The sequence below is a fragment of the Sminthopsis crassicaudata genome, chromosome 2 (assembly GCF_048593235.1).
Source record: "Sminthopsis crassicaudata isolate SCR6 chromosome 2, ASM4859323v1, whole genome shotgun sequence".
Lineage (NCBI taxonomy): Eukaryota > Metazoa > Chordata > Mammalia > Dasyuromorphia > Dasyuridae > Sminthopsis > Sminthopsis crassicaudata.
Window position 1 is genome coordinate 364,527,216 of NC_133618.1, and position 127,487 is coordinate 364,654,702.

The 127,487-nt window shown below is 40.8% G+C and overlaps 1 protein-coding gene and 1 pseudogene across 6 annotated transcripts; both read left to right on the top strand.

Annotated features, from left to right (window-relative positions):
- Positions 1 to 3,415: 3,415 nt before the first annotated feature.
- Positions 3,416 to 121,457, top strand: AHNAK2 (AHNAK nucleoprotein 2). Of its 6 annotated transcripts, none has more exons than XM_074291028.1 (9): positions 3,416 to 3,549; positions 86,950 to 87,008; positions 87,453 to 87,551; positions 88,936 to 89,037; positions 91,304 to 91,445; positions 93,731 to 93,915; positions 99,163 to 103,375; positions 103,829 to 110,658; positions 111,115 to 121,457. In XM_074291028.1, the coding sequence occupies exons 1-9, from the start codon at positions 3,495 to 3,497 to the stop codon at positions 120,628 to 120,630; spliced, it is 21,201 nt and encodes a 7,066-aa protein (XP_074147129.1). In that variant the 5' UTR covers positions 3,416 to 3,494; the 3' UTR covers positions 120,631 to 121,457. The 6 variants fall into 6 exon arrangements, with proteins under 6 accessions (XP_074147129.1, XP_074147128.1, XP_074147126.1 ...); XM_074291027.1 differs by having other exon boundaries at positions 103,829 to 106,332; positions 106,771 to 121,457; XM_074291025.1 differs by having other exon boundaries at positions 103,829 to 104,517; positions 104,956 to 121,457.
- On the top strand, positions 80,023 to 82,634 carry LOC141556330 (G kinase-anchoring protein 1 pseudogene; annotated as a pseudogene).
- Positions 121,458 to 127,487: the final 6,030 nt, after the last annotated feature.

Consider the following 127,487-nt stretch of genomic DNA (forward strand, 5'->3'; position numbering starts at 1 on the left):
GCAGTTCTCTACCTTGTTGATGAAATCTCTATATGACATCACTGACAAGAGAAATTAATGTTGGTTGAATTAAATTCAATGATTATCTATGTTTGGAAACTGTAGAAGTGTGATGGTAAATATTTAATAACCAGGTCTCCCCCCAATATATATATATGTGACTTTTATAATTGATTAACTTTTTAATTTTTTTTATCACTTTCTTAATTGTAGACAATTAACAAAGGAATAAATCAAGACCTGATTTGTAACATTTGCTGATTTCTGAGGTATAAATGATCACACTAAAAACTGAAAATTGGCTTGCCTGAGCTACTTCAAGCAATCTCCAGCATATCCCTATAACTATACTGATGTAATCCTTATGGCAGAGGCTCTTACATGACCTCACTGTATTCAGTTGAAGAGATTTCTCATTTTTTGGCTTATTGACCTCACCCAGATAATTTGGGAATATAACTACATGATGTTAACAAGTGTACTATTACAGTTCAAAATCTCAAAGAAGAAAAGTTTTTTTGGCTGGGAAACCAAATTGAACTCCCCAGAGTTCCTGGAAAATAATGATGCCTGACCATGAGCAGACCTTCCCCAGAGATCTGCATGGCCTCTACCACATATAGTGCTGCACTTAGTAGGGCATCCAGCACCTCCCAGATCTCCAAGTTTCTCGGTAAGGACTCCTTCTGTAGGTTTCCATCCTTTATCTGTTGTTATGAACGTTGCTCCTTTTCAGTTAGGTTGTTGAAGCATCAGCCAAGTATCATTATCCTTTTCTCCCCAGGCACTCAGGTGGTATGTCTTTCCATGGGTATAGAAACTTAACAAACTATCTCAGTATTTTTTGCAAATTGTTCCTAGGACTTTCCTTTGGGGTAGTCAAGTGAGATTGTTCAAATGACCCAGATCACCTTCCCACTATATCTTATGTAAAGAGGTACCGGGAGGCTAAAGCCACTTCCTCTTGCTGGTATCACTGCTGGAGTATTATAGCAGAGGGAAAGCAATTCTTGTGAAACATTATGGGCTCCATCAAGCTTATTGTTAAATTTTCAATGTGAGCTTATTTACATTGCAGAAAAAAGCAAATGCTTCAAATCATGGCTTGATTTGTTGTTTTATTGATTGTTCAGATATAAGAAAGTGATGGAGAGCCAATAATACAGATTAAATTTTAGGATTCATAGCTGGAAGACATCTTCAAGGTCATCTCTGTCAAATGATTCTGAGTCTACTCTTGCTTTTTCTTCCAAAATATCAAATTCATAAAATCACGAATTGAGAGCTGGAATGGGCCTCTCTCAGGCTTATCTAATTATCTCAGGCTTATTTCAATTTATCTAGTTCACCCCCTCCCATCCTTTCCTCAATTATATAGATAAGAAAAAAGACACTGAAAGGAATTAAGTGATTTCCCCAATCATATAGTTAATTGAGTATTGAAGCTAGGATTTAAACCACTCTCCACAATATCAAATACACTGCCTGCTGCACTTACATATGTATCAAAAATATAAAGCTCATGTGAATTTTTAAATGAAAGTAAGCTTATATTCATTCATTCAATAAGCATTTACTAAGTATTTATTACGAAGAAAGAATTTTGCTTGATACCGGAAGTTCCTGGCTTCAGAAAGTTTTCAGTTGGAGGGTAAGACATGATTGGAGGAAGTAATGAGAGATATGTGACATCCTCTATTTTGATCCCAAATCCCTCCATCCTCCTTTATTCCAAGGGTATCCCATGGTCCCCTATCCCCTGAAATAACATGCATTGTTCTGTCAATAGATGCCAAGTACCTTGGAGCTTGACATGGTCAAATGGTCAAATGATTGTAGATTGTAGATTGTAGATAATGCTACACTCCTGGGTGGACTGAATTTAGTTGAAACCCTGAATTTTCGTCTTTCACTTTTCAACCAGTCATCTGTGTAGTATATTATAGGTGCAATGGAATGAAGTGTGAAGGTAGCTCTTGAGACCAATCTGCCTCAGTCTCTGGGGCACCTTGAAATGGTGAAAATTTTGGGCCATATTTAGCATTTTCTGCAGAGAAAGAGAGAGGCCAGTTCACCAGTGTCTATTAAATAAAATATAAAATGCTGACTGGAATTCAAGATTTGCTTGAACAAGCTAGCTCCAGTTTACCTGTCCACCTTTCACAGTTATCCCCTCTGGGTATTTTATATTCTTTATAAACAGGACACTCTATTCTCATTTTTATCCCACTCTCTCTGTGCCTTTGATAGTGGTTCCTAGCTCCTGAAATTAACTCTAATAATCTTTTGAGCTCTGGCTTTTCTTTTAGGACCCAACTCATATTTCAGAGCTTGGTTTTTCCAAAAAGCTTTCCGCCTTCAGACTCTGGGAATTTTCTCTGTCTTTCTCCTATCTGGAATACATGTCCATTTTCTACTTCCCTGACTTCCTTCAAGTTCCAACTGAAATCCTGCTTCTCCAAGAAACTTTCCCCGATACCTCTTAGTTCTAGTTAATTCTAGCCTTCCTCCTATTGATTAACTTCAATTTTTCCTATATCTAGCTTGTTTCTCCATGGTTATTTGCATGTTCTCTTCCCCAGAGAAAGAAGGGACTGGTTGGCTTTTCTTTGTATCCTCAGTGGATGTTTCAAAGAGTGTTTATTGGCCATTGGGTAAAGGGATATTTTCTCCTTAAATTTATTTCACCTTTACCCTTATCTCATTCTCCTTTTTTCCTCTTCCATCATGAGCTCCTTGAAATCAGGTCTTGGTTCTTTCTATCTACACTGCCAGCTCACCTCCTTAATACTTAGTTATTTGTTTATTAAAATGGAATTGGAAGAGACTTAGAGGTCATCGGGTCTTCAAGGGTGGGAACTGGAAGTCCAGAGTCTTTAAAATTGCTATAGACAGCCTTCAGGAGAGGCTAGAATTGAAGCACACTCTGGTACAGGGCTCAGTCCTTGGTTAGCCTCCATGTCCAGTACACCCTATATGATGTCCCTTCAACGTTGTGCATGTGGTTGGTACAGACGGGCCACCAGTTAATAAGGGTCCTTGTTCAGGTCTCCTTTTCATCTTCCAACAGGCTCAGTCTAGAATTCAGGAGGCAGGCAGCCCCCACCCCAAAGATGAGTCCACCAGGCTCGGACACTTGGGGTCCCGCCCACTCCGCATGCATCATCCCCGCCCTGTGGGCGGGGCACACATACGCGAGAACCAATGGGGTGAATGAGTCCGAGCAGGGCCCACACCTCGGCCCTCCGCACCACCCGGCGCCCCCCAGTCTGTCCCACCCTGCTCCGCAGTGGCCCGGGCGGGGCTACTCCGGTCTGGCCCCGCCCCGCCCAGGCGGGCCTAGGGAGCCGAGGGGTGGGCGTCGGGGGCCGGGCTAGGGAGCGGGCTGCCAGAGCTCTGCAGTCAGTGCGGGGCAGGCCGCCGTCCGCCCGCCCGCGGACCCTGCCAGGGCACACCGGAGCGGAGCCGATCGGGGCCCGCAGCTATCCGCCAAGATGTGCGACTGCTTCCACCTGGTGCTTCCTAACTGGCCCGGATCCCCTGCCAGTGGTGCGCTTTCTCTTTCCTAGCTTTGCTTTCCTTTGGGGGACCCGCCGGGGGGGGTTGGGGGGGTGCTTGTACGTCCGAGATGTCTGTCTGTATGGACCTTGTGTGTCCATGTGTGATTTGGGGTGTGCGCCTGTGTCCGTGCTTCCGAATGTGCCTGGGGGCGGGGTGGGGACATGTGTGATTTAAAGTCTTTTTCCATGTGCATGACTTAGTGTGTGTGACTGATCCATAATGTGTGTGAATGGATCTGCTGTAGTGAAAAAGAGTTTGGAGACCTGATCAATGTTCCGGCCGTGACACTTAGTCGTGTGCCTGTGGTCAAGTGACTGACTACTCTAAGACTCAGTTTTCTCATCTCAGAAGCCGAGGTGATACTTGTCACTCTTTTACCCATACCCAGTGCCACTGGGAAGAAAGCTTTTTCCAGACCTTAAAGTGCTGTAGAAACGTGAACTCTCAGGCAGTGCGTCCATGAGTTGAGTTGGCCCTCAAGACGTGTGCATGGTTGGGTGTGTTCGTTGCAGTGTGGATACTACCGGAGTCCCATAGTAGAGTGGGGTCCGCCTCCCCCCTCCATCGTGCGGTGGCAGCATCTTAGGGCGTGGCCCCAGGTGCCGCAAGGCGCGGTCTTCAGAGCTGGGACTCCGGCCACACCCAGGCGAGGCTCTGCTTGTCCGGGGTCTCCCATTTTTGTGCCTCAGTTTCTAGCAGGGAGAAAGATCCTTGCCTGGGCTGCAGAACAGGGGGCCATTTTTATCTGTGTGTGACTGTTTCTGGAAGGGAACTCGGGCAACGTACACCATCTCTCTGGCCCAGTAGGGTCGGGAGAGGGCTCTTTAACTGTGCTTGATGCTATTTCTCAATTGTGTTCTGGTTTTGGTCCGTTTGGTTCTAGTGTGAGAAAGGGTGCTGGGGGAATGCAAAGTGCCAACACTTGTTGGGACAGCTGGAGCAGTGATAACCACGGGAGATCTGAAAACTTTTCTAATCTTTTCTCACAGGACCCAGCACAAGGAATACTGTAGGGCTTAATAAACTGGGGGTGAAGGAATGAATGAACTTCATTTCCACTTAAGCACAATTTAGTTCTAGAGCTGCTCTGTCTCCCTTTCGGACTCTTTTCTGACCCATCTTCCACCCCAATTTGGGCACCAAGTTCAGTGTTCAACAGGTGCCGGCTTTCCCAGCTCACAGAAGCTTATTTGGGGGAGGGGAGGGAGGGAGTAGAGGAGGAGAGCTGGAAGAAGTCTCGATCTGGGGGAAGTTTTCAGGGTAGTGGGGAACTGAATTTGGTGTGGAAAATGAGTCACCATTTCTTTCTTAGGTCTGGTCCACTGCAGGTTGGTCCTGTCAGGATCTGAAGCTATTGCTGTGGTTTGTTCTAAGATCTGGGGGTACAGGTGAGGGCAGAAGGCAGTCTTCTTCCTCCTCCCAGATACTCTTGGGGTTAGAGAAGTGAATAAGGCCTGGAGAACCATCCTTGATGGGCTAGGGCCCTGGCTGCTGTCCAAGAAATGACCCCTGTGCAGGTGGTCTCCTTACCTGGAATGACTGCCTGCATGCATCTGCCACACCCTGGACAAACTGGGCATCTTTCCAGAGATGAGGCTGGCAGTAGAGGCAACAGGGCAGGGCTGCAGAGATTGCTGAATTAACCGATTTTTAAAAATACATAAATAAATAAAGCCATTCTCGTTCCCAGTTTTAGCTGGAACTAAGGCTTGGTTTGTTGTTTTTGTCCCACTGGGGCCCAGGATGCCAACACTCATGTGCATCCCAGGTTCTTTGGCAAAAGCTAACAGCAAATGCTTCCTTATTCCCGTTTTCCCTACCCCACCCTTTGAGCTAATTTCTCATCCCACTGATGCAATGGTACAGATCTGTCTATTGGGCTCTGGGCCAGGGACAGACCCAAGGACAGAGGAAGGAAAGGAGGGGTCTGGGGTGATGTTTGCTGTGGGACCTGATCTGATTCCTTTTATAAAATAATGATGTTATTGATACTAAAAGCAGTGTTTGATAAGCACATAGTAGGTGTTTAATAAATGTTAATTTAATTTGATTCCATTATTGTATTATTATATTTATGATTCCTTATTACTTACGATTTCCAAAATGTTTTTATTTGCAGACCCTGTAAAGAGCCCTGAGAAGGTGATGGGGCAAGTTTTTTCCTCCCCATTTTATAGAGGAGGAAACTGAGACCCACAGATTTATTTATCCGAAGTCCCCAAAATAGTTTATTTACCCATTGCAATTCTTTTCACTTTGTTTATTTCAAAGAAAATTAAAATAATGCTATCCAACTTCTATAGGATGGCTAGGTGACACAGTGGACCTGAAGTCTGGAAGATTTGTCTTCCTGAGTTCAAATCTGACTTACTAAACTGGACAAATCACTTACCCCAGTTTGCCTCAGTTTCCTCATCTGTAAAATGAGCTAGAAAAGAAATGGCAAACTGCTCCAGTATTTTTATCCAGAAAACCCTGAATGGGATCACAAAGAATTGGACACGACAGAACAACTGAACATTTGTATAACACTTCTAAGGTTTACAAAATACTTTCCTCACAACCACATATGAGTAACCTCATTTTATAGTTGAGGAAATGGTCAAAAGGCACAGTTGGAAGATTCAAATTCTGGTGTTTTAGATGAAAGTCTAGTTGTTCATGCTATCTTTTCATAGGTGGATGCCATCAATTTGTTTCACCAACCTGAGTTATTTATTATTCCCATTTTTCAGAAGAGAAAACTTGAGGCCCAGAGAAAGAAAAGACTCATTCCCTCAAGGACCACATCCACCAGAGCCGAAGTTAAAAACTTGTTCATCTGTTTTACCTCTAGCCCTGCCTTTGTCCATTGCTGCATTTGAAGTCAAGTGATGTTCCCAAGCTTTCCTCCCTCTCCTGCCTTGGGATAAACCAGGCTCAGGAGGCAGAGTCTTTGTGTTTTCCTACCCAAACTCTCCTGCAATGCAGGTGGAATATGTTCCTAGCCTCATTTTCTTGTATAGCAGGACTACCTCTCCTACTGCCTTCCTGCTTCTCTCCCATATACATCAGGTGGCCAGAGCGACAAATAAAAAGAGACCATTCTGATTCCTAGACAAAGAGGAAGATGCAGATGCACACGTGCTAACAGGGACAGTGGCAGTTTCCTGACTTAGCTGGGTTGGAAGAAAGGGTGAGAAGCGCTTGCAGGCACAAAGAGTAGGTCAATTCTCTCCAGGGAGTGAGGTGAGGTAAAAAGAAATCTATTTTTGGAAAGAAAAGGAGGAAAGTGGTTGTAAATGAGCCTGGAGCCACTAGAGGGCAGCTTATTGTTTGTCAGAACAGGAGTCAGTTTTCCTAAGGACCCTTTCCTCCTTTCCTCCTCCAGCCTCTGCATCTTTCTTGAATCTCTAGACCAAGATTTTAGTTTTTTCTTTCCCTATTTTTATTTAGATCACAGATGTAAATGAAAATTTAGATTTTAGATGCAGAGGCTATTTAGTTTAAAGCCCTCATTTAAACAAAGGCCCTGGGGCATCTATTGATTATTAGGGTTACACAGATAAGTGTTAGGGGTAGTGTATGAATACACACATCTTCTGATTCCAGAATCAATGTTCACTCCATTGTAGTATGCTATCCATCTTTCCAGAGCCAAGACTAGGGGACCTTTCTTCTATCTTCCCCGGCTCCTACACATACATACATACATACAGAAACTACAAAGGTCTCCCTAATGAACTATAATACACAGCCAACCCTCTATTCTTTGGGGTGTGGGAGTCTTTTCTGGGTCCTAATTTTTGGGTCATTTTCCTGCTCATGGAGGAAAAACAATCAAGAGTTGGAAAGGAATTTAGAGATTATTGGGACCAACATTCTCAGTTTTTGGATGAAGTGACTGAAGGGAAATGGATTGCCAAGATCAAGTAAGTATGGGGATCCAAATCCAGCTCCTCTGGCTTCAAACTTGCTGTACTTTCTGCCTCCCCATACTATCTAGAGAAATTAGGAAGCTCTTACTTCTCTGATGGAGAGAGACACTAGACAAAGGATTGGTAGGCAGTAGATGAGATTGAGATTTAGTAAAAATGAGATTTGAGGATTTATCTTAAGATTTCTGTTTTTCAAATTCTCCCATTGCCTTTCCTTGAGAGAGTGTTACTCAGAGCTCTTCGTGAGGTCATTTTTGCCCATCTTCTAGCCTCCAGACTGAAAGCTGACATCTGAAACAGCCCTCTTAGTGTGATGTCTTAACCCACTTTTATAACTGATCCCTAACCTTTCTACAGAGATCTCTTGAGGATTAGCCCCAGAAGGCCCCAGCTGAAGTTTCAATCTGTTCTATTCTTTCTCTTCCTCTATATAGTTGGGAAGCAGTTTATACCTTTTGGCACAGTTATAAATCCACTCTCAAGTCCTTCTGGAACCCATGCTACCCTTTTGGTTTCTGCCTTTTGTCTATATTTCCAGTCTTTATTTCTTTATCCTCTACTTCCTCCCCTCAATTAAATTCTGAAACCCCTTACAATATGCTTTCAGATAGGTGTTCTAACTGAAACCAGTGGCTTCCTAATCACTAAATCCATTGAATAATCTTTTCTCACTTTTTATTTTCTGCAACACTTGATTTTATTGGCCATCTTTTTCATCTGAATTCTTCATTTCCATTGCCTTCTGTGACACTCACTACTTTGTCTGTGTTTTCTTTTTATCTGTCTGGTCTTCTTTTGACGACTTCCCACTTGTTAAATCCAGGTATCTCCCAAAGTTGTCTTTGGTCCTTTTCTTTCCCTACACTCTTAACTTTGGTGAAAGCTTTCGCTTAAAAATCAGAAAACATTGGAGTCAGGGGGGCCCTTTAGAATCATGAAGTTCATCTCCCTTAATATACAGAAAAGGAAACTTTGTAGTCCCCAGATCTTCCATTCTCAAGTTGTGTTTTTTCCACTTTACTGATCTTATACCCACAACTTCATTTCTTTACTGGAAAGATGATGTTTGGTGGAGAGAAATTCTAGGTTTGGAGTCAGAAGACATGTCTTTTAATTAATAATTAATTTATTTTTTGGTGAGGTAACCTCCAAATGGAGGTTTAATGACTTGCCCAGCATCACACAGCTAATAAGTGTTAAGTGTCTGATAATGTTTTTGAACTCAGGGCTGTGCTCAATCTAACTTCACCCTCTAACTGCCCCAAGAAGACTTGTGTCTTAACTCTGGCTTTATCTCTTTTGCCTGTGTGATCTTGATTGAGTTATTTAACTTTTTGTGCCTCAGTTTCCTCATTTGAGAGACGTTTGGACTAGAAGATTTTGAAGGTTACTTTCAATTCTATGAAATCTTATGACTCTTGAGCTCTGCATCTTTAAAACAGACTTATTGGTAGCAACCTGGATATTTGATGGTCCCTCAAATTCAATATGTCTCATATTGAATTTGTTATCTCCTCTCCTCCACCAGAAATCTGCCCCTTTCCCTAGTTCTTTTGATGGTACTGTATCCCCCAACCTCAAAGCCTCAAATTTATCCTTGTTTCTTTCCTCTCCCTCATTCTTTCCCCATCTTAATACCACATTCAAACAATAGCCAGGTACTGTATAACATAAGCTTTCTCCTCACCATTTTGCTATAGCTCTAATTTAGACCCTTTTAGATTCTTTTCACCTCTTGCCTAGACTGCTGTAAATCTACCAAACTTATCCTTCTGTTCTACATCTCCTGTTTCCAGTCCATTATTTGAAAGCCCCTTTCCCTCAAATAATTTTTCTATTTCACTCTTCTCACCATGTTATTCCCCTGCTTAAACTTTTGATCGATTAGGATCCAACATCCTCTGTCCTCAGGACCCCTTCTTGGAGTCCTGCTTCCTATTCCCCAGGAGAACACTGGAACTCCATTCATATTTCTTCTTTTCCAGAAATGTCTTTCCAGATGATGAAAGAGCCTGGATGTACAGAACTCTACTTCTGGCTCATTCTGTCATTCCCATTTCTGCTGACTGAGATTTGTTTGGAAAGGTATTAAAAAAAAAAAACAAACCCAAACCCAACAACCCTTTTATGTATTTCCAAAGTGCTTCCTCATCAGTTACCTCACCTGATCCTCAAAGAAGCTCTAGAAGGACAAAAGGTAGCATAACTCATTAGAATGTAAATGAATATAACTAGAATATTTAGAAGGTTAACCCTCTTGATAAGGGACTGTTTTTTTTTTTTTTTGTTTTTGTTTTTGTTTTTTAAATCTCCTGCACAGTGTCTGCTAAAGAATAGTGACTGTAACTTTTCCTACTCTTTAGCTCTACTTATCTCTCCCTGGGTAGTCATAGAATCGCACTCTTAGAGCACAGGGGTGGGGGGCGGGGGCAGAGATTTCTTGTCCTGTATTCCCGGGAGGTTCTGGTTGGAGAAAACTAGCAAAGTTAAGTAGCCTTCTTGCATGTGCTTGGTTAAGCTTAGTTCTCTGGGCACAGTGGTGGAGATTCATTCACGTGGGTAATTGAGAGTTGACAGCATTTGGTGGTATTTTTTTTTCTCATGACCTTGATATCCTCTGGCAATGGGAAAGTGCTCTGTACCTAGATAAGGGAAGTTATGAATGTGGGAGAAATAGCTCAAAGTCAGGGCCTGGGCAGAAAGAGATTCTTTTAAGTCCCACTGATTGGGGGTGGGAATGGGAGTAGTTGTATGAAGATATACTCTGAAGAGAGAGGACCAGAGGCTGAGATGCTGGAAGTTAGTGAGCTTGGCAGCCTCCCTAAGAGGACAAGGCTGGGGCACTAGTCATCCTGAGGGAAGCTGCTGTTCTGGAAGGAATTTTAGTCTTGAGGACAGGCTGCTTTCCCTTTGTCTCCCCCTTCTTCACCCTCCTCTATTCAGTGAATCTCTGGCTGAGAAGGCACTTTCCAGGACTACTTCTGAGAAACTGCTGCTCAATACTGCCAGACTTGGTTGATGTATTGATTGTTTTGCTGAGTCGGCTTTTTCTTCTTTTTAAAAAAAAATTCTTTGTTAGGAGGGATGGCTTTCTGGGGGGAAGGGAGGGTGGAAGAATATCTTTGGATATGAAGGTGATATAAAAACAAAAGATATCAATAAAATGTTTCAAAAATCAATTCCATTTTTTAAAAAAAGGAAAAAAATCCAAAGGTCAAGACTAGAATTCTAGACAGAGGCTATGGATCCTCAAATTGGAGATTGGATCTATGATTTCAGTGTTGTTGTTGTTATTGTTTTCTTTCTCAATATATTTTATTTTTCCAAATGCATGTAAAGATAGTTTTCAACATTCATTTCTGCAAGATTTTGTGCTCCATTTTTTTTCTCCCTTCTTCCTCCCCTCCCCCTTTCCAAGACAGCAGGCAATCCAACGTAAGTTAAACATGTACAATTATGGTTTTATTTATTTAGGGAACTTCCAGGTGAGGAAATTCCACACGCTAATGCAGATTGACACCTTCTCTGCAATTTATATTTCCCTTGAGTTTCCCAGAGCACGAGAGAGTAAGTAATTTGCTCAGTCACACAGCCAATATCTGTATTAAGCAGGATATACCTAAGTCTTCCTGGTATTGAGACTTAACTCTCTAAACAAGTATGCCAAACTGCTTTTCTTCTTCCCTTCATGATATAATCATCTCCACAATAGCAACAGATATCTAGGTGTGGCTCCAGTAAAACTAAGTAAGCCTTATGAAGATCTTAGTTTACAAAGACAAGTCTACCACTGCATCCAGGGCCATCTCCAGTCGTCTTGGTCTATATCTTGTCACTGGACCTTAGTCTCTGGAGGAGAAAGTGAGGCAGGTGACCTTGCACAGCTCTCCCTCACTTAAATCCAATTCACTTGCATGTTATGGTATAACCTCCCTGATGTCATGGTCTTCAGCAAGAACAAAAAGGACAAAAAAGCACCATTCTTTTTTATCCATGGCCCAACTTATCCTCATCACAGCCTGGAGAAATAGGGAGTTGGGGCAGGGACTATTGTTCTGCAGAGAGCTGGTGAGGAGCTAAGACAGGAGGTGATTTGGCCACCATCTCAGAATTTGAACTCATACTTTGCATACTTGTATTGCTGCACATACCTGCTTCCCACTGATTCTCCCCAGCCCCTGCCATTGTGCCACAGGAGCTGGACTAGACTGTGTAGGTTATAAATGGAATGGGGGAAGGTAGCAACAATAATACTCCCAGCACAATTGCATAAGATTGAATGCTTTTGAAAACACAGTGGAAAAAGTATTTGAGTAGGTGTCAAAATTCCCATTTCATAAGACACAGGAAAGTACTTTCCCCTTTCTAGCTCTTAGTTTCTGGAACATGAGGTTTCTGGATTAGATCTCTAAAATCTCTCCCAACTCTAAATCCCAAGAATTTCCTTTCCTATCTATCCCCTTAGGAGTATCTACTGTTGTTCATCCTTCCTTCTCAAAGAGGGACAAGGATATCTGGAGGTGATGTCTTGACTTGCAAGTGAATTGGATTTAAGTGAGGCAGCTAAGTGACAAGATCTGGAGACAAAAAGACCTGAGTTCAAATTTACCCTCAGATACTTGTTAGCAGTGAGCAAGTCACAGGTTTTCTTATCTGTAAAATGAACTGGAGAAGGAAATGATAAACTACTCCAGACTCTTTATCAGGAAAACCTTGTCAGAAAGAGTCAGGAATGACTGACTGACAATAAATCTATCTTGCAGCCAAGAGAGGGAGGAAAATTTCACCAAAAAACCCAGTGATGGGGCCAACACCTAAACCCAGCTCTCCAAACTCCCTTCCACATAAAGCTTTTACTTGTCTGGCAGGGGACGAAATGTACCTTCTTCCTTCCTGAGGCTGACTTTCAGGGCTAAGTCCAGCTGCTCTCTTAGATGTGCTCTCTGATGAGACAGGTCCCTGGAAACTAGTCAGAATGGGTGTTTAGGGAGTAGTTCTGGATTGCAGAATATGGGGCTGGGAGGAAACTTAAGAGATCATTATTTCAGTTCCCCATTGTTTATTATTTGCTCAAGGTTATATGGTTAGTAAGAGTCAGAATTGAGACTCTGACCTTGGTGACAGAATTACAGCTCTGGAAGGGTCTGCCAGACCTCAGTGGCTTTAGCTTTTAGAAGAGGAATCCTGTCTAAAACAATTCAACAACAGTCTGTCTTCCATCTCTGCTTGAAGAGTTTCAGGAATGGGGAGCTCATTACTTCCTGAGGTTGATTACACTTTTGGATAGCTCTGTGAAAAAAGTTTTTCTTTAATTGCTTATGTTGAACCTATAATCGGATTGCTTGCTGTCTGTGGGAGGGAGGAGTGGGGGAATAAAGGAGAAAAACTTGGAACATAAGGTTTTGCAGAGATTGATGTTGGAAACTATCTTTGCATGTATTTGGAAAAATAAAAAGCTATTAAATACTTCTTTATACCAAATATAGATCTGCTTTTGTCAGTCTCAATTTGTGATCCAATTCAGGTAACTAGAGGGTATAGTAGATAAAGCACTGATGCTGGAGTTAGTAGGTCCCAAGTTCAAATCCGGCTCCAGACACTTACTAGCTGTGTGAATGAAAAATCAATGAATCTCACTGCCTCAAAAATAAACAAACAAACAAAATAAATAAATAAAAGCCTTTGGTCCCAGGTTGAGCTATTTAAAGCAAAAACCTAATCTAAAGCTTGATGACAATGTAAGAAAGACAATCAGAGTGAGTGTTGAACCTCTGGAATGCAGTGTGGTACAAAGTGACTAAGAAGGGAATTCAATGTCATGGAATAATACTGTTTTATAGAAATGATGAGCAAGATGATTTCAAAAAAACCTGGAAAGGCTTACATGAACTGATGCTGAGTGAAGTGAGCAGAATCAACATTGTACACAGTAACAACAAGGTAATGTGATGATCAACTATGATGGACTTGGCTGTTTTCAAGAATGTGGTGATTCAAGGCAATTCCAATAGATTTGGGATAAAAAGTGCCATCCATATTCAGAGAGAGAACTATGAAGACTGAATGTGAATCAAAGCAATTTCTGTTGGTTTTGTTTGTTTGTTTGTTTGTTTTTCCTTTCTCATTTTCCCTTTTGATTTGATTTCTTTTTTGTTCAGCGTGACAAATATGGAAATATGTTTAGGAGAATTGCATATATTTAGCCTATATCGGATTGCTTGCTGTCTTGGGGATGGGGGAAGAGGAAGAAAAAATTTGGAACACAAAATCTTACAAAAATGAATGTTGAAAACTATCTTTTAAGTAATTGGAGAAATAAGATACTAAGAGAAATATATTTTTTAAAGTTCAGTTTCAGTACTGATGGAAAGGCCCAGAAATTCTAATCATCCATCTTTGGAGTAGGGGGCAAGGCCAAGAGGTCTGTAGGTTAAATAGGTCAGGGAACAGTACTGGGGAATGGTAGAGAATAGAGGCATGATAAAGTCCAGAGCACCTTAGGAGTTAGTGATAGAACAGATTTTGATAAGACTTGGTGATCTACCATTTCTTTAGAAGGAATGAGGTTCTTCCCTGCTCCCAAGACAGTCGCAATTAAATGATTTGAGGGTCACAAGCTAGTAAATGTCAAACATCTGAGGCTAAATTTTAACTTGGGTCCTGACTCCAGGGCTAGCGCTCTATCCACTGAGCCACCCAGTGGCTCTGGAATATTCCTGATTTCCTTTTCATCCGAGTATGGTAAGCAGTCAGACACCCCAGATGAAAGCAGAGGACAGCTGGAGGAGATACATTTAATAGAGTGAGTCTTCCCATTGCCTCACCTTCCTGATGGCTTCTGGCTCAGCCTGGGCCATGAGGAGGACGTGAAAGAAGGAAAACAATGGGAGGAAGAGCACACTGCGCAAGAACAGTGAAGTAAAAAACAAACAAAAAAAGTAATTCTATCAGATGACTTCATAGTCTTTTTGCCTCTTGCACTTCTAGCAAGAAGGGGGTATATTTTTGTTTCTGACCAATATTTCTGAATATTGCTAATTCTTTTAATTTGCTTTATTGTAGTCATTGCGTATCTTGTCCTTGTCGGCCTATTTATTTCATTTGGCATTAGTTCATGCAAATCTTTCCAATTTCTCTGAATTCTTCAGTCATCATTTCTTTTTGTTCTTGTTCTTTACTTGTTTTCAGTCATGTCCAATTCTGTGGCCCCTTTTTGGAGTTTTCTTGGCAAAAACCACTAGAATGATTTTCCATTTTCTTCTCCAACTCATTTTACAAATGAGAAAACAGGTAAACAGGGTTAAGTGACTTGCCCAGGATGACTTGGCTAGTAAATGTCTGAGGTCAAATTTAAACTCAGGAGGATTCCAGATCTGATACTCTGCACTATGGCTCCACCTGGCGGCCTATAATTTCTTATTGCACAATAATCCATTACATTTATACATCATTATTTCTTTGGCTCTTTTTCAATCAGTAGGAACTCTTTAGGTCTCCAGTTCTTTGCTGCCATCAAAAATGTTGTGAGTCTTTCGGTCTATGTGGGTCTTTTCTGACCTTGACCTCCTTGAGCCATACAACTGGAATTTTCTTGCTCAGGGTCACATCTTCTGACTCCAAATCCAGTACTTTTCCCCAATTATTTATAGGCCTATTATTATCTGGTCTAGAATAATACAAGATATAAAGACAGAGTATGCTGAGGGGAGGAAGGAATGAGGGCTTGAGTCTCTGATCATTTGTGGCCTTAGGTTTGCAGAAACTATTAAAATGGAGATGATCCTACTTGCATTATGAGCCTCTCAAGATGATCATAAGGAAGTTTCAATATTATAGGAATCCAAATATTGCATATAACAATAATTAAATTAGGGAGTCACTCTCAAAGACTATAAATTGCCAAGCAAGTTCTAGCCTAGACTGGGAAAAGATTGTCTTAATTAGGAAAAGGCGTTGTGGAACAGGAGATGTATGCTGGAGGTAGAGTTAAGAAGGCATGGATTTAAATCCTACCTCAGACACTTCCTAAGTGTACATGGCCTGGGAAAATCACTTAACTTTAGTGTCCTGATCTGTAAAATGAAGGCATTGGATTCTATAACCACCAAGCTCTCTGTTAATTTTAAATCTATGATAAAATGAGCTCCCTATTTTGGAGAGGAATGAGAGAACCAAACAATTTTTAATGCTTTTCTTTTAAATTCTGAGTTCCAAATTCTCTCTCTCTTCTTCTCCTCCACTCCTCATTGAGAAGGCTAGCAATTTGGCATAGATTATATGTGAAAAAATACCCTAAAAACATAAAAAAAGACAAATTATAAATGTGTAGACATGCAAAACACGTGAAAGAAAATACATTCAAAGGAAAATAAAGAAAAATATCTTTGATCTGCATTCAGGATCCATCAGTTCTTTCTCTGGAGATGGGTAGTACTTTTCATCATAAGTCCTTCAGAACTGACCTTTTTCTATTAAAACAAGTATGTGGGGGCAGCTAGGTGGCACAGTGGATAGAGTACTAGCACTGAAATCAGGAGGACCTGAGTTCAAATCTGGTCTCAGACACAACACAGGTGTGGTTTTTGTGATATCAAAGCCAGCTCTATCCACCTTCCTATCTATATTCTCTGCCTCTTTTTGAGAGTTCCTTAAACCATTGAAAGCATCACTCTAGTTCCCTCAATTAAATTGTTTGTTAAATTTGTTAAACCTCAAAATGTTAATAATAACATGTAACAGATAGGCAGATGATGGGCATGAGTGGTCTATAACATTTTACTGATAAAAAGAATGGTATTACGGTTTCACCAAAGAGCTGTCTGAAAAGCTGGTGGGCTAGTCATATTATAGTACAGAGGGATAAATTATGGGGAGCCCATTGGCCCTATTGACATACATGTAATCTCAAGACATCTAAAGACAGTGAAGGCCCCCAGAACTGGAATGGATTTATGAGAGGAAATAGAAATCACACAAGCTTGGCATAGATGTGTGCTGGATCATCGGAGAAAATGGTATGTCAATAAGAATACATATTTATTAAAATATAGATGATATTAAGTTCTTGTTTACAGATTACATGGTGAAATTAATAATAAAATTATGAAAAATGGCAATTATAATTATCTAATAATCTATTCCCTGATCTAGAAAAAGTCTCCTTGTTTTGAAAGCATCCCAGTTTCTCATTCCGTTTGGCCCTAGAGAGCAGAACTAGGAACAGTGGGAACAAATTTCAGATTTCAGTTCAATAGAAGGAAAATAGTTTAAAGAATTAGATCTGTCTCCAAGTGAAAGGGGAGGCAGTGGTGGTGAAGACCATTATTGGAGGGCTTTGGAACGGAAGCTTGTGGCAGTGTTGAGAAGGGGTTTCTCCCTTAGTTATGGGTTAGAGGAGATGACTAACTTGGTGCCTATGATTTTTTGGGAGCTGGCAGTCTCTGGCTCTGACTGTCCTTGGAACCAGAGAGATGGAGGTAAGGGGCAGTCCTGGGCTCCCCATTCTTGCCCCAATCAGGAGCCAGCTCCGAGAGGTGCCCACTATGATTAACCTGGCAGCTCTGGACAGCCAGGACTTGGTTGAGTCACACGGCAAGGAAGGACACTCTTAGCCAGGGAGGGGTCCAGCTCAGTCCCAGCTGGTCAAGTCTGTATACAAAAAAGCCTTGGGGCAAATGATGGGGGGAGGGGAGCTGCTCCCTCCCTAGGCCCCACCCCTTGGCCCACAGACTAGGTTACATTCTTGCCCCCCCTCCCCAGCCTTTTCTTAGTTACCCTACTTGGTAAACAGTAATTCCCTTGGGCTTGGGTGGGGCTAGTGATGAGGTTGGCTCACACCTTGGGGTTAGGGCCAAACCCTAACACCCCTGCTCCTCCCTCTGCACACCCCACCCCACTAGGTCTGGTTGGCAGCCAGCCCTGCTCAAATGGGGCTTAGGGATGTTGGGGATTACCAAGTCCAGCACCCTTGTTCTGTGGAAGGGGAAGCCTCTGAAGGCACTCAAACCCACCTCTCTTTCCAATTTGCCTAAAACCATTTTCTTTTTCTAGTCTGCATGAAAAGAATACTGGTTTTCAGTCTTAGGAACTGGATTCAATCTTATTGCTACTAAATTTTTTTTGGTGACTTCTGATGAATCATTCCCCTTTTCTGAGTTTTAACATCCTCCTCTACAAGAGTCTATAAGATCTCTTTAGAGGTCACTATGTCAATTGTAATAAACTGACAGTATGGTTAGGGGGATAGAATGGAGGAATGAGGTGGTGTGGAAGCTGGAAAAGTGTAAGGTGGGCCTGGTTGGACCCAGGGGTCAGTGTTGAATGGATAGGTCAAATTGCTCCCAGTCCTGGGATCCAAGCTCTCAATGAGTCAAACGGGAACCTTTGGGAGCATATGGCCAATTCCAGGCATATCAGCTTTTCCTCTAGCCCCTGGAAAGTGGGGTCTGGAGCCTGGACAGGAAGATGGAGTAAGCTGTATGGAGAAGGAATTCTTCTATTTATGAAAGGAGACATACTCAAGCCCTATTCAAGTAGGGCTTAGTGTAATCAAATGGAAAGAGGATTAGATTTGGAGTCGGGAGCCTTGGATTGTAGTTCTTTTTAGCTGCGTTGTTATCCTGGCCAGACTACTTCCCCAGAGTCCCAATTTCCTTATCTATAAAATGGAGATAATAATTGGAGGCAGTACTTAAGGTTCGGAGTTTTTGTGGGGAAAGTGCAGTTGACATGGGAGGGTTTTTAAGTTTTGTTCTTTTGAGGCTCACTGCTCCTGGAAAAACAGCAGCTAAGCTCCTTCTCTTCTTGGGAGTACTCTCTGTGTTCTCAGAATATTTCTTTTTGTTTTTCTTCTTTGGGAACCCACAGGCCTGGAAGAGGGGTCGAGGTTTGGTGCCAGGGATGAATATTTAATAGGCACCAGCACTTTCAGAAATGGAAAATGGGAACTGGGCAAGCAAGGATTTGAGGCTGGGATCTCCAGCCAGGTCTTCTATCCCTTGGCATCTGGAAGAGGCTGGGCCAGGAAGAGAGGGGCTGATGGCTAAGACCAGTTTTTGCTACATGTTCCGCTCTCCCTTTGGGATTTCTCTCATAGGACTAAGAATTGAGAGAGACCTTAAAGATTATCTGACCCAAACTTTCACTCTAAAAATGAGGAAACAGGGAAGAAGGAAATTGCCCAAGCTTATAATAAGTAGCAAATCCAAGGCATTTGGGCCTTGGATCTCTAATGATCAGCTGCAAATCTTTGTTCCTGGGAATCTTTATATCAAGCACCTGGTTCTGCGCCATTGACTTTGCTGTGTGGTCAAGGCTGCATTAATGTTTATAATGTCATAAGATTTAGAGCTGGTTCATTCATTTGGTTCAACCCCTCTGTTTTACAGATGAGGAATCGAGACTCAAAGAGGGCAATGGCCTTGCCTAAGGTCAGCCAGGGAGTAAGTAGCCAGCTGGAATCTTTGCTGAGGTCCTGCTATCCCACAGTATCACATTGCCATGTTGTGTCCCTAGGCAGGAATAGGAGCTGTGAGTCTGCTTCTGGAGTTGATGGGTTCAGTGAAGAAAAGATTTTAATCTGTAATCTTACCCTTCAAAGGAATCTCGTTTCCAACTTGAAGGGTATTCCCGATCCCAAAGAACCACTATAAAACTTTGCTAATAACTCTTCTGGCTGATCTGGCAACAGTGTCCTTCTCACTAGGAGTGTTTGAATCATGGCTATAGAGCTAGTCTTTCATCAGAGATGCTGTTAAAGGGAATTTCTGAACCATGTGAGTGGACACCTGGGAGATAATAAGCCCTTGATCAATATCTGATGGTATTTAGCAAGGTGCTGCAGTGGATAGAGAACTGGTCCTAGGATAAGGATAGACAGGAGTTCAATGCAATTTTAGAAAACTTCCTACCTGTGCAACTCTGCCTCAATTTCCTTAGCTGTAAATCAGGGATGGGCATCGAGGTGGCTCAGTAGATAGATTATCAGGCTTGGAGTCAGGAAAATCTAAGTTCAAAGATAGTCAGTAGCTATCTACTAGTTGGGCAAGTCACTTAACCCCATTTGCCTCAGTATTGTCATCTTTAAAATGGAAGCGAAAATAATAAATCACTCTTTGCCAAGAAAATCCCAAATGGGGTCATGAAGAATTGGATGAGACTGAAATGACTGAACAACAATAACAACAAAGCAGGGATAATAATAGAACCTGATTTCCAGGGCTGTTGCAAGAACAAATGAGATAATTCTTCTAAGTGCCTCCTTTACAAGACACTTGTAAAGTAGGAAAATTCTAGTACAGTGCCTAGTCTATAAAAGACACAATAAATAAATGTTTGTTCCCTTCCCCAAGCAGATCTGGATGATTGTCCTCCCTTCCCCATTTAGGGAGGCTGCTCAAACCTTAAGCTGGGTGGAGGTGGGGCTCTGAACACCTGCTCAGGAAGATTTCTAAAGGAACACACTCTTCTCTCCCTCTCTCTCCCATCCTTTTCCTCTCTCTGTCCCCTCTTTTCATCAGTTTTATCTCCCCCCTATTCTCCACAAATACTCTGTCTAGTATACTTCCCTGGGATCACTGGCTACTCCTGCCCTCAGCACCCAGGACAGGGCCCTCCCAGGGACTCACTCATGGGACAAGTTTACTGGGTGTGGAAACTGCCTGCTTTATTCCTATTGGTCTAAAAGGTGTGTGAGCCTGTGGAAAAGGGGTTATGGAAAGTTACACTTTGCCGAGTGGAGAGTGGAAGGTGATCTGATACAAAACTTCTTCAAATAAGAACCTGGGGAAACAGTAGAACTAGGGGGCCTGAGCCAGGAAAAGCATGATCATTCCCTGAGCACCAGGGAATTTGATGCTAGAGAATTAAAGGCTGAACAACTGTATATGATAGTGCTTAACAAATGTTTATTGATGATTGATGAGTTGTTTGATTGGAAGAATAACCTAGCTGGGAAGCTAGGGCTCAGAACACAATCTCAGAGCTGGAAGGAACTTTAGAATACAGAGCAGAGAATGTTAGAACAGAGTAGGACTTTAGGCATTGTCTAATCCAAGCCCTTCATTTTAGGGGTAGGGAAACTGAGCTCTAGAGAGGGGGAGATATACTTGTCTAGTCACAGAATGAGTTAAGGAGCAATGCTCTGCCAAAAACAATCCTAGGAGGTAGGTACTCCTCTTGTGGAAGAGGAAATTGAGACATAAAGAAGTTCAGCGATTTGCTCAGTCACACAGCTAAATGTTTGAAGTAGGATTCAAACTCAGGTCTTTCTAGTAGCAGTACTATTCAGTCTAATCTTCCTTGTTATACAGAGAGAAAAAGAGGCAATCAAGTTGTCTAAGGACCTAGGTAATTATGGATCTCTGGGATGAGCTGGTTTATCTGTGGGTAAGCAGCAATGACCTCAGGGAACAAATTTTCCTACCTATGTCCTACCTTTGTTCACAGGATCACTGAGTCTCAGAGCTTAAAGAGACCTATGGGGGCATTCAGACCAACCCATAGCTGACCACGAACCCCTTTACACACTCCCTTTTAAGTGGCCATCCAACCAATTTGTAGACTTCTAGTGATGGGATCACAATAATGGCGGGCAGCTAGGTGGTGTAGTGGGTAGTATACTGGGCCTGGAGTCAGGAAGACTCATTTTCTTCAGTTCAACTCTCGCCTCAGACACTTATTAACTGTGACTTTGAGTTTCAATTTCCCCATCTGTAAAATGATCTGGAGAATGAAATGGCAAATAAGTCCATTATCTCTGCCAAGAAACTCCAAATGGAGTCACAAAGAGTCGGACATGACTGAAATGACTAAACAATAATAACAAACACAAAGTTATGGAGAGCCCATCCATCTCCTAAAGCAAATTCTTTTGTACAGCTCTAAGTATTAAGAGGTTTTCTTCCTTTCTTTTCTTCTTTTTTTCCTCCTTTTCCTTCCTTTCTTCCTCCCTTTCTTTCTTCCTCCCTCCCTCTTCCTTTCTTCCTCCCTTTCTTTCTTTCTTTCTTTCTTTCTTTCTTTCTTTCTTTCTTTCTTTCTTTCTTTCTTTCTTTCTTTCTTTCTTTCTTTCTTTCTTTCTCTTTCCTTTTGTTCTTCTTTTTCTTCCTTTTTTCTTCCTTCCTTCCCTCCTTTCTTCTTTCTTTCTTTTTCTTCCTTCCCTCCTTTCTTGCTTTCTTCTTCCTTCCCTCCTCCCTCTCTTTCTTTCTCTCTTTCTTTCTTTCTTTTTCTCTCTCTCTTTCTTTTTTTCTCTCTCTTTCTTTCTCATTGAGCCTGTCTTTGCCTTTCTAAAAATTTAAAATGTTACTCCTTGTTCTCAAGCCTAAAATAATTTCTATCTCACCTCAAATTTCCCTAGAGCATTTTGCTTAGATCTCTTATCTGCCCTTATCTCATTCTACCTGGATCATTCTACATTAGGTTTATGCAAGTTGGTGCTCTACAAGATTATGAACTATTTGAGGGCAGGGATTATCTTGTTTTTCATTTTTGGAGCTCCTTACATATCTCTCATAGGGTGCTGTTTGGTGTAAATGTTAGAGACTCTGACATCCCCTGCAATGTACTTAAGAAGAAACTGAACTCCAGAAAAAGGTAGTGAAGGACAAGAGAGAGAAAGTGGTAGAGAGGAGCTTGATCCCAGATCTTCTGGCTTTAAGTTTAGTGTTCTTTCTATTGTATCACATTGCTCCTACACTTTGGAAAATCAACTTCTGTCTTGCTCATATTAAGGGAAACTGGCATTTGTTCCCCCCCTCCTCCCCCAGGACTCAGAAGGTCAAGGAAATACCAAGTCTCCCAACTTGTAGTCAACTGTTCTTTTCACTAGACCATACAAGATTTTAAAGTTTTCTTGGAAGTTGGGGGAAGGGAGAATCATGTTGTGCAAGGGCTTTAGAAAGTATTGAACTCATCCCTGCCTAGGTCAATTGGCTGACATTGGTGGGAGGAAGCATGTGGTATTAAGCATGATGGGAGGTCACATTCATACCAATCATTGCATGACTCCCTATGAATCAGTGCTCTCTACTTTTCCCAAATAATTCATCCTTTGTCTTTTATCTCTGGGCTGTTCAGTTATACCAGCTTCTTTCTCTTGTTATGGGTACAATATTTCTGGGACTGATTCTTGGCAAGTGATCAGTGTGATCTTGGGCAAGTCTATTTCCTTCTCTGTATTTATTTTCCTATTTGTGTAATGAAAAAAAATTGGAAAAGACTTCATTCTAAGTTCCTTTCTGAAATTTTATGTTTTGTGTTGTCTTCTAGTTCTGACATTCTGTGATCTAGAGGTCCTGATATTGTAGACATGGTGGAATAATGAAAAAAGCATTGATTTTGAAGTTAGAAGGTTTGAATATTGCCTTTCACTTACTATTTCTGTGACCTTAGGAAAGTAATTCATCTCTCTGGGTTTTAGTCTTGCCAATTATAAAGCAAAAAGGTGGAATTAGATGGGTCTACATGGTCCCTTCCTGTTTGAAATCTAGGATCCTATGAATTCTAGCTCAGCTATTTATTACTAGCTATTCTTTTTTTTTTTTTTTTTAATTAAAGCCTTTTATTTACAAAATTTACATGGGTAATTTTTCAACATGGACTGTTGCACCTATTCCCTTCTTCCCTTCACCTATTCCCTTATATGGCAGGTAATCCAATACATGTAAAATATGTTAAAATATAGGTTAAATCCAATATATGTATACATATTTATAGTTATCTTGCTGCACAAGAAAAATCGGATCAAGAAGGGAAAGAAACTGAGAAAGAAAACAAAATGCAAGCAAACAACAACAGAAAGACTGAGAATGCTATATCGTAGTCCACATTCAGTTCCCACAGTCCTCTCTCTGGCTTTCTTCATTACTGAACAATTGGAACTCTACCTATCTAATCTTGGCAAAACTTCCCTTTTGGGGGTCTCATTTCCTCATCCTTAAAACGAAATCTCTTCTAAAAAAAATAGATGTAGGCAGTAAGAGCAACATTGTGGGATGATCAACTTTGATAGCTCTTCTCAGCAATGTTATGATCTAAGACAGTTCCAAAAGATCCACAATGGAAGACTATCCACATACAGGGAAAGAACTATGGAGTCTGAATGCAGATTAAAGCTACTATTTTCATTTTTTTTTCTTTCTCATGGGTTTTCCGTTTTGATAAAATACTATTAAGTAGAAAATAAGAATGAATAAAAAAAAGAAATTTAAAAAATAGAGATGGTTTTCGTGGACTGAAAACTCAATATGAATCAACCATTGAGGTTAGTGTCCTCACTGTCAAGCATAAGAACTACTAGAAAAGTTAGGATGTACCAGTCTGCTCAGTTTAGTCCAAAACCATGATCAAGAGACCCTTTAGCTCAGTTATTTTTAGGGACTCAAGAAGACTCAAAATGAAGAGGTTGAATTAAATAAGTGCTAATGTCACTTCCTTCTATAATAGACTGAGTCAGAAGAACTATATTTGAATCCTGACTTCACATTAGATCTTTAGCAAGTAACTTCCTTATTTTTTGGTCCTGGTTTCTTCATTTGCAAAATAGAAGAGTCGGACTTTATGAGTGCTAATTTCTTTTCAAGTATAAATGAGTTGGAATCAAGGACACCCAAGTTTGAGTTCCCTAATTTCCTATGTAAACTTAGGCAAGCCCTTTTCTCTTTCTGGGAACAGTTTTCTCTTTAATAAAAGGAATATGTTAAACTCTGTGGTCTAAACTTCCTTCAGGCTTTTGTATTCTGTATTTTTGAATTACAGTCTATATATGCTTTTTTTTTTTTTTTTCTCAGAGGGCCAAGTGTTAACCATTTGCCAGCATATTCCTGCTTTTAGTACAGCAATATTCCACCTCATTCCTGTAGTTTCTTCAATTATAAAATGGCAACAATAGTTAGTTCTTCACAGGGTTCTTGTGAGAATCACATAAGACCAAAGCTATAAAGTGCTCTGCAAACCTTCAAATATTATTTGATAATGGTCATTTTTATCATTCCATTAAAGCAAGAAGGTAACACACTGAACCCACACCCACTTCCAAATCAGGAATCCCCTTTACTCCAGACATCTAGTCTCCCCTTGGATATCTCCAGTGTTGAGAAGATGGTATCAATATTGTTAGATGACTCTGAATATTAAAAAATTCTTCCTTTTATGTTGAATGGAAATCTGCAAACTGTAATTCTACTCATTACTCTGGAGGCTGAGCTCTAGGACTAATGAGAAGTTTAGTCCTCCCAGGATATCTACTTAAATAAATTGTTATTGTTGTTTAGTTATGTCTGATTCTATTTGAGGATTTTCTTGGCAAAGATACTGGAGTGGTTTTGCCATTTCTTTCTCCAGCTCATTTTATAGATGAAAATATTGAGGCAAACAAGGTGAAATGACTTATGCAGGAGCACAGTAAATGTTTGAAGTTAGATTTAAACTTAGGAAGATGAGTTTTTATGGCTCTAGGTTCAGTGTGCTGTTTACTGTGCCAGCTACCCTTCAGATAAGTTGATAGAGTCTACTTCAGTATGTGGTATGAAATGTTCCTTTTCTTTTCTGAAAACTTTGCCTACAGAAGGATAGAAGGTTGGAGGAAGAGAAGGTTGGGGAAGGTGGGATGATATAATAGAGGATACAAGAGGACAGATTTAATCAAATTTTAAAATTTTCCATTGTGGTGATCTCTGTGGGGTTAAGAGAAATAATCGGACGACTTCTTTCAAGTCTTGATGTTTGACTTTGGGAAAGTCCCTTCCTTTCTTTTAAATATACTGTTCTCATCTATAAAATGGAGATAATCAAGAATATCTTTTGGCATTAAGTAGTTATAAGAAAAGCACTCGTTAGTCCTAAAAGAACTGGAGAAATAGGGGTTGTGATTATCATTAGATTTATTCTGATTGTTCTCATTATCCCTTGTCTTGCATCCTTCTCAGGATTGTTGTGAACCAGCATCATCATTACAATAATCATTCCTCTCTAGATGACATTTTCGAATTTCCAAATCACTTTCCAGACATTATCTAATTTGATTCTCACCACAGTTCCCTAAGGGAAGTGCTCTTGTTATCTTCATTTGATGGATATGAAAACTGAAGCTGATAGAGGTTAAAAGATTTGCCCATCATAACATAGCTAGTTAGATCTGAAGTAGGATCTGGATCCAGATTTCTTGACTTCAATTCTAAATGTCAATCCATTAACAGTTGGGAAAATGCCTTAATTGTGCTTTAAAAGTGTCTTCTTGGCCTCATTTTCCAAATGTATAGGGAATTGAGTCAAATTTATATATATATATATATATATATATATATATATATATATATATATATATATATATATATATATATATATATATATATATATATAAACCATTCTGTGGATAAATGATCAAAAAATATGATCTATAGCACCAGCCCTAAAATTAGGAGGACTTAAGTTCAAATCTGATCTCAGATACTTAACACTTGCTAGTTGTGTGACCCTGTGCAAGTGATTTAACTTCAATTGCCTCAGTAAAAAAATATGATCTATGCTTCAAAAGTTACAAAACCATTCATATCCTTTGATCTAACAATACCACTGCTAGACGTGAATGTCAAAAAAAAACCAAAAAAACAAAACCCTATATGTATAAAAGATATTATAGCAGTTCTTTTCTCAGGGCAAAGAATTGGAAATTGAAGAGATGCCCATCAGTTGGGAAATGGCTGAATAAATTGTTGCACGAATTATTATTTTTTTAGAATATAATAACATCATTTTATTTTTTATTTTTTTTATTATAGCTTTTTATTTACAAAACATATGCATGGGTAATTTTCACATTGTCCCTTGCACTCACTTCTGTTCCAACTTTTCCCTTCCCTCCCTCCACCTTCTCCCCTAGCTGGCAGGCAGTCTCATACATGTTAAATCTTAAATACAATATATGTGTACAGATCTGTATAGTTCTCTTTTTGCACAAGAAAAATCAGATTCAAAAGGTAAAAATAACCTGGGAAGAAAAACAAAAATGCTAACAGTTTACACTCATTTCCCAGTGTTCCTTCTCTGGGTGTAGCTGATTCTGTCCATCATTGATCAATTGGAACTGAATTGGATCTTCTTTTTGTTGAAGATATCCACTTCCATCAGAATACATCCTCATACAGTATTGTTGTTGAAGTATATAATGAGTTCCTGGTTCTGCTCATTTCACTCGGCATCAGTTCATGTAAGTCTCTCCAAGCCTCTCTGTATTCATCCTGCTGGTCATTTCTTACAGAGCAATAATATTCCATAATATTCAAATACCACAATTTATTCAGCCTTTCTCCAATTGATGAGCATTTATTCATTTTCCAGTTTCTAGCCACTATAAAAAGGGTGTTGCCTGGAATTATGAAGGAACATTATTATTCTATAAGAAATGATGAGCAGGATGCTCTCAGAAAAATCTGGAAAGTCCTCTATGAGTTCAAGCAAAGTACTGTATATATAGTAATAGTAAAGTTGTGAGATGATCACCTGTGAATTATTTTACTGTTCTCAGCAATAGAATGATTCAAGACTACTCTGAAGGACTTAGAGTGAAAAAAATCCTTTCCATTCCAAGAGAAAAAAATGGTTGTGTCTGAATTTAGGCTGAATATGTGGAGAAATGTAGTTCAAGTCTAATTTCTGACACATTGGTGTGTGACCCTGACCAAGTCACTATATCCCAAATTATAAATAGAGTTCATGTGTGGGAATGCTTTACACTAAATAACTCACAAAACTTAAATAACTTAAAAAAAAAAAAAGACATATGTAGAATAAGTAGATTTAGGAAGATTGTCATAGCTGTCATTGCAGACAGACTAGATATGGAGTTAAGAAGACCTGGGTTCAAATTCTGCCTCAGATATTGAATAATCCTCATTTGCTTCTTAATGAACTGGTATGACTTTAGACAAGACTTACCCGCCCTTGGCCTAGGTTTTCTTATTTGTAGCATGAAGGGGTTAGAATAGATGATCTCCAAGGGACTCTCAGTTTTTGAATCCTATGTTCCTATTATTGTCACTGGATAGTGCACAGAGATATTGAGCTTGTGTGTGGCTCCTGGGCCAGGGGTTTGAGTGATGTCTGAGGTCTTGGGTAGGGGTCACTTCACCTGCCTTTTGATGATTTTATGAGCAAGAGTTAGGGCAGCTAGGTGGTGCAGTAGATGAGAAAGGGAGAGAGAGAGAGAGAGAGAGAGAGAGAGAGAGAGAGAGAGAGAGAGAGAGAGAGAGAGAGAGAGAGAGAAGAGAGAGAGAGAGAGAAGAGAGGAGAGAGACACACAGACACATACAGAGAAAATAGGTATACACACAGGGAAAAACTCAGACGGTCTGGGTTATGTGCAAAAGATAGAGATGATCATTATCATAATGAGACTTCAGAACTTCAAGAATCTGTGATTTCACTGGGGGACCCTCCTCCACTAATACAGAGTTCAGAATCTGTTACACACTGAGAGTTACCATGACCAACATTAGGCAAACAATCTGTATCTCTCTTCTCCTAAAACCCCCCAACTGCTACTTTAATCTTTCCATCCCAGATAACGTTTATCCTCTATCTCTTCTGCCTTTTGTAGCTGAGCTCATTGAAAAGCACCATAGGTGCCTCCTCCTTTTCTTCTTTTACTATTTTCTTAACCCCTTATAGTCTGCTTTCTGACTTCATCATTCCTTCCAAACAACTCTCTCCAAAGTTACCTGTGATCTTTTATTTGCCAAATGCTTTTATAAATAAATAAATATTTATTTTATAAATAAATAAAGGCTTTTATCAATCCTCGTTCTTCTTCACCTCTCTGCAAGCCTTTGACCCTATTTGTCGTCCTCTCCTATTTGATACTCTCATCTTTCCAGCCTTTTCTTCTCTCTCTCCTTTGCTAGATCCTCATCCAGATCACATTGTCTGACCATAAGTGTCCCAGAGAGTTCTGAACTGGACCTTTTGCTCTCCCTCTCTCACTCTGCTACTTCACTTGGTGATTTCATTAGCTCCAAAAGATTTAATTACAATATCTGGGCTGATAATTCTTATATCACAATAATATTACATCACAATCATATGCTACAACTTGTTCAGCCATCCCCCACAATTTCTAATTCTTTGTCATTACAAAAATAATTCCAATGATCATTTTTATACAATAGGTCCTTTCCTTTTTTCTTGGATCTCTTTGAGAGATTGACCTAGTAGTGGTATTGCTGTATTAATGGATATGTATAATTTTATATCCCTTTGGGTATAGTTCCAAATTGTTCCCAAGAATAGTTGGAGTTGTTTACAATTCCACCAACAGTGCATTAATGTTCCAATTTTTCCACTTATCTCCTAGCATTTGCCATTTTCTTTTTCTGTCAACTACCCTGCCCCAATTTCTCTGCTGACTTCCAGTATTACATCTCTAATTGTCTTTTAGACACATTGAACTGGCTATCCAGTAGACATCTTAAACTCAGTATGTCTAAACCAGAGCACATTATTTTTCCCCCTAAACAATGGCCCTCTTTCCCCTGCCCCTGTTTCCCTATTATAGTTTAGGGGCAACTCCATGTTCCCAGTATCCCTCAGGTCACAAACTAGGAGTCATCCTGGATTCCTTACTATGTCTCATACTGCCCCCACCCCCATATCCATTTTGTGGCCAAGGCCTGTAGATTTCTTCTTTCCAATCTCTCTCCTTTATGCCCCTTCTCTTCTCTGAACCTGCCACTATTCTAGTGCAGGCCTTCATCACCTCCTGCCTGGATTATCACAATAAATTGATGCTGGGTGTGCCTGATTCGATTGCACTCCAGTCTATTCAGCCCTAGAGTGATTTTTTCAAATTAAAGGTCTGACCATATCACATATAAATTTCTTCTTAAATAAACTCCAGTGGCTTCCTATGACTCCCAACATCAAATACAAATGTTCTGTTTGGCATCCAAAGCTCTTTATAACCTAAATCCCTCCTACCTTTCCAATCTCCTCATACCTTACTCCCTTCTATACAGGAACTATACCATAGTATATATATATGTGTGTGTGTATATATATACACACACACGCACGCACACACATACATATATAGTATATACTATATTAACTTCCTGACTATTCCATCAATAAAATACTTCATTTCTCTACTTGGGGAATTTTCTCTGTCTATTCTCCATTTTGGAACAGTTTCCCTTCTCCACTCCAAATGCTGATATCTCTGACTTCATTTAAGTACTAACTAAAATCCCACTTTCTACAGGAAACTTTCCCCATCCTCTCTTAATTACAGTGCCTTCCCTTTTTAGATTACTTTCTCTTTGTCTTATCTATAGCTTATCATATACTTGTTAGATTGTTGTCATCTTCATTTGATTGTAAGCTTCTATAAGACAGGGACTTTTGTTTCTCTCTCTCTCTCTCTCTCTCTCTCTCTCTCTCTCTCTCTCTCTCTCTCTCTCTTTCACAATTGGGGTTAAGTGACTTGCCCAGGGTCACACAGTGTTAAGTGTCTGAGGCCAAATTTGAACTCAGGTCCTCCTGACTTCAGGGCTGGTGCTCTATCCACTTCAACACCTAACTGCTCCTTTTTGTCTATTTTTCTGTCTTCAGCATTTAACACAGTGCCTGGCATAAAATAGATGCTTAATAAATATTTCTTGGTCTATCAATTTAGGCTCAACTTGTGATAAGACGATTTGTACTTAGTAAGAGTGTCGTCATACAGCAGACAAAAAGTCTATACACTGATAGGACTTGCAGCTTTTTCTGCTTGGTGGAGACCACCAGAGCTTGTACATTGTCATTGCCTTGGAGAAGCCAGGACCTACTCTAAGACCTGAAGAAGCATCAAAGCAGGACCCCACAGACACTCGAAAACATCCTATAATTAGGGTAATTGTAGAAATGTAAATCTAAAAAAAGTCCTTCCCTCAGAGTCCTGTGGTTAATGGAAGGCTGGCTATTCTATTTCCTGGGACTTGTGTGCCAAGGGGGAGAATAGATAAAGGATGGGAGCCACCAGAGAGAGTAAGGATACTTTTAGCAGAAGATGCCCGTCAGCAGCCACCGGGGAGACCTGACACCTCGGAGTGAGGTTGAAGAGGTGAGACTTTTCCCTTTGGGCAGGGTGGAGCTGAGAAAAGTATTTGAACAAAAGAGTCCAGAAGGGTGTGGGTCACGGATGGGCATTAGGAGGTTGATTTTTTGTGAGCAAGATGAGTTAGAGAGGGAGAGTGGAGGCAGAGGGGCCAGCTAGGCCAGGGGGTGGGGCTGAATAAGACCTATAAAATCCTTTGCTAAGGCACTCACAAGCAATGGGTGAGCTGACAGTTGGGTATAACCTCGTCACTTGAATTGTTTGTATTGTATTGTATTGAATTTGTATAGAGTTGATAATTTTGTATGGCCCATGAATGATGTCATAATTATCCCCAGTGGCCTTTGGCAGAAAAAAGGTTCCCACCCCTGAGCTACAGTCAGTTGCCCACATAAGAAGTGATGAAGATACCATGGAGGTAGAGCCAATAGAATATGAAAACTGTTCGGGCCAAAAGAATGGTGTCTACTTGGAAGGTCTATGGCAGACTGCTTCAGTGATCCGTCCTTGGTTCTGTGTTATTTAACATGTTTAGCAATGACTCGGATGAATGCATTTTTATGCCTTCTTTATCAGATTTACAGATGGTATGAAACTGGGAAGGATAGTTAACACACTAGATGACAGAATTTGAATATAAAAATATCCCAACAGGCTGGGATGAGAGGCTGCATTTAATTAGGCAAAATTTAATCACAATAATGCCCTTCATTGGGATTAAAAAAAATTAATTTTATAAGTACAAAATGAGAAAGGCCTTTCTATATAGCATATGAAAAAGATCTGAGGGTTTTATTGAACTACAAGCACCATGTGAGTCATCTGTTTGACATGGCAGCCAAGGAAGCTATTATAACAATAGGGCTGTATTGAAAACAGTGCCCAGAACAAAAAGCACGAGAGCCCGCTATTCTCTGATCAACTTAGAATGCTGTGTTCAGTTGCAGGCACCATATTTTGGGTATGTCTTTCACAAGCTAGTCTGGGCATTCGCCCAGAGAGTAGTAAGGAAAATGAAGACAATGCCATAAAGGTTTGTTTGTAAAAAGCTAGGAAAGTTTAGCTTGGGAAAGAGAGGAGAGGAGAGGAATGGAGAGAAAAGGAGAAGAGAGAAGAAGAGGAGAAAGGGAGGAAGAGAGAGAAAGGGAGAGGAAAGGAGAAGGAGAGGAGAGTAGTGTAGAGATGAGATTTGGGATGGACATGGTTGTAGTCTTTTTGTACTTGAAAGGCTGAATATAGAAGAGAGGTAAGATTTGCTCTGGTTGGACCCAGAGGCTGGAAGTCACAGGGGAGACAGATTTCAACTCAGCATATAAAAACTTTCTAATAATTTGAGCTTTGAATAACTGCGGAAGAATGGGTTACTGTGGAGGATAGTGGATTTTCCTCTCACTGGGTATATTTATGCAAGGTTGGATGCCTGTTTGTCACCTGTTCTACAGAGAGATGCCATTTGGACTAGGAAGACTCTGAGGGTCTTTCCTACTCTGAGATAATGTGACTAAATTAAATAATCAATAAGCATTTATTAAGCACAAACTCTGCAGGCACTGTATTGGGCCTGAAAAAGCAAACACTAAAATACTATTAAAAGATCCTTCCTTCAAGAATCTTATATTTTACTTTGGTAATTGATATGAAATGCTCACATATAAGCAAATATAGGAAGAATTCTAAATAAATACACAATGATTTGGGTAGAGGCACTGACAATTGGGAAAATCATGAAAGTCTTGATCTTTGAAATGTGCCTAGTGGGAGCTAGAAAAGGTGAGGATAGAAAGTATTTCAGACATGGTAGACAGTCTAGGCAGAGGCATGGAAGATGGAGATTGAATGTTTTGTATAGTACATTACATTGTAATCAACCTAGAAGGACAAGCTAGAAACTTTAATGAAAGATTTAAAATTCCAAATAGAGAAATAATATAAATTCTAAGAATTTAATTAGAAATTCAAATTGTTAAACATCATGGTGAGCCACTGAAGATCCTTGAACAAAGGAGTGATATGGTCATATTTTCAATTTGAACAACAAAGATCATAATAACAATAATTGTGACAGCTCACAGTTAGAGGCTGCTTTTAGATTTATGGGCCCTCCACCCCATTCCTTACAGTGCTGCAACTTCAGCAAATGTTGTTTTTAGCTAGGGCAGGGCTTCTCTGAAAAAAACTAAATGTCTCACCTGTATATGTCTCTTTAAAATTTATAATGTATTTTGCAGTGGTTATCTCATTTGATCCCCACACTAACCCTTGAAGGAAAATAGTAGATATATTCTTCAACCCATTTAACACTTGAGGGAACTGAGGCCCAGAAAAAGGAAGTGAATAAGGTCACCCAGTAAATTAGAGGCAGAACCAGAAGCAGACTATAGGGGAAGGACTTTTTTCTTAATCTGAATCCTATTTAAGAGCTAAGCTAAGTCCCACAGTGCATTGGTCCCTACCTTCTGGGAGCTGTTCCTTGGTCTCAAATCAGACTGCAGGCAGTCACATGCTACGTCACTAGATAGGATTGACAGTCCTCATTCAAAGAGATTTGCTAATTGACAAGAGAAGGTGCAACCTGTCTCCTCCCCTGCCCTCCCCTACTCAGACTAGAGCCCCAAGTCCTGCTTAACAGGGTGAGCAGGACATAGGCTGGGATACCTCCCATCTTCTACCTGCTTAGAAAATGGAGAGCCCAGCATAAGACAAAGCTATCGCATGTTTTGTTTTTTCTCTCATGATAGTCTTTTTTATTCCTCTATACCAGAAATTTAGACCATTTCCTTTTGGGGGATTCTTAAAGTGCATATTTCACAATCTGGCTCTGACAGCACCTCCACAGGGAAGCCTTCCCTGACAATCCCAGAGTAACCTGCTTCCTCTCTTCTCTGATTTCCTATAGACCTTAAATCAGGGGTTTCTGGGAACAGCTAGATGGCACAGTGGATAGAATATCAGCCCTGAAGGAAGGTTCCAGTTTGACCTCAGGAACTTAAATTTAACACAGTGAATTGAATGGAGGCACTGACAACTGGAAAAATCAGGAAAGGTCTGCCTACTTGAACTGAGTCTCAAGGGAGCTAGGAAAGGTGAGGGTAGAAAGTATTCCAGACATGGTGGACAGACTAGGCAGAGGCATGGAGAATGGAGATTGAATTGAAGAGTACATTTCCAAAATGCTCTTCTCCTTTCCTCCCACCCTCTTCCTAGACAGAAAATAATCCAGTATAGATTAAATGTATAATTCTTCTAAACATTTCAACATTTATCATGCTGCACAAGAAAAAACCAGATCAAAAGAGAAAAATGAGAAAGCAAACCCAAGCAAACAAACAACCACAAAGGTAAAAATACTATGCTTTAATCCACATTCAGTTTCCCTAGTTCTCTCTCTGGATGCAGATGACATTTTCCATACCAAGTCTATGGAATTGTCTTCAATCACCTCATTGTTGAAAACTCAAAGCTGAGTCCATCAGAGTTGATCATCCATACTCTTGTTACAGTGTACAATGTTCTGTTGGGTTTTACTCACTTCACTCAGCATCAGTTCATGCAAGTCTTTTTAGGCTTTTCTGAAGTCAGCCTGCTCCTCATTTCTTATAGATCAATAATATTTCATTACATATAATAGTATTTTTAAATGAATAAAACAATGCATTGGCTTACAAAGAAAACCAATTATGTCAAAATACAGTTATGAAAATATTTTAAAAAATGTTCACAGGTTAAGAATTATTGATTTAAAGCCTTATTTGTATTGAATCATTTTGTTGTCTATTTTCTTCTAACTTCTGTGTGATCTTAGATAAGTCTTCCTTCCCATTCTGGGCGTTATTCAACATGAGAGTTTATGTAGTTTTGTAATTTTTGTTCCCATTGAGATCTGACTTTTTAGGATTCTCTTTTGAGGGCATCTTCTGTCACCCTGGATTGAAGGTGACTTCTGGGTCTTGTTGAGCTCTCTCTCTCTAAGACTTTGACCTTGCCCAGTCTGTTCTTGCCCTGTTCTATTGCTCTCATACCACATGATCCTTGAGCACTGGGCTCAGCTGTGCTTCTTCCCTCCTTCTCTTCATTTATCTTAGCACAAGGCCAGATATGTAAGAGAGTGAATTGGACCCGTAAGGCACACTCTGCCCTCCTCTGCTTTAGGTGAGTTGAGAAAGCACAGGGGTTGTTGACCTCAGGGATTAGAACTGATTTCTTACAAGTCCAAATGAACATAGATAGATGAAGAGTCAGAAGATGTAGTCAAATAATATAGTAATATTGCATAGAGTAACAGCGAGATTATGTGATGATCAACTATGATAAATTTAGCTCTTCTCAGCAATACAGTGATCCAAGACAATTCCAATAGTCTTGGGATAAAAAATGTCATCCACATCCAGAGAGAAAAGTATGAAAACTGAATACAGATCAAAGCATCCTATTTTCAATTTAATTTGTTTGTTTTTTTTCCTTGTGATTCTTCCTTTTTTTCTGATTTTTTCTTTCACAAAATGACTAATATGAAAATATGTTTAGAATGATTGTGCTTGCTATCTAAGGGAGAAGGGAAATAAGGGAGGGAGGAGAAAAGACAATTTGAACCTCAAAATCTTCAAAAAATGAATGTTGAAAGCATCTTTTCATGAAATTGGAAAAATAAAATGCTATTAAAAAACAAATAATGCTTCTACTACTTAATACCTTTGTGACTTTAAGCATATATTTTCTCTGAGCTTCAGTTTCCTTATTTGTAAGATTATAGGACTATATGAGATGATCTCTATGGTTCCTTATAGTGCTAAAATATGTGATTTATCTCTGTTCTTCTAAACTCCAACCCCAAATCAACAGCTGTCTGCAGAACATAATAAAAATATGATATTAAACTCAACATATCCTAAAGGGAACTCTTTATCCCCCCCCCCTGCCAAATCCATCTTTCCTCCAAACTTTTCCTATTTCTTTTATTATTCAGTCATTTCTGACTCTTTGTGTCTCCATGGACCATACTATCCAAGGAATTTTCTTGGAAAGATATTAGAGTTGTTTTTCATTTCCTTTTTCATCTTCCTGCCTGCAGGCCCAGTGTTCTAGCCTCTAAGCCCCTTAGCTGCCCTTATTTCTGTTAGTCACCCTCAGTCTCCTAGTCATTCACATTCAGAAAGTAATCTCTTCTTTTCCTCACCCCACCTCCATATCCCTTAAGTTGCCAAAATCTGATGGTCTACCTGTCTTGCTATTGTAGGACCATGGAGATAGAGAGCTGGATTTAGAGCTAAGAGGTCTGGGTTTGACTGGTACCAGAGATACTAGCTATATGATCACGGACAAACCATTCTTTACCTCTCAGAATGTCACTTTCCAGGGTAGCTATTTGACACAGTGGATAATACTCCTAGGGTTAGGAGTAACTGAGTTCAAATTTGCTTCAGATACTTATTACCTGTATGTTTCTGGGCAAGTTATTTAACCCTAATTGCCTAAAAAAAAAGTATGTCAGTTTGCTTATCTACAAAATGTGATTGATATTTGTTATATTACAATTTTGCTATAAATTACTTGGCAAATTTAAAATGCTGTAGGAATATGAGCTACTATGATGTCTCTAGTCTGTTCACTGACAGAACCATGCTTTAGTTTAGGCCCTCATCACCTCTTGCTTCCAGTTTCTCCCTTTTTCAGTCATCCAGAATTGTACTACTGAGGCACTGGTTTTCTGTGACTCCCTGTTGCTTCCAGGATAAGATAAAACATTCAGCCTGATCTTTAAGGTTCTCCATAATTTGGCTGCACATTAGTTTTTCTATTATATATTACTCCTTTATATTATTCTCTATCTTATATTACTACTCTTTAGACTTTGTGCATTCTCAACATACCATCTCTTTCCTCCCACGCTGTGCATTTCCCTGCACGCCTGGAACACACTCTCCCCTGAATTCTATCTCCTGAAGCTTTCAAAACTCAGTTCAGGAATCACTTTCTCATGAAATATTCTCTGATCCTCAAGTGGCTAATGTTCTCCACTCTCTTAGATTCATTATATGCCTTAGCTCCATTCCACTCCCATCCTCCCAAGTAGTCTTGTACTGCTCTTTGGGGACAGACTGTTTCCTGGATTGTTTTTTGTGATTTGCTAGTATGAGAAACTTGTTCCACTAACTCGGATGACTAAATTTTTGATTTAGTAGATAAATCCTAGGGAAATGGCCTGAGGCCCATAGAAGTTAATCAACTTGCTCAGCTGCTAAATAGAAGTAGGATTTGAACTCAGATGTCAATCTTGCTTTCTCTCTACTAGGCCAATTTGTGTTTCTCTAACTTCAATTCCCTTCCTTTTTATTTATTTATTTTAATTTTGAAGCTTTAATTTCATTCATGCAGAGAGCTCTGAGAGTGGAACTGTGTGTACCTTGCTATCAATTCATTTTTGTGCCTTGAGGCAGTAAGGCATTTTCCACCTTGTTTATGAGTCACAGAACAAGCTTGTGTCAAATGCAAGTCTTGAATCCAGGTCTCTATGACATCAAGACCAACTCTTCTCTCTTGTACAAAGTATATGTTTAATAAAAATGTTTTTTCAAATGAGTTCAAGGATGAGAGGGAAGCAGGGTCCAGAAGATCTGTAAAAATGAGATTAGACTACATAGTCTTAAAGTCTCGATGAGGGAAGTAAAGTCTATATTCAAACATTTATTAAGAGCCTACTATGTGCCAAGCACGAAGTCTGAACCCTTGACAAAAATAGAACTGAGAAAAGAAATCCCTTGAATAGATTCACATTTAAGTCAAGTTAACAAGCATTTATTTATTTATGTATTTTTGTTTTCTCTTTTTTTTCCTTTTTCAGTAGTATTTTATTTTTCCAAATAACTTACAAAGATAGTTTTCAATATTCACCTTTGCAAAACCTTGTATTCCAAATTTTCTCCCCCTCTTTCCCCCACCCCAAGACAGCAAGCAATCCTGTATAGGTTAAACGTGCGATTCTTCTAAACACATTTCCATATTCATCATGCTGCACGAGAAAAATCAGATTAAAAGGCAAACCTCCCCCCCAAAAAAAACCAACCAAAAAACAAACAACCAGACAAACAGCAACAACAAAAAAGCAAAAATACTATGCTTTGATCTACATTTGGCTCCATAGTTCTCTCTCTGGATGTGGATGGCACTTTGCATCACAAACCTATTAGAATTGCCTTGAATCACCTCGTTGCTGAAAAGAACCAAGTCCATTACAGTTGCTTATCACATAATGTTCAACAAGCATTTATTAAGCACCTACTATGTGCCAGGCACTGTGATAAGCTCTGGAGACATTTTGCTAAGAATAAATTACTGGCAAAGGTTGGTCTTGAGCTCAGATATTCTGCCTCTTAATCTGGTAATTTTTCCTATGCTACAGCTGACCCCAGCTTGGGTGACCTTGCCCAATACTGTATTCCTCCCTAGGGCTTGCTCCTCTTGCTCTCAGGCTTTATGACTATTACCTAGAAGTTTTGAATTCTCAGAATTTCCGATGTAAAAGGGATCCCAGAATGTAATTAGTCCAACAGGTATCTGAGGAAAAGTCAACTCTATAGGATCTCCCCAAAATGGTCATCGGGTTCTACCTGAAGATGTTTTCAGTATAACTCTGATTAAGGGCCTACTATGTGCTAAATTAGTGTGTCTAATACCATGATGTCATTTTGATTCTCTTTTGAGAACCAACCATGTGCTAAGCAATGGAATACAAAAACAAAATTGAAATTCCTTTTATCCTGAAGGACTTTACATCCTATAGTGTGGAAACAGGGTGTATACATAAAAATATATTCAAATTATTTATGAAGTGATTACAAAGTCATTTTGGACAGAGCAAATAGTGTTTTGCGACCTAGAATCAGGAAGATTTGAGTTCAAATTCAGCTTCAGATAACTTACTAGTTGTATGACTCTAGGCAGGTCACTTTACCTTTTTCTTCTTCAGTTTCCTCATTTGCAAAATGGGGATAATAATAATAATAATAGCTACACAAAATGAGATAACATTTGTAAAACACTTTGCAAATCTTAAAGTGCCATATAAATGCTGGCTATTATTATTATTAATTTCCAGTAGCAATGTATGGCTATGAGACTTAAAGTAAAGCTGAGTACCTCAGAATCATCACTTTTGAATTGTGGCGCTGGAGAATCCCTTGACAGCAAGGAGATCAGTCAATCAATATTTAAAGAAATTAATTTAGGCTATTCATTGGAAAATCAAATACTAAAGCTAAAGTTTAAAAACTTTCGCTACATAATGAGAAGATGGGTCTCACTGAAAAAGACTCTGATGTTGGGAAAGATGGAAGGCAAAAGGAAAAAGGAAAAGCAGAGGATGAGATGGACACATAGCGTCATGGAAGCAATGAACATGTGCTTGGCTAGACTAGAGATAGTGGAGAATAGACGGGTTTGGCGTGCTATGGTCCATGAGTTCATAAAGAGTTGGACATGACTGAACAACAAACAAAAGAAATAATAATGATAATCATTTCAGGTTGATAGGGAGAATACTAACCAGTAGGAGATCAGAAAAAGCCTCATTTTGGAGGCTACACTGGTACAATGAATAGCACCTGATCTGGAGGCAGGAAGACCTGAATTCAAATCCAGTCTCAGATACTTACTATCTGTGTGACCCTGAACAAGCCATTTAACCCTGTTTGCATCAGTTTTCTCATCTGTAAAATGGACTGAAGAAGGAAATGGCAAATCAAATAGCAAGTAGGATAGTTTTATTCAAATGTAGAATGTGTGAAAAAGAGGATTATGAAATGTTTGGAAAAAAAAAATTGGAGCCAAATTATGAAGGGCTTTAAATTTCAGAAGAGTTTACCATTCTAAGGTGATAGGGAGTGACTGATATCTCCTGGGAAGAAGAGTAACATAATCAGATCAATAATCCTGATTTAATAGCTGAGTAAACATCCCTAATTCTCTCAATTCTCTCAATCTCTGTTAATCTCCCAGCATTTTCCCGGTTTCTGTTTTGGGGCATCCAAATGCCCCAAATGTTAATATTATTCCTAAAATTTTCTGCCCACAGAAATCCCCTTTCTTTTCAAAAGCTATATTGCAAGGAATGGTTTCCTGGCAAGTGGAGGTAGGAAGGATATATTTGAAATGAATGTTATACTAAAAGATCACTAGAATAAAAATTTAAAAATTATTATTATTTTTGATAAGGTGATTGGGTTGACTTACTCAGTTTCACACAACTAGTAAGTGTTATGTGTCTGAGGCTGGATTTGAACTCAGGTCCTTCTGACTCTAGCTCCTACTCTATCCACTGCCCTCCATAACATTATTTTTAAGAATAAAAAATAAATTAATTTCCTAGACTTCAACACACTACTCTAGATGTAGTTCCTTTTGGACAGAGGGCAGTTTACATTCTGGTCTGCGCCTGTTGGGCTTCCCTGGAAGGGTGTCCTACAACCATTCTGCATAGCTTAGTGGTGGCCCAGGACAGATGAAAAGGCTTCCTAGCTTGGCTGTGATCTCTAGTTTGGGGTGCTTGGTGGTGTTCAGCAGGGGCACAGGCTTTCTAGGACCCTTCTGGAAACTCTTGGCTTCTTCACACCCTAGGGAGGGATTTGTTCAGGGAGACATGCTCTGACCCATTAGATTTTACATATTCTATTCTCCATGGGACTTCCCTGCCCATCCCCAGCAGGGTGTGACCAACTGGCTGAGTTCAGCTGGGATGTTGCAGATAGTTGGTGATAGCAGAGCCCCAAAAGGCGGGTTATGCCTCGGCATGTTTCAGGTGCTGAAGGGGAGGTAGTGTGGGGATCTTGAGGAGATAGGGAGTTCAGGGACTTAAGGAACCTCATCCCTGTGCCCCATGTGGCTTTCAGACCTGACTATTCTACAAGCAAGAGTGTTTATCACAATGCTGCTGGAAGTGAAGACTTAGCCAAAAGCATGGCTTGGCAATAATATAAATCATTCCCCAAGTGTGTGTTTGTGTGTGTTTTAAAACATTGATCTCTGTTTTCACATCTTTTTCATTTTTGTCCTTTGAGAGGTAAACAGGATTAAGTGACTTGCCTAGAGTCACACAGCCAGCAAATGTCTGATGCTGGATTTGAATTCAGGTATTCCTGACTCCGGGGCTGGTGTGGGGCTGACTCTTCCCTTTCCCTCTCCTCTGTATATCAAGCTACTCCCTTTTATTTTGATAATAGCTTTTTATTTTCAGAATACATGCAAAAATAGTTTGCAAAACCTTGTATTCCAAATTTTTCTCCCTTCGTTCTCCTTTCCTTAGACAGCAAATAATCCAATATAGGTTAAACATATGCAATTCTTCTAAATATATTTCCACATTTTTCATGTTGCACAAGAAAAATTAAATCAAAAAGGAAAAAAAATGAGAAAGAAAAAAAAGTAAGCAAACAACAAAAAAGGTGAAAATACTATGCTGTAATCCACATTCAGTCCCCAGAGTTCTCTTTTTAGATGTAGATGAGGCATTCTCTTTTAATAGAAATAAAAAGTAAACGAGGAAAAAGAAAACAATTCAACAAAATTAAACAACGCATTGAAGGAGTTGGACAATATTCTACACCTGTAGCTTCACTTTTTTGTAAAGAGTAGAGGGAGCTGCATTTTTTCACTTCTTTTCCTGTGGTTTGTGGAATCCTGTGGATTCTTGATCCTACAGGCTTGAGGTCATGTAGCCCAATGGTGTCAAACTCAAATAGAAATGAGGGTCACTAAACTGTATATGGAGGCAGAATGGCACAGTGGATAGGCCTGGAGATAGGAGGACCTGAGTTCAAAACCAGATTCAGGCACTCACTAGCAGTGTGATCCTGGGCAAGTCACTTAATCCTGTTTGCCTCAGTTTTCTCATCTATATCATGAACTGGAGAAGAAAATAGTAAACCACTGCAGTATCTTTGCCAAAAAAAACCCCAAACACAGGTTACCATGCCAAGGTAAGGTCAAAATAGACACATGATTTAGACATAAAGAGTAATACTATAAGTAAATTAGGAAAACAAGAAATAGTTTATCAGATCTATAAAGAAGGAAAGAATTTATGACCAATAAATAGACCTATATCTTAACAGATAGAAAACATTATGAAAGGCAAAATGGGTAATTTTGACCACATTAAATTAAAAAGTTTTTCCACAAATAAAACCAATGCAACTAAGATTAGAAGGAAAGCAGAAAGCCAAAAAATATTTTTTTACAGCAAATATATCTGATAAAGGATTCATTTCTCAAAAATGTAGAGAATTGAGTCAAATTTATAAGAATACAAGTCATTCCCCAATTGATAAATGGATATCAACAGATACTTTTTCAGATGAAGAAATTAAAGCTATTGATTAGAGAAATTAAAAAATTCTGAAATACTATCTCATATCTTTCATATTAGATAATGTGACAGAAAAAGGAAATGATAAATGTTGGAGAAATTGTGGGAAAACTGGAACATTAATTAATGTATTATTGGTGGAGTTGTGAACTAATCCAACTGTTCTGGAGAGAGCAATTTGGAACTGTGTCCAAAGGGTTATGAAACTGTTTATTCCCTTTAATTCGGCAATATTGCTATAAAGTTTGTATCTCAAAGAAATCATAAGAAAGGGAAAAGGGCCTACATGTACAAAAGTATTTTTAGCAGTTCCTTTTGTAGTGACAAAGAATTGGAAATTATGTGAATGCCCATCAACTGGGGAATGACTGAACAAGTTGTGGTAAATGAATATGATGGAATACTATTGTGTTATACGAAATAATGAGTGATTTCAGTGATGAAGGGAATGAAACCAGGAGAACATTGTATATGCTAACAACATTGTGCAATGATCAACTATGATTGACTTAGCTCTTCTCAGAAATACAATGATCTAAGACATTTCCAGAAGACTCATGATGAAAATGCTATCAATGTCCAGAAAAAGAACCAAAGAGGCTGCATAAAGATCATAACATACTATTTTTATGTTTTTTGTTTTTGTTTTTCTTTCTCATTGTTTTTCCCTTTTGTTCTGATTCTTCCTTCACAATATAACTAATGTGGAAATATGTTTAACATGATCACACATGTATAACCTATATCAGATTGCTTGTGTCTGGGGGAAAGATGAAAGGAGGGATGGAGGAGAAAAATTTACAATTCAAAAATATTATAAAAATGAATGTAGGAAGAGAGTAACTAGAAAAAATAAAACACTATTTTTAAAAATGCTAGATGGAGTCAGGACAAGTCAGATACAACTGAAAAATGACTGAATAAAACCAAATTTTATGTAAGAATATCTGTTGGAAATATTGACTTAGAAAACTACACATTAACATTATTTATGTTCTATACTACTTTTATTTATTTTGTTAAATATTTCACAATCACATTTTAATCTGCTGGGCTTCCAGTCCACATGTGGTAGTGTTGTCAGTGATGTCAATACCATGTATTTGATACTTTTGGTATATAGCTCACTCTCTTGTGGCCATGAAGTGTCTCCTTAAGCCTGAAGAAATGTCTGCTACATTCTGATAGACTTGGGATGGAAAGTGCCATGCACATCCAGAAAGAGAACTATGGAGACAGAATGTAGGTCAAATCAAAGAATTTTTGCCTTTTTGTTGTTGTTTGCTTATTTTTTTTCCCCTTTCTCATGGTTTATTCCCTTTTATCTGATTTTTCTTGCACAGTATGATGAATATGAAAATATGTGTAGAAGAATTGCAGATGTTTAATCTATATCAAATTGCTTGCTGTCTTGGGATGGGAGAAAGGAGGGAGAAAAATTTGGAACACAAGATTTTTGCAAAGATAAATGCTAAAAATTATCTTTGCGTGTATTTGAAAAATAAAATACTATTGGGGGAAAAAAAAGAAATGTCTGCTACCAGAGAGGTAGCAGAAAAAACTTCAGACTAGGAGTCAGAAATCCTTAGTTCTAATCTTATTTCTATCATTGACTTTCCACTGGACATATCCTGTTTCTTGCCGGGCCTCATTTTCCCCATCTGTAATAGGAAGGGTTTGAATCATGTGACCTGTAAATTTTTTTCATCTGGAATACTCTCAGAATCTATAATTCCAGGTAAATATGAATTCAACATTAGTGTTCTACAGAAATTCATTGGAAATTTGCTTTAGTACTTCAACATAGAGGGTCTAGAAGTTCTAATGAGAAAATAGCTCATTAAAGACTGTAGCTTTGGATTCAAATTCTTATGATGCTCTATGGCCTTCTTAGTGAATTGGATTGTCAGGGTATTTGGGGATATCCTTTATTATCCTTTAAGAAAGAATATGAGAACATTTACTGACAACAAATAGCTCACTTTGGCAATCAATTGATAGCATCCATTCAACCATCATTTATTAAGCACTTACAATGTGCCAGACACTATTCTAGACATTGGAGATACAAAACAACAATGAAATCTCAAGAAACTTGAATTCTATGTGTATACACACACAGATGCAAAACATATACAAGTATATGCAAACTAATTTTGGCTTCTAGTAGTGATAGAGGAGGGCATAGGGAGGCACTTAAGAACTGGAGGGGTAAGAGATGAGGAAGAGCAGGTTAAAAAATAAAACCTAATTTTAAATTAAATCTGACAGAAATAATGAAATAGATTCATTGTCATTATGAGATGAATTTGGGGAAGTGACTTCATGACTTTTCTTTGTGAAAATGATCTACATTTATCCCTTCCACATTGCTACTTTCCCCATCAGTGTTTTGATAAATCTTAGGTTGGCATAAGAATTTAATGGCAATTTTTGAAGAGTTTTACAAAGCCACAGATAATGTTTGAAGGCCAGCAGATGACAAAGAAATTTTAGAATCTCAGAAATGGATAAAATACATGTATGGAATTGTAAATACCAACCCCAATTTTACAATAAGGTATTGAAAAAGAAAAAGAAAAAATTCAGACTTCTCTGGTATGAAGGAAGGACCAAAAACTTTATGTGAATTTCCAGATTACTGATGGGAGAGAGGAACACTGTAGCCCCTAACACGCCCTCTACTTCACCCCCTCTCCCCCATGTAGAAAGAATAAGAATGTTTTGCCTTCCTCATTCTCTCCCTCTGCTAGTTGAAAGCCCTGTTTAAGCCTAACTGGTTCCCAGGAATCAGCTCTGCATGAGAACAAGAGGGGTTCAGGGTATAGAAGGAATTGAAGAATTCTAAAGGTCCCAGGGTGATGCCTTACTGATCAGGACACCCAGTTTTAGAACTATGGAGTCTAGGGCTTCATTAGGCAAAAATTGTTGATGCCCTTTTCTTCCTTTTAGGTTTAACTTAGATGCCACCTTTTCCATGAAGTTTTCCCTGATGTCCTGATAAAAACATGCTCTTCTTCCTCAATTTCCTCTTAGTCTTTTGAAAAAGTGCTGACTTTAGAAGGAAGACCCCGGTTTTGACCCTTAACTAACTATTTGATCTTAGACAAATCCCTTGATTTCTTTATGCTTGACTGCCTCATCTATAAAATGCCTTCCAACTTGAATTCTGTTTCTATGCTCCTTAACCTCAATCCACTCACTCTAGTAATACGTTCAGCTGTTTCTTTCTTGAGGCAATTGGGGTTAAGTGACTTGAACTCAGGTCCTTCTGAGTCCAGGGCCAGTTGCTGTATCCATTATACTCTTTAGTTCTTTTTTGAGATCATTCAGCAAGCATTTATTAATCCCCTACTGTATACTAGGCATTGTGCCATGGCCTAGGGATACAAAAACAAAGAACAAAAATATTTCCTACTTTCAATGAGTGTATGAGGGGTGGGAGTGGGCAACAAATATCTATGTAAGTACATGCAGAATAAACAAAAAGAATAAAAACAAATAAATACATGATAATTTTGCAGGGAGGGGACTAGCAATTGAGGAAATCAAGAAAATTTTCAAGATGAAGGTAGGGGCTGAATTGCATTTTATAGACATTTTTAAGAATAAGGTTTGTGCCAGTATTTGCACAGCTGGTATTTGAAGGGGCAGAACTTGAACTCAAGTCTTTCTGGCTCTTTAACTGGCTCTCTATTCACTATACCATGTGACTCTCTTTTTTGTCTAAGTAGGTGCTAAATAAATATTGATTGAATTAAATGGAAAGAACTTGGTATAGCAGTCCTGACAGAACTGGACAGGACAGTTTAGGTTAAAGAGTAGTTTAAATAAAAGACCTGGGGAGAAGAAAAGACTCAGGAAGTACACATCATTTCTTCAAGATTGTCATGTGTGAGAAGCACGAGATTTCTTTTGTCTGGTCTCAGCAAGCAGAACTCGGAGGATGGAAGTTATAAAGAGACAAGTTTTGGCAAGATGCAAGAAAAAAGAAAAGAAAAAGAAGTCCCAAACTATGGAATGAACTATCTCTGGAGGGTGGGAGGGAAGAAGATCCAGATCCCTGGAGGTCTGGAAGCAAAATCTGCATTATTCTAGAGGTTTTCCTGCTTTAGGAGAGATTGGATGAGAAGGACCCTTCTCGATCAAAGACTCTCTTGGGTTCTTGGGCTTGGAATCTCCTGGGAAACTCCCTGCTCTCTAGGCATTCACAGTGTAGACTTCGATTTTCTGTAGAACCAGACTCAACCTGTGCTGTTCGACACACAGACACACGCAGGCGTACCCTCAGTCCCAGAGTGACTCAGATCAGGCTCTGGCTGCAGCTGGGATGGTCAGGCCTTACAGCTGTTGTGCTGGGTATGTGAATCTATATTGTCTAGGGGGTGGGGTGGGGGTAGGGGCGTGGATTTCTCAGGCCTCCAACTCCCCTTCGGGGAGGAAGGGGACTTGAGCCCAGCCCAGTTTGGCCCCCCCAGTTGTAACGGGACACCCCCCCACCTCCAACCCCACCCCACACTTCGTCAGCTCGGGCTCTAAAGGAAGGGGAGGAGGAGGGGGAGGAGGAGGAGGAGGAGGAGGGAAGGGCTGGGCTGATACACTCCCTGCGCAGCTCGGGCTCCTCTGAGGGGCGTGGAAGGGTAGAGGGAGGGAGGCAGCTTCTGGACTGTTGTTCTGGGCTATTGCAACTTCTGGGCAAGTTTTGAGAATCGCGATTATCTGGGTAAGTTTGTACTCTTCTCCCTGTCTCCTTCTGATACCTCTCCCCTGTATGCTGTGGAGAGGGAAGACAGTTAGATGAGCGTAGATAGACTTGGGGTTCTGGGCATACGGGAGGGGGGAGGTCCTGAGATGATCCAGAGAACAGAAGAAGCTTTCAGTAAGTACTCTTGGTGAGGGAAGGAGGCTTTTCCTAGTGTATACACTAGACAGGAGCTGGAGTGGGGGAAAGGGTTTGGAAGTGAAGACGCCCCATAACTTGCAGGGGACCCCTGAGCTCAGGCCCCTAATGGACCAGCATTAAAGGAACCGCCAAAGCTGTGCTCTAGTGTCTCTTTCCCCAAAGGATCTGTTCAAGTGTCTGGATCCTCCAATGGGGGCCTGGAGTACAGGACAGCACCCCTATGGAGCTGGTGGCTCTGAGTCCCATAAAGAATGGTCACTCTTTTGGGGAACATCTGGTCCAGGACACAACCTTCCTCCCCTTCCCATATCTTTTATCTAGCCAGCTTTCTGTCAAGTGGGGTTGGGAATGGTGGGGGGGGAGGAGTGCATTGGGCTAGGGCATTTCAGGATTAAGGCCCTTCACCAAGGAAGTCCTCTAGCCCCTGATGCTGCTGCAGAAGCAACAAATGCCTTTGGCTTGGGCAGAGTCCCTTTGTTACCACTGCTCCCATCTTGAGGGATGGGCTGGTCCCAGCAAAAACAGGGGCTTAGACTAGGATCGTTGTGGATCCAGCTGAATTGGAGTTCGCTATAACTGTTTAATGTATCAAAACTAAATCCAAGTTAAGGCTGGGCTCCTCCCTGATTCCTAGAATTTGGAAAAGAGCACCTCAAAATTTGGGGCCCAATTTGGGAGTGCAGAGAGAGCCATCTCTAGCTATCCAGTTTTGTCTCCTTCTAGATAACTTTTGTTTTTGTTGTTGAGTTGTATTGGCCTGTATGTGACCCCGATAGTCCATACAATTTTGACACCCGCCCGCAGAAATACTATAGGAATTTGCTATTTACTTCTTCAGTGTGTACCCACTTTACAGATGAAGAACTAAGGCCAGCAGGGGTTAAGTGACTTACCAAAGTCATACAGTTAATACATGTTTGAGGCTGAATTTGACTCCTGGCCTTGTGATCTATCCACTGAATCACCAATTTCCACTAACAATTAGCAACTCAGTAAAAATGATGGAGGAGAAAGGGCTGGATGTGAAAAAAGGAGCCCATGGTTTGAATCCCAGATGTGATATTTATTGGTTGTATGACTCAGGGCAAATCCCATTGTTTCCTCATATATAAAATGAGGATCATCTCAATGCATGAAGACATTAAACACCTATTATATTGCTTGGTATTGTGTTCAATGCAAGGGATTTAAAGATAAAAATTAACCAACTAAACCACTCCTGCAGGATTTAGAAAGGGTTGTGAAGAGAGTACTTATAAACCATCAGGCATTTTAGAAATAAGAGGTTTTATTAATCATGAGATATTATCTGCTGCTCTGTGTGACTTTTGAAAGTCTTGTGACTTGCCAGCTGGGGGATGGGTTGCTTCCTTGTGGATTCCCAGGGTGGGGTGAGAGTGTGTGTGTGGGTGCTGGTGGGAGGGTGTCAAGAGAGCGAGAGAGAGAGTGCCCAACCAGGCCCAGTTCTTCCCATGGGTGGAGTGGTGCCCACCACTGGATTTAGTGACTTAACATTAATAGTACATTTTTTTCTTTATTTTTTTTTTCATGAGCACTTTAATATTTGGGAGGCTGTCTCTTGCTCTGAGCCCAAGAAGGGATGACTTCCCTAACCGAGAAGACCTACCTCACCAATTCTTAGTACCCTTTTCTTTATCCATCTTTATTCTTGGTTGAGGAATCTGACCAACTGAGGGTGTGTCCTGCTGGCCAGCAAGCCAGGGCTAGGAGCTCTCTGACTCGGTTCCCCCTGCAAGGCAGTTCCTGGGCTAGCCAGCGGGGTTTGGGCACCCTGTTGGCCATTTTTTCCTAAATTAGTTTCCTGGGGAAGGAGATTTCAGCTTTGAGAAAGAGAGAACAAACCCAGAAAACTACCAACAGAGCCATTTGGAGCAACTGACTGCTTGCTCTTCCCTGCCAATCTGATGACAGGTCTGGAACCGCTTCATAAAGGAGATTAGATTTCCTCAGAAGCAGAACTTCCCCCAAAGTGGACACATCTGCTTCAGGAGATGCCTCAGGAGGTTGTTTCCCATGCCTGGAGGTTTGCAAGTAGAGATTAGGGATCTTGACAAAGAAGTAGTTGAGGGCAGTCTTGCTCACAGTTGGACACAGGTACTCTGATATCCTTTTGAACTGTCTGGCATTCTGTGATGTGTGATTTTGTGGCCCCAGAATCTGGCCACAGGATCTTTTATTTTGAAACTGAGTGAGGAAGCCAAGTGTTTCTGATCTCTAGACAACTAACTAGTGGTGAATAGAGACTGGGTTTAGAATTAAGAAGACCTCAGATACTTAGTAGTTGTATAGCCCTGGACAAGCCACTTAACTCTGCTTATCTCAGTTTCCTCAACTGTAAAATGGGAATCATGATAGCACTTACCTTTTGGGGTTATTGTGAGAATTAAAGGATATTTGTAAAAAGTACCTAGCACCAAGTAGCTGCTGTATAAATATTTATCTCCTCTCTTTCTCAGAGAGGATTTCCCATTTGCAGAAAATGAGCTGGAGCCGTTGGTCACATATCTTATGAGATACAAAGCTGGGACTGAAGCAGGGGTTAGTCTGGAAGGATTTTCTGAGGAAGGTAGAATTTGAACTGAGCCTTGAAGACTCATTAAGATTTAGATAGGCAATTAGAGGCATGAGGAGGGGGTTGTTGTTAGGAATAGGGTATAGGAAGGTAGGTAGTAACAAATAGGGTGCTGTAGTGAGGGATGAGGTTACGGAAATGCAAGATGACTGCCTCAGTCCTCTCCTAGTGGGAAGGAACATGAGCGCTTCACTGAGCCATGCATGAGGCTTTGCTGACCATGATCACAGAGGGCATCTTCCTTTTCTCAATTCAGTTTGGCACTGACTGGTCTTTTTATAGGTACCTGCTCTCTGTCCAACTCTCTTATTAGGGAAAGAAAATAAGCGTTTGTATAGTGTGTGCCATATGCTAGGCACTGTGCTAAGTGCTTTTCATGAATATTATATCTCAGATGACTTTCACAGTAATCCTGCAAAGGAGTAGGTACTATTATCCTCCCCATTTTATAGTTGAGGAAAACTGAGATAGACAGAAATTAAGTGACTTATCCAAGTTCATACAGCTAGTTAGTATCTGAGGTGAATTCAGCTCTTCCTGACTCCAGGCCCAAAGCTTGATCCGTTGGACCATCAGTTGCCCACTGAAAAGTGGAGGAGAAGAAATTGGGCCCTGTTTTGGTAAGTTCACAAATAAGGGTGGGAGGTAAGAGGCTAGAGAAGAGAATGCAATGCTAGCAATAACCATACACCTCCTCACGTACAATCAGAGAACAGCCTCAGTTTTAAAATCATCTATTGTCAGAATTGGAGAGTACCTGATAAACTATCCAGTACAACCTTCTCATTTTACAGAGAAGATCAAATTAATCCAGGTCCTAGAGCCACTAAGTGGCAAAGGCAGAATCCAAAACCAGATCTTTTGACCTCAAATCCAGAGCTTTTTCAAATATTCCCTACTGATGAGTTTGGACTATGTAGTCTCTCTAGAGTCTGTTCTTCCCTTACAGGCTCTTAATCATATGGAACCAGATTCTTGGGTCCCTCCTTACAGATCTGGAGAAGGCTACAGCAACCTTCCACAACCCCACTGGGCAAGGGTATGGTGCTAAGAGCTGCGCCAAGGATTGGGGGGAATGCATGACCCTAACACCTCCTGCCCAAACTACTGCAATAGCCCCCACCTGGGCTCACAGCTTCCTGTCTCTTTGGTTGCCTAAGCCATCTTCCAGAAAGCTGCCACAATAATCTTCCCAAACACACATCTGATAATGCCCCTCCCCTGCCCCCTTAATCTCCTGACTCTCTAAGAGAAAATATAAACATTTTAGTTTGACATTTAAAGCCCTTCCTAGTCTGGCTTCAGCTCATCTTTCCAGATTTATTTCACAGTACTCCTCTTTACATACTATAAAATACATTCTAGCCAAAGCTAGCTCAAATACTTTCTCTTCCCCAAACTTGGCATTCTGTTTCCCACTTTATTTGCAAACTCATTTACCCATGTCTGGGATATGTATAATCCCTTTGAAAATTCTTAGTTTATCTCAGGGCTCAACTCAAGTGCTTCCCTCCTTGGGAAAGCTTTTCTGGATCCCCTTAGTTATTGGTATTTTCTTCCTTTTCAAATTATTTTGTATTTACTTGTGTACATGTTCCTTCCAGCAGAATGTAAGCATCTCAAAGGCAAGGGGAAGGTTTTTTGTGTGTGTGCGTATATGTGGGGTTTTTTTTTGGGGGGGGGAAGGGAGGGTTATGTTTGTTCAGTGGCACCGAAGCCAATTGCTGATTTAAAATTTTTTGGCATGGGGCAGCTAGATGGTGCAGTGGATAGAGCACCAACCTTGAATTCAGGAGGACCAGAGTTCAAATCTGGTCTCAGACACTTAACATTTCCTAGACTCAGGAAAAAAAAAATTTTTTTTGGTGTGATCATTTATACCTCAGAAATCCACAAACACTATAAATGAAGGCTTGGTTTGTTGTTTTGTTGATTGTCTAGTCATAACTACACAGTCTTCCCAATTCAGATACAGTCTTCTTGACTCAGATTCATTCTGCCACATTGTTTCTCTTGTTGAATATAGTAGGTATGTAATAGAATGACATTTGTTGAATTGAATTGAGAGAGCAGGAAGATACTGTATCCACTTGTCTTCAATCAAGAAATGAAGATGGAGGCAACAATAGGACTCCAGCTTGCGGGACCAGTCAGACCCAGTGACCCAACCTAGACTCTTTGTCCAAGACCAGCTTGGCTCACTTCTTTCAGTCTAATATGACTTGGTTCGCTCACCAACCTGTCAACTCCCAGTGAAGTATTCTGTTCTGTTCTGACTGGGAAGGAACCCTGTCTGGGGGCAGGAGACTAGTCCTGCTGTGCCCATGGGCTGGGCACTGACCTCAGACCTCAGGCCCTCAGTCTCAGGGAGCTTCCTGATATATGAATAATATCTTAGGAGACAGATAAACACACTGGAAAAGCAGATTGGCTGCATCATCGCAGTGTTAACAGGAGCTGTGCACTGGTGCGGTCTATGACTGTGTAAGCACCGTGTGTGTTTGTGTGTTGACCGGGGGACTTACTGCATCACCTATTAATATGCAAATGCATTCTTTAAATCTGAGTCTTGGTCCGGAGCACTGGGTGGGGCTGGGATTGAGGCTGGGTTTGGTGACTGCCTCAAAATGCAAACTCTGAGTTTGTTTAAGCAATACTCATCCCCCAACTTTGGGCTCTTTTAGGCTAGACTAGGCAACGTGTTGCTTTTCTGCTCTGGAGCTTCTAGTCTGGGCTCAGAATTGACTGGAGACTTGAAGGAATTAGAAATATTCAATCCAGAGAAGAGAATGCTTGGGGAGGGTATGAGACAAAACAACTTGTGTTTTGGGGTTCTGAGAGTTGTTTTTAAGTATCTGGAGGACTATCTTGTGAAAGAATGATTAGCTTGTTAGGCTTTATCCTAATGGGCAGAACTGGAGCTATTAGAGAAAAACATTCCTAATAATTAGAGATGTCCAAAAACATAATGTACTTCCTTCCATAGTAGTTTTTCTATCTCCAGAGGTTTTCAGATAGAAGTGAGATGACCATTTATTGTCAGGAATGTACTAAAATCAATGGTTTAGACAAGATGACCCTTGAGGTTCCCTTCTGTTTGTGAGAGTCTGTGATTTAAATATTCTTTATGTTGTGGGTTGTCTCAGGGAGATGATGGTTGTGAGTGAAAGGGAGTTAGAGGAAGCACTGGTTAGGGTCCTATGCATCATGTTAGGAAGTCGGCACCAAAATCTACCAACTGACAAGCATTTATTAAGCATTTAGCTATGTGCCAACCACTAAGTGTACTAAGTGTTGGGGATACAAAGAAAGGCAGAAACTTCTGAATACAATGCTTGTCCCTAAGGGGCATATAGTCCACTGGGGGAGACAGTGTGTAGATAACTAGGTAATTATGGACATTATATATATTAGATATCATATTTATGATTATATATATTAGAGAGAGGGAAAGGGAGAGAGAATGAGAATATATTGACTATATATACACAGAGAATAGAGACATCCATAGGAGCTGAAAGGACTGGAAAAGGACACTTTCAAAAGGTGAGATATGAGTTAAATCTTGAAGGTAAACTGAGAAGCTAAGAGGTAAAGGTGAGGGGGGCAGAGAATTCTAGACATGGGGTTCAGCCAATGCAAAGGCATAAAGATCAGAGAGAGTCCAGTTTGAAGAACTATAACAGGTCATTGGAATGGAATGGGAGTAGAAGGTAAAGAAGACTGGAAATCAAGAAGGAATCAGGTTGTAAAGGACTTTCTTTACATTGGATTCTGGAGGTAATAGGTTGCTTCTGTAGTTTAGTGAGTAGGTGTGCAGACCTGCATTTTGGAAAATCAGCCTAGCATAGGAGTGGAAAGCTGAGTGAAATGGGAAGGATCTTCAAGCAGGGAGACCCTTTAGAAGGCTCTTGTGATAGTCCAGATGAGAAGTGATGAGAGCTGGGGCTGGCTTTGTGAATGAAGAGGATGAATATTGTGAATAATAGAAATTTCAAAACTTGGTTATTAGTTGGCTATGTGGGGGAGTGCAGAGGACTCAAGCATGTGTGGGTATTATCTAATTTGTTCCATTGGACAGGGCAGCTAAATTGGGTGCAAGGTCGAGCTTTCCTGTGTTCAGTTCTTTGTATCCTTAGTATTTAGAGCTGGAGAAAGACTTTAGGGATTGTCTTTTCTCTCTATTCCCCCAACTCATTTTTCAGGTGAGAAAAAAGCAGATTGTGCTCTCAAGAAGCTCACAATCTGGGGAGATAGACTTGCACATGAGATAGAAAATAAGATCCTTTAGTGAGTGCCCATGGCTTCAGTGTAGCACCACTGACAGTGACATGTAAGTGTGATAAAAGAAAAGTCTGAAAGTTTCTGGGTAATTAATAGTTAATTTATTAATTAGGCTAGTAAATAATCAATAAATTGTTAGTGGTTTCTCTTGATAACCAAATACCCAACTTAAATATCTTTGGAAAAGTGGAATCTCCTAATAATAATCTCCTATTAATTAAAAAAAATAATAATTTATCTCAGAAGGAGTCCCAGAAAGGGAGAAATAGAGTGCTAATTCTGTGGAAGCTTAAGGATATCCTGTCCTTTGGGCACTCCCAGAGTGGATTACATGTTGGGGTTCTGTCTTTGCAGGAGGATGTTGAGGGCTTTGGAAGCCTGTAGTATTAACTCAAAGCCTAGCCTTGCCAGTTCAGAGCTCTTCTACCCCACCCTTCCCCCACCTTTGGTCCTGGTTCTTTGTGGGTATATTTTCCAGTCTCTGATCTACCTGCCCCTCTGGAATAGGCAGGATTTTACAGAATCATTTCCCTGAATTTCCACTTCCTGTTTTTAGCCTCTTTGGAAGGCATTTTGGCTTTTAGCAGAGGCATTGTTCCCTGGTTAGTATCTGTTCCATAGGTCATATGCCTCTTGGTACCCCAACGCAATCTTTCATGTTGAAATCTCACCCCTGCTTCTTGTCACCTGTGTGATTTTGGGAGCAAATTACTTCTTTCTAAACCTCAGTTTCTTCATCTATATAATGGGAGGTTGGACTGGATGACCTCTGATGAAGCATTAGCTTTATGATCGGATGATGAACAAGAAGTCTTGAATCTTTGAATAGAATGTCACCAATCATAGGAAGTCTTATCTCCTGCTTGGCAAGTCTCCTTCCTTTATTCATCTCCCATCTTCCAGGGTACCCAATTCCTCTATAGAGTATTTTTTAAAATGTTATTTATTTTTTTTTAGCATTCATTTAAAAAAATTCAAGTTCCAAATTCTCTTCTTCCCTTTCACCCCTCCTCTAACTTATTGTGAAGGCAAAAATATGTTATCAATTATACATGTGAAATCATGAAAAACAAATTTCCATATTAGCTATGTTACAAAAACAAACAAACAAAAAAAACCCCAAAAAACCCCAAACAAGTAAAATTAAGGAAGGGAAAAATATCCTTTAATCTGCATTTATATCCATTAATGAATCTTAAGACAGTAGGGTTCAAATTTGGAAGGAACCTTAAAGGTAAAGTGGTTTATCTTCCTTTATCTTACAAAGGAGAAAACTGAAATGAAGATGACCAGAGTCTCATTAACAGTGAGACTGACTACAGTGTAGGAAAGTTAATTCCACTGTGCTACCCCAGATCTCACTGTGATAAACAGAGCTTCTATGCTCATTATGATCAAATCAAAACTTCCTAGCCATCTTTCCATACTGCTTATACTCTGATTATTCTCTTTCTCTTCTCTCCTAAACTCACACAATGGATAGATAATGGAGGATAGAAGGACCTATGTCCATGGGGTCACAAAGAATGATTTCTTTCTTTTTTTTTTTTTATTGTACAGTTATCTATCCACTGTCTAAGCTTATGTTCTTGCTTCCATGACACCAACTCTATATCTCATCCTCTTTTGTCCTTTTTTCTTTTTGCCTTTAATCTTTCTCAATATTGGGATCTTTTCGAATGAATCCCATCTTATTATATGGCCATAGTATTTAAGTTTCAGATTTAGTATTTAGTAAGTGCTTACTAAATGCTTTCTCTATTAATATATCTTGGTATCCATCCCTTCTTGACTCACTTTGTATTTTCAGAAATGACAGATGGGAAATAATTGTTTCATTTTTCTTTTTGATCCTCTAGCTCCCAGCACAGGGCTTGACACATTAATAATACTTGATAAATGCCTGTTGAATTGAATTTAAATGCATCTTAGCCAGGCTTTTTTTTGGGGAGAGGGCCAGACACTTTGGCCATTGCTTCCTCTTCCAGGGAACATTGTGTATTTTCACAGTAGCTTGTGAAACACAATGACACCTCCACTGTTTGACATGGAGGAGAGGATTTGAAGGGAGAAATATTTGGTAGGGGCACTGGGAGGGCCTGATTTCCGAATGAGACCTCAAAGAGGCCTGCTTTAACTTGGCCACAGATTGGTCTGATCCTGCTTTCCTACTCAGGCAAATACTATGTCTTAGGAACCTTTCTCCAGTGCTGGAGATCTGGGAAAAGACCACCTAAATGTGTTTTGTAGGGAGTCTGTTGAGGTTCTAGCTAGCTAAACATAAGCCATAGAACAAGCATATTATCTGTCCTGACTGGGATTAACTAAAATAGGTGGGCACATTTAGGGTATGTCCTTAAACTGTAAGGGAAGAGAACTGCCTTCTATTCAAATCCTATACACATTTTTAGATTTCTACAGAACATTTAGGCTTACAAAATGCTTTCCTCATAACCGCCCTGTGAGCTGGGTAGTGCAGGTATTAGCATGCTCACATGCCAATAACAGAGCAGGCAAGTTGGCCTGGCTGGGAAACAGGGCCCTCACAAGGGAGAGACAGGAGGCAGCATGTGCCAGTAGCTCCAGTGCCTTTGACTACCACCTCTGCTCCCATTCTGATGGAGACAGCTCAGAACACTGAGACCAAGACAATAGCTATGTCCTCCACACCATTGGCTCTGCCTCCAGCTGGGCCTCTGTTACTATCACCTAGGGTTCTTAAATTATAGGTTGCAACCCCATTTTGTAACTACATCATAATTGAATGTGGGAGTCGTGAAATACGATTTACCATCAGTGAATAGTTGATTTGTATACTTGTTTTATATACCCAGTGGGATCACATAAAAAATTTTTGGGCAAAAAAAAGGATCATAGGTGGAAAAAGATTAAGAAGTCCTGATCTAGGAAAAGACCCCTTATTGTTACCTCCATCAACACCAACCTATGTTCAACTGCCACAGACAGGTAAGATAAACCCAAGAGCCCTTGAACAGAACACACTTTGTACACCAGTCTAGCTCACTGGCCCTGTTTTCTGCCAGGCCCCCAAAGCCATAATCCTGGTAGTAACCTTTGTAGAAATGTTGCTTGGCAACTGTTTGGGCAAATGCTGCAGATTTCCACTTGCCCCATCCCCTTCTCAATAGCCATATCTACTCAAGACTCAGAAAAGAACACTCTCATTACCGAAGGCCTTGACATTATCATGTGGCTCAATCTCAAAAAGACACATGACATTGAAGAAAATGTATCACCATCAGCTTTGCTGCTATATCCTTAGGCATCTTCCATCTTTGTGGGTTGTATCCACCATTAGAATGTGAGCTCCTCGAGAACAGAGACTATTTTTCTATCAGTATTTTGAGCACTTGGTACAAGCCTTTGTCAGGAGTGAGAATTTGCTTCAAAATTCTTTTTACAAATACTATAGCTAACTGTATTCCACCCCAATTTGTTCTATTCTTTCTCTGTTTTCACCCTGTCCCTCCTCAAAAGTGTTTTGTTACTGATCATTTCCTCCCCCAGAGGAGTGGGAACTTAATTTTTTTTTCATTTATAAAGAAACTGAGTTTTAGGGATTAGAGATGGGTGCCCAAGCCAAGCACATCTAGAAATAGCATAGTTCAGGCCTCCTGGTACCATCACTTTCTAGGACTCTCAAAGTCAGGGTAATCATGGAGTTGAAAGGATTGGAAATTATGCCTTAAAAGATGGGAGAGGAAATTTGGCATGAAGAGTTTAAAGGACTAGGGATGTTTAGCCTGGAGAAGAGAAGATTTTGGGGATAAGTCATCAGTGTTTTCAAGTATTGAAAAGACTTTTACTTTAAGGTGAATGAGGGAGTAAATTATTCTGCTTGGCCCCAGAGAATTAGGAAAAATAGGAGGACATTGTGGGAAGAAATACTACTTTTTGATTTGATTCTTGATTGAAAATTTTCTAACAATTAGAAATCCAAAAGTAAGTTCATTAAATAGTAAGTTCTCCATAACTGGAGGTGTTCAAGTAGAGGTTGGTGGCTTGTGGCAGTGGTGTGCTGGAGCCAGCGCAAACCAACTCTGGGTTGTTAAATTGTTAAATTTTAGTATGAGTATGTACACCTTGTAAATCAACAAACCCTACAAATTAGGACTCAATTCATTGTTTTGTTGATTATCTAGACTTAAGCAAGTGATGGAGAAAATGTTAATATCATTTAATGAATAAATCCTACAAAGCTTTACTGTCAGTGGAGGCCTGTGTTCCCTTCTGCAGGAGCTGGGAAGATGCTAAGAGTAGACCCTGGCCAAATTCCTCAAGAAGCTGACAGTACACAGGGATCAAGACTCACAAGTATGGAACAGAAAAAAATGACAAGACAATGTATAATTTTTTAATTGAAATATTATTAAGAACTGAATTAGGGTGGTAGAGTGGGGAGAGTAAAATGGAGAAAGAGCTTCGAAGTTGAGACAACATTGAAATGGAAATAAAAAGACTTGGATTTTAATCCTGTTCCTAGGAATGCTTTATGATGCTGGGATCTGGAACCAGGAAAAGATCTAAATTAAAATCCATCTCAAGTAATTACTAGTTGTGTGACCTTGGGCAAATCCCTTAGTCTGCCTCAGTTTCCTCAAATGTAAAGTGGGGATAATAATAGCATGTAACTCCTGCAGTAATTGTGAGGATGGAGTGAACTGAATACTTGTAAAAGTGCTCATCAAAGTTTAAAACTTCTTAGTTTCTTAATCCCTCTGGGCTTTAACTTTATCTGTAAAATAAACAAGTTGGACATTTTGATCTCAGGTCCTGTCCTGCTCTGATTCTGTTGCTGTTGTTTAATTGTGTCTGACTCTGTGTCTTGGCAAAGATACTGGAACAGTTTGCCATTTCTTTCTCCAGCTCATTTTACAGATGAGAAATTGAGACAAATAGGGTTAATTAAATACCTTGTCTGGGATCACATAGCTGGTAAGTGTCTGAGGCCGAATTTGAACTCTCAGTTTTCTTTGACTCCAAGACTAGCATTCTATCCACTGTATCTGGCTGCCCTAGCTTGGAGTCTGACTATCCTATAATCCTAAACTATTTGTGGACAATTCTTTTTTTTTTTTTTTTTTTTTAATAGTATTTTATTTTTCTAAATACACACAAAAATAGTTTTTAACAGTCACTTTTGCAAAACCTTGTGTTCCAAATTTTTCTCTCCCTGCCAAGATAACTATATATATATATATATATATAAAATAATGATATAGATTCAACATGTGTAGTTCTTCTAAATATATTTCCATATTCGTCATATTATGCAATGAAAATCTTTGATCCACATTCAGTCTCCATAGCTTACTCTGGCTGGCGCTTTCTATCACAAGTCTATTGGAATTGCAAGGATTAGTATTTTTAGTTATGCTCTAAGATTCTTTCTAGCCTTGTCACCTTACATTTCTAAATGTCTTCTCAGGATCCTTTTGAAGGAGTGCAAACTGTGAAAATTTCTTTTGCTGGAGCAATTTGTTTCTGAGCCTTTGGCTAATGCTAGTGTGCCCATTTCTACTGGTCTGGACAAGAAAAAGCAGGGTTCTCTCCCTGGTGAGAATTCAGGCAGCCCTCTCTATATGGGAATTTTGCCCATAAAAGGTCTCTAAGCATTAGCAATCCCAGCAGGTTGAGAATGTCTGCTCCATGTAAACAAGGATGAATCTGAGGGGCCCAAAGCCAGCTCCCAGTGACTTGTTCTAGCTTTGATGGGCATAGGATTTAAAGCCAGAAGAAGCCTTGTCCAACTTGTTCATTTTATAGAGGAGGAATCTTAAAAACCCTGAGAGGAAAAAAATGACGTGCTTAAGGTCAAAGAATAAGGAGAAGAAAGGAGGGGCAGCTAGTTGGCACAGTAGATAGAGCACTGGCTCTGAAGCTAGGAGGACCTGAGTTCAAATCAGGTCTCAGACATTTAACATTTGTTAGTTATGTGACCATGGGCAAGTCACTTAACCCCAATTACCTCACCTAAATAAATAAATAAGGAGAGGAGCAAAGATTTATGCTTAGGTCTCCAAACCCAGAGCTGTCTCTGCTATGCCATAGCTGACAGAACCAATAACATTCTGAGCAATATTCTGTCAAAAACTCAAGACATTAAGATGAAAATTAAATCGTCAGATCGTGTGATTCAAGTTCCTTGTTCTCCCTGCATCCTCTTCTTCCCAATAAATGATATGATTCATTTTATGGTATGACTCCCTGAAATAGGTTCATATAGTATTCTTGAAATGTAAGCTGACTTGCATTTCAATGTTATACAATTTCTTAAACTCCTCTGAGTCTCTCTATATAATGGGATGGGAGGAGGTGGAAACTGCAATGGGATGTATAATCAGAAATCTCAGAGATGGAAGGGGACTCAACATTCCTGAGAAAGGGTCATCCAGCTTTTGTTTGAAGGGAAAGAGTATACTACGACCTTCATTGATCTCTAAGAACGCTTCTAGCTCTGAAGTTCACAGATTAAATATATGTATATTAAGATATATGTATATATGTTTTGTGTAGAATATTGGGCCTAGGGCTTAAGGAGCCTGAGTTTTACTACTGGTGCAACCATTAATGCCTAGTTTCCTACTCTGTGCCTAAGTCTCAGTAAAATATCTCTTGTAGGGCCTTAGTTTCCCCAGTTAAATAAGATGGCTGAGGTCCCTTGCAGCCTTGATGCTAATTATGAGACCATGACTCTCACACATTTCACTACTGCTCTGCTGGGAAGATTTGAGGCACTAAGACATAAAGAGAGGACATAATTCAAATCAACTCAGTTCAACATTTATTAAACATTAAGGCCTTGTGTTAGACACTGACAAAAGAAAACTAAAATCATCCCTGCCCCCAAACAGCTTACATTCTACTAGATAGGAGAAAGTGATATTTTCTAACTTGCTGACTATATGCAAAATGATTTCAAAAGAGAGAATGTTAGGGATGATGGGGAAGCCATGGAAGAGCTGGTACCTGAATGGGACTTTGAAGGAAGCTAGGGAGAGATGAAGAGGGGGCTCATCTCATATCTAAGCAAAGCTATGAGGTGGGTGGGAGTGGAGTGATCTCAGTGGGGCTGGGGGCAGGGAGGAGAATAATATGAAATATGGCTGATTAGTATTAGCCTCTATCAATGCCTAAAATTGGTGTCAGGGATATAATAAGGACTCCTAACTGTCTGATCTGACTCCCAGGGCATCTGCCATCCCCCTACCTCCTGAAGTTCCTCACACATTCTCTCATTTAAATTTACCAGCAATCCCATGAGAAGACAGGCAAGTATTATTATCCTCATTTAACAGAAGCAAAAACTGTAATTCAAGAAAGGGGAAATAACTTGCTTAATGTCACATAAGAAATTAGTGGCAACATGTTTAACCTATATTAGATTACTTGCTGTCTAGGAGGAAGAAGGGAAGAAAAATTTAGAACACTAGGTTTTGCAAGGGTGAATGTTGAAAATTACTTTGCATGTATTTTGAAAATAAAAAGCTATTATTAAAAAATAAATAAAATTGCATAAAAGAGAAAAAACAAAATTAGTGGTAGTCAGTACTAGAATTTATATCTCCTAATTCCAAGTAGACTTTCCTTCTATACTGTAGGCCCTGCTCCTCTGGTTTTCTCGCCTGCCTCCCAGGATAAGTCTCTCTCTACAGGGAGGCTATTCTCACAGGAATTGCCTCCTCCCTTTTCCCTTTCTACTTCCAACAACTCCAAATGCCTCCCATTTTTACTCATAAAATTTTCATTCCCTGATGTTCCCGGGACTTACTGCCAGCCAAGATTTCCTCAGGAGAAAACTTCTGTTATTTTTGGCTTATTTTCCCCTTAGATCCCAAAAAACCAAGGTGAGTCATGAATAATCTCTAGGTTCCCAATAGCAACAAATACAGAAGTGAGTCAAGAATTGGCAAGAAGCTTGTAAACAGATCCTCCTCCTCCTCCTCCTCCTCATCCTTGTCCTTTTCCTCCTCCTCCTGCTTCTCCTCCTCCTCCTGCTTCTTCTCCTCCTCCTCTTCCTCCTCCTCTTCCTCCTCCTCCTCCCCCTCCTCCTCCTCCTTTGCCTCCTCCTTCTCCTCTTCTGGACTGCACAACATGGATACCCTGGCTGCATGTGGATTGCCCTGACAGAGACCTGTCCTCAACCCCTGAGAAGGAACTCTATGTAGCAGACAGAATGTTTGTGAATCCAGACATTGGATTTGAATGCTGTCTCTAATTCTTACAAGATGTGTGATTGTGGGCAAGCCATTTAACCCTTCTGAGTCTCAATTCCCAAAATGGGAATAATAAAACCCATAAGTATTGATCTCACATGGTTGCTGCGATGCTAAAATGAGACAATTTTGGATAGATAAAAATCAGTTATAACTATTCCTGAGCATTATCCTTGGGATATTGCCTTCTCTGATCAGGTTTTGCCTAAAGTTTTCCTTCCTTCCTCCCTTCCTTCCCTCTCTTCCTTCCTTTCCTTCCTTCCCTCCCTCCCTCCTTTCCCTCCCTCCCTCCCTCCCTCCCTCCCTCCCTCCCTCCCTTCCTTCCTCCCTTCCTCCCTTCCTTCCTTCCTTCCTTCCTTCCTTCCTTCCTTCCTTCCTTCCTTCCTTCCTTCCTTCCTTCCTTCCTTCCTTCCTTCCTTCCTTCCTTCCTTCCTTCCTTCCTTCCTTCTTTCTTTCTTCCTTTTTATTATTAACATATAAAATATATAGATGATGTTTCTTTTTTAATCTTTTAAAAATAGTATTTTATTTTCCAAATACATGCAAAGATAGCTTCAACAATCACCTTTGCAAAACCTCGTGTTCCCAATTTTTCTCCTTTTCTTCCCCTTTCCCCCTCCTTAAGACAGCAAGCAATATGATATAAGTTAAACATGTACAAGAAAAATCAGACCGAAAGGGAAAAAACATAAGAGAGGGAAAACAAAAACAAAACAAAACAAAAAAACAAAACCCAAGCAAATAAACAACAACCACAACAAAAAACCGTGAAAATAGTATGCTTTGATCCACATTCAGTCTACATAGTTCTCTCTGGATGTGGATGGATCTTTCCATCACAAGTCTATTGAAATTGTCTTAAATTATTCAATGGTTTTCTTTTGGTCACAATATTAAATCTTTGCTCAACAGAACTAGGGGCCAAGGCTATTGACTTGGCCACTCATATGTAGGTGAGGAATCCAGTTTGGAAAAAGCTTTACTCTGTGATTCTAGAGATCCAGGTTCTAGTTTTGATTCTGTCAAGGACTTAGGACTTTGACTAAGTTTTACTTCTGTGGGCATTGCTTTAAATTCTCTGCAAAATGGGGACAGTAATCTCTGTCCTGCATCTCTCAGTACCAATGGGAGGTTCAAATGAGAGAATGGTTTGGAAAGTCCTTTGGAAACAGATATATAAATGCTATGCTTTAGATAAATTAAAAAATGGTCAGTAACCCAAAGGCCAAGTGGAATGTGCTCATCAGATGTCTGAGAGTTCTAGAAAAAGATTTATTCAATAAATATTTATTAAGTACCTACAATATGCAAAAAAAAAAAAACAAAAAAAAAACCAAACCATTGTACTTGGCAATGAGAGGGATACAAGTTTATGTAAGGCACTATTCCTTTCTTCCTGGAACTTACAATCTGGTGTACAAATAAGTACAAATACAGATGACCATAAAACACAATATTAAGTGCATTATAGGGGAATAAGACAAAGTATTATGGGTAGTATGTGTGTGGGGAGAAATCTTTCTAGAGTAAGGGCATCAGGGAAGATTTTGCATAAGATATAATTTCTGAGTCAGCCCTTAAAAGGGGAGACATTGTGGCTATTAGAAATAACAGACAAAGACACAAAGAAGAAAGAGCAGAGTCACTGTCTAAAAGCTGAAGAGTAATAGGAGGTTAATAAATAAGACTAATAAAGATGGGTGGCATCAGATAGTCAAAAGTCATTTAAAATTTTTAATGGTATTTTATTTTTACAAATACATGCACATACATTTTTCAACATTCATCTTTGCAAAAGCTTATGTTCCAAATTTTTCTTCCTCTTTTCCTCCCTCCCTCCTCCCCAAGACATCAAGCAATTTGATATAGATTAAACATGTGCAATTCTTCTAAACATATCAGAAGTAATTTATTAAGTATGTGCCCCAAATTGTTCTAAACTTTGGGATACAAAAAAAAAAAGGCAGAATCACTGTCTTGGCTTCAAAGAGCTCACAGTCTGATGGAGGAGACATGCAAACCACTTTGTACAAGTAAGATATGGATGGAGTTAGATGCCAGCCAGGTCGGAGAATTTGAGCCTTCCTCGGGAGACAACAGGAATTCACTGAAGATTTGGAGGAGAGAGCATCAAATCTACATATAAGAAGGATGAATTGTTCTGCCCTGGGGAAAAAAATCTAACTCCAATCATTAGTTATTATTTGTATATAATTATTTAAAACAAATATATTTCTATATTAATATATTTATTTATTATTATATATGCTTATTTCAGTTAAGGCTTTGTATCCCTGTAAATGTTCTTCCCTAATGATCTTTTCCACATTCTCTACACTTAAGACTCTAACCTCCTAACCAACCCTATTATCAACAGATTCATTTCCCTCAGAAGGATTCATTGGAGGGGGAATAGGGGACAAACTTTGCCAGGCAAGTAATAAAGAGAATAAAAAATTATACTGTGAACTTCAGAACAGAGACTATCTTTTGCCTTTATTTGTAGCCACTTGATTAGCACAGAGCCTGAAGTGATAGTAGGTACTTAATAAATGCTTGCTGATTAACTTATACTCCCACTGATATAGTACTTTCAGTCTAACAATGAATTTTTCTCCCAAACAGCCTTGGGAATTAAGTTATGCACATGTTATCAATTCCATTTGATTTAGGTAAGGGATATAAGTTTAGTTCAAGGAGAGAAGGGACTTGTCCAAAGTTAGGCATACTCAGCAGGGTTGGGCTTGGAACCTATACTCAGGTTTTCCTGCTCCAAACCAAGCTCTCTTTCTATGTATGGGATGAGTTAGCAGTTTTTAACTCTCTTGGGAAGCAGTTGCTCCCGTTTCAGCTTCTCTGTCACCAGCTTTGCTCTGTGTCTTTAGAGTTAGAAGGACCATCTAGTAGAATGCTCTCATTTTAGAGATGGGGAAACAAATGAGAGGGGAGGAGAGGGACATAAACTCACAGGAGGTTATATAGTTAGTTCTTGCTTGGAGGAATGGGCAGAAATTTTCAGCAGCTGATATGATTCTTTGAAGCTGTTCAAAGCTCAGAGTGTACTCAAGGACTGCAATCTTACTTTAGCCTCTCCTTTGTCTGTAGAGAGAGGATTTACATTTAGTAGATAGGCCCATCTAACCTTTAAAGCCCAAATGAAAGGTCACCTTATTTTTCAGCCTTTCCCTTAAGACTGAATCTTCAAGTGCTGGGTATACCAATACAAAAATGAAACGGTTCCTGACCTTAAGGAGCTTTCATTAAATCAATTATGTAAGTCATATCACATGATACCTTATTTGTACCTCTCTAATGCATTTATCAGGGCAATAGGTTGTTCAGTGGATAAAGTGCTAGGCCTGGAGTCAAGAAGACCTGAGTTCAAGTCCAAATTTCAGACATTTAGTAGCAATGTGACCCTAAGCAAGTCACTTATCTCTATTTGCCTCAGTTTTCTTACCTGTAAAATGAGCAGGAGAAGAAAATGGTAAATCTCTCCAGTATCTTTGCCAAGAAAACCCCAAATGGAGTCACAAAAAGTTGGACATGATGGAAAATGACTGAAAAGCAGTAAAATGCACTTATCATGTAATAATAAATCCTGTGTGTTAAAGTTCTCTGGGTCTGATCCCCCTGTTTTTTCTTAACTTTGATCTCCTACAATGGCACTCTACTCAATATTCTACCCACAGCAGACCAGCAGGTTTACTTAGGTAATCTGAATTCTAATACCTGCTATGTGTGGTTCTGAGCAAATATCTTTCCTTCTTTGTGAAAGAGATAATCTCTGTGTGAATCATCCTTCTTTATAGCAAGATTAAAATAAATAGATAGACAGGACTGTGCTGGGGAAGGCCTGTGAGTGAAAGAAATTTATTCCTCTGGGTTAGTTAGCCAAGCGAAGATCTATCTTGGGGTAGAGGTAGGGCCTTCATTTAGGTCTCAAGAGTGGAAAGGTGGTTAGGACCTGAGGCTCTTCTAGCCAAAATAGTCAGAACCTGGTAGGGCTTTACTTGTGAGGAAGTCAGCCAGGGAAGTTTATCACCAAAACATTGCTAATTTCTGATGTTGCTGCCTATGGATAAGGAATAAACAAATAACTGGCTTTGTTTGCTTATTCAAACGTATATGGAAAAGAGCAGGATTCATTCTCCTTCAATCACTATTCCTGAATATGGAAATGAATCCTGGCCTTGGTTTTAGGGCTAGAAGAAAACTGGGTAGTTGGACCACTTGATTGGATCCTATGAAGTTCAGTCATTCATTCTTTGTATGGTAGAAAAACAAGAGACTTGGAATTAGGAGATCTGAGCTCAAATCTTAGCTTTCATATTTACTTAACTATAGCTTTATCATCTGTCAAATAGGCACAGTAATGCCTGAACTGCAGATGGAATTGATATTGAAGAAGAGAAGGGACATCTTCAAATATCCAAAGGGCTGTCTTGTGGAAGAGGAAGGAAATTTGGTCTATATGGGCTTGGAGGAACTAGAACAAATACACATCCCTTTCAAACGCATTTCAGCTGGAAGGAAGGAAAAATCGTTTAATCATCAGATTAATGGAAATATCTATGTAAGTTATGAGGCCCATGTCTTAAGTAAAAATTTTCCTATAAAAGAGAATCCATGGAAAGTGAAAGGGTGACAAATTTGGAGTTAGAACTGAATTCTGTGTGTCCCTGGATAGCTAATTTCCTTCTTAGCTTCCTAAACTAATGGGGAAAATGGGAAAAATATCTGTATCCTCTATTTAGATTTCAATACAGTCTCTGCCACTTTCTGTGTGGCCATGGGTATACCATTTGTCTGCCTCTTTTGTAACATGGGATAATGGCATTGGCATTAACTGTCCTAAACAGTTGCTGAGAGGAAAGAGCATGAAGATTTATTGCCCTTTAGAAAACTTAGAAATAAAAATAGAGATATTTTCTTGTGATGAAGAGAGGCAACTACACCCAGAGAGAGGATTATGGGAACTGAGTGTGGATCACAACATAACATTCTCACTCTTTTTTGTGTTGCATTTTGTTTTCTTACTCATTTTCTTTCCTTTTTTTATGTGATTTTTCTTATGCAGTAAGATAATTAAATAAATATGTTTTTATATATTGGATTTAACATATATTTTAATATGTAAAAAAAAAAAAAAGAAGTCTTTGAGGTTCCTTCTAGCCTTGAGATTCTGTGATAATCAGATGTCTAGACAGATCTCCATCCTGTTTCCTACTGCCTCAGATACCATTTAGAATGGTCCATTTATAATTAAATCTCTTCCTGCCCTTGAAATCTTTTTGCCCTAGAGGTGCTCCCCTCTGCCCCACTCTGGGCTGAAGCCCTGAAGCTGGAGAACCAATGAGGGACCATCACCCAGGTCTAGTGACTAGTGGTATTCCCTGCAGGGAAGAGAGCTTATTACACCCCAGTGTGATGCTACTTCTCCAATGGCAATTCCTGTAAACCCACGGCTCTGGCTATCGCACAAGCCCTGAGAGATGATGTCATCCCAGCTTGACCTGAATTCTCTACCAAGAAGGGCAGACGTGCAGTCTCCCTCGTCCAGACTCATTCCTACTCCTCTGTAGCTATTGACTTTTTTGGGCAGAACTGCGATGACTTCTTCATCCCCAGAACTGTCTTTTGCCAACCTAGGACATTAGCCTTAACCCTATTTCTGTCCATATGCCATAATCGGAACAATATCTGATAACTAGATTGCTTTAGGATTTATAAAGAGATTTCCAGCTATTCTTTTATTTGATCCTTAGGACCACCTTTGAAAGCAAAACAGAATAAGGAATATTCTGTCTTATTTGGCAGATGTGGAACCTGAGGCATTGCCTAAATTTAGAAAAAACTTGCTTATGGTCAAAGATTTTGTAATCATAATGATGAAACAAATGGTTGGCTCGTGAAGATTTATCCAAAAAAGAGGAGTTTGTGATGGGAATTCAGGATTGGGTCTTTGCCACCAAAAATAACAAGCTTATGCTTTAAGGAGCTCAGATTCAGTGATTGGTTCAGAGTATAGAAAGAATTGGTGGAGAAGGTTCAACCCTGTCACTGAAGGCTGGAAAGAATTTAGAATCTATATAAGACCTAACAAGATTCAAGCAAACTCCTAGAATTAGGCGCCAGAGGCTTACTGACTCATAAACTAACAGATGACAAACATATTTTTTTACTACAGATTCAGACCTCAAAACATCCCTGAGAATTCCAATTATAAACTGTATTGAGATCAGACCACAATTAAATACAGAAGTGTTGCCACAATCTCTTCATAAAATGATAAATAAGTTTAAACTTTAATATTAAATAAATTTTAATTAAATTAAAAATAAAACAAAGTTAAATTTTAAATACATTTAAGTTCCAACATTTTTGATAGGGGTCCTCAAACCGAATATTCTCCAACTTGTGAAGGAATAAAAAGCTTTCAAAAATAGAGACCTAGCAAAAGAGATGGGCAAATCATGTGAGAACAGGCTGAGGTATATTTATTCCCCATTATCTGGTTTTCTTATGGACTTGCCCCTGAAATGTTGTTTGGAAACTTACAGATGATGTTCTTACATACTTTAATAAATGCAATTAAAACAAAAATAACCCCAAACCCAATTCATTGTATCTTTCTGTGCAAAAATCGATAGAATATTAAATGTAAACAATAAATATCAGGGTAGCAACTGGGTTTAGGAGATCTGAACTTCATCATAAAAGATGAGGATAAGGTGATTGTAATACTAACTGGAAACAAGCATTTATTAAGCATAATATATACCAAGTGCTGTTGCTAAGTACTTTACAAATATTTTCTCATTTGTTTCTCACAACAACTATGGGAGATAGATACTGCTATTTTCTCCTAGATGAGGAAACTGAGGTAAACAGAGGTCTAAGGAACTTGTCCAAAGCCATACAACTAGAAATTAAATGGGGCTAGATTTGAACCAGACCCCAGGTCCCAGTGCTTGCTCCACTGTACCATCTAGCTATGGTATTGAATCCAATTTTTTTTTAATTAAAGCTTTTTATTTATAAAGCATATGCATGGGTAATTTTTCCAAAATTGACCCTTGCAAAATCTTTTGTTCCAAATTCCCCACTGGAAGCCACATTTCTATACAGAAACCATGGAAGAGATACACACTTAAACTATTGAAATCACAGGATCTATGAGCCCTTGCATTTTCTATTCTTCCACATAGTACCTTCTACTACTTTGAGTCCTCATCCCTAGTCCATCCTTCTGGTGGAGAACTACAGGTACAAAGAAGCACCCCATGAAGGCAAGGGGCCTATGCTCTACACCCAGTCTTAGAGATATGCTCTGAGTCAGAACTGAAAGGAATTGCCAACTTCTTTATTTCATAGATCAGGAAACTGAGGCACGACAAGATTAAGAGACTTGACCAAAATGGCAAAATGCTATGGTTCTCTTTAGTCCACCCCTGATTTGGAGCTATGGGACAACAACTAGCCCAGTGGTTCTAAGTACCTTGTCCAAATTGTCACACAACTTTTGACTACTCCCCCCCAAAAAAAACCCTCTTTTATTTCTTAAGACATTTAAAAACAAATTCTTTCTCTTTCTACTCTCTATCATGTTCACCTTTCTCATCCATGTGTCTGTTTGGAAACACATCAGATGAGGTTTGGATTACAGATCCAGTCAGAAGGGAATTTAGAGGCCATCTTAATCTAAGCCTCTTAATTTACAACTGAGGAAACAAAGGTTTCAAGCAGATAAATGACACACCGAGGTTCACACAGGTAGTAAATAGCAGAGCCAAGATATCAACTAGTTCTTTGGCTCCAAATTCAGGTTTCTTTACACTATAGCTCCCCTCTGAGAAGTCCCTAGCTGAAGGTAGTGAAACCCCCATAGAGAATTCAAATATTCATTATTTATGATAGAGTTTGGGTTGGGAAAAGCTGCTTTAGAGGAGCTAAATTAATGTAACTGAACAAACTCTTTCCTGCCTTTTAGTGCTCTGAAACCAGATATGGGGTTATTAAAAGAAATGGTTAAAGAAGAAACTTCTGGACTTCTAATAACAGATTTGAATCCAGCTTTTCCTAAAACCAGCATTTTACACATTCTGCCATGTTAGAGATGAAGGGACATTAGATCTAAGTCATTAGTCCAACCTCTTCATTTTATAGTTCTAGAGAGGGCAAATAGCATATTCAAGGTCATGTAGGTAGCAGAGCTTGGGTTTGTTCAGCCATTTCCCAATTGATGGGTATCCCTTCAATTGGTAATATTTTGCTACCACAAAAAGGGATGCTATAAATGTTTTTGCCCGCATAAATCCTTTTCCTTTTTTTTTTTTTTTAACAATGTCTTTTTGGGATACAGACCATTGGTATTGCTTGATCAAAAGATATGGTTTGCCCTTTGCATTTTGTTTGCCCTTTGGGCATAGCTCTCTAAAATGGTTTAATTAGTTCACAATTTCACCAATAGTACATTAGTATCCCAATTTCCCCATAACTCTCCAACATTTATAATTTTCCTTTTTTTTTTTTTTTTTTTTTTTGTCATATTAGCCAATCTGATAGGTATGAGGTAGTACTTTAAAGTTGTTTTTGCATTTCTCTAATCAATAGCATGTAGAACACTTCTTCATATGAATACAGATAGCTTTGATTTCTGATCGGAAATCTTCCTGTTCAAATCTTTTGACTATTTATCAAATGGGAAATGGCTTGAATTCTTATAATTATGACTCAGTTCTCTACATATTTGAGAAATGAAGTCTTTGTCAGAGACACTTGTTAAAAAGTTTCCCAACTTTCTGCTTTCCTTCTAATCTTGGTTGCACTGGTTTTGTTTGTAAAAAGCTTTTTATTTTAATATTATCAAGATTATCTATTTTACATTTTGTAGTGCTCTCCATCTCTTGTTTGTGAATTCTTCCTTCCCCCTGATTTGACAGTAGACTTGCTCTTCTTATTTGCTTATGGCATTATCCTTTATGTTTAAATCATGCACCCATTTTGAGCTTACATTTTGTATATGATGTAAAATATTGGTTTATACCTAGTTTCAATCCTATTTTTTTTTCTAATTTACCTAACAGTCTTAGTCAACACAGTGAGTTCTTATCTCAAAGGTCTTTGAGGTTTATTATTGGATTACTATGAGTTATTGACTGCTGTGTCTTACATATCCAATCTATTCTATTGATATCTCATTCTAGATAGTACCTGATAGGTTTGGGGATTACTGTTTTGCAATATCATTTGAGATCTGGTATTGCTAGGCCACCTTCCTTTGTATTTTTTTCCCTTGATACTCTTGACCTTTTGTTCTGCTAGATGACTTTTTTGTTATTTTTTCTAGCTCTATCAAATAATTTTTTGGTAGTTTGATTGGTATGTCATTGAATAAGTAAATTAGTTTAGGGAACATTGTTATTTTTATTTTATTGGCTCAACCTACTCATGAGCAATTGATATTTTTCCAGTTGTTTAGATCTGAGTTTATTTGTATAAAAAGTGTTTTATAATTGTATTCATATAGTTCCTGGGTTTGTCTTGGCAGATAGACTCCCAAGTATTTTATGTTGTTTACAGTTTTGGTAACTGGAATTTCTCCTTCTATATCTTGTTGCTAGGCTTTGTTGATCATACAAAGAAATACTGATAATTTATGTGGTTTTATCTTATATCCTACAACTTTGCTAAAGTTATTTCAAGTACTTTTTTAGTTGATTCTCCAGGGTTCTCTAAGTATACCATCATATCCTCAAAAAGTGATATTTTTGTTTCTTCATTGCCTATTGTAGTTCTATTTCTTTTTCTTCTCTTATTGCTATAGCTAACATTTCTAGTACTATTTTGAGTAATGGTGATGATAATGATTATCTTTGCTTCACCCCTGACTTTTTGGGGAAGGCTTATCCTTATTACAAATAATGCTTGCTGATAGTTTTCGATAGATATCTTTTTATTTCTATGCTTGCTATTGTTTTTACTAGGAATGGGTGCTGTATTTTGCCAAAAGTTTTTTGAGCATATAATCATTATTGTTGTTGGTTTTGTTACAAAACTATGATCTTGAAGATTGCTTTATCTGGCCTTAGATGGTGGTACAGGTTGCCTGACTGTCTTTTCCTTTCCTAGAAGATCTGGCTCACACACACATGAGGACATTTATAAAAACAAAACAAAAAAAAAAAAACAAAAAAAAACAAAATCAAAGGAGTTGGATTAAATGGCTTCTGGAGTTCCTTCTGGCTCCAGTATACTTTGGGTTTGGGATTGCCTCTTCTACTATCTCCTGCCAAGTTCTGGCTCCAGGATCTCATTGACCTTACTGGGCTAGGCAATCTGCTACCCACTGGATCTCATTAACATTACACATCTGGTTGGCTCCAACTTCCTCATCTCTTCAATGTGCCAGGCAGAAATCAGAGATTTATCACTATTAAAGGTGGAGGAACTTTAGCAACTATTTTATCCAGTCTTTCCATTTTAGAGAAAGGGAAGTTAAAGTCCAGTGAGGGGAAGGGCTGTCTAGTAATAAATTAGGCTGCCTTAGGGGTTTTCCAAGTAGAGGGTGGACATTTACTTCTCAGTGACATTATAGATAGGAATGCCTGTTTAGGGATGGATGTCCTCTGAGGCCTCTTCTAGTTCTGAGATTTGACTGTCTCTGTCCTTTGCCTGTTGGTAAGGCTAGCTCTGGTCAGGGGCACTAAGAAATTATGCCTGTTAGAGGGTTGTCCTGGGAACTTTTTTTGTTCTGTTTTGGGATGTGGATGACATTTTCTATTCAAAGTTTATTGAGATTAACTTGGAGCACCAAACTACTGAGAAAAATCAAGTTTATCATAGTTAGTTATTGCACAATCCTACTGTTGCTGTGTACAATATTTTCCTGGTTTTGCTTGCATTATTCAGCATCAGTTCATGTAAGTCTTTCCAGGACTTTCTAAAATCAGCCAATTCATTATTTTTTTATAGAACAAAAATATTCCATTATTCAGCCATCCCCCAACTGATGGGTACCTACTCATTTTCTACTTCCTTGCCACCACAAAAAGAGCTGCTACCAACATTTTTTGCATATGTGAATCTTTTCTCCTCTTTTGGGAGGTATTTCTCATTCAAATTCTTGAAGAATCTATTTAGGAAAAGTGGGTACCTATGAAGGTGGAGAAAGGTTCTAGTACTGGCTCTGCTACTTATCTGATGGTTAACCTTATGTCCCTTTTCTTTTCTGGGACAAAATTTTCTTGTCTATAAATTGAGAAATTTGGACTACAAACTTCCTTCCATTTCTAAATTCCACAATCCTAAAATTAGGGCACTCTCTTCCCAGATTTCTTCTCTTTTGACTGATCCTTTTCAGTCTCCATTGCTGGAGTGTCCATCTCACCCTCTGTGGATGATGACCAAAGCTATCTCTTTGTGCTTTTCTTTTTTGCTGTTCTCTATTTACAAAAAAGCTCTCAATTTGGGGTTCACAGAATCTTGAACTGTCCATATAGATTTCAAGATGGATCTGTGAACTCAGATGGGAAAAATACATATTTATTTTCACTAATTTCTAACTGAAATTGACCATTTCCTTCAATTATGAATGTAGACTTCCAAGAGAGATTTGTGACATAAAAAAGGGTTAAGAACCCCCTCTCTCTGACTGATCTCCTTTGTTCCCATGGGTTTGTAAAGGGACTAAGGGGATTGTGATTTACTGATTCATAAGAAAAAGCTTTAAACTAGAGAGTTAGTATTAAGAGACAATAGTTATGACAGGTAGTTCAGGAGAGGATAAAGTCACATGATATGGTCTCCTGGAATGGGGGGGTGGTCAAATTTTCTGGACATTGATGAGTTTCTGAAAAAACTCTTGGACTGGTTCCTCTAATGCAGACCTCCTGCTTGCAGTACTACCCTAAAGGTTTAGGCTCACTTTGGTGGTCAAACAAACTTGGGGATACTAGAGAGGCAGCCCAGGAGAGCTGAACCATCCAAATAACTCATGATGGTAGTTCTTGGGGCTCCTTGAACTTTGGGGTTATTTACTTAGTCTGTTCTCTCTAAAAGACTCATACTTTTGGGGATTTTCTTGCCCTTCAGTAGGAAGCTGGTTTTCAGGATCTTTTTTTTTTTCTTCTTTTTTTAAAATAACTTTTTATTGACAAAACATAGGCATGGGTAATTTTTTACAAAATTATCCCTTGCACTCACTTCTGCTCTGACTTTTCCTTTCCCTCCCTCCACCCCTTCCCCTAGATGGCAGGCAGTCTTGTACATGTTAAATATGTAATAGTGTACAAGATGTTTTTCTAAGAGGCCTCGGAAGCTCTTCTCTCTAAAAAGGTCAAACCTTGGAACTCAGCATTGTCCAGGAACCTTGTCTTCCTTCCCTTCTTATATCCAAGGATTTGGATCACATGTCTCCTCCCTCTCATGGGGCTACTGCCTCTCAAAAGCTATATAATTGAGGGCATATTGCAGATCAAGCCACTTTGCTTTTGCTCCTTACCTGATTGGGACTACATATTTGCTACTTCTATTGTAAATCAGGCAGGTCTCAGTCCTTTTTTATAGACCCAATCCACAGTAGCCTAAGCCTATTAAAACCATCCTTGGATGTCAAGATTTAAGGGCCCATTCTCAGTGAGATCATTGAGTTCCTTGAAGAATGTTTTTACCTCATCAAGCTGATTAGCCTTCACTGATTAATCCTTGACAGGTTGAATTATTTCTTAGATAATAAACAAATCTAGGCATAGGATTTAATATTCATGGATTGTTAGGTTCTTAATAAGTGCTAATGAGATAATGAGATATTAGGTTCTTACTAAGTGCTAAGTCAGTACTTAACAATTCTCTAGTTCTGGCCTTTACTGGGAGTTTTACTTGTGAACTCCTAGGGGAGGAGCTTGCATGCTTAGGAGGAGCAAGTTCATTGGTTGAAGTAATTTTTCCCAGAAGCCCTTGCGTTATCCCACGCCCATTCTCTGGGAGGATAAAAGAGGACGGCACTCCAGAGATAGAGAGTCTCTGTTCTAGGTCAGAGTTAGAGCGGCTCTCTGGAGGAGAGAGAGTCTCTGCTCTAGGCCAGACTTGAGGCGGTTCTCTGGAGGAAGAAGTCTCTCCTCTAGACCAGAGAGTGATTGGCAGTCTCTGGAGATAACAGCACGTTACATATTGGCACCCAATGTGGGGCAAGGACTCTTGCTTATCCTGACAAGGATTTATTCTGAACCCTTCAGAGGAGCTAGACTGGACCATCACAATGGATCAGGTTTGCCAATTTATTCTCCATGTGTGCCTATGGATCTAGCTCTATGCTCCCTCCTGAACTGTCAACTCACAGCAGTCAATGTGTTTATTAAACACTCATCAAGTAGATGATAAGATTCTCTGCCTGTGTCAGACCATGAAACAAAGTAAAATGCCAGATGGTGATCTGTGGAAATGTAGGTAGAAAATGCCAAGAATCCACACAATTTGTGGATGGTCTTTAAACATTGATTGTGATGTCATTATTCTGTGAAATCTTTGTCCCAAGACAAAGTAATTGATACCCTGCAGGAGGAACTTAAACACATCAATATTGACATTGTCACAATCAATGAAACTAGAAGACACCAGAAATTTTAGTTTAAAGGGAGGGTGACTCCAGGATATTTCTTGGAGAAGCAACAAAAATCAATCAGTCAAGTATCAGACCCTAATTAAGCACATTTTATATGCCAGGAATGGTGTTAAGTACTTTGGATGCAAAGAAAAGTCAAAACCAATCTGTTCCCAAGAAGCTCACATTCTAATGTGACAGTATGTATACAATCAGAACAAGATATGTAAGAATCTTCTCTTGCAGCTCTCATGACAAGCATGAACAAAAAGATCATGGATAAGTTAATTGCAATTTAAGTGCTATTTTCTGTTGTAGGAGGTAAAAGAAATAGAAACATTTTTTGAAAAATGTGATAAGCTCCTCCAAACCAAGTTAACATATACCTTAGCACTTTGTGACAAAAAGGCCCAGATGGATGGAGGGAATGATGATGAAAAAGCAGGATAGAAATGATAGCTCAAGGCTAAGAAGTGAAAGAAGCTTAGACAAAAGTACAATAGACAATAGCTTTATTTCCCGCATAACATCCGTACTTTCTTCCAGAAATGAGCCAGGAGTAGATGGATATAGCAGGCACTGAATGACAATGCAAAAGAGAAAAGGAAAAAAAAAACCCTTTATTATATATATATATTTTAACTGACAGTATGTGAGTGTCATTTACAGATCAGTTGCCTAGATGCAGTCAGACCATTGGTTATTTAGAGCAAAGTTCTATATCAATATTAAATTTGAAGAAAGTCAAGTCAAGTGAACAAGCATTTTTTGAGCAGTTTCTATGTGCCAGGCCTTGTGCTTGGTATTGGGAATATAAATATAGGCAAAAAGAAAGACAGTCCCTGACCTGAAGGAAATGATATTTTTTTCAATAGTATTTTATTTTCCCAAATACAAGTAAAGATAATTTTCAACATTCGTTTTTGTAAGACTTTGTGTTCCAAATTTTTCATCCTCCCTCCCCAAGATACCAAGCAATATGATATAGGTTAAATGTGTGCAATTCCTTTAAACATATAGGAATTTATATTCAAGTAGAGATGACAATACATACAAAAAAGTAGAAAGGTGGTAAAGGGATGGAGGGAGAGGTATCTGGTACAGGGTATGATGAGAAGTTCAGAGGAATGTATCCTTTTCCATAAAAAACAGATAAATAATATTTACCATAGCTACTTTATAGGATTGTTTGAGGTGTGCCCTAAAGTGTCAGATCTGAAATCTACATAATAATAATAATAAACATTTACTAATCCCTAAAGTGAATAGGATTTTAGGTTAGGCTTTCTTTTAAAGCTCTTTCTAAAATTCCCAGAGTTAAAAGAGACCTTACAACATAATAAAGGACCTTTGAGGTAATATAGTCAAATATCTTCATTTTATATATGAGGCAACTGAAGCTGGAGAGGGGACGGACAGGACTTGCAGATAAAGCAAGTAATTGTTAGGTGATCCAGCATCTCGTCTTGGACCTTTCTCACTGTATGGTGCTATTGCCTCAAGAAATAAGACTCATTAACTAAAGCAGAGCTGGGTAGATCAAATAAAATAAAGTGGCTCTTTGTTCCTCTGTTCCCTCTCCCTATTTCAGAGAGCATACATATGCTATGTATGCAACTGTGCAGCCAATGATTGGCAGGATAGCATGGCATTGTGGGTAATAAATAACCCAGGCTTCTTAGATTGCGCTTCAGGGGTCCTAGAGTGATCCTTCCTGGTCTATATGCTGATATACTGACTATATATTGCCTCTTGGAGGCAGGGGACTGGAAAACATGACCTTTCAAAATCTGGAATTCTGTTCTCTGGTTACAAGAGGTGAAGGTGTGGGGAAGGAATATAGGGACCAATTCCAAAGCAATGAGACTGATTCTTCAAGCCACAACATGAACCCAAGTTGGAGTAACCTGGAATTACACCCAATACCACAGACTTTCTGCAGGGAAAAGTGTAACCTGTAAATGAGCCAGTAGGAAGGGGTTGGAAGCAAGGTATATAGATTGGTTAGTTGTGGAAGGGAAAGAAAACTTGGTCCTGAGTTTATGTTTGAAAAATCCCATCTAGCCCCAGAAAAAAACCAGAGTAAGGAAGGCAGGAAGAGAACTTAGTTACTTTTCTTAGAGGTTATGTAGAATAGTAGTTTGAGAATTTTGATTTCATTCCCAGATTGAACACATCTTTCCTTGATGACCTGAGAAAAATCACTTCTCTCTTAATTTCAGATTCCTCATATAGAATAGGGATTTATTTTTGAACCAAACTTGTGATTTCATTGGTTATAAGATGCTTCCCATGTGGAAGGGGAAGGAGAGGGGAATTCTCTGTCTCCAGGTGAACAGGTACTGCTCTGTGATTTAAATAAAACTATACCAAGTTTCTTGTGGACTTTTGAAGATCAGTGACTTGTGAGAGTGTACACAGACAGCATGATTCTAAGGCTGTCTCTCTAGACCCTGTGCTTCAATGATTCTCTAAAATGAGAATGGTATATAATAATATAATCTTATTATTACTTACCTCTGAGGGCTGTTGTAAGGAAAATGCTTTGTAAACCTTAAGATGTCATAGATATGGGGATATTTATTAGTGTAGCATGACATTCAAGGAAATTAAGATGAGCTTAGGGATGCAGAATATTGGAGAGGAAGCACTGGATATACAGGCAGTGGATGTACAGAAAACCAGTTCATGACCTTAAATAACAGCAATACTTCTTTTGTTGTTGTTGTTGTTGTTGTTGGCTTTCAAGACAATCAGTTGTGCCAGCCGGTGGAATATCAGGGATCCTCTCTCAGATAGGAAATAAAAGGAGCAAATGGGCAGGTGCATTGCAGATGTTATGGACTATACATTCTTTCTTTGTTTTCCCCTCTACCCACCCATTCACATGACTTCATGTGATGAAATCCTCTTCATCCTTCAAAGACCAGCTGTAATGCCATTTCTTCCAGACAGTATTCCTTGTCCCAACAATGAGAAATGATTTTCTCTTCATATTAATAGTATTTGTATGCTCTATAGAGAACAAGGTCTCAACTTTTATGGCCCATATCCTTTCTTGCCTCTCATAGTTAACTGTAGTTAAGTTTTACCTCTTTTTACTTGCCTGTGAGTCCTTTGAATTCAGGGAATCAGCCATAGTGGTCCTGTCTATAATGCCCAGGAAATGTTGGTTGAATGACTGAATAACAGAAAACATATGAGATTCTAAGGGGCTACTGGTGTTTAGCAAAAGATTTCATGCCAGGGATGGGGATCAGAACAGGAGGGGTTTGAGGGCACACCTGCACACCATCTGGAGTCCTGTTGCTTCTTGGCTGTTTGCTTGTTACAGAGAAGGGCAAACAGTCCTTCCTCTTACAAATTTTCCTTTTTCTAAGTTATAAACCTATATAAATATAGGTTTGGCTCTGGGACCTCTCCTTGCAAAGGTAGAACATAGAAGGTCAGAGGCAAAAGAAATCTTAGAAATCATCTAATTCAATCCAATCATTTTTCAAATGGGAAGACTGAGGCCTTGGGGATAGTTGGAGAAGAAAGTTGGCAAAAGAAAAAAATTAGGATCATATATTCATAGACTGGTTGCTAAAACTCTTGCCTCTTGGATGAAGGCTTTCTTTACTGATCTAAGACGTCACTGTCCTGTCTGTTGAGGCAAATTCTGATGAGTGTTCCCATAAGGCCTGATCCAGGTCATCCCCAGAGCAGTGACTTTCAGCACTGCTCAGTTCTATGGCTGTGCTGCTGGCTGCAGGCCTCAGTGAGGTCAGGAAAACTTCATGCTGCATTTAGGGAAGGGGAAGGAATGTAGGAAAGTCTAAACACACCCTAGGGAAGTATCACCTGGCTAGCAAAGGTCACATAGGCCTATAGAAAGAGCCTGAACACACTTATTACTGCTGGTCCCTGTCCTTGGTCCCTGAGGGGACCACAGAGATGAGGACATCAATGGCATTTCATAGAACTGCTCACTGACTCCTCATGGGAGCTGAGGTTGAGTTGATAAACATCAAAGCTGGAAAGAACTCTTTGCCTATTCCAATGCCCTCATTTTAAGGATGAACAAACTGAGACCTAGATATGCAGAGACTTGCCCAGTATAATAAATGGGACCTGAGACACTATGAAGTAGAAAAAGTTTTGGATTTGAGGTTAGAAGAACTAGATTTACTGGCTGTGTGATACTGGGGAAATCACTTAATCCCTCTGGAACTTACATTTCTCATCCACAAAATGAGAATGAGATTATTATTATTATTGCATATATTATATGTATGATATATATCTGTTATATATATAATATATGTATATATATATATTATAAAGCATTTTATAAATCACTCATTTGTTTTCTGAGAGATTTTCTTGCCTCAGTGCATGCCTTCTCCTTCCTTGATAATGTTGCCTTTTCCCTATTCTCTCTTCATCTTTCAGAGAGCACATGTACTATGTATATAATTATGTAGTTAATGAATGGCCTCAATGGCTGAATTACTCTCCCTTGGCAATGGGCGAGTGTGTGAGGAAAAGCCAAGGTGAGGGTAAGCTTACCGAAGATGAAGGGACTTCCTGCCATGGAAAACAGCCTACATACTGCTGCAGGGTCCTGTTTTGTATCTGGGACTATAAAAGTCTGATTTCATGAAGTCATCTGTATACTTTAAAGAGAAGGGCCATCCAATCAGAAGAATTCTGAGCCCCTTGCTCAGAATTGGGTTTTGTTTGGATCTGCTAGCCAATTAAAAGATTATATAGTTGATTCCAAATAAGAATAATAGGGAACCACTGAAATTTATTGAAAAGAGTGAAGGGCGTCATAGTGACGTGGCTAGATTTGCATGTTAACAACAGTAACAATTCCCATTTCCCTAGTGCCTTAAGATTTACCAAATGATTTATTCACCATAACCTTGGGAGCTAAAGTATATAAATACTTATATTCCCTGAAGAAACTGAGGCTGAGGATAGAGAAGTGTTTCCAGGGGGTCACACAAGTCTTAAGATACAAACCTACATCTTCTGACTCAATTTAAGATATTTTTCTCTTTTTAGGCATAGTCAGTGGACTGAGTATGGAACAATAGTTATAATACCTCCACCCCAAGAATATTTCTTCAGCTAGAGAAGGGCCACACCCGAACCTTATCTTGCCCCAATCTTTCTGAGGAAATGTTTGTCTGATTTTCTGCTGGAAGGCTTTTTTTTTTTTTTTTTTTTTTTTTTTCCTTTAAAGACATAGTGAACAACAACAAAAAAATATTCTCAGCCCTGATGAGAACTATGGCTGGAGTTCCAGGATCTTACTGGATTATGAAGGCCCATTCCATAAAAAAGCAGAATTTTCTACAATTAGACAGTCATCCCTTTTGGGATTAGCATTTATCCTCTCTGGGCTCCCCTTTTTATAAGCATCTTTCTTGGAAGGGGACTGGAAAATTGCAGAATCTCAGAGACTTCAGAGACCAGTATTATACAACAACCTCTTCTATAATATCCCCAATAAATGGTGATACAGAGCATTCCAGGTATAGAGACAGTCAGTGAAAAGACATGAAATTAGAAAATAGAATATTGTAGTTAAGGAACAGTAAAATAAACCTCTCAAAATAAACAAAAATTCTGGGTGATTAGATTGTATAGTAAATGATTGGGAATAACATATAATAGGACTGGAAGGAGACAAGTTGACTTTAAATGCCAATCAAAAGATTTTATATTTGATTCCAAGGAGAATAAGGATTCATTGAAATTTATGGAAATGGGGAGAGGGTGACCTAGTGACATGGTCAGATCTGCACTTTAGGAAAATCACTTTGGCAGCTAAGTAGAGGATGGATTGATGAAGAGAAAGAATCAAGGCAAGGAGGAATAGATGTCTATTGCAATAGTTCAAGTATGAGATAATGAGAGCTTGCACCAAGATGGTGAGAAAGGGATGTATATGAGATGTTGTTAAGCTAGGCATAATATTACTTAGCAACAGATTAGTTATATGGAATGAGTCTGAGAGGAACTGCATTGCAAGCCTGCTCACTTAGAAGGATGGCACTTTCCTTGAGAATAAAGTGCAATTTAGAAAATAGGAGCATTTAGGAAGAAAGATTTTGTTTTGGACATGTTGACTCTGAGGTATCTAGCATCTAGTGTGAAATATCAAAAAGTGCTTCTAAACTATAGCTCAGGAGAAAAAGGTTAAGGCTGGATATATAGATCTGGAAATCATTTGAGATAATATTTAGACCTATGGAAACTAAGAGGTTTACTAAGTAAGCCAACCACAAATGAAAAGAAGAAAGAAAAAAGAAGGAACAGCAGCACTGTGAAGCAAATGAGCTTAAGAATATTACTTTTAAGAAGATTCCCCAGAAATCCTCCCAAGTAGTTTTTTGTAGCTCTCAATGTGAGCTTTCGTTCCCAAACTCAGTACAGAAAGACCTACAAGAAGAAAATTGGCAGGAGTGGAGACAAAGAAACGAACAGAAAAATGCTTTACCTCAATCAAAAGGTATGAATAAAAAAGAAAAAAAGAATCATAAAGGGAAAGGCAAACCACTTACACTGTGACTGAAAGACTTTAAGTCGGAAGCAAATATAGATCACCTTAGTAAAAAAAATTGAGGAATTGAGTTTTTCCCAGACTTTATCACATGATGGAGGAGTCTTCAAAAGACTGGAAGATGATGTTCATAAAATTCTTATTAGAGAAGAGAGAAGAGAACAGCAAACAGATACAGAACAGATAATCGTATAGCCCATGAACACAGCCAGGAGGTAAACTTGAAAGACTAAAGTTGGAACTTGAAAGGAAAGATGATGAAAATTCAGAAATTGAAAAATAACATCACTCAGTGGGAGGCAAAATATAAAGAAGTAAAAGCAAGAAATGCTCAGTTATTGAAAATGTTACAAGAAGGTGAAATGAAAGATAAAGCAGAAGTACTTCTTCAAGTTGATGAATCACAAAGTATCAAAAATGAGCTAACCTTACAGGTGACTTTGCTTCATGTTGCATTAAGAGCAAGAGAGAAAGCTCAAAAGTGAAGGCATTACAAGGAGAATTAACAAAATATCAGTGGCAGAAAAGGGAAAATTAACAAAATGTCAGGGTGGCAAAAAAGGGAAAAGAAACTCCGGGTCTAACCAGTGTAGGTGATCGCATTAGCCATTAAGATCATAAAAACACACTCTCTCTCCCTCCCCCCCCCCATAATCACACACACACTACTTAACACACATACATAAAACACAGAAACTTTTCAGGGTTTTGGAAAAAAAAAATGTGTATTTAATACTCTACAACTGCTGAACTATGCAGTTTTTGTTGGGGAAAAGAAACCAAAATGACTAATTGATTTTGATCAATTTGATTTTTCTGTTGATTTAAAGTGAAAAGTAGGAAAGTAGAAAAGTTTAGTGAATCATTACTGTTTGCTGTTCATGCTCATCACTTTAGTTTTTCATCAGTCATTAAAATTTACTTTTCCAAAAGATAAAGGGAGAAGAACAAAGTCTGGTGCATTGGGTGGAGGGCAGGGGAGATACACTCAAGATCGCAGAGATGGGGAGAATACATATGGTAGAAAACTAGGCTGTAGGAGATTCCTTGAGCAGCGCTTGGGTGAGTAACTAAAGTGAGAAAACAGATTTGGAACTAGGAGACCTGGTTGAGATCTGGCATCAAATGTTGGGGCTCAGTAGCAATTCCTAGTTCAAAAATGAAATGTAATACAAAAGGCACATGTGGAGAATTCACAAAGGCTTTCTCTTTGCCAAAAATACTTTTATTTATGAGAAGAGGTTATAGACAAAATGAAGAGGTTAAAATAGACACCAGAAGTAATGAATATGAAATAGTATGGGGAGAGTATATAGTTAGCAAGGAAAGGGTCTTAACAATTAACAAAGGAAAAGACAAATTCACTAGTGAAGCTCACAATTAATCAGTAGAAGGGGGAATACCATGAAATGGGAGTATGCCATTAAGTGGTAGACTAAATCCATAGAGGATTTCACTCTAAACAAGTTACTTAACTATAAGAAGGAGAAAGACACATCAGGCATGGGGGAAGGAGGGAGAGGAAAGACAGTATGAGACAGAATGTACCCCAAAAGGGGTACAGCAAAGGTGGCACAGGCCTTGGGCAGATTTGTAGGGGAAACTGACATCATAAGTTGGCTTTCTAACTGAATACAGCAAGATGGGGGTTACTCAAGACCTCCACATAGTGTAGTAAAGCTGAGCTGATCACCATCAAAGTCCTTCCCTGATTGCCTTAGGGAGTATAATAATCTTATCAATACTTCAGGCTTTCTCTGTCAACACCATCTAGTTACCCAGGACCTCGTTACCACTAGTACAATCTTTTTATTTTTTTAATTCTGGCTATTAGGATTACAAGACTTGCTCAAGTTCACATAACTGCATCAATGTAATCTTTTCAACCATCATTGAAAGCCTCAGTTTCCCGAATTGTAAAATAATAGAGTTGGCTTGAATGATCTCTTATAGTCTAGATCTAAATTCAACAAGTCTTTATTAGTTAGTCAACTAGCATTTATGTGCCAAAACTGCTCTCAGTTGCTGGGGATATAGAAAAAGGCAAAAACATAGCCCCTGCCCTCAAGGAGCTTACTCTAATGAAGGATCCAATATGGAAATAACTGTGTATATACAAGTTACAAACAGGATAAATTAGGGACAACCGGTGGAGGGGAGGACATTGAGATTAAGGAGGACTGAGAAAAGCTGCTTGCAGAAGGTGGGATTTTATCTGGGATTTAAAGAGAGTCAAGCTTTGCACTGAACTCTAGAGATAAAAAAGAAACAAGTTTCTGTTCTCAAGGAACTGTGTGCCTGGCACAAAGTGGGCTTTAGTGAATGTTTGTTGCTTGAATAACATATCTTACTTCATGCACATGATACAATATTTATATGAGCAAAATAAATATAATGTACAAAATAACAAAAATCATTTTAAGAGGGAAAGGCTAGTCATAACTGGAGAGATCAAGAAAAGCCCTATGTAGAAGGTGGCGCTTGCGACTATTTTAAAGGCAATGGGGACTTGGACAAAGTGGAGACAAGGAGGGAGTGTGTCCTAGACATGGGAAACTGCCTGTGCAAAGGCATGGAGATGAGAGACCGAATCTTACGATTCCATGATGAGATTTACGGCTGGGGTTTTGTGGGTCCTGGTTTGTAAAGGTAATAATAAGAATAATAAGGTAATAATAATAATAATAGTAATTAGTATTAATATACTGCCAATTATGTGTCAGGAGTTGTGCTTTAGAAATATTACTTCATTTTAACCTCCCAACAAGCTGAGAGCTAGCTTTTATTATTATGTCCACTTTATCATTGGGGGAAGAACTTTGGAGGGAGGAATAAGTATTTTTTGAACATATACTATATCAGTCAATAATATTTATAAATTGCCTACAATGTGTCAAGCTTTTTAAATGTGGTCTGATTTGTTCCTTACAACAACCTTGTGATGATGGAATCAGAGAGGTTAAGTGACTTGTCCAGGATCACACAGTTCATAAATGTCTAAAGCCAAATTTGAATTTTGGTTATCATGACTCTGGTCCAGTGCTCTATCTACTGAGCCATCTAGCTGCCTTGAGGAAGAAACGAGTGTTCCTGTAGCTATATTCAATAGTAGTAGCATCTGCACACAATTTGGAGCATTAGGACATAAACTAGGGGGTTGCTTTTGTGTGGGAAGAGGAGAGGGGTCAGTGGTAGAAGCCTAGCAGAGGTTTTAAAATTCCTCACAAGGGCCCACCCATAATGAAGGGATTTTAGCACTGTACTAGTAAAGTTAACAATTTAAATAAAGCTAATAAATAATGGTCATTCACAATAGAACTACAAACAGACTCTTAGTGAAGGCTTATGCTTTCTACACTGTTTGTGGGAGTCTGCCCAAATTTGGCTTCAGTGGGTGGTACCTCTCTCCACCATGCTCACCCTCCTGTGTAAATATTTTCATCACGAAACACATTCTCCCATGAGCAAAGAGAGAGAATGTAGATATCATGTTCAGATGTCCTAAAAGCTGTAACATAAATCTTTTCCTTGTAACAACAGAGTGAAATGTTTTGTGAAAAAGCTTTCTTTTTGAAAACTATTTGTCCTATTAAATTCTGCCAACTTAGCAAAGCTGGAGGCTGCCTATCTTGGGTTGTGGAAGGAATTCTTGGAGGGTGGTCTGGGTTGCTATTGGGTTTCTTTCAGGTGAGGTACTTGGGGGATCTAAGGACAAATACTGGTTGCCAAAAGATTGTGTCTCCTCCCTGGCTCAGTGTTTCTATATGAGCTTGACAATACAGCAGTTATAGAACTGATTCTATGTATTAACTCTTCAATAGAAGTCTAGACCTTAGAAACAGAGGAAAGGATTTGAGAAAGCCCTTGGATCATTGCTATTGTTCATCTTTTCTTCACAAAGAGGACCAATGACATCACAAAGATGATGTCTTGACTTGCAAGTGAATTGGATTTAAGTGAGGCAGGGTTATGCAGATTTACTCATTCTCTCCTCCAGAGTCATCAAAGTCCAGTGGCAAGACACAGGTCAGGAAGGCTAGCAATGACTCCAGATGTAGTGGGACATACTAGCCTTTTTAAGCTGAAGTCTTTCCAGGTCTCAGTTTGTTTGAGGCAATAGTCATTCAGTAGAAAAAGGCTAGGTATTGTTTTTCTTTCTCTAGATTCCTTAAAAGGGACTGGCTTTACAGGTAGCTATCTGGTGTGGCTAGAGTGTGAGTTTGAGTGCTAGAGTGAGGAAGATCTGAACTCAAATCTTACTTGAGATAGCTGTGTGATTGTGGGTAAGTCATTTATATATCATCTGTAAAAATGGAGATAATAATGACATCTACTTCATAGCTTCAAAGTGGAAATAATAATAGCATCTACTTTATAAGTTGTTGTGAGGATCAAATGAAATAATATGTATGTATAAATAGACATTATATTAGCTATTATTATTTTCTCACCCCACCCTCCTTGCCTTACCTCCACATATCCTTGAGAATCAGACAGGCAGCTCCTTGAAACCCGGGTATGTTGGGTTGTTGTGTTGAGTATGCTGGGACTCATAAGCTCACCAGAACAACAAGAACAACAACCATTACCATCACTACCACCACCACCACCACCACCACAACAATAACCATGTTGGTTTGCAAATCACTCATGTATATACCACTTTGGGATATAAAGGCTTGCAAATAACTTTACATATATTATCTCATTTGATCACACTTAATAAATATTTGCTGAATGGTTGAATGAATGAACAAGTGAATGAACATCTGGCCTTGGTTCCTAGCCCAAGGCTGAGTACTCCCTGGGTGACTGACCAACTCATTATCACCAACTCTCTTCTCTGGTTGCAGTTTCTGGCAGGCAGCTGAGGCCAGATGATCCTGATGCAGAAACAGAAGAAGACAACTCTGTAAGTAAAGTTTGGGTAGCATTGCAATCCCTAGAAATCCAGTGATGGCCCTAGATCCCTAATGCTGTGCCTCCACTCCCAGCTCCTAGAGTTCCCACCAGAGGAGAAGGGTCAGGAGCTCCATAGGCCTCTGACTTAGATGTGGGGGCAGGAGGAGGGAAGCAACCAATCCAAAGAAATGGGGGGTGGTAGAAAAAGAACTCTGAACTGGGTATTGGGGGACCTAGTACACTCACTAACTTTCTTTGAGATTCTGGGTAAATGCCTTTCTTCCTATTTCCTTCTCTGTAAAATGTAAAATGCTCACAGAACTGTGGTGAGAAAACTACTTTATAAGTTTTAACATGCTTTAGAAAGGAGCCCTTTGAAACTTCCTCTTTAGGAAGTATTCTGCTTAGGGGGTGAGAGGCCCAAGTCATCACCCAGTTTTTTCTCTTCTTGCAGGTGAATGAAGTACCTATTGATGAAATCATCCGTCCTAGACCTCAGGGCTCCTCCCCAGTTTATGAGTACTCCATCGATCAAGAACACTTCATCAAAGGGGTAAGTTTTGTCTACAATCCATTCAATTTAATGAGCTTTTATTAACCACCTACTATGTGCCAGGCACTGTGCCAAGTACTGGGGATATGAAGACAATAATGAAACAATCTCAGTCTTCAAGGAACTTTTATTTTACTGGGGGATACAATTCATAGACAATTTGTCTGACTCCTGTGGAGTGATACTCCACTCCTCTTTACTCCCCACTGAGGAGGTACTTTGTGCCAATTATCCCCCTAGACATAGAACAGAATACATAGTGTGTGTGACAAGTTCTGTCGATTAATAGGGGTTTCTGACTAAATGAATTTCCCCATGGCAGAAGAGAGTGGAGAGAATAGAGTGGAAAGATATGGTCTACGAGTTAGGAAAGCAAGGTTCATTTATTTTTGAAATCATATGACCTTTGCCCTGGAGAGAGCATCTTATCCAACCCTTCTCCCCATCCCTGAACAGGAATGCTTTCCACTCCTAGTTCTCATGTAATCTTGTTTCTTTTATTGCCTTACTGTGTAACCTTAGGCAAACCCTTGCCCAATCTGGGCTTCAGGCTCTTCATGTAATTACAAATAAATTATTGATTGTTTTACATAGGTAGACACTATCCACCTTTTAAATTATAGGATTGTATATTTAGAGGCCATTGTGCCTAATCCTCTCATTTTACAGATGAGAAAACTGACTTTCAGAGAGGTTAAGTTTGATTGGTTTAGAATCACATCTTTAGAAATGTCCAGGCTGAGTCTCAATCTAAGTCTTCCTCACCTCAAATCGAGTACTTTATCTACTACACCTAGTAGTAGTCTTATTGTCCCAGGAAATCTGAGGGAGTGTTGATAAATTGGAGGATTAAATACTCTTCTGCTATAAGAGATAATAGAGGAGTTAGCATCAGAGAAACCTAGGGAAACATGAATATATATAGTCAAATGAACAGGACCAGATAAACAATTTATACAATAACAACAATATTGTAGGATAAGAATTGAAAGAATTAGAAACTTTGATCAGTGTAATTACTAACTACAATTACAGAGGACTAAGGACAAAACAGTTTTCTCACCTCTTCATAGAGAAGTGAAGCATTCAGAGGGTAGAATGAGACATATATTTTTGGATATGATCGCTGCAGACATTTGTTTTTCTTCACCATACAGGTTTGTAATAGGGATTTTGTTTTTCTTTCATTTTCAATTGGGGGAAAAGGCATTTTTTTGCAAATGAAAAAAATATAAAAATATTTTTAAAAAGAAAAACTCATATCATCCCATTTAAAAGGTTATGGAAGTCTTGGATAGAGGTTGAGTCCTTCTCTCTGCTCCATGGGAACCTTTCCTTATTCTTTGAGATCAATAGGCAACTTTAATTACTCCTCTCTTTATAGGACGATACCCAAACTGGGCGATTTTCCTCAGGAAGACGGAAATCCAGGTGGAAACGTGACTCAGGGGAATCCCAAAGTTTTTCTGGAAGGAATCAATCTGAGGTATGTTCCAGAGAGAAACTAGGGAATTCATTGATAGGTATAAACCTATCACCAGATCCCACAAGCCTAGCACAAAAAGCTTTCTGCAAACACCATTCTTGTCCAAATGGCTTCAGTGAACTCTAATTTGTTTTTAGGATGATAGGATTTAGAATGCTGACTATAAATTCTCCAGGAAAGTATAATTTCTTAGGGCAGGAGCTAGCTTCCATTTTTGTCATTGTATTTCCGATCCTTCATGTAGTGCCTTAAATATATATTTTTTCTTATTAGTATAGAAAATTCCAGGTTAAGAACTTTCTGCAACTTATGGTTTCAGACAGATGTCTAGGCCCAATGAGAGGTTAAGTGACTTGGCCAGAATTGCAGTCAAGATTGTCTGAGCTGAGATTTGAACCCAGGTCTTCATGACTGCAAGGAGAGCTCTCTATCTCTTTCCTATTATCTTGTACATAATAAGCACTTAATAAATACTTGAATTGAATTGAACAGGACATTAGACCACAGGATGTCAGAGCATAGAAGCACCTGAGAAAGCAGAGTTCCATTATTGAACAATACACCAAGTCCAACTCTGTTGAATCATCATAATAAGGAAATGATCCTGATTTTTTCGCATTTTGAAAATAACTGCCACATTCATGCCAATACCTGCTGCAGAGCGTGAAAAGAGAGATTTTTGTCTTTAACTTGATAATTTCCTGTAAGTCAAATCACCATGTACCTTGATGTTATCATTGTTCACTTGTATTTCATTCTTTGTGACCCTATTTGAAAATTTCTTGGTAAAGGTGCTGGAGCAATTTACCATTTCCTTCTCCAACTCATTTTACAGATGAAGTAACTGAGGCAAACAAAGTTAAATGATTTGCCTAGGGTCACATAGCTTGGAAATGTTTGAGAGACCATATTTGAATTCAGAAAAATGAATCTTCCTGACTCTAGGAATGGCACTGCACCATATACATTGTATATATGTACACATACATGTGTAGCTATATATGCGTACTATCAGTATGTATATACAACCAATTTGTACCTATGTATGTCTGATATAAACACACAGGCAGACATATTATGTATATATACATAAACACATATACTTTGGATAGATAGCACCAATATATGAAATGACCATGGAAATAAAAAAATGAAGAAGAGCACTCTAGATTCACCATGTCAAACTCTCTGTGTGGTCTGAGCCACATTAAAATGTGGTTGGGAAATATTTAGGCAAGAATTAGGACTGTAAGGAAACTCCAAATTGATGAGCTCACAGAGCCTTTAGGTATCTGAGTCTAAAGGCTGCAGAAGAGAGTAGATATATGGGGAGCTTGGGGGTATTTCTGACCCCCAAATTCTGCTTCTAACACTAGTTACATGGCCATGATGTGCAAGTCTCAACATCTCTATGTACCATACAAGTAAAAAGCTATAATGTACAGGTGAGATGTTAAAGGTTTCTGATGGAGGGAGTTCTTTACACTTAGGAAATCAGAGACCTCAACATTCCTCCCTGATTCTCAGAGTGCCAGGTACTAAGGAGAGAAAGATAAGAAACTATGTTCTCTCCCTAAGGCATGGAATTAAAGAAGAGTTTAAAGGAATCTTAGAATATGGCTTATAGAATTTCAAATCTGGAAGAGATTGTCTTATTCTAAATCTAGTGTCCTTTGCAATGCAGCTAAACGTTTGAAATCTATAGAGCATTATGTTGCTTACATCAGAATATTCTTTGAAGTTTAATGCCTTTTGTAGTTGTCGACCTGATTTCATAGAACCACAGAATCTCCAGTTTGGAAGGGACAAGCAGATGGCTCTGGTCCAACAGGAATAAGATAATCCCCACATGCCCCACTCTCCCACCCCTCCATAAGCCATCATCCCAGCCTCTACTTGACGACTTCCAGGCAGAGAGAGCTCATGGCCAAAAATAGAACGAGCTGCTTCTGAAGACAGTGAACTCCCTAGTACTAGCTTCTTCAAGTGGAGGCTAGAGAATTACTTTGAGGATGACCTTTCAATTCAGATTCTGAGATTTGGGGAAACTATGCTTACAGAACCCTGAGAAGAGACAAGCTTATTCTGGATCTCTGACAGCTCATGTTGGCACATGAAAGGATGGTTCAGTTTAAAACAGAATCCAGACTGAAACCCTGACACTGTGGTTCCCCTCAGTTTAATAATTCGGTCTCTGTCAATGTCACGTGTTAACTAGGGTTAGTCTGCTCTTTCTCAGAACTCTGCTTCTGTCTTGGCTGTGCAGGAACCAATGGAGATCACTCTGCAGACAGATGTGGAGGCTGGAGCCAGTGGCTACAGTGTCACTGGTGGTGGGAAGGAGGGAATTTTTGTCAAGCAAGTACTGAAGGACTCTTCGGCCGCCAAGCTGTTCAGCATGAGAGAAGGTACCATCCTGTGCTGGGGAGGGGGGGAATGTGGGGTGGTGGTGGGAGGAGAGAAAAAAATCTCCTTAAAAGTAGTCATCTTCATCTCTGATCTCTGTCCTTAACTCTAGACTTATATTTCCTCCTGCCTAGGTCCAGTATGACAAGTAGATCATTTTCACCTAGATAATTCTGCCTCTCTATTTCCCCGATCCATGTCCTTAGCCCAACTTACCCAGTATAATATGGTGAAAATTTGAACATTGAATTTGGGTGTCAGAGGATTTGAATTGGGTCCTGGTTCTGGCATGATCTGTAGAACACTTTTTCTAGGAACCTATTTTTCTCATGTAGATTCCCTACAAAAGCCAGCCTTGGGTCTTAAAACCTGAACTCATTCTAGAGCCTTTGGTAGGAGGAGAGTGGTCTTGGGTTTTTCAAAGGAATACAGATTTGTTGAGTTGACTGCAGGGCTTCCTCTCATTATTTCCTCATATTTTTCTGATCTCTGAATTCCAACCTTAAATTTGAGTTCCATGACGACCTCTGAACCTGCTTTGTCTTTCTGGGCTCAAGGATCTGCCTCTTCCCCATTCTCTGGTCAACTTGGCTCTTGCGCCTTACCATTGCCACTATAACTAGATGCCCTGACCTGGCATCTGTTGTTCTATTCCCTTATCATACGTTGCCAGACAAAACTTTTCATTTTATTGGTTTTTCACACAGGGGAAAACAATAGACTGATTGAGAAATAATACACGAGAAGAGGAAAATGTATATAAAAGAAAGCTACCTGGCCCTAGCCAGACTGGATGGTATTTATTACTTTCTAAGTTATTCTATGAAACTAAAAGTCTCCAGGCCTAGATCAGCCAATCATTACCCTTCCTAATCATGGAATGAATATGTGAATTTTCATGCCCATGATCAGAATGACATCTTTCTTGAAAGACCAGTTTAATAATAGTCTAGCATTTATTTACCCACACACTTGGAATTGAGCTCATTGGTTCATTCTGCAATTCCAAGCAGCCTTTCAACCAATTGGGAAGCTTTCTAATGGCATGTAAGTTTGGAGATATTCTACTCATATTACTACATGATCATTCAGCAAATTATATGTCTCCATTTCCTCTGCCTACAAGGGCAGGGTGTTAAAAAACATTCCCCCCCATCTAAAATATAAACTATAGCACACACACACACACACACACACACACACACACACACACACACACACACAAAATCCTGGATCATAGCCAGAAGCAATGTGAGGTAGCAGAAAGTCTCTGACTGTCCTAATTTGAAATTTGGAGAGATCAGAGTTTGGATTCCAGTTCTGACTGTTGATAGCTGTTTGTCACTTCAATCCCCTGAGAACTGTTTTCCTCATTTGTAAAATGAAGATAATAATTCTTATATTCCATATATCTCAGGGGAATGGAGAGGAAAGTCTTGGGGGCTAAATTTGGACTTAGAGAACCTGGATTCAATCCTAGTTCTGTCACTTAATTTTTTTTTTTTTTCTTCTGAGGCTGGGGTTAAGTGACTTGCCCAGGGTCACACAGCTAGGAAGTATTAAGTGCCTGAGACCAGATTTGAACTCGGGTCCTCCTGAATTCAAGGCTGGTGCTCTGTCCACTGCACCACCAGGATGCCCCTCTGCCATTTAATTTCCAAGTGTTCTCAGTCAAATCACTTACTTTCTATTTCATCTTCTAGAAGATGGAATTGGCACTAGATAATATCTAAAGTCCATTCTAGCTACAATAGTTTGGTTCCATTAAGTGCTTTGTAAACATTAAAGGATTGTAGACGTGAAACTACCATTATTTGTATCATGGTACATTAGAAAGAACCTTGAACTCAGAGTCCTTGGACTTGGATTCAAATGGTGGCTCTGCCACTTAGAACTTGTGTGATCTCGGACAAATCACTTACCTTCTCTGTGCCTCAGTTTTCTAATATGTAATATAAAGGAATTGGACTACAGGAATTCTCCAAGTTCCTTTCCAGTTTAAAATCTCTGATCCTATGAGTTGGCAGGTCTAAAGATACTTGCCTCTTGTGAGGAGGGGACAGGAATCTTACCTCAAGTATCAAATGAGATAATATTTGTCAAGTGCTTGGTACACGGTGGTGTTTAATAAATGCATGTTTTCTTACCCCATTCTTCTCAGAATTTTGACTTCTTCCTCTATAAAAGGGAGATAATTTGTGATACATCTGCACTCTTCCCAACCTTAGGAAGAAACTGAGCAGGAAGTTGAAGTCTTAGTGTTACAATGCCATTTCTTTTTCTGCAGGTGACCAGCTGCTGAGTGCAACCATCTATTTTGACAATATTAAATATGAAGATGCTCTCAAGATCCTACAGTATTCTGAACCATATAAGGTGCAGTTCAATCTCAAAAGAAAACTAGCATCAAAAGACGATACAGAAAAAGTTCATCGTCCAGCCACAAGTGACATTAGAGAAACAGACCAACAGGTAAAATCTCATATGCTTCTCCCACTGTGGCACTAGATGTGCTGCTTTACTCAAAAGATATCTGATATGGGCAGCATTGGAGTGGAAGATGGTAGAGAAGAGACCCTTGGAGGCTCCCAATGACTCACACAGCTATAACTAGCAATTTTTGTGTCTAAGGCAAGCAGTTGGTCCTAATATCCTTAAAAGTGAGGGTAGATGAGATTAAGGGCTACTAAGTGGTGCAGTGGATGGAACACTGAGTTTGGAATCAGGAAAATTTATATTTATGAATTCAAATCCAGTCTTAGTTACCTACTAGCTGTGTGACTCTAGACAAGTTACATAACCCTGTTTGCCTCAATTCTTCATCTGTAAAATGAGCTGGAGAAGGAAATGGGAAACCACTTCAGTATCTTTGCCAAAAAACACACAAATGGAATTACAGGGAGTTGAACACAACTAAAGTAACAATAGATGATTTGGTTTCTGGGCATGGTTGGAATACTGTGAGGCTGTTACTATGGAATCAGCCATCTAAGGAGTAGAAAGGCAGGAGTAGAGGGAAGCAGACAAGCCAGGGAAAAGCTCAGATCTGAAGAGAAGAAGAGAGAGGGAGAGAGGAAGAAAGAGAAAGACAGAGAGAGACACAGATGAGAGGATGAGAATGGAAGGGCTCACAACATCTGTCAACTTCCTAGTTAAACTATTTATTCTTATTATATCCTATTATCTGCAATCTAGGCTCATGTATTTTGCCCTTCTGTAGCACTGCAGGAACTATCACAATCTCTTAAATTTCATCATCCTGGGTCAAAGGCTCAGTCATCCTGCCCTAATTGTGGCTCAAATTGATTTTTGCCTGAGCAAACCAGGGCAGAAAGAATTAGCTTAATTATTCAGTTCAATTCAGCAAGAACTTACTGAGGATCTTTGACCTTACTTCAGAACTGTGTCCTACCCCTGAACATCTTTAATTTCCTTCTTTCATTGGTTGAATTAGATCTGACATGACTGCCAGAGAACTGTTCACTTCCAAACTGAGTGTATGAAATCTATCCCATAGCAATAAAGAGCTATACATGTTCAGTTTCATCTTCTTTGTGGGAAGATTTTGGGACTCTCCTCTTTCTGGATTTCTCAGCACTTGTCCAAATCCCAGCCATAACAAAGTATGTATGGGGGCCACTCAAGAGACATCAGTTTGAGACTGGGCCTGCATTTACTAACTGAATAGATTCCAACAAATAATTTCTCCTAAATTTTCCTTGAACAAGGAGATGGGGAGGATGGACTAAAGGACAACAGAGGCCCTTTCCTGCTTTAAAACTATGATCTTATGATCTACAAACTTCCCTTAGTTCTAAAGTCTTCAGTGTTGTGAGGTCATAGAGCCCTGTTTTCCTCCTCTGTGAAGGGATGGGGATGGGGATTTCACTGTTGCTAGAAACTCCTAGATCATAAAATTCTATCTGCCAATGAGAGTCAGTACCTTCTCTGAGATTTAGAGTCTTAGAGAGCTTCTTAGGCACTGAGAATTAATAATAATAATAATAGTTAACATTTATATAGTGCCCACTATGTACCAGGCACTGTATTTTACAATTATAATATCATTTAATCCTCATAACAACACTGGGAAGTAGAAGTTATTATGATCTTCATTTCACAAATGAGGAAACCAAGGTAAGTTGAAGTTTAGTGGTTTGTTGCAGACTACACAGCTAGTCTGAAATCAAATTTGAACTTAGGGGTTCTTGACTTTGGGTCCAGTACTCTCTCCACTGTGAATCCAGCTACTTATTGAGCCAACTGATCTCTCCTCTATCCACTAATGGATTCAGATCCTAATTTGGAATACATATTATGTAACTATGTAAATCACTTAATGTCTCAGTTTTCTAGGCAATTCCAAGGTTAAGGTGCTTAGACCTATGAAATCATAGGTCCAAGTTGTATTCCTATCCTCCTTCTGGGGATTGGATAGGCTGGCATTTGTTCTTACCTCTTGGAATAACAGACCTTCAAACTGAGCTGACATTGGGAGAATATGTAGCCAAGTGTCCTCATTTTATAGAGAGGGGCCATGATACCCAAAAATGTTAAGTGTCCCAAGTCCTGTACGTAATAAATAGCAAAATCAACATTTGAACTCATTCCTTCTGATTCCAAACCTAGCACTCTTTCCACTACTTGACAGGACCATGGAAGAGTGAGGTGGGGAAGAGGAAGTACTCAGTAAAACTTATTGGGTTCCATTCCTCCTTCCTTCTTGTTAGGAGCTCACAGTTTGAGAGTGGGGATAACACTTATATACCAGGGAAATTAGCCATATGAAACTTCAGTAATGGTTGGACTCTTCAGTAGTTCACTAGTTTGGACAAGTGCTGAGGTGTTCAGAAAGAGGGGGAAAATTCCAAAATCTTGGAGAAGATGAAATTGAACATGTATTTTCCTATATCAAATTGCTACTGCCTCAGGGAGGTAGAAGTGAGAGGAGGGAGAGAATTTGGAATACAAAAATTTTTTAGAAAAATGTTCATGTTAAACTATATCAGATTGCTTGCTGAATTAGGAATAGGGGAGGTGGAGGAAGGAGAAAAAATTGAAACTTATAACCTTACAAAATTGAATGTTGAAAACTATCTTTGTGTGCAGTTGGAGAAATAAAATGAGGGAAAAAAATGAATGTTAAGGGTAATATATAGAGCAGTCAGAAAAGGACCTGAGTTCAAATCCAGCCTCAGCCACTTACTACCTGTGTGATCCTAGGCAAGTCAATTAACCCCAATTGCTTCAGAAAAAAAAAATCATTTAAATACAAATTATTATTGTTGTTAGAATAATATTAAAATAAAACTATTATTAAAAAATAAAATAAAAAGATCAAAGCCTATTTCAGCCTGAAAAATAGACTTCTCATATCCCTGGTACTAGAGCAGCTGGAATGCAAACTGGCCCTTCTGATTTGACATTAGAAGGAATCAAAAGATCACTAGCTGTGAACTGAGAGAATCTGGTTTCAGATCCTGATTATCCTGATTCTGTTACTTATTAGCTGCGTGACCTTGGCCAAGATCCTTTTGACCTCTGTGCTTTAGTCTCCTGCTCAGTAATTTAAGGGTCTAATTAAATAACCTTCTAGTATTAAATCCCATTACAGTCTCAGAATCAGAAGGAACCTTAGAGCAGCCTCTAATCCAACCAATAGATGAAAAGTATACCAAAATCTGAATAAGATAGGTTTGATTTCTAGTTCATTTCCTTTATCACTTTGGTCAAGCCACTTAATTTTTCTAACTCAGTTTCCCCAAATCACAAATTTGAAGATCAGAAGGGATCTTTGCATCTAACTAATTCAAACTATACATAAAAGAAACCCTAACTATAATGTATTTGACAAATGATCATTGAGACTTTACGTGAAAGGAGAGTCCATTCTCCTCTATATGATGACAAGTTGGACCAGATGATTTCAAATGTCTCTTTTAAAATCATATCTTATGATCCTAAGTCATTTAACCTCTTTGAGCCTCATAAAGTTTTCTCATAAAATGGAGGTGTTGGTTTTAACATTCACCTTTGCAAAACCTTGTATTCCAAATTTTTCTCCTTTTCTCCCCCTCTTCCCTAGACACCAAGCAATCCAATAAAGGTTAAACACATACAGCTCTTCTAAACATATTTATATATTCATCATGTCATGCAAAAAAATCAGATCAAAAGGGAAAAAAATCACAAGAAACAAAAAAACAATAACAACAGCAAAAACATAAAAATACTATGCTTTGATTAACATACAATCTCCACAGTTCCTCTAGATATGGATAGCTCTATCACAAGTCAAATAGTTGATTTTTTAAAAAAGATAAACATATAAGTTTATTTGCCTTTTGACTTGCTGATGTAGTCACTTAATGTCCAGACCTTCTTCAGCTTTTTCCACTTGTGACACTGTTTCAGAAACATAATAAGTTTAAAATCAAACATTTACTGATAATAAAACACAGTTGCATGATCCTCACATTCAGTTACAAAACCCCATATGAGTTGCAATCCACCATTTAAGAAGCTGAAGGTTAGACAATACTTGATACAATAATATCTGTCACAATGGGTAGTCATTAAAGACTTCAGCATCATAATAGTATGTCAGTGAAGTCTCATTTTGCAAGAGACTAATCTTACCATCTTCATGATCCCTGTAGTACTTCAAAAAGCAAACTTATCTTTCTTTTGCTCAGGCTACAGGGAGTGATGGAAAATTTATTTTTTCCCTTCTTGGCACCATTTTGAATCTTCAGCACAAGAGAAAGGGAGAATTCCTTCTTAATGTTATAATCAGACAAAATTATTCATCTTCCTGTTGCTTGCCTGCAAAAATAATTCTCTGTTGATCAGGAGTAATACCTCCCTTATCTTGTATCTTACTTTGACATTTTCAATGCTTTCAGAAGATCCAACCTCAAGGGTGATGTTTGTCTCCATCCAGATCACCATGAAAATCTGCAATGTCACTGAGTCTACCTACAGAGAGGAAATAGAAGTAATGGTTGGATTTAGTGGGTGGGATGCAGGTGTAAGCTTTACCTTGAAGTTCAAAGTATGCATACATTCTACTTAGTAAACTTAAGGGCATGATATATAATATTATTATTATGTTATATATGATGTTATTATGTATTATACATGTACTATGTAATATTAGGATTTATTTGTGTATATATTATATACATATATATGATATATATTATGTTTTTTATGTAATATATAATGTTATTAGGATTTGTTTATGTAGAATATGTTACACACATATATGATGTTATTATATATTACATATAATATGTAACATATAATGTTGTTAGGATTTGTTTATATATGACATACATGGCATATGATATATATTATTATAATGTTATATATTTTTATATATGTATTATTACATTATATATTACATATATATTATTAAAATGTATTGGAGTCAGAAGAAGCTTTAGAGATCATCTAGCATGATTTCTTCATTTTTCAGAAGCCCAAAGAACTAATGGTGCCACAGGTATTAAACAGCTGAGACAAAATTGAAACCTAGAATTTTTTATTCTAAATCTTGATCTCCTATGACATACCATTCTTACTATGACATGCCATGATGGGCCTTGTCATGGAGATGGAATATACTCTACATCATCTTAGCTTTAGAATATTAGATAAGAGATTCAATCAGGAAATGAAGGTGATAAGCTAACAGGACGATGTTTTCTCATTCAGGGAGAAGATCTGACAGATGGAACAATGGAGACTATGGAAAAGATGCTTGAAGAGGAAGAAGACAAAGAAAAGTTAATAGTCAAATCAAGGACAGGGAGGAGCCAGCGGCCAAAGAAAGAGAGATTGTCATGGCCCAAATTCCAGGCAAAGAAAACCAAGAAGGTTGTGAGCCATCGTCGGTCACACAGCACGTCTGATGCTTGTGAGGGCAGAGCACCTGACCTTTCCCCAACAAGCACAGATACTGAATTACATTTCCCCAAAGAGGAGACACATCTGAGAGAGAAGAAAGGCAGTGAGAGGAAGAGGAAATTCCTGAATATTGGATTTAGGATGCACCGGAAGCTCGAAATAGATGACAAGACATCAAAGTCAGGCATAACAGCAGCAGAAGCAAGAGCTAGAACAGCAAAAGATGGTGAAAGGATTTCCTTGGATCTACAAAAACCAGAAATGGAATTGGGCAGGCTGGAATCTCAGAGCGCAACCATAATCCCAGAGCACTTGGAAAATGAAGAAAATAGATTAAAGCTACAGCTCCAAGGTGATCCTGGAACAAAGAAACAGGAACAACTGACATCAGAAGCTAAATCTATGAGTGGGGCTGTGATGGGGATCCCATCTTCTGTTTCTGGAACACTCTCTGGGTCTCATGTGTCAGTAAGAGGCAGAAGGAAAAAATCAGATGATGTGACAGACACAGTTAGTGGAAGTAAACATGGGTTACAGGCTGGAAAAGAAACAAGAGAAAGATTAGATGATACTTCTTTTGGTGTTCGAGGGCTAGAAATTGGAATTGCCAAGTTAACACTTCAGGAATCACAGGAAGACTTGGACAAAGGCTATGAAACACCAGAGATTAGAGTGAAAATACCAACTTTACAAACACCCAAGTTTGGATTTTCCAAAGGAAAAGTGTCTGAGGCTAAACTAAATGTCACTGAGCATGAAAGGGAACAATCTCTGGGGAAGGTTACAGTGAATTGGGGGGAGATGCTTATGGAACATATACCTGAAAGAAATGTTTCCCCTCCAGATGTGACTGGAGCAGTTGAAAAGATTTCTGTAGACACTTCCAGCTTAGATCACACCGCCCCTAACATATCTGAGAAAGGTGCAGTGATATCAGATTGGAAGGCCCAGACATCAAGCAAGAAAATTACCCAAATGCCCATAGCAGATATTAGCAGCCCCAAGGCAGATATTGCTATTTCTAGTGCAGATGTGTCCCAGCCCAAGGTTGAAACCCAGGATCCAGAAATAGGAAAAGATGGATTGAAAATGGAGGGAGAAATCAAAATGGGGGACAAGGACATTGAGGGGAAAGACAGCAAGTTCAAAATGCCCAAATTTAAGATGCCATCATTTGGATGGTCTCCAAGCAAAGAAAAAAAAGGATCAGGAGAGGTGCCTCTACCAAAAGAAGAGGTAGACATCTCAAAGGATTCACTAAAGAGAGATGACAAAGGTGGAGACCAGAGTGTATCAGTCATATCTGCAGAAATCCCTAGTAGGGATATGGATCTGAGTATGAAATCACAAAAGGGAGAAGCCACTGTAAAAGATCATAAAGACAAGGAAGAAATGAGATTCAAAGAATCCAAAGATCTGATGGAAAATATCCAAATACCACAAACATCTAAGACAGACATCGAAGAAACAAAAGTAGATATCATCATACCCAGGGTAGATGTGTCTCTGCCCAAGGTCAAACTAAATAAGGAAAATGTTGGAGCAGAAGTAGAAAGAGCGAATGTTAAAGGAGATGTAAGACTGAAAGAAAAGGAAATTGATCACAAAGAAAGTAAGTTTAGAATTCCAAAATTCTCCATGCCAGGTTTTAGCTGGGGAGGTGGTAAGGAAATTGGATCATCAGTGGATATAGAAACCAACATTAAAGAGCCCAAGACTATCCCATCACATAGTACGGACAAAGAACCTGGTCTAGCCTCAAAAGACAAAAAAATTCCAAGTTTTGATGTAAATGTGCAGATTGCTGCAGGTCAGAAAGTCAAGACAGAGTCAAAAACAGGAAAGATACCAAGTATAAAGATCCTCAAAAAAGCAGATAGTGAAGAAAAGATACAAAGAGACATAGGAGTAAAAAAGCAAGATATAGAAAATATAGACAGAAACCTGAAAGGAAAAATTGAGGGCACTGCAGAAATCTTTCAGAAAGAAAAGACAACAATAAAAGGTATAGAAAAGGAAATTCAGATACCAGAGTTAGAAGTGGAAATTGAAGAAACGAAAGAAAAAACTGAAAGAGAGGCTATAAAAGAACACATGACAAAATATAGTATAAAAACAGCCAAAGGAAACATTAAAGGACCAAAAGTAAACATAAAAATGCCTGATATAGATGTAACCATACCAAAAGCAAAAGATTATGACATAACCACTGAAGTCCAGGTTGAAAGAGTCAAGGTGGAAGACGACAACAAAGTGGGAGACAAGGAGATGGACGGGAAGGACAGCAAATTCAGGATGCCCAAATTTAAAATGCCGTCCTTTGGAGGAGGCAAAGAAGGAGCAGCATCAGTAGACGTGTCCTTGCCACAGGCAGAGGTAGATGTGACATTCCCTTCTATCCAGGTCGGTGACCTAATTGTGGAGGGGTCTTCAGTAGACATGGAAGTCAAAGAACTAGATATTGAGACCAAATTGCCAGAGGGAGAAGTCCAGCTTGGGGAGCTAAAAGGGAAGAGAGGGGATATAAGTCTCAAAGGTCACTTGCCGAAAGTCCACATGCCCACCATGAAAATGCCCCAATTACCTAAAGCGGATAGCAAGGGCCCCAAAGTGGACATCACCATGCCCAGTCTGGACGTGTCCCTGACCAAGGGCAAAGGCGATATTAAGAGCCCGGAAGTCGAGGTTGAAGGAGACATCAAAGTGGGAGACAAGGAGGTGGAGGCCAAGGACAGCAAGTTCAAAATGCCCAAATTTAAGATGCCATCTTTTGGAGTGTCTGGTTCAGGCAAAGAAGCCTCAGGGGACCTGTCCCTGCCAAAGGCAGAGATGGATGTGACTCTTCCTTCTGTCCAGGCCGGTGACCTGAGTGTGGAGATGCCCTCAGTTGATGTGGATGTCAAAAGCCTAGACATTGAAACAGATTTGCCAGAGGCAGAAGTCCAGCTTGGTGACCTGAAGGGCAAGAGTGATGGTACCAGTCTCAAGGGTCACTTGTCCAAGGTCCACATGCCCACCATGAAAATGCCCCAAATGCCCAAAGCAGACATCAAGGGCCCAAAAGTGGATGTCACCATGCCCAGTCTGGACGTGTCCCTGACCAAGGGCAAAGGCGATATTAAGAGCCCGGAAGTCGAGGTTGAAGGAGACATCAAATTAGGAGACAAGGAGGTGGAGGCCAAGGACAGCAAGTTCAAAATGCCCAAATTTAAGATGCCGTCCTTTGGAGTGTCTGGTTCAGGCAAAGAAGGCTCAGGGGACCTGTCCCTGCCAAAGGCAGAGGTGGATGTGACTTTTCCTTCTGTCCAGGCCGGTGACCTGAGTGTGGAGTTGCCCTCAGTTGATGTGGATGTCAAAAGTCGAGACATTGATACAAAGTTGCCAGAGGGAGAAATCCAGCTTGGTGACCTGAAGAGCAAGAGTGGAGGTATCAGTTTCAAAGGTCACTTGCCCAAAGTCCACATGCCCACCATGACAATGCCCCAAATGCCCAAAGCAGACATCAAGGGCCCCAAAGTGGACATCACCATGCCCAGTCTGGATGTATCCCTGCCCAAGGGCAAAGATGATATTAAGAGCCCGGAAGTCGAGATTGAAGGAGATATCAAAGTGGGAGACAAGGAGGTGGAGGCGAAGGACAGCAAGTTCAAAATGCCCAAATTTAAGATGCCGTCCTTTGGAGTGTCTGCTCCAGGCAAAGAAGGGGCAGCCTCAGTGGACGTGTCCCTGCCAAGCACAGAGGTCGATGTGGCTCTCCCTTCTGCTGAGGTGGATGTCAAGGCCAGTGACCTGAGTGTGGACATGCCCTCAGTTGATGTGGATGTCAAAGGCATAGATATTGATACAAAGTTGCCAGAGGCAGAAGTCCAGCTTGGTGACCTGAAGCAAAAGAGTGGGGGTATCACTTTAAAAGGTCACCTGCCCAGCATAAAAATGCCCCAAATGCCCAAAGCAGACATCAAGGGCCCCAAAGTGGATGTCACCATGCCCAGTCTGGACGTGTCCCTGACCAAGGGCAAGGGTGATATTAAGAGCCCGGAAGTCGGGGTTGAAGGAGACATCAAACTGGGAGAAAAGGATGTGGAGGCCAAGGACAGCAAGTTCAAAATGCCCAAATTTAAGATGCCATCTTTTGGAGTGTCTGGTTCAGGCAAAGAAGCCTCAGGGGACCTGTCCCTGCCAAAGACAGAGGTGGATGTGACTCTTCCTTCTGTCCAGGTTGGTGACGTGAGTGTGCAGATGCCCTCAGTGGATGTGGATGTCAAAGGCATAGAAATTGATACCAAGTTGCCAGAGGGAGTAGTCCAGCTTGGTGACCTGAAGGGCAAGGGTGATGGTACCAGTCTCAAAGGTCATTTGCCCAAAGTCCACATGCCCACCATGAAAATGCCCCAAATGCCCAAAGCAGACATCAAAGGCCCCAAAGTGGACATCACCATGCCCAGTGTGGATGTATCGCTGCCCAAGGGCAAAGGCGATATCAAGAGCCCGGAAGTTGAGGTGGAAGGGGACATCAAATTGAGAGACAAGGATGTGGAGGCGAAAGACAGCAAGTTCAAAATGCCCAAATTTAAAATGCCGTCCTTTGGAGTGTCTGCACCAGGCAAAGAAGGCTCAGGGGACCTGTCCCTGCCAAAGGCAGAGGTGGATGTGACTCTTCCTTCTGTCCAGGCCGGTGACCTGAGTGGGGAGTTGCCTTCAGTTGATGTGGATGTCAAAAGTCGAGACATTGATACAAAGTTGCCAGAGGGAGAAGTCCAGCTTGGTGACCTGAAGAGCAAGAGTGGAGGTATCAGTTTCAAAGGTCACTTGCCCAAAGTCCACATGCCCACCATGAAAATGCCCCAAATGCCCAAAGCAGACACCAAAGGCCCCAAAGTGGACATCACAATGCCCAGTGTGGATGTATCGCTGCCCAAAGGCAAAGATGATATTAAGAGCCCGGAAGTCGAGATTGAAGGAGACATCAAAGTGGGAGACAAGGAGATGGACAGGAAGGACAGCAAGTTTAAGATGCCCAAATTTAAGATGCCCTCCTTTGGAATGTCTGCTCCAGGAAAAGAAGGGGCAGCCTCAATGGACATGTCCCTGCCAAGCACAGAGGTCGATGTGGCTCTCCCTTCTGCTGAGGTGGATGTCAAGGCCAGTGACCTGAGTGTGGACGTGCCCTCAGTGGATGTGGATGTCAAAGGCATAGATATTGATACAAAGTTGCCAGAGGCAGAAGTCCAGCTTGGTGACCTGAAGCAAAAGAGTGGGGGTATCACTTTCAAAGGTCACCTTCCCAGCATAAAAATGCCCCAAATGCCCAAAGCAGACATCAAGGGCCCCAAAGTGGATGTCACCATGCCCAGTGTGGACGTGTCCCTGACCAAGGGCAAGGGTGATATCAAGAGCCCGGAAGTTGAGGTGGAAGGGGACATCACAGTGGGAGACACGGAGGTGGACGGGAAGGACACCAAGTTTAAGATGCCCAAATTTAAGATGCCGTCCTTTGGTGTGTCTGGTTCAGGCAAAGAAGCCTCAGGGGACCTGTCCCTGCCAAAGGCAGAGGTGGATGTGACTCTGCCTTCTGTCCAGGCCGGTGACCTGAGTGTGGAGATGCCCTCAGTTGATGTGGATGTCAAAAGCCTAGACATTGATACAAAGTTACCAGAGGCAGAAGTCCAGCTTGGTGACCTGAAGGGAAAGAGTGATGGTATCAGTCTCAAGGGTCACTTGCCCAAGGTCCACATGCCCACCATGAAAATGCCCCAAACGCCCAAAGCAGACATCAAGGGCCCAAAAGTGGACATCACCATGCCCAGTCTGGACGTGTCCCTGACCAAGGGCAAAGGCGATATTAAGAGCCCGGAAGTCGAGGTTGAAGGAGACATCAAACTGGGAGAAAAGGATGTGGAGGCCAAGGACAGCAAGTTCAAAATGCCCAAATTTAAGATGCCGTCCTTTGGAGTGTCTGCTTCAGGCAAAGAAGGCTCAGGGGACCTGTCCCTGCCAAAGGCAGATGTGGATGTGACTCTTCCTTCTGTCCAGGCCGGTGACCTGAGTGTGGAGATGCCCTCAGTGGATGTGGATGTCAAAGGCATAGAAATTGATACCAAGTTGCCAGAGGGAGAAGTCCAGCTTGGTGACCTGAAGGGCAAGCGTGATGGTATGAGTCTCAAAGGTCATTTGCCCAAACTCCACATGCCCACCATGAAAATGCCCCAAATGCCCAAAGCAGACATCAAAGGCCCCAAAGTAGACATCACCATGCCCAGTGTGGATGTATCGCTGCCCAAGGGCAAAGGCGATATCAAGAGCCCGGAAGTTGAGGTGGAAGGGGACATCAAATTGGGAGACAAGGAGGTGGAGGCCAAGGACAGCAAGTTCAAAATGCCCAAATTTAAGATGCCATCCTTTGGAGTGTCTGGTTCAGGCAAAGAAGGCTCAGGGGACCTGTCCCTGCCAAAGGCAGAGGTGGATGTGACTCTGCCTTCTGTCCAGGCCGGTGACCTGAGTGTGGAGTTGCCCTCAGTTGATGTGGTTGTCAAAAGTCTACACATTGATACAGATTTGCCAGAGGCAGAAGTCCAGCTTGGTGACCTGAAGGGCAAGAGTGATGGTACCAGTCTCAAGGGTCACTTGCCCAAGTTCCACATGCCCACCATGAAAATGCCCCAAATGCCCAAAGCAGACATCAAGGGCCCAAAAGTGGATGTCACCATGCCCAGTCTGGACATGTCCCTGACCAAGGGCAAAGGCGATATTAAGAGCCCGGAAGTCGAGGTTGAAGGAGACATCAAATTAGGAGACAAGGAGGTGGAGGCGAAGGACAGCAAGTTCAAAATGCCCAAATTTAAGATGCCCTACTTTGGAGTGTCTGCTCCAGGCAAAGAAGGGGCAGCCTCAATGGACATGTCCCTGCCAAGCACAGAGGTCGATGTGGCTCTCCCTTCTGCTGAGGTGGATGTCAAGGCCAGTGACCTGAGTGTGGACGTGCCCTCAGTTGATGTGGATGTCAAAGGCATAGACATTGATACAAAGTTGCCAGAGGCAGAAGTCCAGCTGGGTGACCTGAAGCAAAAGAGTGGGGGTATCACTTTCAAAGGTCACCTGCCAAGCATAAAAATGCCCCAAATGCCCAAAGCAGACATCAAGGGCCCCAAAGTGGATGTCACCATGCCCAGTGTGGACGTGTCCCTGACCAAGGGCAAGGGTGATATCAAGAGCCCGGAAGTTGAGGTGGAAGGGGACATCACAGTGGGAGACAAGGAGATGGACGGGAAGGACACCAAGTTTAAGATGCCCAAATTTAAGATGCCGTCCTTTGGTGTGTCTGCACCAGGCAAAGAAGCCTCAGGGGATGTGTCCCTGCCAAAGGCAGAGGTGGATGTGACTCTGCCTTCTGTCCAGGCCGGTGACCTGAGTGTGGAGATGCCCTCAGTTGATGTGGATGTCAAAAGCCTAGACATTGATACAAAGTTACCAGAGGCAGAAGTCCAGCTTGGTGACCTGAAGGGAAAGAGTGATGGTATCAGTCTCAAGGGTCACTTGCCCAAGGTCCACATGCCCACCATGAAAATGCCCCAAACGCCCAAAGCAGACATCAAGGGCCCAAAAGTGGACATCACCATGCCCAGTCTGGACGTGTCCCTGACCAAGGGCAAAGGCGATATTAAGAGCCCGGAAGTCGAGGTTGAAGGAGACATCAAACTGGGAGAAAAGGAGGTGGAGGCCAAGGACAGCAAGTTCAAAATGCCCAAATTTAAGATGCCCTCCTTTGGAATGTCTGCTCCAGGAAAAGAAGGGGCAGCCTCAATGGTCATGTCCCTGCCAAGCACAGAGGGCGATGTGGCTCTCCCTTCTGCTGAGGTGGATGTCAAGGCCAGTGACCTGAGTGTGGACATGCCCTCAGTAGATGTGGATGTCAAAAGCCTAGACATTGATACAAAGTTGCCAGAGGCAGAAGTCCAGCTTGGTGACCTGAAGCAAAAGAGTGGGGGTATCACTTTCAAAGGTCACCTGCCCAGCATAAAAATGCCCCAAATGCCCAAAGCAGACATCAAGGGCCCCAAAGTGGATGTCACCATGCCCAGTCTGGACGTGTCCCTGCCCAAGGGCAAGGGCGATATCAAGAGCCCGGAAGTTGAGGTTGAAGGAGACATCAAAGTGGGAGACAAGGAGATGGAGTCCAAGGACAGCAAGTTCAAAATGCCCAAATTTAAGATGCCATCTTTTGGAGTGTCTGGTTCAAGCAAAGAAGCCTCAGGGGACCTGTCCCTGCCAAAGGCAGAGATGGATGTGACTCTTCCTTCTGTCCAGGCCGGTGACGTGAGTGTGGAGATGCCCTCAGTGAATGTGGATGTCAAAGCCATAGAAATTGATACAAAGTTGCCAGAGGGAGAAGTCCAGCTTGGTGACCTGAAGGGCAAGCGTGATGTTATGAGTCTCGAAGGTCATTTGCCCAAGGTCCACATGCCCACCATGAAAATGCCGCAAATGCCCAAAGCAGACATCAAAGGCCCCAAAGTGGACATCACCATGCCCAGTGTGGATGTATCCCTGCCCAAGGGCAAAGGTGATATCAAGAGCCCAGAAGTTGAGGTGGAAGAGGTCATCAAATTGGGAGACAAGGAGGTGGAGGAGAAGGACAGCAAGTTCAAAATGCCCAAATTTAAGATGCCGTCCTTTGGAGTGTCTGGTTCAGGCAAAGAAGCTTCAGGGGACCTGTCCCTGCCAAAGGCAGAGGTGGATGTGACGCTTCCTTCTGTCCAGGCCGGTGACCTGAGTGTGGAGTTGCCCTCAGTTGATGTGGATGTCAAAGGCATAGACATTGATACAAAGTTACCAGAGGCAGAAGTCAAGCTTGGTGACCTGAAGGGCAAGCGTGATGGTACCAGTCTCAAAGGTCACCTGCCCAGCATAAAAATGCCCCAAATGCCCAAAGCAGACATCAAGGGCCCCAAAGTGGACATCACCATGCCCAGTGTGGACGTGTCCCTGTCCAAGGGCAAAGGCGATATCAAGAGCCCGCAAGTGGTGGTGGAAGGGGACATCAAATTGGGAGACACGGAGGTGGAGTTGAAGGACAGCAAGTTTAAGATGCCCAAATTTAAGATGCCGTCCTTTGGAGTGTCTGCTTCAGGCAAAGAAGGGGTAGCCTCAATGGACATGCCCCGGCCAAGCACAGAGGTCGATGTGGCTCTCCCTTCTGCTGAGGTGGATGTCAAGGCCAGTGACCTGAGTGTGGACGTGCCCTCAGTTGATGTGGATGTCAAAGGAATAGACATTGATACAAAGTTGCCAGAGGCAGAAGTCCAGCTGGGTGACCTGAAGCAAAAGAGTGGGGGTATCACTTTCAAAGGTCACCTGCCCAGCATAAACATGCCCCAAATGCCCAAAGCAGACATCAAGGGCCCCAAAGTGGATGTCACCATGCCCAGTGTGGATGTGTCCCTGCCCAAAGACAAAGGTGATATTAAGAGCCCGGAAGTCGAGATTGAAGGAGACATCAAAGTGGGAGACAAGGAGATGGACGGGAAGGACAGCAAGTTTAAGATGCCCAAATTTACGATGCCCTCCTTTGGTGTGTCTGCACGAGGCAAAGAAGCCTCTGGGGATGTGTCCCTGCCAAAGGCAGAGATGGAAGTGACACTCCCTTGTGTCGAAGTGGATGTCCAGGCCAGCGACCTGAGTGTGGAGTTGCCCTCAGTTGATGTGGATGTCAAAAGGCTAGACATTGATACAAAGTTGCCAGAGGCAGAAGTCCAGCTTGGTGACCTGAAGGGAAAGAGTGGGGGTATCAGTCTCAAAGGTCACTTGCCCAAAGTCCATATGCCCACCATGAAAATGCCCCAAATGCCCAAAGCAGACATCAAGGGCCCCAAAGTGGACATCACCATGCCCAATGTTGATGTGTCCTTGCCCAAAGGCAAAGGTGATATTAAGAGCCCGGAAGTCGAGGTTGAAGGAGACTTCAAAGTGGGAGACAAAGAGATAGACGGGAAGGACAGCAAGTTCAAAATGCCCAAATTCAAGATGCCGTCCTTTGGAGTGTCTGCTTCAGGCAAAGAAGCCTCAGGGGACCTGTCCCTGCCAAAGGCAGAGGTGGATGTGACTCTTCCTTCTGTCCAGGTTGGTGACCTGAGTGTGGAGATGCCCTCAGTGGATGTGGATGTCAAAGGCATAGAAATTGATACCAAGTTGCCAGAGGGAGAAGTCCAGCTTGGTGACCTGAAGGGCAAGCGTGATGGTACCAGTCTCAAGGGTCACTTGCCCAAGGTCCACATGCCCACCATGAAAATGCCCCAAACGTCCAAAGGAGACATCAAGGGCCCTAAAGTGAACATCACCATGCCCAGTATGGATGTATCCCTGCCCAAGGGCAAAGCTGACATTAAGGGCGCTGAAGTGGAGGTGGAAGGGGACATCAAATTGGGAGACACAAAGGTGGAGGTGAAGGACAGCAAGTTCAAAATGCCCAAATTTAAGATGCCATCCTTTGGAGTGTCTGGTTCAGGCAAAGAAGCCTCAGGGGACGTGTCCCTGCCAAAGGCAGAGGTGGATGTGACTCTTCCTTCTGTCCAGGTTGGTGACGTGAGTGTGGAGATGCCCTCAGTGGATGTGGATGTCAAAGGCATAGAAATTGATACCAAGTTGCCAGAGGGAGAAGTCCAGCTTGGTGACCTGAAGGGCAAGCGTGATGGTACCAGTCTCAAGGGTCACTTGCCCAAGGTCCACATGCCCACCATGAAAATGCCCCAAATGCCCAAAGCAGACATCAAGGGCCCCAAAGTGGACATCACCATGCCCGGTGTGGATGTATCCCTGCCCAAGGGCAAAGGCGATATCAAGAGCCCGGAAGTTGAGGTGGAAGGGGACATCAAATTGGGAGAAAAGGATGTGGAGGCCAAGGACAGGAAGTTCAAAATGCCCCAATTTAAGATGCCGTCCTTTGGAGTGTCTGGTTCAGGCAAAGAAGGCTCAGGGGACCTGTCCCTGCCAAAGGCAGAGGTGGAGGTGACTCTTCCTTCTGTCCAGGCCGGTGACCTGAGTGTGGACGTGCCCTCAGTTGATGTGGATGTCAAAAGCCTAGACATTGATACAGATTTGCCAGAGGCAGAAGTCCAGCTTGGTGACCTGAAGGGCAAGCGTGCTGGTATCACTCTCAAGGGTCACTTGCCCAAGGTCCACATGCCCACCATGAAAATGCCCCAAATGCCCAAAGCAGACATCAAGGGCCCCAAAGTGGATGTCACCATGCCCAGTCTGGACGTCTCCCTGCCCAAGGGCAAAGATGATATTAAGAGCCCGGAAGTCGAGGTTGAAGGAGACATCAAAGTGGGAGATAAGGAGGTGGAGGCAAAGGACAGCAAGTTCAAAATGCCCAAATTTAAGATGCCCTCCTTTGGAGTGTCTGCTGCAGGAAAAGAAGGGGCAGCCTCAATGGACATGTCCCTGCCAAGCACAGAGGTCGATGTGGCTCTCCCTTCTGCTGAGGTGGATGTCAAGGCCAGTGACCTGAGTGTGGACGGGCCCTCAGTGGATGTGGATGTCAAAGGCATAGACATTGATACAAAGTTGCCAGAGGGAGAAGTCCAGCTTGGTGACCTGAAGCAAAAGAGTGGGGGTATCACTTTCAAAGGTCACCTGCCCAGCATAAAAATGCCCCAAATGCCCAAAGCAGACATCAAGGGCCCCAAAGTGGATGTCACCATGCCCAGTGTGGACGTATCCCTGCCCAAAGACAAAGGTGATATTAAGAGCCCGGAAGTCGAGATTGAAGGAGACATCAAAGTGGGAGACAAGGAGATGGACGGGAAGGACAGCAAGTTTAAGATGCCCAAATTTACGATGCCCTCCTTTGGTGTGTCTGCACGAGGCAAAGAAGCCTCTGGGGATGTGTCCCTGCCAAAGGCAGAGATGGAAGTGACACTCCCTTGTGTCGAAGTGGATGTCCAGGCCAGCGACCTGAGTGTGGAGTTGCCCTCAGTTGATGTGGATGTCAAAAGGCTAGACATTGATACAAAGTTGCCAGAGGCAGAAGTCCAGCTTGGTGACCTGAAGGGAAAGAGTGGGGGTATCAGTCTCAAAGGTCACTTGCCCAAAGTCCATATGCCCACCATGAAAATGCCCCAAATGCCCAAAGCAGACATCAAGGGCCCCAAAGTGGACATCACCATGCCCAATGTTGATGTGTCCTTGCCCAAAGGCAAAGGTGATATTAAGAGCCCGGAAGTCGAGGTTGAAGGAGACTTCAAAGTGGGAGACAAAGAGATAGACGGGAAGGACAGCAAGTTCAAAATGCCCAAATTCAAGATGCCGTCCTTTGGAGTGTCTGCTTCAGGCAAAGAAGCCTCAGGGGACCTGTCCCTGCCAAAGGCAGAGGTGGATGTGACTCTTCCTTCTGTCCAGGTTGGTGACCTGAGTGTGGAGATGCCCTCAGTGGATGTGGATGTCAAAGGCATAGAAATTGATACCAAGTTGCCAGAGGGAGAAGTCCAGCTTGGTGACCTGAAGGGCAAGCGTGATGGTACCAGTCTCAAGGGTCACTTGCCCAAGGTCCACATGCCCACCATGAAAATGCCCCAAACGTCCAAAGGAGACATCAAGGGCCCTAAAGTGAACATCACCATGCCCAGTATGGATGTATCCCTGCCCAAGGGCAAAGCTGACATTAAGGGCGCTGAAGTGGAGGTGGAAGGGGACATCAAATTGGGAGACACAAAGGTGGAGGTGAAGGACAGCAAGTTCAAAATGCCCAAATTTAAGATGCCGTCCTTTGGAGTGTCTGGTTCAGGCAAAGAAGCCTCAGGGGACGTGTCCCTGCCAAAGGCAGAGGTGGATGTGACTCTTCCTTCTGTCCAGGTTGGTGACGTGAGTGTGGAGATGCCCTCAGTGGATGTGGATGTCAAAGGCATAGAAATTGATACCAAGTTGCCAGAGGGAGAAGTCCAGCTTGGTGACCTGAAGGGCAAGCGTGATGGTACCAGTCTCAAGGGTCACTTGCCCAAGGTCCACATGCCCACCATGAAAATGCCCCAAATGCCCAAAGCAGACATCAAGGGCCCCAAAGTGGACATCACCATGCCCGGTGTGGATGTATCCCTGCCCAAGGGCAAAGGCGATATCAAGAGCCCGGAAGTTGAGGTGGAAGGGGACATCAAATTGGGAGAAAAGGATGTGGAGGCCAAGGACAGCAAGTTCAAAATGCCCCAATTTAAGATGCCGTCCTTTGGAGTGTCTGGTTCAGGCAAAGAAGGCTCAGGGGACCTGTCCCTGCCAAAGGCAGAGGTGGATGTGACTCTGCCTTCTGTCCAGGCCGGTGACCTGAGTGTGGAATTGCCCTCAGTTGGTGTGGATGTCAAAAGCCTAGACATTGATACAAAGTTATCAGAGGCAGAAGTCCAGCTTGGTGACCTGAAGGGCAAGAGTGATGGTACCAGTCTCAAGGGTCACTTGCCCAAGGTCCACATGCCCACCATGAAAATGCCCCAAACGCCCAAAGCAGACCTCAAGGGCCCTAAAGTGAACATCACCATGCCCAGTATGGATGTATCCCTGCCCAAGGGCAAAGCTGACATTAAGGACGCTGAAGTCGAGGTTGAAGGAGATATCAAATTGGGAGACACAAAGGTGGAGGTGAAGGACAGCAAGTTCAAAATGCCCAAATTTAAGATGCCGTCCTTTGGAGTGTCTGGTTCAGGCAAAGAAGGCTCAGGGGACCTGTCCCTGCCAAAGGCAGAGGTGGAGGTGACTCTTCCTTCTGTCCAGGCCGGTGACCTGAGTGTGGACGTGCCCTCAGTTGATGTGGATGTCAAAAGCCTAGACATTGATACAGATTTGCCAGAGGCAGAAGTCCAGCTTGGTGACCTGAAGGGCAAGCGTGCTGGTATCACTCTCAAGGGTCACTTGCCCAAGGTCCACATGCCCACCATGAAAATGCCCCAAATGCCCAAAGCAGACATCAAGGGCCCCAAAGTGGATGTCACCATGCCCAGTCTGGACGTCTCCCTGCCCAAGGGCAAAGATGATATTAAGAGCCCGGAAGTCGAGATTGAAGGAGACATCAAAGTGGGAGATAAGGAGGTGGAGGCAAAGGACAGCAAGTTCAAAATGCCCAAATTTAAGATGCCCTCCTTTGGAGTGTCTGCTGCAGGAAAAGAAGGGGCAGCCTCAATGGACATGTCCCTGCCAAGCACAGAGGTCGATGTGGCTCTCCCTTCTGCTGAGGTGGATGTCAAGGCCAGTGACCTGAGTGTGGACGGGCCCTCAGTGGATGTGGATGTCAAAGGCATAGACATTGATACAAAGTTGCCAGAGGGAGAAGTCCAGCTTGGTGACCTGAAGCAAAAGAGTGGGGGTATCACTTTCAAAGGTCACCTGCCCAGCATAAAAATGCCCCAAATGCCCAAAGCAGACATCAAGGGCCCCAAAGTGGATGTCACCATGCCCAGTGTGGACGTATCCCTGCCCAAGGGCAAAGGCGATATTAAGAGCCCGGAAGTCGAGGTTGAAGGAGACTTCAAACTGGGAGAAAAGGATGTGGAGGCCAAGGACAGCAAGTTCAAAATGCCCAAATTTAAGATGCCCTCCTTTGGAGTGTCTGCTTCAGGCAAAGAAGCCTCAGTGGATGTGTCCCTGCCACAGGCAGAGGTGGATGTGACTCTTCCTTCTGTCCAGGTTGGTGACGTGAGTGTGGAGATGCCCTCAGTGGATGTGGATGTCAAAGGCATAGACATTGATACAAAGTTGCCAGAGGGGGAAGTCCAGCTTGGTGACCTGAAGGGCAAGAGTGATGGTGTCAGTCTCAAGGGTCACTTGCCCAAGGTCCACATGCCCACCATGAAAATGCCCCAAACGCCTAAAGCAGATATCAAGGGCCCCAAAGTGGATGTCACCATGCCCAGTCTGGACGTGTCCCTGCCCAAGGGCAAAGGTGACATTAAGGGCGCTGAAGTGGAGGTGGAAGGGGACATCAATTTGGGAGAAAAGGAGATGGACAGGAAGGACAGCAAGTTTAAGATGCCCAAATTTAAGATGCCGTCCTTTGGAGTGTCTGCTTCAAGCAAAGAAGCCTCAGAGGATGTGTCCCTGCGCAGCTCAGAGGCCAACGTGACTCTGCCTTTTGTGGAAGTTGATGTCCAGGCCAGCGACCTGAGTGTGGACATGCCCTTAGTTGATATGGATGTCAAAAGCCTAGACATTCATACAAAGTTGCCAGAGGAAGAAGTCCAGCTTGGTGATCTGAAGGGGAAGAGTGGAGGTATCAGTCTCAAAGGTCATTTTCCCAAAATCCACATGCCCACCATGAAAATGCCCCAAATGCCCAAAGCAGACATCAAGGGCCCCAAAGTGGATGTCACCATGCCCAGTGTGGACGTGTCCCTGCCCAAGGGCAAAGGTGACATTAAGGGCCCTGAAGTGGAGGTAGAAGGGGACATCAAAGTGGGAGACAAGGAGATAGAGGCGAAAGACAGCAAGTTCAAGATGCCCAAATTTAAGATGCCCTCCTTTGGAGTTTCTGTTCCAGGCAAAGGGGGGGCAGCCTCGGTGGACATGTCCCTGCCAAGCAAAGAGGTGGTTGTGACTCTCCCTTCTGCTGATGTTGATGTCCAGGCTTGTGACCTGAGTGTGGATGTGCCCTCAGTGGATGTGGATGTCAAAGGCATAGACATTGATACAAAGTTGCCAGAGCGAGAAGTCCAGCTTGGTGACCTGAAGGGCAAGAGTGGGGGTATCATTCTCAAAGGTCACTTGCCAAGCATAAAAATGCCCCAATTACCAAAAGCAGATATCAAGGGCCCCAACGTGGATGTCACCATGCCTAGTCTGGATGTGTCCCTGCCCAAGGGCAAAGGTGATATCAAAAGCCCTGAAGTGCAAGTAGAACCAGTCAAGGTGGAAGGGGACATCAAAGTGGGAGACAAGGAGATGGAGGTGAAGGACAGCAAGTTCAAGATGCCCAAATTTAAGATGCCGTCTTTTGGTGGAGGCAAAGATGGGGCAACCTCTGTGGACATGTCCCTGCCAAAGGCAGAGGTGGATGTGACCCTTCCTTCTGTTCAGGCTGCTGACCTGAGTGTGGAGGTGCCCTCAGTGGATGTGGATGTCAAAGGACAAGACATTGAGGCCCACTTGCCCAAGGGAGAAGTCCAGTTTGGTGACCTGAAGGGGAAGAGTGGGGGTATAAGTCTCAAAGGTCACTTGCCCAGCATGAAAATGCCCCAAACGCCCAAAGCAGACATCAAGGGCCCCAAAGTGGACATCACCATGCCCAGTCTGGATGTGTCCCTGCCCAAGGGCAAAGGTGATATCAAAAGCCCTGAAGTGCAAGTAGAACCAGTCAAGGTGGAAGGGGACATCAAAGTGGGAGACAAGGAGATGGAGGTGAAGGACAGCAAGTTCAAGATGCCCAAATTTAAGATGCCGTCTTTTGGTGGAGGCAAAGATGGGGCAACCTCTGTGGACATGTCCCTGCCAAAGGCAGAGGTGGATGTGACCCTTCCTTCTGTTCAGGCTGCTGACCTGAGTGTGGAGGTGCCCTCAGTGGATGTGGATGTCAAAGGACAAGACATTGAGGCCCACTTGCCCAAGGGAGAAGTCCAGTTTGGTGACCTGAAGGGGAAGAGTGGGGGTATAAGTCTCAAAGGTCACTTGCCCAGCATGAAAATGCCCCAAATGCCCAAAGCAGACATCAAGGGCCCCAAAGTGGACATCACCATGCCCAGTCTGGATGTGTCCCTGCCCAAGGGCAAAGGTGATATCAAAAGCCCTGAAGTGCAAGTAGAACCAGTCAAGGTGGAAGGGGACATCAAAGTGGGAGACAAGGAGATGGAGGTGAAGGACAGCAAGTTCAAGATGCCCAAATTTAAGATGCCGTCTTTTGGTGGAGGCAAAGATGGGGCAACCTCTGTGGACATGTCCCTGCCAAAGGCAGAGGTGGATGTGACCCTTCCTTCTGTTCAGGCTGCTGACCTGAGTGTGGAGGTGCCCTCAGTGGATGTGGATATCAAAGGACAAGACATTGAGGCCCACTTACCCAAGGGAGAAGTCCAGCTTGGTGACCTGAAGGGAAAGAGTGGGGGTATAAGTCTCAAAGGTCACTTGCCCAGCATGAAAATTTCCCAAATGCCCAAAGGAGACATCAAGGGCCCCAAAGGGGATGTCACCATGCCCAGTCTGGATGTGTCCCTGCCTAAGGGAAAAGGCGATATCAAGAGCCCTCAAGTTGAAGTTGAAGGTGACATCAAACTGGAAGACAAGGATGTGCGGGGGAAGGACAGCAAGTTCAGGATGCCCAAATTTAAGATGCCATCCTTTGGTGGAGGCAAAGAGGGGGCAGCCTCTGTGGACGTGTCCCTACCAAAGGCAGAGGTGGATGTGACTCTTCCTTCTGTCCAGGCTAGTGACCTGAGTGTGGAGGTGCCCTCAGTGGATGTGGATGTCAAAGGACAAGACATTGAGGCCCACTTGCCCAAGGGAGAAGTCCAGTTTGGTGACCTGAAGGGGAAGAGTGGGGGTATAAGTCTCAAAGGTCACTTGCCCAAAGTCCACATGCCCAGCAAGAAATTGCCCCAAGTGCCCAAAGCAGACATCAAGGGCCCCAAAGTGGACATCACCATGCCCAGTCCAGATGTGTCCCTGTCCAAGGGCAAAGGTGACATCAAAAGCCCTGAAGTCAAGGTGGAAGGGGACATCAAAGTGGGAGACAAGGAGGTAGAGGCGAAAGACAGCAAGTTCAAGATGCCCAAATTTAAGATGCCGTCCTTTGGTTCCTCTCATGGCAGGCTTCATAAATCATCAGTTGATTCTCCTTCCTGTCATGAACCTTCAGATGTTTCTGAGTCTTCTCCTGATGTACATAAGGAGCCTGAATTCTCTTCAGCTCTACAGGATGATTCTCTTCTTTGTGATTCTAGTTTAAAAGTTGAAGGAAGCAGAATGAAACTCCACATGCCTAAAATGAATATTCCTAGCATTGGATTTTCTCAGGATGACAGCAAAGTTTCCAAGAGTAGTGCAACTGTTGCTTGTTCTTCAGGAGAGACTATTATGTCTTCTGTTGACACATCTCTTCCCAATCTTCCTGCAACAGTTGGTGGTACCTCCGGTGACATTCTCAGTTCTGATATTCCTGTCCCAGAAACTGACACAAAGAAATCTGACTTCAAGGTCCAAATGCCTAAAATTGCCCTTCCAGGGCACCAATTTGATGGGACCCTTAAGCCATCTGATTTGAAGAGTTGTGTAGTCAACCTTTCAGAAGGTGAGCTTCCGGAAGGCGAACTTCATGTTGATACTGCATCCTCTCATTTATCTGATTCCCATGATGGACATTCACAGTTTTCTGGGGTTTCACTTCCAGGTTGGTGTTTTACTAAGGTTAATATCAGTGGTCCCCACACTGAATTTGGTAAAACAAGAGTGAAAGAGGACATCACCCTCACAAAGTATGAAGTCACTCTTCCTATGTCAGGATCCCATGATATTCCTTCCCTCCCTCATCCTGATACCATCCCTATTTTGGAAAGACATTCTGACATGAAGTCAGAAGAAGAAGAGTCACAAATCTCTGCTGGCAAGTGGGATGAAAGAGTACAGCCTGCTTCTTATGTCCCTGATGGAATGATTAAATTTCCCAAATTTTACAAACCAAAGTTTGGGGTTTCTGTTTCCAAGCCATTAGAGATCTCTCACCCTCAAGAACCTCCCAATGTGGCAGCAGAAATGACAGCCCAGGAAGTGCCATTCCTTTTCCCCAAGAAAGAATTTATGACATCATCTGAGACTGTTAAATCATCCATGCATTTGAGCTCCGTCCAGACTTCTCAGGAGGGCTCTGACCAACTGGCAGTAAGTGACATCCAGGATTCAAACATAGCTCCTCAGACAGGGAAGGCAGAAGTAGTCAAGCCTGAATGTACAGAATCAGAAGGGAAAGAAGGCTTCTTCAAAATGCCCAAGTTCAAGCTCCCCTCATTTAGTTGGTCTCCCAAAAAAGAAGCAGCTCCAAAAGGAGCTCCAGGTTCTAAGCCAAGTGATATTTTAGACATTTTAGACAAAGAACAAGTAGCTGCTGATATAGAAACTCACACTGTAAGTGTAGAAACAGACATGGATGCGTCCACTGAGAAAGAGAGCCCCAAAGAAAAGATTAAGAAGCCCCATTTTGTGATGCCAAAGATTGGGCTTCCTAAAGTCAAGGGCTCCAAGGCAGGGATTGGCCTGCAGAAGGAAGCTGAAGAACTCTCCCATTCTGATGATGCCCCTCTAGAGGAGGACACTAAGGTGGTTATAGATACATCTAGCAAAAAAACGGTGCTTGATACTGAAGTAGTTCAAATTGTGGTCCCTACTGCCATAAGACAGACTGAATTACAAGTCCCTGAAGGTCCTGCCCCAGGGAAGATGATTACGCAGGAGCCATCAGGTGGTAAAGAGAGTGGCAAAGAGCAACTTTTCCTTCCAATCGTTCAAGTGCCCAAACTTGGCTCTTCTGTTTCCCAAGTCAAGAGTCACAGCATCCATATTTCGGTACCAAAATTGGAGACAGATATGTCTCAACTATCTCCTAAAGTAGAAATAGAGACAGTAACCCTGGAAACAGAAACATATGCAGATGTGCTAAAACGCAACATCGATGACAAAAGTTTAAAATTGTGCCAGACTACAGCTGGGATGTTGGATTCAACAATGTCCATGTCTGAAGTCAGGGTCCCTTCTGGAGAAAACACAGTGTCCCTTATGATGCCCAGCCTGGGGTTTTCTACTAGTGAAATCAAAGATCCCAGGCAAGAAACAGGTGAGATAGTGCTTCCCCAACATGACATGTCTATGCCTGGGCCACAAGCCATTGCCAAAGGTGAAAAAGATGATGTAGGTTTACCTGAGTCAGAAATATATCTTCTCCCAACAGAAGGGCCAATTAAACTCAAGACCTCAAGTACTGAAATACCATCTCAAGTTTCTGTGATTGAAACGAGCCGAGTCTGGGAAGGCTCTGTATTGACTGTTAAATTTCCCAAATTACAAGTACCTAAATTTACCTTCCAAGCTCCCAACACAGAGGCTGACATTTTTATCCCCAAAGTGAGAGAAGTAATGTGCCCTGAGACAGATATTGAGATAGCAATCCATAAAGAAAGCCCAGATGAATGGAGTGCTAAAGTCCTCAAAGCAGGCTCTGAGATTCCCCCTCAGCCAAGCCCTGATCCAATAAGGCCTCCAAAGGATCTTGCCCTCTCTTCAGTAGCTTCTCCTATTTCCAAGGTCAAAGTCCATATTCAGGGTGCCCACATAGAAAGCCAAGAAGTCACCATAGAAAGCCGAGTGACTTGTGAACATGGTGAGCTCCCAAGAAGAGAGACCTTTTCCACTCAGATTGTGAGAGCCTCTGAGATCCCTCCATCTGATATTCAAACACCTTCTTATGGGTTTTCTCTGCTGAAGGTGAAAATTCCAGAGTCACATGTTAATCTGGATGTGACAGGCAAGGAACAAGAAACCCTGGGGCATACAAGTTCTACACTCGAGACACAAGACATCTCAGAAGAGAGTTTGAGAAAAGATGAATTGGGAGTAGACACAGATCTATCACTGGAGGGTGAACTCCAGCCTGAAACGGGAGAACCATATGAAATAATTTCTTCTAGTGCTAGTTTGCCAAAACTGAAAACATTTACATTTGAAGTTCACTCTTCCCATCAATATGCTGATAGCTATTCTGATGAGGAACCTGCAGAAATCCTGGAATTCCCCCCTGAAGACAGTCATGACCAAATACCACCAGATGAAGAAAAGGAGCAGAAGGTTCAGTCAGAAAGTAAGAAGTCTTCTGGTCTATTTCGATTTTGGCTTCCAAGCATTGGGTTTTCTTCTTCTGTTGATGAGGCAAATTCAGATTCCAAAACTGAAGTATCAAAGTCAGTTCCGATACAAACCCAGCCAGAAGCCATGTCAGATATTGAATCCAAGAAACCCGAGAAAACGGGCTGGTTTAGATTTCCCAAATTGGGGTTCTCCTCTTCCCCAGCCAAGAAGAGTAAGAGTACTGAGGAGAGTGTGACAGACCCCACCAAATCAGGATCACAGGAGGAAGCTGAGCAGACAGTAATTTTCTTTGATGCACAGGAAACATTATCCCCAGAAGAGAGAGAAGGGGGTGAGAGCATCACTAGCACAACCAATGATGATGGTGCCCTAGTTACGTCTTCTGCAAGAACTGAATTAATCTTACTGGAGGAGGAAGGAAAAACTGCAGGAAAAGCAGGTTCTGGTCATGTGGCCAAATGAAGGACAAGGGTTTTCTTAGCTATCCAAAGAGAATGACAAACCAAACAAAAAAGCTAAGCCAATAAAAAGATCTATCCTGACCACACTTGTCCCTTTACATCAGTTCAGAAAACTGAATGTGGAAATCAAGAAGCTTTCATGGAGATCCCTTTGCTGAACATGACAGTGTCTTTTTCCAGAGGCAAACTTCACATTCTTGAGGGAAGGAAGGCCTTCAGTTGTTCTGAACACCTTCCTGAGCAGTGTTTGTTATGCCTGAAAAAGAGAAGCACTAAGATCTTGGTAAACAGTTCTCAGAAACTCACCAATAAAAATTAAGTTACAGCTCCTTTGTGCAAAGGGCTGTCATGGTCACTCGGGAGTAGATAGGGCCAGTTGTTGGTTTTGTTTCTATCCTGCTGCTGCTACTGCTTTCTGGTGGAAATTTTATTATCCTTCTTTTATCTTAGATAGAGCCAAATGTATTCCATGGGATCACCTTTCCTGCAGGACAAAGCTCCTTTCTCTCTGTTAGAAGTCTTTTCTATATCAAGCTTCAGGAAACTGAGAGGGCTAAGCTATATATAGCAGTGATGAAAGGGAGGGGAAGGGATCAAGCCAGGTACCAATGTGGGTGGAATATAGCATTAAGTGGCTTTTAGGGGGCAGGAGAGACAGGTGTGAGGATATTAAAACATCTGGGCATTGATCCAGATGACAAGTTAGAAAGGTCCTTTGGCTGTATCTCACCTTCACAGGCCATTACTGTGGTTCACCTCTTGCTACTTGTAACATGTATGAGGCACTGAATGAGAACCTCTAGGAGAGAAATAAATGCTATAACACCATTATTGGAATTGCTGATTTTTTCTGTTTCAGTGGGTGGGAGGGCAGGGTAGATTGAAATCCCTATTCTTCTAGTCTTCCAATCCCCTTCCCCATTCCTTTCTGGTTTCTCCGTATAGGAGATTGATCACAAACCTTTGAAAAGTCAGAAATAGGTTTCACAGAGTTCAGTTGTGACTGTCCCTTTCCCCAAAGTCCTGCTTATACTAAACTTTGGACCCGAAGTACTTATTCTTTACATTGCCACCGTAGGCTTGAGTCCAACTCAAACACATTTTCCCCCATTTTTTCTAAATACAGGTAAAGATAGTTTTCAACATACATTTTTATAAGATGACATGTTCTAAATTTTTTTCCCCACCCACTTTGATAAAGGTTATATACATACAATCCTTTTAACCATATTTCCATATTTATCACATTGTGCAAGAAAAGTCAAACCAAAAGGGAAAAAAACCATGAAAAAGAAAACAAAATTGAAAATATACTTTGATCCACATTCAGTCGCCATAGCACACTCTCTGGATGCAGTTAGCATTTTCTATCCCAAATCCATAGATCACTGATCCTTGAATCATCACATTGCTGAGAAGAGCCAAGTCCATCACAGTTGATTATCACATAATCTTGTTACTTTGTACAATCTAAACACATTTTTAAAAGGCATATTTTTATATATACTTTGATTTCTCCAAAGTATGTCTTTTTTTCTGCCCAGTGATTTATCCCTTATAATTTTTAAAAGAAGTAACAGTTTAGACCAAACCAACTGACACATCAACTGAGTTTGACAACATATGCAATATTCCATACTCATAGATTCTTTTACAAAGAATGGAGAGAGAGATATAACTCTTTTCCAGGTCAAGCTTGATCATTATGACATCTATTATTTGCATAGCTCTTTAAAGTTTGCAGAGCACTTTACATTTTTAATTCATTTGACCCTCACAACAATCCTGTCTGGTAGTTGCAATTATTATTCCTGTTTTTTGTTTTTAACATTTGAGGAAACTAAAGCAAACATGTTGAGTAGTTTGCCCAAAGTCACATAGCTAGTTAAGTGTCTGAGGCAGGATCCAAACTTAAGCATCTCTGACTTTGGCATGCTATCCACTTCCACCTACTTGCTAAGTATAGAATATTGTTTGATCATATATATACTTTTAGAATTTTCATTGTCATTGTCTCCTCTGAAACAATGCCACAAAAAGAAATGGGTACAAAAATATACATTTAAATTCTTAGCAAGAAAATCTTATGAAAGTCAATTCTCCTTGTAAAATGAGAGTGTTGGATTTAATGGTTTCAAAGAGTCTTTCCAAGCCTGATTTCCATGCTTCTTGTGAAGACATACCATAAACAAGAGTGCCCAGGACCCAGTGGTGATGGAAAGGTTTGCTGACCATGAGGCTGATACCTGGCATTCACCTAGCATTGTAGGCACACCCTAGAATGGATGGCAGCATTTATTTTGGATTTGCAAACATGAAACTACCAGTGACCAGCACAAATCTAGCACAGATTCCTTCCTGAGTCAGAATGAGGTGAGACCAAGTGCCAAGTGTCCCTTAAAGGGCCTTCACACATTGGGTCTTTGGGAAAAGGAATATGGGAGAGGAACAGACATGGCAAAAGGCTGGACGGGAAGCTGGGAGGGCAGCCAACCGGTGTCCATGGGCTGAGTCAGAAAGGTAGAAAGCTACTACTGGGTCTGTATCCCAAAGAAATCATAAAGGAGGGAGAAGGACTCACGCATGCAAAAATGTTTGCTGCAGCTCTTTCTGAGGTGAAGAAGAATTGGAAAATGAGTAGATGCCCATCAATTGGGGAATGGCTGCATAAGTTATGGTATGTAAAAAGGGTAGAGCTTCTTGGAGGAGTTATTGCATTTAGCAAGACCCAGCTGAGTGGGACTCCATGAAGACTCAGGAAGGCAGTGTGGGCAGAAGATTTAAATTAATAAACATTTTGACCCAAAGAGATAGACACTTTCTTAGTGAAACAAAGACAGACAAGTATCTTCAGAACTCAGTACTAGTCTCCTTTGAGCCAACTGAATCCCATATTGCCAGATATAATACAAGATGCCATCATGGCCTTGGATGCCATGGGAGACCTTGACCTTAGAAATCATCACAAGGGAGATTTGAACTCAGAACCATTGCTCTTTTGACCTCTCCCCATTGCACATACCCTTCTCCCAAGCTTTGTTGTAAGGCAGCATCCTTGGGTGTGTGCACTCTAGCACCATAGGCTGTTTCTCCTTCTCAGCCTTCTTCTCCTGCTGAGGTTGGTATACTTTGAAGAGCTAAGACTAAAAGCTTGACTATCTTGACTACAAACCCTGCTAGTATTCTCCCAGACATTTTCAGTCTAAATGCCATTTTTGGAGGGATCTTACAGTCTTTAACCATAATCCATGTCACATCCCCAATGCAATTGCCTCACAGGAGTCTGAGAAGGACCCTCCATTCCCTCTATATCATTTGAGTCAGAAAGACCTGAGTTTAAATTCTGCTTCAGTCACTTATTTGTTGTGTGACTGAGCAAGTCTTCACATCTGCCTCAAGTTTCCTCATTAATACATTGGGAATAATAATACACCGAGTTGTGAAGATCAGATGGGATGGGTAAGATCAACAAGCATTCATTAAGTGCCCACTATATGCCTGGCACTGTGCTAAGTTCCAGGAATACAAAGAAAAGCAAACACAGCACGTAAGGAGTTCACAATCTAATGGGTGATATAACATGCAAACAATGCAGGATAAATTGCAAATAACATATAGAGCACTTTGTAAACCTTAAAGTGCTATATAAAAAGATGCTGTCTCTAGAAAGTACCATGATCATTATCATCATCATCATAATTCATCACTTCCATAGGGTGCATCAGTTTACAAAGAACTTTCTCATTTGAGCTTCACTACAGCTCCTGGGAAGGAGACTGGAGAGGAATAATTCTTCCTGTTTCCACAAAGAGGCCCCAAGATGGAGAACCCTATGTCCAGAATCATACAATAAGTGGTAGAGTGTGCCAGGGCCTTAGGACTTGCTGGGCTTTTAGCTATCTAAATCATCCCTGATTCCTGAATTTCACCATGACTCCAGTCCTCCACTGAGTCAGATGGCAGCCCTGGGCTCAGAAATCTGCTTGTTTGCCTGGAAAACTATCAGGATTCTTGGTGCTTTTTTTTTTTTTTTTTTTTTTTTTTTTTTTTGAGGCTGGGGTTAAGTGACTTGCCCAGGGTCACACAGCTAGGAAGTGTTAATATTTGAACTCGTGTCCTCCTGAATTCAAGGCTGGTGCTCTATCCACTGCGCCACCTAGCTGCCCCTGCTTTTTTTTTTTTTTTTTCCCCCAATGGCGCCATTCAAAGGAGCCAACAACACAAATTCAGAAATAAAACAAAGTTAAAGTCATCAGGAAATACGAAGTATAGTACACAGAATATTGTATTTGAAATAACAAAACCTGAGTTTGTGCTCCAACTCTAATTAGCTATGTGCCATACTTTGAGCCACAGTAAAACTTCTTTATGAAAAGGGGATAAGGATGCCTGTATATTACCTATCTTACAGGTAGCTATGAAAAAAAACAAAACATAGAAAGTATTACTCCTCCTCCTCCTCCTCCCCCTCCTCCTCCTCCTTCTTCTACCATCATTACTGCTGCTGTTACTACTGTTACTACTACTACTAACTATTGCTACTACTATTACTGTTGCTTCTCCTCCTGTTATTACTATTACTGAAATTGATTAAATTTAATCAATTAATCAATTTTCAATTAATACTGCTATTACTGCTGCTGCTACTGCTATTGGTGCTGCTGCTGCTATCACTACTATTGTTGCTATAGCTGCTGTTACTGTTATTGCTGCTGTTATTATTAGTATTATTGTTGTTGCTACTGTTACTACTGCTATTGCTGCTGCTGTTACCCACTACTATTGCTATTGCTACTTGCTACCAGTACAAATAGGTAGCATTCAAACTTTTTAAAAAAAGTTTTCCCCTACAGCCTAAGAACAGAACTATCCTATTTGATCCCAAATTGGAATAATTTCTTTCTTCTGGGATAGATCCGTATCTGGGATCTGGACAAAGCTTATTTGTCCCTTCTCTTATTTTAGATTCTCACAGCCATTAGGGAATAAGTTTTTTGTTTGTTTGTTTCACCAACTTCTTATTTGATTGAGAGAGTCCTTTTTCTCCCCACAACCTTTATTCCAGGGGATAGGCAAGGGGATTGTGTTAGGAATTAACACAGCATTTCCTATCCCCTAAAAAAAGACAAATTTAACCTGAAGCCAAAATTTCCCCCAAAGATAAGTAACAAGGAATTTACTTAGCCATAGAAGAAAGATATTTAACAAGGATAGGCATTAAGCATGATTCAGGGGAATGAAGGTCCCTTTCCTGTTATAGAGAAGGTTCACGAAAGACCCTGAAGTTATTTAGTACTTAGGTGACCAGAAAATGACCTTTGGTCCTCTTTAGTCCCCTAAACCGATCAATTCAGGAGTCTGGGCTCACTACTGTTGGGTGGAGGAGGCCATCAGAGCTAAGTGACTTGTCCAGGGTCACACAGCTAGTAAGGGTCTAAGACAGGATTTGAACTCAATGTTCCTGACTCTAGGGCCAGTGTTCTATCTACTGCACCCCTTAACTCCCCCATCACTATTTCTTAAGGAGAAACTAGTTCAACACACATTTAGGCAGGGATTAGCCTATTGCTGTTATTTATCCCATGGTCACACACTTTGCAAATATGGCATCAGAGCTTGAACTCAAGGTTACTGACTTGGAGACCAAGGCTCTTTCCACTATATATTATGCTGCCTAATAATAATATGCCTAACTTGCTAACATAGCCCAGTAAGATAAGAAGTGAAAATGTTATTGCCTTTTTTAAGGCAACTTAGTTGGGTGTCACAAAAGTACCTTCTGTAGCTCAGCTGATAAATGTCAGCAGAGATGTCAGCTCTGACTTGTTTGCTAGGCTTCCACTCTGCTGGGCTGCCTCCAGACCCTGTGTCTCTACCTTTCCCATTCCATCTCCCCTAATCCTCAGGTCTATTATTCCTACAGAAACAGGTCCCCAGAGTCACAATTTGCCCTCTAAGCTTCTGCTGTGCTAGCTTACAATAAAGTTGCTATTCATACAGCAAGCTTACTTCAGGTCAGGGAGATCATAATGGAGTCCCTCAAACATTTGAGTTTCCCTGTCTTCTTCCTACCAAGTTTAGTGCCCAATAACCAATGTTTTCTTGTTTAGTCATTTTTAGTAATGTCCAATTCTTCATGATCCCATTTGGAGTTTTCTTGGCAAAGATACTGGAATGGTTTGCCATTTCCTTCTCCAACTCACTTTACAGATTGGAAACTGAGGCAAACAGGGTTAAGTGACTTGCCCTCCCACAGTCACACAGTTAGTAAGTGTCTGAGGCCAAATTTGAATTCTTCCTGACTCTAAGACTGGCACTTTGTCCACTGGGCCACTTAGCTGCACATGATGTATACACAGTGAAGTCTCAATAAATATTCATTTGATGATGAGGAGAAGGAAATACATATATTCAAGAAGAATGAAAAAAGGTCTTCAGTTCAAAAGTCCTTTACACTTTTTAATTTGCTCCTGAAAGTCTATTTACCCATCTTTTCTATGAGTTTAATTTTGCTCTCCTCCTTTCTCATGGAACCCCCTTTGTCCTTAGTCACAGATCTTTCAATCCAAATCTTTTGACTCTAGTGAGTCAACTATTACTCTGCTTCTTTGCAATAACATTTACTGACAAGAGCACTGTAATGTGAATTACTCCCCATTTTATAGATAAGGAAATTGGAACTTAGAGAAATGAAGTGGTCTGGATTGCCCCAGATAGCTAGGGAGTTACAAACTTGCACATGAAAAGAAGGAAAAACTGGATTTCTAGGGAGGAAATGCTAGACACTAGGACTAACCCCAAGAGGAGATTTTTGGGGAAAAACTTCAACCATTTGCACTTCATAGTGGATTAGATTTT

What these genes read in the sequence shown, in the direction of transcription:
- AHNAK2 (XM_074291023.1), top strand. Translation starts at nt 3,495, where the DNA reads ATGTGCGACTGCTTCCACCTGGTGCTTCCTAACTGGCCCGGATCCCCT. An exon ending in AAACAGAAGAAGACAACTCT is followed by an intron (nt 87,009 to 87,452) that starts GTAAGTAAAGTT and finishes CTCTTCTTGCAG; the next exon opens with GTGAATGAAGTACCTATTGA. An exon ending in CTGGAAGGAATCAATCTGAG is followed by an intron (nt 89,038 to 91,303) that starts GTATGTTCCAGA and finishes TTGGCTGTGCAG; the next exon opens with GAACCAATGGAGATCACTCT.